Source organism: Oratosquilla oratoria, chromosome 21 (genome assembly GCF_046742065.1).
Source record: "Oratosquilla oratoria isolate Oo_2021 chromosome 21, ASM4674206v1, whole genome shotgun sequence".
Classification (NCBI taxonomy): Eukaryota; Metazoa; Arthropoda; class Malacostraca; order Stomatopoda; family Squillidae; genus Oratosquilla; species Oratosquilla oratoria.
In genome coordinates this window covers 4265884-4410062 of record NC_134797.1, presented here as the reverse complement: position 1 = coordinate 4410062, position 144179 = coordinate 4265884, and the positions used below count along the sequence as shown (strand labels likewise).

The 144179-nt window shown below is 40.0% G+C and overlaps 2 protein-coding genes across 4 annotated transcripts; one reads left to right on the top strand and one right to left on the bottom strand.

Moving 5' to 3' along the window:
- Positions 1-23115: 23115 nt before the first annotated feature.
- On the top strand, positions 23116-30570 carry LOC143036687 (uncharacterized). The gene is made up of 3 exons (XM_076204275.1): positions 23116-23253; positions 28184-28246; positions 28329-30570. Exons 2-3 carry the CDS (start codon positions 28184-28186, stop codon positions 30453-30455), a joined length of 2190 nt encoding a protein of 729 aa, XP_076060390.1. The 5' UTR covers positions 23116-23253; the 3' UTR covers positions 30456-30570.
- On the bottom strand, positions 27705-134710 carry Gk1 (Glycerol kinase 1). 3 transcript variants are annotated; one of them, XM_076204277.1, is made up of 14 exons: positions 134585-134655; positions 116452-116537; positions 105769-105866; positions 101947-102095; positions 101432-101541; positions 94200-94417; positions 84741-84850; positions 76495-76597; positions 76137-76247; positions 75354-75610; positions 74884-75089; positions 72311-72448; positions 68058-68144; positions 51128-51863 (listed from the first exon to the last, which is right to left on the bottom strand). In XM_076204277.1, the coding sequence occupies exons 3-14, from the start codon at positions 105856-105858 to the stop codon at positions 51763-51765; spliced, it is 1680 nt and encodes a 559-aa protein (XP_076060392.1). In that variant the 5' UTR covers positions 105859-105866; positions 116452-116537; positions 134585-134655; the 3' UTR covers positions 51128-51762. The 3 variants fall into 3 exon arrangements, with proteins under 3 accessions (XP_076060393.1, XP_076060392.1, XP_076060391.1); XM_076204278.1 differs by lacking the exons at positions 51128-51863; positions 116452-116537 and adding an exon at positions 27705-27945 and having other exon boundaries at positions 134585-134710; XM_076204276.1 differs by lacking the exon at positions 116452-116537 and having other exon boundaries at positions 51129-51863; positions 134585-134710.
- Positions 134711-144179: the final 9469 nt, after the last annotated feature.

Sequence of the window (144179 nt, the reverse complement as noted above, 5' to 3'; positions counted from 1 at the left end):
CGGAGGCTACGAGGATGTCGTCAATGTAAACGGTGATGAAGTCGAAGTCTCTCAGGGCATGGTCTATGAACCTTTCGAACGTCTGGGCGGCATTCCGGAGGCCAAAGGCCATCATCTTCCATTCGAAGAGGCCGAACGGAGTGGCTATGGCTGTCTTCTGGACGTCTTCCGGCGCTACAGGGATTTGATGAAACGCCCTGACCAGGTCGTTCTTAGAGAAGACCTGTTTCCTGTGAAGCTTGAAGTGGAAGTCCTGAGCGTGAGGGATGGGGTAGCGGTCGGGCTTCGTGATGCAGTTAAGTTGACGGTAGTCTCCGCAAGCCCGCCATTGGTTGGACGGTGGGGGTGGCTTGGGAACCATGTGGAGTGGTGATGCCCAAGCACTCTCCGATGGTTGCATGATGCCCTGGTCTAGGAGTTCTTGGAACTCCTGTTTGGCAGCGGCCGACTTTTCTGGGGAAAGTCGTCGAGGCTTGCTGTATACTGGTGGTCCAGATGTCTGGATGTGGTGCATGATGTTGTGATGGGTGGTGGTGGTGTTGGTCTTGTCTGGCGATGTTAGCTGGGGAAACTCCTGCAGGATGCGTGCATAATCGCCATCGGGCTGAAGTGACGATATCTGGTGGGAAGTTGCGTTAGTGGTGTGAAAAAACCATTCATGAATTTAAGAGCAAACTAGACACTGCGAGATACAAAGGCGGGATACCACGAGTGTAGCTTCCCTTCCCGTAAAATACAACTTGGTAAATACACAGACAACAGAGAGTGCTAAAACTATACATGATTTTAAGAAAGAACTGGATGCAGAAAGATACAACTGCGTGTCACTACGAGCATAGCTCTTCTCACGGAAAATACAACTAGGTAAATACACACACACACACACACACACATTCCTTGATAGGAATAATTTATTAAAAAGTGACAATGGAAAAACAAGAGGACGCGAAAAGAAACTCAAAAAGGATAACTATAGAAGAAATCTGAAAAACCAATTATACAAAGTAGTGAGTGAATTGAGAAAGGAAAATGCACTATTAATTAGGGAAATGGAAGAAATGAAAAAGGAACTAGCTATAGTAGAAAATGACAATGAATAGATGAAAAATGATGACACAAATAAAAATTAAACTTTGTTAAGGGACTGTGGGAAGTGCTTATAGGTGAACGTGTCATAAAAGTTGTTCAATTTCTTTGGTGAACTTATGTATACTTACTCTATCGGAAAGAGTATTATTGCATACTAAATTGTTTTAGTAACATGTATATATTACGTGTAGTTAATTTTTTTTTTTTTATGATAGTATCTGTAATCATTGAAGTATCCATAGGCATAGGTAATCAGCCTACTATGTAGGAAATGAAAGATTAGAGTCTTGGGAACAACTTCATTAAGTTAGATTTTTTCCTACTCTCTTTTATTTTTTTATGATTTTTTTATTTTGAATAGTAGAAACTTCAGTGAAAATCTGCTATGATAAATTAAACAAAAAAATTAAGTTACAGTTTCCTTTATTTTTTTCTAATCAAATTAAAGAATTATTCTTTCTCTTTACAAATTCGAAAGAATGAATGAAATCGGACAAAAAGAAACAGATATATGGCTATTTAAATATAAAAAACATAAACTTTTCAGGAGAGGCATTTAAAGTTTAAAGGAGCGCACCGGCATTTAAAATCCTCCGGCCGCATACTCACTCGTGACATTGTCTATTTTTTTTACGTTTCCGTTTAAAACTTTAAACAAAACTGAACTGGCTATCGAAAATTTGACTTTATATCAATATACAGAATGTTTTTTCATGCAATGGGGTTGCCAGATGTCGCCAATAATTTACCTATTTCATTTTATATATAAGAACAGAAACGGAATTGAGCTGTAATATTTGGTCGAAGTGTTACAGCCATCATAGAGAATATTTTGAATACCTGTTGGTAGAAAAAAAGATAATACGATCGCATGCATGACTGGTAGGCTAACAGATACGCGACAGGGCGATATCCTTTCTCCTTTAGCTTTGAAGAGATACTGAGATCCTTGTGGTGATTGACGATTAGTGTTGGGCAAGTTGCCAGATATCTCCATATATATTAATTATAGTAAACAAAACAGAACTGGGTATCAAAATTTTGACTTTATTTCAATATACAGAATGTTTTTTCATGCAATGGGGTTGCCAGAGGTTGCCAAAAATTTATCTATTTTATTTTATATATAAGAAAAGAGACGGAATTGAGCTGTAATATTTGGCCAAAGTGTTACCACCATCATAGAGAATCTTTTGAAATGTTTACCTAAAATTCGTTAATTTTCCAGAATTTTTCGTGTTTTCGCGCCCTACAGTCTCTCAAGGGAAGTTAATGAGATGATACTAAAAGAGGCAGGCAAAATTGGTGAAAAAAAAAAATGGAAATTAAAAAACAAATGAAAGACAAAGAAAAAAATACCGTTTAAAGAAATAGTCAAGAAACAAATGAACGAAAGTACAAGGGACACTGTGGTAGAAGTAATAAAGGAAAGAAGAGATTGGGTAAGAGACACAATGGACAAAAAAAAAAAAAAAAAAAAAAGTATTGTAATCTATGGTATCAAAGAGAAACATGGACTAATAAGGTCCCAAAGGGAAAAAGAGAAGAAGAATATAGTGATGGAAATACTAAAAGAAATACAGGAGGAGGGACAAGGACTTGAAAAGGGAATAGAAGAAATTTACAGGATGAGAAAATATTCTGAAGAGAAGAATAGACCTCTCAAAGTAAAATTTAATACGCAGAGGATAGTGGAGGAAATTTTAAAAAATTTACGGATAAAAAGGAACTGAGTGATGAGGAAAAAGAAAAAGAAAAAGTACTAAAACAGGAAGCTAAGGAAAAGAACGAGAAAAGAACGGAGAACGAAAAGAATGAGTTTTTTTGGAGAGTGATGGACTTGAGACTGAGGAAATGGTACATAAGGGAAAATGAAATGCAGGAGCAAGAAGAAACTGCAGAAAAAAAAAAGTCAAAGGTAACAAATACCAACACAGACGGGTTGATATCAGGAATAGATGAATTGAATGACTATCTGGAACAAAAAAAAAAACAGATAATGAAGAATGTGGAGACAAAATTGAAAGGATCATTACCACCAAATGGTATAGGCCAAGGATTATACAATTGTTGGATCAGAAACAGAGAAACAAAGCCGGGTGGAGGAGTCATGTTGCTAACCAAGAAAGGCCTAAATGCGACAAAAATCACAGAAGGAGACAACAATGTGGAGTTGATTATGATGAGAGTTGAGGATAGAGATATGATAAATAGAAAGCATGCAGTGATTTATGTCCCGCCTAAAACTCACGCATGGAATGAAAGTAAATACTCCAAAATACTGGAAGACACAAGACAAACACTAAATGAAATACTAAAGAAAGAAGGAAATCTGGTAACTATGGGTGGTTTTAACTCGAAAGAAATATGTTGAGAAGAAATGACTGTGAAAGGTGAAGATCACTGGGGAAACATATTACTGGAAATGACCATTGATTACACATTCACGCAATGAGTCAAGGAAAATACCAGATACAGAAATAACGATAAACCCTCAAGATTGGATTTGATATTCACATCAGAACCCGAAATGGTGAATAAAATAGAATACAAGACATCAATTGAAAAAAGTGATCACATACTACTTGTCACAATTTTGGATTGTGACACACGGAATACTATTATTTTTCATTCTTTTTCGTCTGCTTTCACACCCCAGCTACCGCACGCTTTCGCTCATGGGCCTAGCGGACGCAGGTTTCATTTTCTTTTGTCTGATTTCTCCCCGTTTCGGTCATTCATTCCCTTTACTCAGGGGAATTACTGGAACTCTTAAGACTTCTAGTAGCTACTTCCTGACCTTTCTCCTTCTCCTTATCCTCATCAACTGTTGTGCCATTTTGGCAATCAATTACAGTGCCTTAACGAAGTTGAGAGACTTCTAATTATTTAGAGAAACCCCCCCTCCCTTTAGATTCAAGTGTTCTCACACGACCTAGGCCCAACGGTTTTCCTCGGCCAAAGGAACAAACGCCTTTGTTCCTTCCCTCCGCGGCTTCACGCGAGCACCCCCCCCCCCTGCGCGCTGCCACATATTGTTTAACCTAGGCAATTAGAATAATTAGGATCGTATCTAACACGCTCATGAATAGTGTCTACCCTCAAGGAACAATTGGAACTGTGTCATCTTCCACATGAACATTATTCGTAGTACCCTTCAACACTAGTGGCGGGAACGTAGAAGTATTGGCAACGTTGGAGGCTAGCTGGCGGACATTTTGACCTGACATGCCGCGGGACACAGGTCAGTCTCTCCATTGAGTTCATCTAGGGAGGTCGGGTCGTTTTGTGTCTCGGAACTTCATCGCGCCCTCTCCTCCCTTTGCGGCTTTCGAAAACCTTCTTCCTCTAGTGACTGATTACGTGTAGAAAGACCCGACAAGTGATTTGGGTACAGACCCCTCCCGCCGGAATTCCACAAAGTGCAGTGTACGATTGACCAGGAATACGTCGGTGAAGTGTGTTGCTTGCAAAGCCCATCTCAGCGCCCGTCTTTAACCATCAAGCTACGAGGTCGGTCAGTTTCCCGCTCCGATCCACACAAAGCCGTCGCCCCCCGCCCCCAGCAGAAGCGGAGCCGCGCCGGTCGGAACTCAGCAGGAGACCGCGCCAATTGAAGACGTCTCCACATGCAAGACAAACATTAAGTTAAGATGTTTTAGTATAAGTTATTTAGCTAGTAATCGCGCGCAGGGAATAGCTAGGATGTATGTGAAATCCAGTTAATTGTTAACTCACATTGTAAATGACAATTAGCATAATTCTATTGTCTAATTATATAATTAATTAATTAAAAAAAAATCACAATAGGAGTTCTGGGTTTCCTTAGCCTAGGACGGTTCACTTAATGAGTTGCCCCATAACCCCCCCCCCCCCTCTTTGATTTACGTTCACGCTCGGCCTGGAGGGAGCACGAGTGGTCCCGGGTGGTGATACAAATCTCCTGGACTTCGGTTCCCCAACTGCAGCTATCCTCCCCCTCCCTTCATCACTCACTTAAGGTACGTATTACCCAAACCCCCTCATCCATCACCTCCTTCCACTGTCCAGGAAATTCATGTCACTACTAGAACTAGAATTAAATGAAGAAACAAATATAGAAATTAACGAAAAACACAGAAAAGGAAGACTAATATATAACAAAACAGATTTTGGGAAACTTCAAGAAGCAAATTGGGGAAAATGAATAATGATGAAACAAAGGTGGAAGAGAAATGGACAATTTGGAAGGAAATATATAATGAAGGTGTGGACAAGTATGTACCTAGACAAAAACATGAAAAGGTATACATAAAATCCTGGTACAATAAAAAGTGTAGCGAGGCAAAAGGCAGGAGAGATAAAGCCTGGAAAAGGTGTGAAAAAAAAATCTGAAACAAAGGTGAAAGAGAAATGAACAATTTGGAAGGAAATCTATAATGAAGGAGTAGACAAGTATGTACCTAAACAAAAACAGGAAAGAGTATACATAAAATCCTGGTACAATAAAAAGTGCAATGAGACAAAAGACAAGAGATAAAGTCTGGAAAATGTATGAAAAAAAATCTGAGAAATGGAAAATATACACCAAATTAAGAAATGAATATTTAAAAATACGTAGGGATGAAAAAAGAATTTATGAAAAGGACATAATAGACAAATGTAAAGATAAACCCAAATTATGTTATAGATATGTAAACAGCAAACTAAAAGTTAAACAGGAAATATTTAAGTTACGTCAAGGTAACAGAAAATACACAGAAGATATAGAAATGGCAGATATTATGAACAAACATTTCAAATCTGTATTAAAAAAAAAGAAAAAGAAAATCTACAAAACTATGATCAAAGAAATAAAATAAGATTTCCTCCAATGAAGGAATTAAACATTACTCAGAATTAAATAGGGAATAAAATATCAAAGCTTGACATTAACAAATCACATGACCCGGACGGATTTGCAAACTGGATACTAAAGAATGTATAGATGAACTTACAACTATACAACTATACAAAATAGTTGAATGCTCACTTAAAGAAGGAAAATTACCAGGAGACTGGAAAAATGCTAATAAAGTGCCAATATATATGGGGGATATAAGGAAGACCCAGCAAATTATAGACCGGTGTCCCTAACGAGTACAATAGTTAAAATTTGTGACAGAATCATCAAAGATAGGTGGACAAAATATCTGGAGGAGAATAATATACTGAACCCGAGGCAATTTGGATTCAGACAGGGAAGATCATGTACCACTAATTTGATTTGTTTCTATTCAGGATTGATAGATATTTTGCAAGAAAGGGATGGCTGGGCAGACTTGCCTTCCTGGACTTACAAAAGGCATTTGATAAGGTACCACACGAAAAATTGCTATATAAACTGGAAACAATAGGACGAATACATGAAAAACTATTGAATTGGATGGAGGATTTCCTACAAGGAAGAAAAATGAGAGTAGTGCTCAGAGACAAATATTCAAAATGGGAAGAAATGAGTAATTGGCGTCCCACAGGCGTCAGTACTATCTCCGATAATGTTTGCTATATACCATGTATGTGAATGACATGGACGAAGATATTGAATGTTACATGAACTTTGCGGATGACGCAAGAGTATAAACTCCGAAATAGACTGTGACTCATTATAGAGTGATCTGAACAAAGTCTCAGAGTGGACCAAGAGATGGAAGGTAGAATTCAACATCAAGAAATGCAGTATAATCGAATTTGGGAAAAACAAGAATAGGATATCAGGACAGTATAAATTTGACGGAAAAGAAGTAAAGAAAGTAAATTCTGAAAGGGGCCTAGGAGTAATCATCACCAAAGACATGTCGCCAGATAAACATATAAATAAAATAGTCGGAGAAATATACAATTTGTTGAGATCAATAAAGGTAGCCTTTAAATACCTGGATAAAGAAATTATTAAACAAATATTACAAAAACTGATAAGGCCAAAACTGGAATATGCAACACTAATATGGTCACCCAATACAAAAAAGAATATAAGAAAATTAGAAAGAATACAAAGAGCAACGATAAAGATGGCTCCAACACTTTCAAACCTGACATATGAACAAAGACTGGCCGAACTGGAATTGCCTACCCTGGAACAAATAAGAGAACGAGGAGACCTACTAACCATCTACAGAATTATGAAAGGTAAAGAACACCTTGATAGAGAGGACTTAATAAAGAGGGACAGAGGAAAAACAAGAGGATATGCAATGAAACTAAAAAATTATAACTACAGAGGAGACTTGAAAAAGAACAGCTTCCCACACAGAGTGATAGATATATGAAACGAATTGAACGAAAAAATAGTGTGTGCAAACACAATACAAGAATATATGAACAAACTTGGTCTGAAAAGAATGTTTTTTTTTTTTTTTTAGAGAGAGAGAGATAGAGCGAGAGCGAGAGAGAGTATTGGACCTGAGGATGAGAAAATGGTACATAAAAAGGAAATGTAATGAAAAAAGAAAAGAAATATTTAGAAATAACATATACTAACATAGACAGCATGATTGGACTAAACGAATTAAGCGACTATCTGTCAGTAGAGAAACCAGACATAATAAGAATTGTAGAGACAAAATTAAAAGGTTCATTACCATCAAATACTGTGGCACAAGGTCTATACAACCATTGAGCGAAAAATAGAAAGGAAAACAGGGTGGAGGAGTCATGTTTTTTTGCTAAAACTAAATAGATATATATATATTTTTTTATGAAAGTGGCAGTTCCCGACAAGACTGACGAGTTAAACACCATATGAGGACGGAGCCTTTATTTGTACGACGTTTCGCTTATTACAGCTTTTTCAGGTACTTGAAAAAGCTGTAATAAGCGAAACGTCCTACAAATAAAGGCTCCGTCCTCATATGGTGTTTAACTCGTCAAAATAAATGTGACAAAGATAACAGAAGGAAAAATAATATGGAATTGATTGTGATTAAAGTTGAAAACAGAAACATGAAAAGTAGAATTTTTTTAGTAATATCTGTGCCTCCAAAAACACAGTCTTGATAGTGATCATTCTAAATGTTGGAAGGTACAAAAATACATTAATTGAATTGCTGAAAGAAGGAGGAAACATAGTAATTATGGGTGACTTTAACTCAAAAGAACTATGTTGGGAATAAATAACAGTGAAAGGATGGAAAAAACGAGCAAGTGGCAAATATACATCAAACTAAGAAATGAATATGTAAAAATACGCAGGGAAGAAAAGAGAAACTATGAAAAGGACATAATAGAAAAATGCAAGGACCAACTTAAACTATTCTACAGGTATGTGAATGATAAACTAAAAGATAAACATGAAATAGTGAAACTGCGTCAAGGGAATAATGAATATATAGATGATGTAGAAATGGCTGAAATTATGAACAAACATTTTAAATCTGTATTCACAATTGAAAGTACACAAAATTGGGAGGAAGGACAGAGAGAAAGATCCCCCCAATGAAAGAAATAACTGTGACACAGAAGGAAATAAGGGACCAAATAAAAATCCTTGGCGTCAGAAAATTACACGGCCTGGATGGAATTGCAAATTTGATATTAAATTTTTTTTATAGATGGACTAACAGACAAAATGCACAAGATAATTGATTTTTCACTCAAAGAAGGAAAAGTACCACAAGATTAGAAAAATGTAAAAATTTGTACCAATATACAAAGGAATAGACAAGGAAAATCCAACTAACTATAGACCACTCTCCCTTATAAGCAGAACAGCAAAATTTTTGAAAAGTTATCAAAAGTAAATGGATTAAACATTTGGAAGAAAACAATATACTAAATCCAAACCAATTTGGATTTAGACGTGAAAGATCATGTGCCACAAACTTGATTTGCTTTTACTCTAGGCTAATAGAAATAACGCAAGAAAGGGACAAATGGGCAGATTGTGCCTTCTTAGATCTACAAAAAGCATTTGATAAAGTACAACACCAAAAGCTACTAGGAAAATTTGAAATAATAGGTGGAGTACAAGGAAAGTTATTGGGATGGATGGAAGATTTCTTGAACGGAAAAAAATGAGTGGTACTTAGAGACAAGAACTCAACCTAGGAGGAAATGAAAAGTGAAGTCCTACAAGGTTCTGTATTGGCTCCGATAACGTTTGCCATATGTATAGATGACATAGATGAAGGTGTGGAACGTTACATGAACTTCTTTGCAGATGATACAAAACTACTAAAGAGAGTAAATACAAAGTAATATTATAAATCACTACAAAAAGACCTGGTAAACTCTGGGAATGGAGTAAAAATGTGAGTGAACTTCAACATCAAGAAATGTAGTATAATGGAATTTGGAAAAAGTAAAAATAGAATATCGGGACAATATAAAATTGGTACAAAGGATGTTAAAAAAAATTAACTTGGAAAAGGACCTAGGAGTAATCATTATCAATGACATGGCAACAGAAAATATTAGTTACATTGATAAGACCAAGATTGGAGTATGCTGCGACACTATGGATACCCAGTACTCAAAAATTATATATAGAAAAAATAGAAAGGATTCAAAGAGCAACGACAAAGATGGTACCAACACTCTCCAAACTGACATACGAACAAAGATTGTCCAAAATCGAACTACCAACCCTGGAACAAAGAAGATAAAGAGGAGTTCTACTGACCATCTACAGAATTATGAAAGGGATGGAATTCCTCGATAGAGATGATTTACTAAAGTGGGAAAAAAGAAAAACAAGAGGACATGAAAAGAAACTTAAAAAGAATAGTTGTAGAAGAGATCTAAAAAAGAATAGTTTCCCACACAGAGTGGTGGGTATCTGCAATAAATTGGATGAGGAAACAGTGAGTGCAAAAATTGTACAAGAATTTAAGAACAAATTTGATACTGAAAGATACAAAGACGGGTCACAATTAGCGTAGCTCTTTTCCCGTAAATTACAACTAGGTAAATAAACACACACACACACACACACACACACACACACACACACACACACACACACACACACACACACACACACACACACACACACACACACACGATCATATAATTTGGGAGAAGAAGGAATAAAAAAAGTAGAAAATGAGAAGGACCTGGGAGTCATTGTTATGAATAATATGTCACCTGAGAAACATATAAATAAGATTTTTGGAGAAACTTATAATTTAATAAGAACAATCAAAGTGGCATTTACATACCTGGATGAAGAAATGGTGAGGAAAATCCTAACCACCCTGATAAGACCAAGATTGGAATATGCAGCAACGATATGGTCACCAAGTACAAAAAAATGTATAAAAAAACTTGAAAGAATACAAAGAGCAATTACAAAACTGGCACCAACACTCTCAAAACTATCATATGAAGAGAGACTACAAAAACTTGAACTACAGACACTAGAGCAAAGAAGAGAGAGGAGATTTGATAGCTATTTACAGAATCATGAAAGGCATAGAAATTACTGATAGAGAGAATCTGATAAAATGGGATGACAGAAATACAAGAGGACACGGAAAGAAAATAAAAAAAAGACAGCTATAGAAGAGATTTGAAAAAGAACAGCTTTCCTCACAGAGTAATAGACAGTTGGAACAAGTTAGATGAGAAAGTGGTGTGTGCAAAAACAATACATGAATTTAAAAATTGTTTAGATAAAATGAGAAATGAAGACGGGACCCCACGAGCATAGCTCCCCTTCCCGTAAAATACAACTAGGTAAATACAACTAGGTAAATACACACACACACACACACACACACACACACACATATATATATATATATATATATATATATATATATATATATATATATATATATGTATATATATATATATATATATATATATCTATACATACATAATCCGAGAGTTGACACCTTGACGTGGTGGATAGGCTTGAGAATCTTAATGGTTATAAGAGCTATGTCGATAGAGAGGAAATCTCTGCAGGGTCACCCATATCAAAGAGGTTTTGTAAGAAAGATCAGACAGAGAGCAGCTCACACACACACACAGTCGCAGGACCCACTGCTTACTGGCACGTCCCTGGTGGCGAATAGGGAAATTCCTCATAGATATATTGGGTACCGTCATAATGACGGCGTGGACCATTGGGCACCCTATAGATAAAGGGCTTCATCGAATATAAGGTGACACTAGAGAAATATCTCACCAGAAACCAGTTGGCAGGGAGGTGAGATTGCTGCCAAACCCCCCCACTTTCATAGCAAACATGAATTGCAGAACCAAAACAAATCTGGGCGTTCCTGTTGGATCATCGTCTCCTAATGGTCCAACCGCAATGCCTTGTGTGCTTACGGGCAATGTGCCACCGAATGTTAATAAGCACTTTCCAAGTAGATCTAAGTCGTGGATATGGATCAAAAGGTCTCCTGTCGGCATGCTCCGCCTTTGTAATCCTTTGTAATAAAGAAAATGGAGATCTATACTTACAATGTAAGCACTCTCAGAAGACCATAGGCTGGAGAGTTTAATAGAAGAACTATATTACATCAAGTGGGACATCGTAGAACTGAGCGAAGTCTGAAGAGCGGAAGAAAAGCTGATACAGTTACAAAATGGTCACCACCTGTTCTACTATAGAGGTAAGGATAAAGAAAGATTTAGTGGAGTAGGATTCTTGATAAACTGAGAGGATTGCTGGTAACGTAGTCAGTTCAATAGTTTATCAGATAGGGTACTTTGGATTGTGATTAAGCTGTGTAAAAGGTACACTGTAAAAATAGTTCAGGTTTATGTACCAACTTCACAAAGTTCAGACGATGAAATCGAGTCCTTCTATGATGATTTAAGTCAGGTAATGGATCAAGAAAAAGATAAGTACACGATAGTAATAGGCGACTTTAATGCTAAAGTGGAGAAGAAGATGGGAGATGAGTCGTGTATTGGGAAGTTTGGAGTAGGTGAAAGAAATGACAGAGGAGAGATGTTAGTCAATTTTGCAGAGAACTACAACATGAGGATAGTGAACACTTTCTTTCAAAAGTGTGTAGGTCGTAAATGGACCCGGAGAAGTCCAAATGGAACAACAAAAAATGAAGTAGACTTCATATTAGGAGAAAAGAGCGAGAGCGTTAGCAATGTTACGGTCATAGATAAAGTCAACATAGGTAGTGACGTGGTAGGGGACGGCGCGGTCGTATGATTTATGGAATGCTATGAAGGAGGCCTTTGTTCGGCAGTGGACTCAAGGTGGCTGATTTGATATATGCATATATGTATATATATATATATATATATATATATTTATATATATACAGGTGTGTATATATATATATATACAGTATATGTGTGTGTGTGTGTGTGTGTGTGTGTGTGTGTGTGTGTGTGTGTGTGTGTGTGTGTGTGTGTGTGTGTGTGTGTGTGTGTGTGTGTTTGTACAACACTGAATGGGTCCCAGTGATTAGAGATGCATCTTAACAACCACAATACACTCTAATTCTAAGCCATCAAAGGCCGACATGCAGAAATTGAAATGCGGCACTGCCATGGACTCGAACCCAGCAAAACTTACTACGGCACTTGTCATGTGGTTGCTGGGTTCGAGTCCTTAGCAGTACCGCATTTCAATCTGCATGTCGGCCTTTGATGGCTTAGAATTAAAGTGCATTGTTGTTGTTAATACACACACACACACACACACACACACACACACACACACACACACACACACACACACACACACACACACACACACACACACACACATATATATATATATATATATATATATATATATATATATATATATATATATATATATATATACCAAGAGCTTTTCCCCTTATCAGGGATGTAGCCAAGTCAAAGGTATGTACCTACTACCCATTTCACTCCTATCCCCACCCTTTCTTCCCTCTCATCTCAGCTCCTTATGAATACCAAGTCATCCCTGTATCCCGCCCACTGCCTTGGTTTAGAAGCAATGTAACAAGACGCAGTGAATCCACCGCTAGGCCACTTCACTTAATCGTCGACCCTCTCCCCTCTCCGTCCTATCGTGCAGAAAAAGAAATGGTGAGAAATACATTCAGGGTGTATCAAAATATCATTCACACATAACCACCCCTACTCTCCATCCTCTGCCCCTTCCTTCCTTCCTTACATAACAGAATCATCTACACACAGCCACTCCCCATTCAGCCCTATCTCCTGCCTTATCCCTTCCTTGTTAAATAGACATTCCCCTCTTGCTCAACGCCCTTTTCACCCCATCCATTCATTTCATCTTTGGTCGTCCCCTGAAATTCACTCCATCCACCTCTGCCTTCCACACCACTTTTACTAATATTTCTTCACTTATTTCTTTAAGTGAAAAGGAAATGGAGTAGGATCACAAGAAGCTGAGAGTGTTGAAATATAGATATTTGTTATTGTGCATCTTGTATTGTTTTTTATTGAATGTACAATGCAATGTATAGTAAGAATTTTGTAATTTGATTTATTATATAATCTGTGCTTAATTTGCATGTATAACAAAGTTCAGTTGCTAGGCCTGAGAGATTTCCCGCGCTAAGGGAAACATTACGCTTCTGCACGTTAGTCATGGTGAAACCACGGCTTGGAGAGGTTAATGTGTATATTTTTGTCTGAACATAAACTTATTTTTGTGTCATGTACATTATGCCTTTGAAGAACAATAAACAGCTAAGTGCTTTTCTAAGCGTTTATATAATACCCATAACTTTTAACAGAGAGAAGTGTGGGAGGTGGTGAAGTATAGTGTAGAAGGAGGAGTGGAAGAGGAATGGGGGTATTTCAAGGAGGAAGTCACAATGTGTGCATAGATGGTATGTGGAACAAGGAGAATGGGAAAGGTGGGTGGTGGGATGATGAAGTGAAGAAGGTAGTAGAAGAGAAGAAGGGAGTATTCAGGGACTGGTTGCAAAGTATGACAGTATGACCAGAGAAACATATGAGAGGTATAAAGAAAAAAGAAGAGAACCAAAACAAAAAATTAAGAAGGCAAAAAGGAGAACAGATGTAAAATGAGGGAGGAGTATGACAGAAAATTTGAAAGTAATAAAAAGATGTTTTGGAAGGAAATTAAGAGAGGAAGGGGAGATTAATCAAGTATAGAAGAAAACGTAAAAGGCACAGATGGACAGATCTTAGCCTCTTTAATACGAGTCAAATTCTTTCATGCAGCATTAGCTGCCTGATGTACGATGATGCATCACAATACTCGCATTATAAAATATAAAGTTATAGCTGTATTATTCGTTCTCTTTCACTCTGAATGTTAATTACCACAGAAAATATGATAAGACTATGGGGGTTACTCAGCTACTACAAAATAGATATAATCAAGACGCCGACGCCGTTATCCTCATATACCTACTCGCTCCTCATGACACCCATATAGGCATAATCGTATCAAAGGTGTTAATGGAAGAGCAGGTGGTAAGGGAAAGATGGGTTGAGTATTTTAGAGAGTTGTTGAGTGTGGAGGAGGATAAGGAGGGATTGGTGGTAGCAATAGAAGGCACTTGGAAAATGATGGTAATGGGAGAGGAAAACAGGGACAGTAATAAAAGATGAGGTACAAGTAGTTTTCAAAATTATGAGAGCAGGTAAGTCACCTGGGTTAGATGGATGCCATGTGGTGTCACTAGAAGGGAGGTAGAGAAATAGTGCACTGGCTAATGAGGTTGTTTAATGTGTGTCTAAGGAAGGAAAAAGTGCCAGAGAACAGAATCATCCCAGTGAAGAGGAAAAGCTGTGTTTATGAATCATGTACCGGATCAATTATGCTATGTGGTGGTGAAACATGGAAAATAACAGATAAAGTAGAGGATATACTGAAAATGTGGTCAACAGATAGTTGCGATCGACGCATGTCGATATTTTGTCGCCTGTAATCCTTTCACTCCCACATATTTACCATTATAACAAAAATTGGTGCCGGTATAGTGTCTGATCTACATGCATGTTTCTGGTATAGTATGTGATCTGCAGGTTATGCTGGTATAGCTTGTGATCTACCCGTGTTCCTCTCTGTGGAAAGTCCTGATGGGCGATAGTACTAAAGAGGTTTTCTGTATAAGGTCAAAACCGTGTTCCTCTCTCTCGTCGGATGGGTTTGGAATATAAACCAAACAAAATGTTATGATTAACATAATTTAAACCCCGAGGCCGTTGAAAGAAGTCTCTGATGAAGAAGCTGCTACAGAAGTTCTTCGACGCTATGAATTCATTTATGAAACCGGAGATACTGGGGCCATACATCAAATGCGAGGGAGAAATGGCTGAAAAAAAAGTGGACGCCGTCTTGCTCCTCGATGCACAAAGAGGGGATAATTTTTTTTTAAGTCTGTGTGCTATAGTTCTCTCTCTCTCTCTCTCTCTCTCTCTCTCTCTCTCTCTCTCTCTCTCTCTCTCTCTCGTTATATTGACTTGAACAGGAAAAATAATTGTAAACTGACATTATGTAAATTTTTTTTAACTTTTTTTTTTTTTTTAATATCACTCATCTACTGTAACTAAAGAAATGACTGAAAGGACCAGGAGTACTATATGCGACTGGTTTAATGTGTGCAGGGAAGTCCGTGTCTGTCGAGCAATCCTGTTCAGATAGATGAGGTACATTTTGATGGAAGAAGAAAATATACTTGCTGGTTATCAACAAGCCGAATCAACTGACAGTGAGGTAGCTGTTGGAAATAATAGAAATCATGGACGAAGAATAGATGGTCCATGGGTCTTCGGACTTAAAAATGGCTTAGATTGTCGCGCTATTTTCATGTAACAAAAAGAGAGCCAATTATCCTAAGAGAAGTGCAAATAGGCCCCGTCATTCAGTCAGATGAATGGCCGGCATATTCGAATCTGAACTGATGATATTACATAGATTCCACTGTCAACCACCAGGAAAGCTATGTTAATAACCAAGATAGAACACATATGCAGAACATCGAGCGGTCGTGGACAAAAGCTAAAATTTGTCTCCTCCTCCTCCTCCTCCTCAAAAAAAAAAAAAAAGTGTTCCGTTGCAAATATTTCAAACTCATTTAGGTTTCATTTGTTGGAAGATTTTAAGATCAAATGAGCAAAATATCTTTATTGCAATTTAAATTATATCCGTGCTGTATAGTCACAATGTTCATGTTTCTAGTATAAAATAAAAACAAGTCTCCCTTTTCAATGTTTAATTCCCCTCTAATCATAACTGCAAATTTATAACAATATTTTTAATGTAGATCACAAGGTAGTCTAGATTTAAATTGCTGTAGATCATATAGTATAGTACTGACACCCAAAACTTTATACAACTGTACCTGTTAACTCTCGCTGTACTAGGTCCCCACTATAGTTGTTTATTGCTATCACAGTAAGTTCACTCGTTTCCCGTGGCGACGAAATATGCTAATTTCCTGCTACTACTACCATTACCATGTACAAAGGGATGGGAGACAAAGTATAAATGTCGTAAATTTTTGTTTTCGAGAGATCAGTCTGTGAGTGTAATGGGTGAAGTATATGAACGCGTCAGTTTTCTATTGTGAGACAGGTAAATGAGAGGTTTGCAACAGAAGGTAAGGATATATCTTGAGCTTTCATGAACTTGGAAAATACGTACAATGGGGTTGACAGATGTATTTTTAACGTGATATGAATACCTGGATTTGGGCAATGCTACTGAAGGCAGTTCAAATATTTTAAGAGTAGCAGGTGGTAAGAACCGGGAACTTAAATCGTTTACCTATATACATAATATAAAAGAAACATTGCTTTATTTTCTATTCTACAAATTGGACTATGTCTTCCTTTAGTAGATTCTAAGAATTTGTGTCAATACGACTTTTATATCCTTCAAGCATATATTTTATTATTGTTCCCCATTCGTTCGTGACTCGTGTTGTGGTTAGGTTCGGACAAGCCAGGGAAATGAGACTCACAATAACACTAACACTAAGATTTAATGGTCACTATGTTCAGAGGTCACGGACGAGGGCTTGTAGAGGGAAGCTTCCGGAGTGAGGGCCTCATCAAGTGTCTTGGGCTGGTGCGAAGGGCCGCTTGAAGCTCGGAGACGTTACTTGCTGGAGAGGACTGCGTCCGAGGCAACTTGCTGAAGAGGACTACTGCTTGGAGGGAACTGGTCCCGAGAACTGGTCCCGAGGCGAGAACTGGTTGTCTCGGCCAGTTGCCGTCCTTTTAAAGAAGGCTGGCAGTTCAGCGATGGTCCCCGGGGAGCTTTCTCGAGTTTCTGATTGCCTGTTGGCTGGCTGACCGAGACGTCTTGCTAACTACGCTTGCCAACTACAGCGATTATATAGGCCTAGCTCGAGTTCAAGTCCCCACTTCAATGGCTGTCAGTGCCTGCAACCTTCGTTGTCACAAAGCTTCCCAATAAGAAGTTATGTGACCAGGAAAGAGTGCGAGCGCAGGCCCTACAGGACATCCGCACACTGTCGAAACCTGGAATGGCGGTCTATTAGACGGATGGTTCTGTAGACCCCAACAGGCCTCGTGCTGCAGGGGCTGCCTTCGTGACGGATGGTATGACCTTTACATACATACGTACATACATACATACATACATACATACATATACCAAAGGCTTTTTTTCCCCTTACCCGGGAGGTACCCAAAAGAAAAAGGCATAGAAACCACTCCCTCCCATTCCATCCCCTACATACTCCACTCTCCTCCACCCTCTTATCTTGGTACCTTTTGGATGACGGGTCATCCCTACATCTTGTCCATTGCCCTGGGTCAGAAGCAGTGTTGCAAAACACAGCACATCTACAGCAAGGCCGCTTCATTAATTCGGTGACCTCCCTCTCCGTCCCCTCATGAAGAAAATGAGAAGACGGGGAGAAATACCTTCGGGCTGCGTCAATTTATTTCTCATACATAATTCCTCACCCCACATCCCCCACCCACTTCCCCTCATGCATCACAGCACCATCCATACACAACCCTTCTCCATTCACCCCTATCTTCTGTCCTCTCCTGTCCTTTCTCAACAGACATTCCTCTCTTCCCCAATGTCACTTTTACCCCATCCACCCATCTCATCCTAGGATGCCCCCTCATGTTCACTCCCTCCACCTCTGCCTTCCACATTTCTTTCACAAATCTTTTTTCACTCATTCTTTTCAAGTGTCCAAACCATCCTAATACTCTTTCATCAACCCTATCTCCCAACTCCCTTTCCACCCCTGTTCTTCTCCTTACCTCCTCATTTCTTATTCTATCCAGCCTAGTAACCCCTATCATACTTCTCAGGCGTTTCATCTTAAACACATTCAAACTCCTTCTCTCGTCCTCTCTTATGTTCCATGTTTCTGCCCCGTACAGTGCTGTCGGCACAATCACTCTTTCATACAATCTCCTCTTATCATCCATTTCCAAATGTCTATTTCTCATTATCCACCAAGGCATCTACTCGCTTCTCTCAATCTACATTTTACCTCCACCCCCACTCCTCCCTTTTCTGCCACATTCGCACCCAAGTATCTAAAACTATCCACTTCCTCCAGTCTCTCTCCCTTAACATTCACTTCCAGTCTGCTGCCCCTCTCTCCCCTTGTACATCTCATCACCTTACTTTTATCCACATTTATCTTCAACTTCCTTTTTTCACACACCTTCCCAAACTCTGTCACTAACTTCCTCAATCTCTCCTCTGATCCTGCTACAAGCGCAGTGTCATCAGCAAACAACAACTGGCTTATCTCCCACTTTTCTCCATTTTCTTTAACCATCTCCAATCCCCTACCCACTACCCTTGCATTCAACTCTCGCAACACCCCATCCATGTATAGATTGAACAGCCAGGGTGACATAACACATCTCTTACGAAGTCCCACCTTTACCTCAAACCATTCACTCTCTCCGTTTCGAATCCTAATATAAGCTCTACTACTCTCGTAAAAACTCTTGACTGCTCTTAACAGCTTTCCTCCTATCCCATATATCTGCAATACTTCCCACAGTGCCTTCCTGTCTACCCTGTCGTAAGCCTTTTCCAAATCCATAAAAACACCCCCCCTAAAAAAAAAGCCTTCCCTTTTCCTATAGCTTTCTCATATATCTGTCTTACCACAAAAATCTGATCTACACAACCTCTACCTATCCTAAACCAATTACTCCCTCTATTCCTCTCCTAATCCTCTCATTTAAGGCCCTCCCATAAACCTTCCCAACTACACTCAACAAGCTTATCCCTCTGAAACTACTACACTCACACTTGTCCCCCTTTCCCTTGTAAAGTGGAACTACACAAGCACTCCTCCGGCAATCTACCCTCTCCCTAACAAACATTAAATAACCTCACCAGCCAGTCCACCATAACTGTACCTCCTTTTTTCAGACATTCTGCATGGCATCCATCCAACCCAGGTGCCTTACCTGCTCTCATCATCTTAACAGCTGCTTTCACTTCATCTTTCCTTATTTCTTCCCATTTTTCTCATTCGTCACCCTCATTTTCTTAGCATTTCCCACTGCAACTACCTTTCCCTCCTTATCCTCCTTCACATTTAACAACTCTCTAAAATACTCTGCCCACCTTCCTCTCACTGCCTTCTCTTCCATTATCATCTCTCCATCTGCACCTTTTACCTTTTCTTCTCTACTTGATTCGCCTCCTCTTCCTCTTTTAATTTCTTTCCAAAACATCTTTTTATTACTTTCAAAATTCTCTGTCATACTCTTACCCCATTTCACATCTACCGTACTCTCCTCTGTGCCTCCTTTATCGTATGCTTTACTTCTCTTCTCTTTATTTTGTACCTCTCATACGATTCCCTCGTCCTAGTTTGTAGCCAATCTATGAAAGCCTGCTTCTTGTCTTCTACACCCTTCTTTGCTTCTTCATCCCACCATTCACTGCCCTTCCTTCTATTTCCCCCCGTCCTCCTTGTTCCACACACCATCTTTGCACACCTTATGACTTCCTCCTTGAACTATCCCCATTCCTCCTCCACCCCTAGCTCTATCCTTCACTACCTCCTCTCTCAGCTTCTTTTTATACTCCTTCTCCTTTTCTTTCTCACTTAAGCAGTTCACTTTAAGTACCTCCCTACCTTCTGCCCTTTTCCTCTTTCTCCACCTATTCTCCACTCTCAATTTACCCTCCACCAGAAAATGATCTGATATTCCCCCGCTCTCTCCCCTTAGAATATGTACATCCTTAACTCATTCTACCATACTCCAACACTATATAGTCCATTAATGCTCTATCTACCACCCTTCCATCCACCATCCTCTCCCATGTGTACTTATGCTTGACTTTCTTCTGAAACATTGTATTTGCTATCATCTACCCTCTTTCGAGACAAATCTTCACCATTAACTCTCCAATACGATTCTTTCCTGGAACTCCATACTTCCCAATCACTCCGTCTATTGGTTCATTTCCTACCCTAGCATTAAGGTCTCCCAATACAGCTACTTTGACATTTCTTCCTAATCCCTCTGCGCGCTCATTTAGATCTATCGAAAAAGCCTCCCTTTCTTCTACACTCTTTTCACTACCAGGCCCATACGCACTTACAAAGACCCACATCTCCCTTCCCAGTTTCACCTTCATCTACATCAACCTTGAATAACCTCCCTCCACTCTACTACACGCTTACTTATCTCATCACTTACTAGTATAACCACCCTTTCTCTCACTCGTCCATTCTTCACTCCTGAGAACCTCTCAACTACACTCCCAAACTCATACTCGCCCCTCCCTTTCAACTTAGTTTCACTCAGTGCCAATACATACATCTTTCTTCTCACAAACATACTGCCAAATCTTCCCTTTTACTCTCATCTGTACTACATCCACGCATATCCACATCCACGTACCTTAGGGTACTGGTTGGAAAATTCCTGGACCCTCTTATGCCTTTACTTTTTTTAGAAGTGTCCCCTGTGATGTTACAGGTAGAAGGATTCCTTGTCCTTTCCCCCATCCCGTTTTTTGTCGCCTCTTACGACTCAAGTAGGAAGACTTGGTGGTAACACTCTTTTCCCCCACCACAGGGTAAGTGAAAAAAGGAAATGAAAATTCAGAGAAATGGTACAGGACAGTAACAAGGGGTTGGGGGACAGCATAATGGAGGGACAGTAGCAGTATAATAAAAAAGTGTCATCATTTCTCTATGAACAGAGTCTTCCTCTATCACAGACAAAATGATGTGTGGTTCTGGTCTGTAGGGGTGCCCCATAAAGACCCTAAAGTATCAACTGCATGTTACTTTGCCACAATAACATGCAGCCAATACCCCAGACGGGGGTTTTAACCTTTGGCAAGAGATTACCTGATCATACGTCCACTCTCCAAGCTGAGGCCATAGCGGTCCAAGGAGCGCTCTAATACCTCGAACTGGTCCTGTGGTGGTCCACACGGACTCATATTCTCTGCTAGGCAACTTAGATACGACACAGCCCAGCGACAATGTACGCCTACTGACCTCCATCCTAGCGCTCCTGCTGAAGCTACACCAGCAAGGCAGGAGGGTTACGCTCAACTGGGTCCCAAGCCATATAGGCGTCCCAGGCAATGAGCTAGCCGATGCGGCAGCAGAGTCGGCGCGCTAAAGACCCGAAGTCGATGTTGTTGTCCCTCTCAGCAGAATTCAGTTGCGCAAACGAAATAGGGCTCTTAACCAGGTACTCGTACAACGGTTCCTCCAGCACAAACTGGAGGCAGAGGTGTCAGATAGGGCGAGGTGGTACAGGACAGTCACAGACTACGAGCCCCTTGTTCTTGCTCGCTCCACATCTAGAAAAGTGGAAACTCTGCTCTTCCGTCTGCGACTGGAGGACCGTTGTTTCTGGGAAATAAAGAGAAATCCAACACCTGAAAAAAGAAGATGCCGTCACTGTAGCCACCCAGAAGCCACCCTCGAGCACTACCTCCAGCATTGCCCCGCAACTGCTTTTGTGAGGAGAGGGCCCCGACAATATATGAGGGTTTTGTGCACCGCCCATGCAGCCAACTCAGCCAATTTGAATTACGTCGGCTGGTGGAGTGTCAGCCCCCCTTTTAATTTTTTCTCATATATTGATTTATCACTGTTGATTCAATTCACTGTTGATGTTAGCAAAGGGAGCATTCACCGGGATGTGCATACATATCCCACATATGTATGCACATCTCGTGGATGTATGACTGGGTATGGCCAAACCCAAACACACTCATATACTAATTCACATACAAACGGGCTCATCATAAAAGTCCGTGGGAATCATATTCCCAAATTACCAAGTCAAGTTGTGTGACGGCCAGTCTGGTTTTGACCAGCAGCGCGTCACTACACTCATTTCTAATAAAGAAAAAATAGTTTGTGGTGTGTAAAGGTTGCGTGATGTCGTCATATACAAATGGCAACAGTGTGTGGATGGACAGGGAATTAAAGTGCTAGGCAAAGGTTTTGAACACGTGGGTATGTATGGAAGGACATGGGAAGTGAATATTCTTTTGTTTGCGAATGACCCTAGACCTGGGACTGGTTCTAGGGAGAGGCTACACACATTATGACTGAGTTTGGAAAGGTATGTGGGGAAAGTTACGCATAAATGTGTAAAATAATGAAATGTACAAGGAGTGATGATGGTGGCAGATTGAATGCGAGTGTAAAATGCGGATTGATGAAGAGGAACTTAAAATACCTGGGTTCACATATGGCAGTGAATGTGGGAACGGATACATATTTTGAGTAGAGTGAGAAACGCTGAGGTGAAGAAGAGAACGGGAAGCCATTATTTAATTTGAACATGGAAAAATGAACGAGAAAATACAAGCAAAGAGCGTGTGGAGAGCATAAATGGGTGAAGTGAGCTTGATAGGAAGATCGATATTGAGATGGATGGAATGAAGGATACACTTGCATATCTGTCGAGCAGGGGAGAGAAACTGCAAAAATGGATTTAGGGATGATGCTGCCATGGTGGACCCAAAAACCAACAAAAGAAAAATTCCAAAAATAATTTCTTTACTTATGACGCGGCGAGACTTTGAACATGAATGAGACTCGTTGACTTCGAGATTCGAGTGTTCGAGTTACAGTTTTCATTCGAAAACTGTAACTGTCCAGTTGGCGAAGTCAACGGTTACAAAACCAGCTTCAACCCGTCAGTCACCAACGCTTGCACCCAGTGACCAGTTAATCGAAGGATTTAGTACACATTAAATCCATATAAAAAACTCTCGCATCAACGGTAAGTAAAACGTATATTTAATTCGTAAGCGTGATTTCCTCTTGTTACTACTCAACTTCGAAACTGCAGACTCTATCAGCCTTCTATAACCTGATCGTTCCGACGGCTCGTCAATGTGTGCCCTTCCAAAACCCGACCTTGATTCTGTAGCAATACATTAAATATTCAGGTGCATTGATACCAATACCTCTGTAACTATAGTTATTAGTCTTCATGGCAACCCTAAAACCTCTATTGTTAACAAGGTTGTCCATATTTGCATGCACCCTGCAAACATGATTTAGTGGGCCTAGGTTGACGTATATCGGTAACAAATGGGCAAACCTATGACCAATGTTGGCCCACTGAATCATGTTTGTAGAGACACGCGGTCATGAATAAACATTAGTCTGTGTACATCAGTGTATGCACCAACCTGATTCACCCTGTCTGCCTGCCTCCCTCAATGCCTGATTACCTTCCCACCTATCTGCTTATTGGATCCCCCCTACCCCCATTATCCCTGTCCATCGTCTCCCACTTGTAGCTCACTTCCTTGATTTACTCCAGTAGCATGTCACTCGTTCCCTTTACCCATTATTTATTTCTCCTTGTTTGTACATTGCCCCCTACCCTGCTTACATTAACCGTAATTGGTTGCTGGCCATTGTAATTGTTCCACCATTTGCCTTTTGTAGTTTCCCTCCCCTACCCTTGCCATGTCCTCTTGGCCCGTTTGCCTATTATACTTGTCTTGCCACTTGCCCATCGTCCTGTTTCTTATCCCCTGATTCGTTCCTTACTTTCCTCTTTTCCCTTAATCCACTTCCCTCGCCCTGCTTGCCTGTTGCCCCCCACCTAGCCCCCTGCTTGCCTGTTGCCCCCCACCTGGCCCCCTGCTTGCCTGTTGCCCCCCACCTGGCCCCCTGCTTGCCTGTTGCCCCCCACCTGGCCCCCTGCTTGCCTGTTGCCCCCACCTGGCCCCCCTGCTTGCCTGTTGCCCCCAGCTTTCCTGTTGCCCCCCACCTTGCCCCCCTGCTTGCCCGTTGCCCCCACCTGGCCCCCCTGCTTGCCCGTTGTCTCCACCTGGCCCCCCTGCTTGCCCGTTGCCCCCACCTGGCCCCCCTGCTTGCCCGTTGCCCCCACTTGGCCCCCCTACTTGCCCGTTGCCCCCACTTGGCCCCCCTGCTTGCCCATTGCCCCCCACCTGGCCCCCCTGCTTGCCCGTTGCCCCCCACTTGGCCCCCCTGCTTGCCCGTTGCCCCCCACTTGGCCCCCCTGCTTGCCCGTTGCCCCCCACTTGGGCCCCCTGCTTGCCCGTTGCCCCCCACCTGGCCCCCCTGCTTGCCCGTTGCCCCCCACCCTGCCCCCATGCTTGCCCGTTGCCCCCCACCTGACCCCATGCTTGCCTGTTGCCCCCCCACCTGGGCCCATGCTTGACCGTTTCCTCCCAGCTGGCCCCCCTGCTTGCCCAGTGCCCCCCACCGGGTCCCAGTGTTTGCCGGTTGCCCCCACCTGACCCCCTGCTTGCCTGTTGCCCCCACCTGACCCCCCGCTTGCCTGTGGCCCCCCAGATGCCCCCCTGCTTGCCTGTTGCCCCCCACCTGGCCCCCCTGCTTGCCTGTTGCCCCCCACCTGGCCCCCCTGCTTGCCTGTTGCCCCCACCTGGCCCCCCTGCTTGCCTGTTGCCCCCCACCTGGCCCCCTGCTTGCCTGTTGCCCCCCACCGGGCCCCCCTGCTTGCCTGTTGCCCCCACCTGGCCCCCCTGCGTGCCTGGTGCCCCCCACCTGGCCCCCCTGCTTGCCTGTTGCCCCCCACCTGGCCCCCCTGCTTGCCTGTTGCCCCCCACCTGGCCCCCCTGCTTGCCCGTTGCCCCCCACCTGGCCCCCCTGCTTGCCCATTGCCCCCCACCTGGCCCCCCTGCTTGCCTGTTGCCCCCCACCTGGCCCCCCTGCTTGCCTGTTGCCCCCCACCTGGCCCCCTGCTTACCCGTTGCCCCCCCGCTTGCCCGTTGCCCCCCCTGCTTGCCCGTTGCCCCCCACCTGGCCCCCCTGCTTGCCCGTTGCCCCCCACCTGGCCCCCCTGCTTGCCCGTTGCCTCCACCTGGCCTCCCTGCTTACCCGTTGCCCACACTACCTGGCCCGCCTGCTTGCACGTTGCCCACACTACCTGGCCCCCCTGCTTGCCCGTTGCCACCCACCTGGCCCCATGCTTGCCCGTTGCCCCCCACCTGGCCCCATGCTTGCCCGTTGCCCCCCACCTGGCCCCCCTGCTTGCCCATTGCCCCCCACCTGGTCCCCCTGCTTGCCCGTTGCCCCCACCTGACCCCCTGCTTGCCTGTTGCCCCCCACCTGGCCCCCCTGCTTGCCCGTTGCCCCTCACCTGGCCCCCCTTCTTGCCCGTTGCCCCCACTTGGCCCCCCTGCTTGCCCATTGCCCCCCACCTGGCCCCCCTGCTTGCCAGTAGCCCCCCACCTGGCCCCCCTGCTTGCACGTTGCCCCCCCCCTGGCCCCCCTGCTTGCCCGTTGCCCCCCACCTGGCCCCCCTGCTTGCCCCTTGCCCCCCACCTGGCCCCCCTGCTTGCCCGTTGCCCCCCACCTGGCCCCCCTGCTTGCCCGTTGCCCCCCACTTGGCCCCCCTGCTTGCCCGTTGCCCCCCACCTGGCCCCCGTGCTTGCCCGTTGCCCCCCACCTGGCCCCATGCTTGCCCGTTGCCCCCCACCTGGCCCCATGCTTGCCCGTTGCCCCCCCACCTGGCCCCCTGCTTGCCCGTTGCCCCCCCCTGCCCCCCTGCTTGCCCGTTGCCCCCCACCTGTCCCACAGCTTGGCTGTTGCGCCCCACCTGGCCCCACTGCTTGCCTGTTGCCCCCCACCTGGCCCCCCTGCTTGCCAGTTGCCCCCCACCTGGCCCCCCTGCTTACCCGTTGCCCCCCACCTGCCCCCCCTGCTTGCCCGTTGCCCCCCCTGCTTGCCCGTTGCCCCCCACCTGGCCCCCCTGCTTGCCCGTTGCCTCCACCTGGCCTCCCTGCTTACCCGTTGCCCACACTACCTGGCCCGCCTGCTTGCACGTTGCCCACACTACCTGGCCTGCCTGCTTGCCCGTTGCCTCCCATCTGGCCCCATGCTTGCCCTTTGCCCCCCACCTGGCCCCATGCTTGCCCGTTGCCCCCCCACCTGGCCCCCCTGCTTGCCCGTTGCCCCCCACCTGGTCCCCCTGCTTGCCCGGTGGCCCCACCTGGACCCCCTGCTTGCCCGTTGCCCCTCACCTGGCCCCCCTGCTTGCCCGTTGCCCCTCACCTGGCCCCCCTGCTTGCCCGTTGCCCCCCACCTGGCCCCCCTGCTTGCCCGTTGCCCCCCACCTGGCCCCCCTGCTTGCCCGTTGCCCCCCACCTGGCCCCCCCTGCTTGCCCGTTGCCCCCCCCCTGGCCCCCCTTCGTGGCCAGTGCCCCCCACCTGGACCCCCTGCTTGCCCGTTGCCCCCCACCTGGCCCCCCTGCTTGCCCGTTGCCTCCACCTGGCCTCCCTGCTTACCCGTTGCCCACACTACCTGGCCCGCCTGCTTGCACGTTGCCCACACTACCTGGCCCCCCTGCTTGCCCGTTGCCACCCACCTACCTGGCCCCCCTGCTTGCCTCTTAACCCCCACCAGGCCCCCCCTACTTGCCCTTTACACCCCCCACCCAGCCCTCTGCTTGCCAGCTATCCCCTTGAGTATTTTTTTAGATGTGCACACTTGGGTAATATAGCAATAGAAAATTGGGTATTTTTGTAAATTATAATACATCAACACAGTAAGTTTTTATTGGCAGAAATGTATAACAAAACTACTTGCTAAAAGCAGGTACTCTACCAAATGGAGCGGCAACGTTAGGTCCGAGACACCATGTTGTCTGTCGAGTCCAGTCAGTTTGATGGCGTTGACATTGTGTACTGGGCGTTTTCTCACTGACATTGCCACACTACATATTTTTAAAACTGTGCAATTGAGCTGAGCTTCATGCTTTCCTTCAAGCTATGAAACTCCTATACCCCACAGTCCTATCGGATGCCAGAATTGGCCAACATCCCTGATGACCTCTAGAATTACAGGTACCACATTACTAAATGCAGGTTAGGTAAGACTAATTTATCATTAATTTCTTCAACCTCGCATTTATCAAAACGAAGGTGGAGTCTGAAGCAGTCATAGGTCAGTTTGTTAGTGCATCACTTTTAGGAATTTTTTCAGATTTATTTCCACCAAGAAAAACTTGTATTACATAGACATGATTTACAAGATATATAATTTTCTATTGCTATATCCAGAACCACTAAACGCCCTCCAGAATCTTGTCCGTAATCATGTCACTTTCTGCTCCATCAACAGACTATACATTGCTGGTATCCATACCTGACCCCCACCCCCTTAAAAGGACAGTTTACCTGGCCAGGGTGTGGTGTGGTCATTATCCAGCCCTAAGTTACCAGAAGAGGCTGAATGACTTCATTGCGGGTAACTGTCCATGATGCAAAACTTCCCTATACAACACTATATGGAAGACTATTGTACACATGCATGTTGATAACACAATACGGTATAAAGGAATTGTGGGAAAATGGTTCCAGCCGTGGTTTACCTCAGGGTGACGTGACTACTCAGCTAGTCTAGGAAATGACAAAACATCACTGAAGAAACTCTTGGAATGTTCTGTTGCATTGTGGGACTTGTCACCAGCTGAAAGTAGGAAGAAGGGAGCAATTGTCAGCTGTTTGAAGAGGTGATAAATAAAATAATTGAGATCTTGTGCACATTAGTGCCAGGCCCTAGGCGCTGCACCTCTGGAGTTGAGGGGGTGGACAAGTTTTAAAAAATGGGCAGTTCTGCTCCATGTAGGACCACAGGGCCTTGCAGTAATAATTTCAAGGTGACGAGATTAAGGAATGGTCTTATCTTGGATGTAATCTCTTTTCAGATGACCCCTACTTTTGTGTTTGTATTCCTCATGGCCATGGGTGGTTGGTGTGGAGTAGTGAGGGTAAGATAGTTGTTTAAGTGTGAAATGAATGTATAGTTCTTGGTATCAGACTGCATCTTGTTTAACTGGTTGTTCATTACAGGAGGATGTGAATCACTCAAGAAAGGCCCCAAAGAAAAGCTGCTTGCAAGATTATAATAACTGCCGAAAAACCTATCATCGTTTTGCCTGTCTAGCCTGCTTTCTGAATTGCAAGGAAGGTGACCATACAAAATATGGATGTCAAACACTGGCAGGGCATAGCTATTCCAGTTTCGGTTTCCCTTCAATAAAAGTTCATGATAGATTAGGAAGTGCAAGTCAAGATTCAAAATCTGTGGAGGCTGCAGCTGTAGAAGAGACAGCCATGAGTGATACAGAGGTCAATTCAATAAGAGCTGTGCAAGGTGCAGCTGTGGAGGGTGCTGCTGCAGGAGCTGTCAATTTAATAACAGCTGTGCAAGGTGCAGCTGTGGAGGGTGCTGCCGCAGGAGCTGTCAATTCAATAACAGCTGTGCAAGGTGCAGCTGTGGAGGGTGCTGCCGCAGGAGCTGTCAATTCAATAACAGCTGTGCAAGGTGCAGCTGTGGAGGGTGCCACCGCAGGAGCTGTCAATTCAATAAGAGCTAGGCAAGGTGCAGCTGTGGAGGGTGCCGCCGCAGGAGCTGTGAGAGTTGTAAGTGGTGCTGCCACAAATGGTACGCACACTGCCACTGGAAATGGTACAGACACTGCTGCTGGAAATGGTACGGATGCTGCCACTGGAAATGGTACGAATACTGCCGCTAGAAATGATACGGATACTGCCGCTGGAAATGGTACGGAAGCTGCCGCCGGAAATGGTACGGATGCTGCCGCTGGAAATGGTACGAATGCTGCCGCTGGAAATGGTACGGATGCTGCCACTGGAAATGGTACGGATGCTGCCGCCGGAAATGGTACGGACGACGCTGCCGCCGGAAATGGTACGGACGCTGCCGCCGGAAATGGTACGGACGCTGCCGCCGGAAATGGTACGGACGCTGCCGCCGGAAATGGTACGGACGCTGCCGCCGGAAATGGTACGGACGCTGCCGCCGGAAATGGTACGGACGCTGCCCAAGTAAATGGTACGGACGCTGCCGCTGGAAATGGTACGGACGCTGCCGCTGGAAATGGTACGGACGCTGCCGCTGGAAATGGTACGGACGCTGCCGCTGGAAATGGTACGGACGCTGCCCAAGGAGATGGTACGGACGCTGCCCAAGGAGATGGTACGGACGCTGCCCAAGGAGATGGTACGGACGCTGCCCAAGGAGATGGTACGGACGCTGCCCAAGGAGATGGTACGGACGCTGCCCAAGGAGATGGTACGGACGCTGCCCAAGGAGATGGTACGGACGCTGCCCAAGGAGATGGTACGGACGCTGCCCAAGGAGATGGTACGGACGCTGCCCAAGGAGATGGTACGGACGCTGCCCAAGGAGATGGTACGGACGCTGCCCAAGGAGATGGTACGGACGCTGCCCAAGGAGATGGTACGGACGCTGCCCAAGGAGATGGTACGGTCGCTGCGCATGGAGATGGTACGGACGCTGCACAAGGAGATGGTACGGACGCTGCCCAAGGAGATGGTACGGACGCTGCCCAAGGAGATGGTACGGACGCTGCCCAAGGAGATGGTACGGACGCTGCCCAAGGAGATGGTACGGACGCTGCCCAAGGAGATGGTACGGACGCTGCCCAAGGAGATGGTACGGACGCTGCCCAAGGAGATGGTACGGACGCTGCCCAAGGAGATGGTACGGACGCTGCCCAAGGAGATGGTACGGACGCTGCCCAAGGAGATGGTACGGACGCTGCCCAAGGAGATGGTACGGACGCTGCCCAAGGAGATGGTACGGACGCTGCCCAAGGAGATGGTACGGACGCTGCCCAAGGAGATGGTACGGACGCTGCCCAAGGAGATGGTACGGACGCTGCCCAAGGAGATGGTACGGACGCTGCCCAAGGAGATGGTACGGACGCTGCCCAAGGAGATGGTACGGACGCTGCCCAAGGAGATGGTACGGACGCTGCCCAAGGAGATGGTACGGACGCTGCCCAAGGAGATGGTACGGACGCTGCCCAAGGAGATGGTACGGACGCTGCCGAAGGAAATGGCACGGACGCTGCCGAAGGAAATGGCACGGACGCTGCCGAAGGAAATGGCACCGAAGCTAACGGTACGGACAGTGCTGCACTAGTGTGAATGTTGTAGGTGCCACCACCATGAATACTACAGAACATTCAAGCAATATTGGAGAAGGTGCTTAATGTGTGTGATTCAAAGTTTAAACTTTTAGTAAATTTTACATGTACCTTTATTCTAGAATTTTTTCAACCTGCAAATGTAATATGGAAAGCTTGGGTATTTTTAATACATTAACAAGCTTGTATTAATTGCAAACAAAACGTGTCAAAATGGGTCGATGAAAATTTTTCAACAAAGTGGATAACCTATCCTGAATCCTTGTTATAAATTAGTTTGAATTTTGACAAAGGCCCATACGTGTTAGTCAAAGCTTGATCAGTTTGGCACATGTTTGAACAACCTGGAAAGTATCTTCACAAGGTTAAAAGGTTGGGATATCTAAGGAGTGAAGATGTGAAATTGCTATTGCTAATAGTTCACTGGTCCTTTGTGCAACGCAATTACAGATTACTGATAATTCATCAGCACTTGTCCATGGTAACAATTTCACATGTAGGTGTGGGCACCTTTAATGATGTTCTTTAATTCCAGGACTATTTATTTGTCATAGTTTAGGTAAGTACCCTCTTGTAGAATAGTGTGGAGAGATAAATATTGGCACGGTTTCCCCATGATTTGGAGTAGTTATTTGTGGGGGAGAGATAGGGTCAATCCAGTGGATGTTGCCAGTTAGCTGGGAACTGCAAGCCTACAAAAGCCCTGGGGTAATGTATTGATAGATAGTATACAGGATAAGAGCTATGCCCATAGGATCTTCTCTGCATACCTATACAAGGCGGTTCCATTTCCAGTACCACCTATCATCCCCATCCATAAAGCTGTCTATCCTCTTAACAGCCAATAATTTCATCAGTCACTACATGGTTACTAAGTCTATTTCATTTAACTATTTGATTGTTAAACCAGTTTTTGCCATTTCCTTGAACCTAGATTTGTCCAATTTCAATCCATTACTAAGTTTTGTCCTCTTGTATGATATCTGCATCATCCTTGTTAAAATCCTTGACCTTGTACTTGCCCATTTTATTTAACTCGTCCAAACTCTTCCATGAAAAGTGTATTCGCATTTCTCATTACTCAAAACAGTATCAAATTGCCTTTTTCTTGTAACATTAGCAGTTCCATGGTATTCAGTCTTTGTATGATTTATCAGCAAGATCTGGAACCATTTTAGTGGTACTCACCCGGTAAACTAAAGCTGCTTACAGGGATTGGTCCCACCTGTATGAGAGCCATTGGCATGGGGTATTGTGGTTAGTTGGCCCCCCAACTCTTGGGGTTGGGGGTCCCACAACAGATGCTGCCACATACATAATCCAAGATTCTAGATGTAACATACAATACGTCCATGTCATTGAAACTCATCTCGAACATATGGACTAAATGCACACCTAGACTTAATGTGCTTGAATTGCAGGAACAATATTTGGACGAAAAACCAATACCACAGCATACAAATGATGCATACACTTGGTTATGAATTAAGAGCCCTAATCTCCCCAAGAAACCTCTCACCCTTCAGACCATATAAAATGCACTAAAGACAATTACAGGCTGCACAAATACAACTACAGACAATTTACACCATGAAACAAGTCCTCAAAGTCGAGGATCACCTTGACATTAGGCATACACACTTGCCACAGCCTCCACAAACTTAGCACACCCACTACACTACATAGCAGAACCCACATGTGCCAAGAAATGCCAAAAGGCCCAAGTACCCATATCACACACGCATACTATTTTCCTCCACAACTATCAGACCACTCCCCAGACCCTGATCCATTGATGCATTTGGGGGCTTAGGTGACAATGGCCAAGGGGGAATCTTGCCAGGACACTGATAAGTACACTGTTTTGATGACCTTGCTTTTCTGCTGCTGACACAAATTGTAGTCAGGCCTATTTCTTTTGACTATTTAATTCTTCCCTTCATCTTTTAGATGACCTTGGCTTGTCTTATGAACTGGATATTCTATATTCTACATGCATTCACTCCTTGGCAGGCCCCTTGGGTTGCAGACTTCAGTCTGTTCAGGGTCAGGTCCCAGGCATGCAGTTACAAGTCCCCTGTATTTGTGGGTAATGGGGGGTACCAGGCACCAGGGCTGATGGTGGGAAGGGTCTTGACCCCATTGATAAGTGTTTGTCCACCTTAAGGAAGGCACTCTCCTTAGCAGAAGACTGATCCCCACAGGCACCCTTTCATGTGCAGAGTTTCACAGGATAGGAGGACTGCAATCCTCCAAAAGGGGGTACACTATTGTAGACTTGCTGCCACTACAACTTCTCCTGATGGAGCAGGGACTCCTAAAACCCCATCTCTTGTTGATGACCTTGAAAAGGAAAAAGACTTGGGAAATGTTTTGGAATTTATATTAACTGGAACCATGCACAGCTGATTTTTAATAAATTCTAAATCTATGTTGGTACAGAAGGTTCCATTGAATTAGAGCTTTGATACTGTTTATGGATAATTTAAGTTGGGAGCAATAAAAGTTAGAAATAGACTTGGAGAGGAAAATTAGGTACTTTGAAACATGGATAACTTTTTCAAATGCCAAAAATGCTATGAAAGTTTTCAAAGAACTTACACCCAGAAATATAGAAATGCAGTGCTCTCTGGCAGACTCTCATCCTATGTATCTGGACATGCACAAACCACCTGACCAAAATGAAGACCCCCTAAGAAAATACCAATATATAAAGATCACCTGATCCACCTAGATGGCAAATCATAACTCACGGTAATTGTGGAAATCTCTTCAGACTGAAGAAATTCATAAACCAAAAGCTTGCTCATATAAAAACATCAGACATAAACACTTTGGATGAAATAGTTTTCTTGTCAAACACAATCTATTGGACAGGCAGCAATACTATTAAATATAGAGGACAGATAGGACAAAAAGAAAGCCTAAAAAACTTTAAGGGAGTAATCTTTAATGAAGATGTATATGACCTGCCAGAAGAGGAAATCTTAGAGATGTACCCTTATAACGTGTGGAAGATTTTTAAAGTACCACACTCATCGGTGATCATCATAACATTTGTAAATTCACGTTTGGCAAATGAAATTGTTCTAGAGAAGGAAATAATGAAGGTGCGACCATACAAGCCCAGGGTGTTCCAGTGTTATAATTGCTATAGATTTGGTCATGCTTCCCGTATTTGTATTGGTGACAAATTATGTCAATATTGTTCACAACATGAACATGGTGAATGTGATAGACTCATGGTATGCACAAATTGTAAGGGAAACCATCATGCACACGATAAGATTTATAAGATGTATGTCTGGGGACAGGAGGCATTAATAAATTCCTTAGATGAGCATATCAGCATGTGCCAAGCCAAGAAGCTCCTTACCAAGAATTCCTACATATTTAGTTAAAACTAAATCTTTCGCAACAATAGATAATACAGTGAGACCTCTCATTAACGGACGTTGATTAGCTGTGTTTTCAGTGTCTTTGGTGCTGTTTAGTGCGTGCAGTCACTATGCCACCCAAAAACCACTCCAAAACGCCAAAAACACCGCAAACAGCTAATTAACGTCTGTTAATGAGAGGTCTCACTGCACTCTAATTTCCAATGCTGGAGCTTCAAAACCACCCATAACGAGGCTTCCAGAGCCTCCACTTGTGAGATTCTCTGAGCCTCCTTTGATAGAACTCCTTGGGCCCCTTCTGATGGGGCCCCCTGGTTCCCATGAGAGGGGGCTTCCCAGCCCTGATCTGAAGGGGCAATCCAACCCCCCCTCAGATGGGACCTCCAGGACCACCTCTGTTGGGGGTTCACAGGCCTCTTCTGTTGGGGCTTCATAGGCCTCTTCTGTTGGGGGCTTCCCAGCCCTGATCTGAAGGGGCAATCCAACCCCCCCTCAGATGGGACCTCCAGGACCACCTCTGTTGGGGGTTCACAGGCCTCTTCTGTTGAGACCTCATGAGTTCACCCCACAGGAACACACCAAACTTCCTCCTTGGAGATACAACATAGTTCCTTCCCAAAGCCAAAGAATCAGCCTGCATCTCAGGACCAAGCAGGTCCTGGGGAGTGGCATGGATCCCTAAATTTGAAAAAAAAAAAAATTGGCAGAAAAAAATACTCGGTATAGAGTTAAAAAAAAAAAAAAAAAAAAAAAAAAATTTTCCAAAATCATCATCCTGTGATAATACACCGGCGAAACTATGATGAAGAAATGGAGACCCTCAAAGTATGCCAAAATAGGGCTCACACTCCATCTCCCCATTTTTCACCTCGGTCATCCAGCTATAACAAATGTTAGAGTAGGCCACCTCGTCTTGTCAAAAAAGTCCTCATTTTTGTCCTCGGGCAAAGGGAAAAATAAAATTAAAGACAAGAATCGGACAGTTTGATTGTTTGCCCGATGAAATTGCCCGTTGTCAAGCAAAGCCCTCGTGCCCGGCGGACAGTGCTCGACCGTGAGGACGTGGCATAAGAACCAGAGATTCACCCAAATTATTTTGCAGGCTTGTGCTATGCAAATCTTTCCTAACAGATGGAGCACACTATGTTCATTATACCTTGATCCAACATTAGAAGATGGACTGTGAGATAGATCCAGCAATCCACAGCAACTTGAGCCGAGTGATTTACAGTCCCTAATTGATCAACTATCCCAACCCTATATTCTTATTGGCGACCTTAAAGTAAAGCATATGCTTTGGGGAGAATCCCACTGTGATCACTGGGGTTATTTAATAGAGATGCTAGACAATGACATAACTTTAATGAATGATAGATCCCCTTCAAGATATGATATTGAAATCAAAGACTGCTACTAACCTCACAATCTGTTCTTCAACTTTGAAGTTAGACTTCCTGTGGTCAGTGACTAGAAATAATCACAGCCCTTATCAATGGCCTATCCTCTTGAAATATATACAGAATACTCCATCTCCATGCTTACCCAAGTGGAAAACTGATGAGGCAGATTAGGGCCTGTTCCATAGCTCGACTAAAGTTGATTGTAGCCTCATAAAATTTCAAAGTTGTTTATCAGTATATAAAGATCTTGAGAATTTATATATATGGGGCCATGATGTCTATATCTAGAACGTCGGGAAATCCTCATCCTACAGTCCCTTGGTGGATTGATTCTTGCACAATAAGTCCGAAAGTAGCAAGAACTTGTTACAAAAGATATTGTAAATACCCTTGTCTTGTTAGTAAAATTATCTATAAAAGAGCTCTTGCAAAAGAAAAGAAAAAATATTCAAACAAGCAAGGAGGGAATCCTTTATTAGATATATTAGCGAATTAGAATACAATTCTCCTCCACTGGTCTGGAACAGAATACAAAAATTGCAAAGTAAATTTGTACTACTGTACCTCGTTTACTTAAAATGAAAGTACAAGATGCACAAATATCTGATACAGGGGAGGTAGCTCAAGCTTTTGGCAAGCACTCTGCAAATATATCAAACGCCCTTCACTACTCTCCTTCATTTCAGACCATCAGGAACAATGACAAGGTCGTTCTTCCTACTAGTTCTAACTCAGAGGAATAAAATCTTCCATTCACCCTTGAAGAACTCGAACATGCAATATCTTTATCGTTACCAACATCTTCAGGATAAGATGATATGATTTATCCCATGATCTCGAACCTGCCGCAAAGCAGCAAAAAATTCCTTTTAGACATCTTGAATAGTTTTTGGAATGCTAGAACTTAAGATTACAGAATTTTAATAATTGTCCCTGTCTTAAAACCTCTAAAAGACTTGTCTTCCCCATAATTATAGACCCATAGCCCTCATGAGCTGTATTAAGCTGTGTCCAGACAATCTGGCGTGCCTGTCAGGCAGCGTGTTTGGTGGGCAAATTCTGCTGGGCCTGTGCATGAATGTTGTCTACACAGACCTCGAAGATTTGACCAAGTTGGCCGGCAAAGAAGAAGAAACACAGCAAGAAACAGAAGTTGTCGACCAAACTGGCTTGAATTTGGAATGGCTGGCCAAGCTCTGGAACCTGGCAAAAGAATTGAAAGAGGGGTCACAGGAATGGGACGATGATATGGTTCATTCTGTGCAATTTTGCAACAAGGTCGACGAAGTCATGAATCCCTACTAGATGCTCTTTGAATGGAGAAAGAAGCAGCGTCAGCAACTTCCATCACAGTGTATTTTCAGCCTCACAAAAAAGAGGCGGTTCCTGCTGCTACTACTGCAGTTGCACCTTTGGAAGAAGTGGAAGAGGTGTCCCAGGAAAGGGCACCGCCGTCTGAAGAGATGTAAAATACAATCATCGGCTGCACGGTAGAAGTCATCATCAGCTTCATCATTTCTACTGTGCAGAAAATTCATCATCATTCATATTTTACTTCAACTTCTTTTGTGTTGAGTAAAGTAACAATCTTTATTTTTAATTATAAGTGTAATTGCTTAACAGTTGTCCTTGTTAATAGAGTACTGTAATGGGTGGGTTATTAACAGTACAGGGAGGGTTTTAAAAGTCTAAATACACATTAGATAAATACTGTAAATATGGTGTCCCTACTTCGCTGAAATGCAGTTATCGTGGCTGGCCTCGGAACCAATCTACTGCAATAAACGAGGGATCACTGTATAGCCATATTTTTCGATTTAGAGACCCTACAATACTACCTAATGAACTGGCAACTTGTTGAAACTTACTGAATGGAGTATTGATGGAAATGCATTCTATACCTTGAAAGATTTTATTTCAGAACATTACCTAAAAGTGAGAATAGGCTTGGCTACATCTGCCAACCTTCAGGAAGAAGGGATCTCGCAGGGAAGTGTTCTCAGCCCAACACTGGTTAATATAGCCATAATTAGCCTACTTGAGAAAGTTCTTGTTGGAGTACAAGGATGGTTATTTGCAGATAACTATACAGTATTTTGTACTGTATCTACAGCTATTGAGGCCTCCCACAAGATTCAGGCAGCTATTAATACTACAAATATTGGGCAAGTACTAGAGGTTTCCGATTCTCCTCTGAGACAACCAAAGCCATCCATTTCTGTCAATCAAGATGTAGAGAAGAGATTCCTACATTGTTCTTAAATTCTATCTTGCCATATGAAGATCATGTAAAGTATCTTGGTATTGTTTTTGACAAGAAATTAACTTTTACTCAACACCTCAATGAAATGGAAAGTAATGTAAAGCTCTGACTAAACATCCTACAGGTAATTTCTGGCATTAATTAGGGAGCCAATAGAACTTCACTTTTAAGAATTTATCAGGCCTTGTATCTTAGTAAAATAGATTTATGGGTCAGAATGTAAGACAACATTAGCTAAGCTGGACAAGGTTCATAATATGGCATTATGTATATACATGGGAGCTTACCACATTTCTTCTGTGGAGAGCTTATATGTAGATGCTGGATTTCCCCCACTACTTAATTGTAGAAAAGAGGTTTGTGATATTTATCAAGAATCCTTTTTAACAAGTCCAATCCAAATTACAAATATGTAAAACAACCAAATGATAGGACACCAAGCAGACCAAAACTGCCCAAGCCAGTTGAAGTTCGTGTGGTAGACTCATCTTGTCAGATTTGACTTCTTCCTCAAGCAGTGGCATAACTTAACATCCCCTATTATCTCCCTTGGAAAAGAGAAAAATTACGAGTATGTACAGCATATGAGAAGAAAAGATATTCAGATGCCCAGCTCAAGACAAATTTTCTTGAACACTCGTCTGAGCACTTGAACGCTAACAACATATATACAGATGGGTCAAAAACCCCTGATGGAGTAGGTTGCTCTGTGGTTATGCCAGGCATCGTAATTAAAAAGAAATTACCTGTAGTTTCCTCCGTTTTTACAGCACAACTGCTGGCAGTCCTAAACGCCATAAATATATATTTTCTAACTTCCTCTATGGTAGAAGTTATGTTGTATACACTGACCCGATTAGGGAAGTTGTTTCTCTCTCATTATCTGGTCCAAGGAATTAAAGATTGGACTTTTCTATTAATCAGTAGAAAATGAATAAATGTCAATTTTTGTTGGGTTCCGTCCCATGTTGTAATCATTGGTAATAAACAGGCTGATGTAGCAGCGAAGGAAGAAACTAGGCTTGACCACTGTTTCAGCATGGGAATCCCCAGTCCAGGATTTAAATTTTTTATCAAAGCTTATTGCATAGACCAGTGGTAAGAACACTAGTCTAATTTGACAAGTAATCTTAAATTAAAGAATATTAGACCTGTTCAATCATGGCTCCACTGCCCAATGAACAGGTCTAGCATTATTTAAACTAGGTTGCGAATCGGCCACATTTGTGCAACCCATAAATATCTGATGATGAGTGGGGTAGAGAGGCAAGTTCCTCAGTGCTTTACTTGTCAGTAAAACATGTTTTGGTAGAATGTCCCTTGTATGAAAATCAGCATAGGACTGTCACTCTTAGAAAGTCCTTGGTAGAATTTTTTAATGAACATTCTGCATTGGAACATAGCATAAAATTCTTAAAAGAAGTAAATCTGTTTTACAGTATTTAATTTAAACTGCACTAATTGTACTCTTTATTCAGTCTTGCATTAATTATAGGATAGGAATGCATTTGGGGTTGAAAAAATTTCACATACCAGTGTACGTGGGTGTTTGTGTATGGGTGTGTATATATAAATGTTTAGGTATATATACATATGTGGGTGTATGTATTTACCAAGCTACACTTGTGGTGTCTCAGCTCAGTATGTCATCATATGTAATTTGCTCTTAAATTTGTGTATTGTTTTTGCACACACTATTGTTTCATCTAGCATGTTCCATACATCCACCATTCTGTGGGAAAGCTGTTCTTTTTCGGGTCTCTTCTATAACTGTCCTTTTTGAGCTTCTTTCCATGTCCTCTTGTATCTCTTATATAACTGTCCTTTTTGAGCTTCTTTCCATGTCCTCTTGTATCTCTTATATAACTGTCCTTTTTGAGCTTCTTTCCATGTCCTCTTGTATCTCTTATCCCAATTTATTAAGTCTTCTATACCATTAATTTTTCTTCCATTTCTTCATTGTAGAATTTTTCCCAGTTTGATTTAAGAATTTTTTTCCTAAGTTTCTCAAAGTCTGCTTTACTATATATCAGTCTTCCTTTTCTGTGTTTCTCATTTCTCTCTATAAATTTCCTCCTTTAGTTCTAACTCAAGTAGTTTATGGTCACTTCACAATTGGGGTCTTGTATGTGTGTGTATTTACCTAGTGTATTTGTGTGGATAAATTAATACCTACTCCTGGCTCCAATTGCATATCCTATCCAAGGATTCATGTTACAATCTACAAGCCTCTTCACTTTCTTTATAGTTTTTGGATCATTGAGTAAATATGAATCACTGGTTGTTTTACCCCCTCATGTCCATAATACACATCAAGCATACTGGTGACACTGATTCCTGTGATAATACCACTACTAACAGTTATGTCCCTTCATGAAACTTTCCTTTCACTACTCTTCCTCTTAATCTGTTACTCAGGAAGTTTCTTATCAATCATTTTTTGAGCCTGTTTTTAGTTGTTCAAGAAAATCCTAAATATCCCCTTCTATTGACAAATTTCTTTAATTCTAATTTTTTGTCCTCTTGCTTTTAATTTCCTTATTGTCCCCTGATTTCTAGATAATGATTAACATTCATTTTATTAACCTTTAGTTCCTGTTTAGTTTCAAGATAAAATGTGTCTTTACCTAGTTGTAACTTACGGGAAGAGGAGCTACACTTGTGGTGTCCTGTCTGTGTCTCGCCATGTCAAATTTGCTCTTAAATTCGTGTATTGTTTTTGCACACACTATTGTTTCATCTAGTATATTCCATACATCCACCACTCTATAGGGGAAGCTGTTCTTTTTCAGGTCTCTTTTATAACTGTCTTTTGTGTGTGTTTGTCTGTCTGTGTCTTTCTAGCTAGTCTTGTTTGCTTCATTTCTAATAAGGATTGCATGACATTAGTCAATTCTCCCATTCACATCCACTACTTTTTGTCTTTGGGAAAGGTAGCAATTAGTCTTCCTCCAGGAAAGAAAGTCTATAAGTTGGCATTGCCCTTTGCAACCATCACTATTTTAACATCAAATTCTGTCATCCACTTTGGATTTAAACCATAAGATGTTTTCATTGTATTTTGATGCTGAAAATACAAGAGCTTCTACCTTTGTGGATATCATGCCATTATTGAGAAATATTTTGGGCTCATAGTGCTAAGTGGAAGCCCTGGATCAACTACTAGGTTAAGAATATGTATATATGCAGGAATATGTTCCCATAATATGGATATATTTGTGTGCAGCAGCCACTAATAAATGACCAGGGGCCATCAGAGTTTAAGGCCTATCTCATGGTGTGGAGATAAGATACGGTATTGGTGTGGATTCTCGTAAAATGAGGTCACATAATTTTTTAGGTTAAAATCCATCCCAATTGTTAACATCTAAAAGAGTACTTTTAAGTCAACATGTGTAATATATTTCATGTGTTAAACAACAGATTCAGTAACTTTAATTTATTAAAACCTAAAAGTTTTCTATTGCACAGTGTAAGTACATGTATGGAAATTTTTACATTTCAGCATTCACATAAAACAAATTAAGAGTTCTGCGATCTTCATTTACACCATAAAGGAAAGATGGGAAAAGTGCATAAATATCTATCAAAATATCAACTTTTCAAGAATAGGGATATGTAAGAATATGCAAGCCCAGTTACATGTGTTCCTGATAGAGAAAAACAATTACAAAAGCAATCAAATTAAAGTTCAATGAGATTAATGACTCACTAGAATCACATTTTATTGAGATTCATGCTATGTCTGGCTTCCACAACTGGACTGTTCTTTCAACTTTAGTGAAAAATTTCACAACCATTCATCACATACATGTGTTCAGTGTTCCAACAGATGTCTCCAACACCAATGATGATAAAGTTAATATTTGGCAGTTAGCTGGATACATTAATTATATTATCTCATTATATTTTTCTGATTTCTGGGAATATTTATTCAGGTGTACAGATGGCCTATGTGAGCCTCTAGTGCTACCAATCTCTACAACCAAGATTCTACCCACATCAGCCTTACCCAAACAATAGATATGTCTAACTATGCCATATCAATTAGATTAATCTAGGTCCCTACACACATTTCAAATGGCTTTACATTGAATAACATTTCCGGAGAATGTCAATTGTAGATAAAAGTAGAGGTATAATTATCACTCCTTGCATACCTTATGCAAAATCTTTTGAAACTGATATCTGTAAACATTAATAATACTTCATATTAACATTAATAAAAACCCTTCAAAAACTGTTACATTTTCCAATGTAACAATCTGCCAATGGAAGACCTATATTTTATACTTCATGTGAAACTCCAGAGATCTTAAAGTCAGTGGTACTGTTTCAACAGTCACCCACCTGCATGCCTGTACAGCCAGGTTCTTATGTTCACTGACAGCTCTGTAGTACCTCTGCCTGCATATGTTGCAATTACATGGCCTGATACTCGGAACCAATGATGGGAGCCTGTACAAGGTTGTCCTGTGAGACGGACATCAGAAATGATCAAATTCCATCAATACCCTGGCCTCTATATGAAGTAGCAACTCCATGTTTTTAGCACTCTGCCACCAGATAGGGCCTAATACAGTAGCTTCATTACCTTTATCTTTCCTCCACTTTCTCCAACTAACTAATGGCAAAAACCAACCCACACTGACAGAGTGCAATCAATCTATTGCCCATTCTATTTTGCAACATTTATAGTATCCTCACACTAGCCACAAAACCATTAACATTAAGTTTTTGCCAACATCTACCTACTTTTATGAAATAAGCAACATTACAACCAGTTATGTGCACAACCTATGCACAAAATGTATGAGGTAGCAAATGTTGGCAAAAAACTCATTAATATTAAGTTTGGTGGCTGCTGTGACGATGCCTTTAGTGAAGAGATTTTATGGAACTCATATGTAGGACAATGCAGCACAATATGCTATGTTTTCAGAGTGGTGGTTGCATCAAATGTCTAGGAAGTAATTTATCTGTTGGACTGATATCTGGAGAAGTACAGTGAAGTACAGAATCTGGCAGCCTATTAAGGAGTTTGCTTTGTGATAGGTACATCTTTTTATATAAAAGTATTGTAGGGTTCTGGGGCATGTTATTGTAGGCATTTGAATAGAATGTTTTCATGCTGCATTTGAAGGACAGTGTGTGACGTGATGAAGTTTTCTATATACAGTGATGATAACCATATTTCAGCCATCCAAATCCCTTACCTGGACCTGTTCTGAGTACATTCAGTTCCTATTTGTCTTCAGTATGAGGTCTTTCATGTGAGGAGTGAAGGTCTTGTGTGTGTCAAGTGAGGCCAAGTAGTTTAGGTTTTTTGTCTAGTGGAAAAGGTTGACAGTTTAATTTGACCACTGGGTGTTTCTTTGATTCATGTTCGTTTGGGCAAGTGATGCTGCCATTGACTTCTGAAAGGATACAGATTTTCTGTTATGTGTTAGCCATAATTCTAGCCTGTTGAAATAATGGAGTATTTCTGGCTACTATGTTGTAGTTGCAACATTAAACTATTATTGTTGTCATCTGTTTATATGGGCAGGAGTGGAAAGGGTAGGAGTGGGTGCATGCCTCTGACTTGGCTATCTTCCATATTAGGGGGAAGAAGCCAATGGTATATAAGTGTTGTGCTTTGTGTTTGGGGTGAGAAGGTAGTGTGCAAAAATGTTGAAGAATTCTAGTGATAATATTGTCCCTTGGGAGGATTCTATAGTATTAACTTTTGGTCCATAAATGGTTGTCTTGAGATACACTGAATTCTCTCCCAGCTAGGAAGTGTGCTAGTCTCCCATCTTCCTAGTCATGGATTTAGGTCTCTCACTTGTCACTGATTCCCAGCAGTGACTATTACCTGCTAATGGTAAAAGCATGTAGGGCAAAGGTGACTGCTGTGGCTGCAACTGGCATAAGTTCCTCACTTTAGAAAGTTTGTCCTCCATATAATTGTCACTTATGCACTTCAGTTCACATTACCTTTTTCAACAGTGCATGCTGGTCCCATTTAATAATCCTCTGGTTGATGAGAATTCACAAATGTGATATCTTGAAATTTGCATCACCATTTGTTTAAAGAGTATGTATTTACCTAGTTGTATTTTACGGGACAAGAGCTATGCTCGTAGTGACCTGTTTTCGTATCTCTCCACATCCAGTTTATTCCTAAAATCGTGTATAGTTTTGGCATTTACTGTTTCTCCATTCAGTTTGTTCCACACATCAATCACTATGTGGGAAGCTATTCTTTTTCAGGTCTTTTCTGTAGCTGTCTTTCTTTAGTTTCTTTTCGTGTCCTCGTTTCTGTTCTGTCCCACTTTAATAAGTCGTCTCTGTTGAGAATCATCCCTTTCATAATTCTGAAAATGGTCAACAAATTGCCCATTTCTCTTCTCTGTTCCAGTGATGACAGATGTAATTTTTCCAATCTTTGTTGGTATGTCAGGTTTGTCAGTGTAGGCACCATCTTTGTCACTGCTCTTTGTATTCTTTCTCACGTTCTTTGTGCTAGGTGCCCAGTGTTGCAGCATATTCTAGTTTAGGTCTTATCAGTGTAACAACTACTTTTTTTATCCATCTCCTCATCTATGTGGTCAAAGGCCACTTTCATTAATCTCAATAAGTTATGTCTCTCCAAATAATTTATTGACATGTTTGTTAGGTGTCAAGTCACTTGAGATGATTACTCCCAGGTCCCTTTCTGAATTGACTTTTTTGACTTGTTTCCAATTTTATACTTTCCCGATACTCTATTTTTACTTTTTCCAAATTCCATTTTATACATTTTTTTAATGTTGAAATTCATCTCACTTTTCCGACTCCATTCCCATATTTTGTCTAGGTCTTCTTGTAGCGATATGCAATCTTCTTCTGTTCGTACTCTCTTGAGTAATTTGGCATCGTTAGCAAGGAAGTTCATATAACAGTTTACTCCCTCATCCATATCATTTATATACATGACAAACATTAAAGGAGCCAGTACAAAGCCTTGTGGGACCCCACTTTTCACATTTTCCCAGTTCGAATTTTTGTCTCTAAGTACCACTCTCATTTTTCTCCCAGTTAAGAAATCCTTCATCCATTCCAGCAGTTTACCTTGTATTCCTAACATTTCAAATTTTCATATTAATTTTTTATGTGGTACTTTGTCGAATGCCTTCTGCAAATCTAAGTAAAAGCAGATTAGGTTTGTGGTGCATGATCTTCCACTTCTAAAGCCAATTTGTTTGGGGTTTATTATTTAATTTTCTTCCAAGTGTTTGGTCCATTTGTTTCTGATTAACTTTTTGCATATTTTTGCTACTGTGCTTGTAAGGAATACCGGTCTGATATTTGTAGGATCTTCCCTATTTCCTCCTTTGTATATTGGTACAATGTTTTCATCTTTTCAATCTTGCGGCACCTTTCCCTCTGAGTGATAAGTCAATTATCTTGAATAGTTTATCTGTCAATTCATCTATACACTCATTCAGTATCCAATTTGCAATTCCATCTGGTCCATGTGATTTCCTGACATCTAGGTTTTTTATTTAGTCTCATTTCTTTTTGTGTTACCTTTATTTCTTTCATCGTGGGTGATCTTTCTTGTCCATCTTCCCAAGATTGTGAGCTCTCGATTGTAAAAACAGATCTAAAATGTCTGCTCATAACTTCTGCCATCTGTGTCATCTACATATTCTTGATCTCCATGCAATTTCACTATTTCATGTTTATCCTTTAGTTTTTCATTTATGTATCTGTAAAAGAGTTTAGGTTGGTCCTTATATTTGTCTAAAATATATTTTCCATAATTTATTTTTTTCTTTCTTACGTATATTTACATATTTGTTCCTAAGTTTTAAATATGTTTGCCATTTGGATTTTTTCTTTTTTCTTTTTTCCATTTTCTCCAGGCTTTATCTCTCCTGTCTCTAGCCTCACTACATCTTTTGTTATACCAACACTTGTACTTTTCTTTGAATATGTTCCATTTGTCTTCCATGTTCGTTTCCTCTTTAGAGAATTTATCCCAGTTTGTGTTTTGGAATTTTTTTCTTAGTTTAACAAAATCCGTTTTGTTGTATATTAATCTTCCTTCTCTGTGTTTTGTCATTCCTGTCTACGTGTTCTGTTCTTTTAATTCAAACTCTATTAGTATATGGTCACTCTTTCCAATTGGTGTTTTTTACTCCATTTTGTTCACAATATCTGGTTCAGAAGCTAATATCAAGTCTAGTTTTGATGGTTCCTCATTATTTCTATATCTAGTGTTTTCCATAACCCATTGTGTTAGGGTGTATTCGATGGTCATATTCAGTGGAATGTTGCTCCAAAGTTCATCTCCTCTGTTAACTATCATTTCTTCCCAGATTATGTCTTTTGCATTAAAATCACCCATGATTACTATGTTTCCACCCTCTTTCAGTAACTCGCTTAGCACAATCATTGTGTCTTCCAATAATTTGGAATGTTTGCTGTCTGACCGCATATGCGTTTTTGGTGGTACGTACACTGCTACAAATTTTCTGCTTTTCATCTTTTTGTTAGCGATTTTGATCATGATTAATCCTACATTGCCTTGGCCTTCAATAATCTTTGTCACATTTAGATCCTTTTTGGCCAATATCATAACACCTCCCTGCTTTTCTGTTCTGTTTTTCCCCCAGTGGTTGTATAGACCATGTCCCACTATGCTTGTTGATAGAGGTCCTTTCAATTTTGTCTCTACTATTCCCATGATGTCAGGTTTTTCTATTTCTAGATAGTCATTTAGTTAATTGATTCCAGAGATCATGCCATCGATATTTGTGTATGCCACTTTTAGTTTCATATTTTCTTTTCTTTTTTGGTTTAAGTTTCCATTTTTATGTACCATTTTTTCAGTCTCAAGTCTAAAAAAAACTAAAAAAAAATTTCCGTCTCTGTTCTCTTCTCATTTCTATCATTGGCTTCAATTCTGAGAGCTTTGTTTTTCTCTTTTTCCTCATCACTCATTTCCTTTTGTATCCATATGCGTTTGAATTTCTCACTGTTTGCCAGTTTAACTGCTTTTGATAATGCCTCCTTAGCTATCATTTGGGTTCTTTAGTTTTATTTTCAGAGGTCATGTTTTTTTCTTTCAAATATTTGCCTATTCTATGGATTTTGTATATTTCTTTATCAAAATTTTGCCCTTCATCCTGTATTTCTTTCAGAATCTCCACTATTTCCGTCTTTTCTCTCTGGTATCTATACATATTGTGTTTTTCCTGGATACCATGGACTACAATGCATTTACCTTTGTCAACTGTATCTCCCACCCAATTTTCCTTTTCTTTAATTACTTTCATAACTGTTTTTGCATTTTCCTCCATCTGCTTTTGTACTATTTCTCTAAAACATATTTTTTTTTATTTTCCTGTTCGTTTCCATTGACTTTTTATTTCACTGAGGTCTGTTTCTTTGATTGATTCTTCCACCTTTCCAGTCACTACTTGGAATTGCTCTTTGACTTTTTTCAGTTCATCATTTCTATTTTTGTCTTCATTTTTCATTCTCTCGTTTCCTCTTTTTAGGATTTCAATTTGGCTCTTTAGGTCACTTAATTTTTTAATCATTTGCTCATTACTCTTACGCAAAGTAATCAATTCTCTATGTACAACTCGGTAGTCCAATTTTAAATCTATACTTTCTTCCATTAAGTCATTTATTTCATGATTTCTTAATGCATTATTATATCTAATTTCTCTATCTATATCTAAGCTTTTTCCCATTTCACCTGGGTTTTTCCGAAACCCTGAGAAAAAGTTACTTTCCCACCTTTGGTTTTTCCTTGGAGTATCAATTACACAAGAGCGTTTGGGGATGACGCCTCTAGGACTTTCTACTCTACGTCTAATCCTCTTTTAGTCGGTTCATTTGTTATTCTTTCTTCTTTACCTTCCTCCATTTTGCCAAAAACTATACTTATTTCAAGAACTGGAAAAACTTTTACCGGTCATATGAGTACCATAGTTCACCCATCCCACACAATAACAACTGGTTTCCTTTGTTGTCAGTGACGAAACCCAACTTGTGAGAATCAATTCAAACATGCCATCGCTGTCTACCAGCTATAAAAAAAAAAATTGTATTTTCTATAATTTGTGTCATTTTAGTTAGTGTCATGGTCCAGTCTTTCAAAATTAACTTGACACCTTAATAAGGTGGAAAGGCCCTTTTGGTATAGATATATGTAGGTATGCATTTTTCAGAGAAGCTATTCATGCACTTGGGGTACCGAAATATTGACAGGAAATTAAGTTCCTGCTTAATACTTTTAATGCACGAGTTACTATTTACAAAGCAGCAGCATTTATAGTAGGCACTTTAATGATAGTTACTGTATACTACACTTTCATTAGTACATGCTGGGTATTCTTTGCTATTCATTATGGTATTTAATGACAACAAATATTAACCACATAGTGTAGATATGAATTCCTTTATAAATGTACCATATTTTAATGTTCTTTTATTTATTTGGTTTAATGTCAAACTTTCCCTCTCTCAGAGAGGGTTTGGACAGTGCCACCTTAAAGAGGGATTTTTTAAACTTGGAATTTAATGTGGTATGCTCTTACTACAATCTTGTATACTCTCAATTTACCTTCACTAATCTTGAGCCTAAGTAGTGATACTATAAAATCTCACAAGATTATAGTTTTGCAGTAAAATTATATTTCTAAAAATGTAAGGTACTGTATGCAGTATCATTGTTTTATGGTTGTTACTATTATTTACAGTAACATGTTAATTTAAACATTATACTTGTAAGGGGTACGAATCTTTCCTATGAAATTCAGCAAACAATATAAAACAACAATTCCATTATCAACAAATTTGTTTTATAATCTGTCAAATACCAATGTATTTTATACTTTTATTTCATTCTCATCATTGTCAATTATTTATGTCACATTGATATAATTGTAAGGCAAATTAATCTTTACAAGGAAATTCAAATGCCAATTGACAGTTCTATTCACCAGATAATAAGATTCAATTATCAATTTGTTTTATAGTGTATCGTGTACCAATACATTTTACTCTATCACTAACACTTATTTTTGTCACACTAAATGTGAAATAATTCATTAACTACCTACTTGATATGGCATACATTGTGCTTTTCTAATAGTAAGCATGCAGCCATTGAAATAATCCATTCCACTGCCGAGCTTAATTCCAAACATTTATTTGACTTGCCATTCTGGAACAACCTTAAATCCTGTCTTCACATTGTCTTCCATTTCAAAATTATTAGGATGCCAGTTTTAGTGGTTCTTGGCTTGTGGCTTGGAAGCCTTAGTCCTAGCCTTATTTTTCACACAAGTTCTTCACTTTACATAATGAAAATACACTTAACAAGCTGACTTCTTGCTTCCAATTGGCTTATAAGTCCAGTACCCACCTGTACACATTATATTGAGGAACTGCATCAAAAGTCTTATTTCTGCCTGTCACCATTACCATCATATGGATCAAAGTGCTAATAAAAAAAAAAAAGTCCCTCACATTAATAATAATAACATTACCATTCTGTCATGAGGGGATGAAGAGGGGTGGGGGGTTTGCCGATTAAGTAAAGTGGCCTTGCTCTGGATGTATCATCTTGCTACACTGCTTTTGACCCAGGGCAGTAGGTGAGATACAGGGATGACCTATCATCCATGAAGAGCCAAGATGAAATGATGGTCAATCAGAATGGAATGGGTGGGAGTAGGTATGCCCCTATGACCTGGATACCTCCCTTATAAGGAAAAAAGGTCTTCGTATATTGATAGATATATAAGGTTTGTGAGCAATGTGCTGGAGGAATGCTTTCTTTGAAACATTATTGATTCGGTGAGGTAGGCACATGTATTCTGATTTCTATGAAGGACCTGTGTTTCCATTGGCTTGGATATAATAGAAAGGAGACAGGTATGTAGAATGCTGGGTTCTCTGGTAATTTGCTTGGTTTTAGGGTGGAAAATATGTACTGTAATCTTTATTCAGATTGTTGGGATGTGGTTATTTGACCAGGCAACTGGATACAGAAAGTCTAAGATTGATCTGTGATGTAGGTTAAAGTTGTGTCAACTTGAGAAATTTCCTACAAATTTTGGAAATAGATTATGCTGATTGGAGTTTTCCAGTTTACACTGGAGAGGGACTATTGGGGCCATGGGGGTGAAGCAGGACTTGTGAGGGGTGTAAGAAATGGGAGCACAACAAAGTGCTCCCACACACAGATGACCTAATGATAACAGCTCGGCACTGCTACTTTGAATTGCTGCCCAAATAAACCTCAATAAGCTAGAATCGTGGCTGACAAAATGTCTGCATCCCTGCAGAAGTCATCAGTGATGCTGCTTACTTTGACTACCATAAATTTAAGATGCACTTGATAGGTTTAATTAATCTTTCCTACTGTACAATATCTAAAATAGTTGGCATCATTTGATACGCACATGCACATATACACTGATAAATTGAGACAGTAAAGGAACCATTGAGTTGAGAGTAGATGGAACCATCTATTTCAACTATATAACTAACAACAACTACAGACTTATGCAAAAACACAGGCAGAAATAATTAGAATTTCTAGTGTGTTTAGCAAGGATATCTACTTTGAGGAAAAGGATGAAATAAAGATGGGCTGAGGGACATAAAAGATGTGTAAGCAGCAAAAAAAACTACTGGAAATACTAAATGTAAAATCCCTGGTGCCACATAGGATCTCCAATAGGATACTTAGGAAATCTACAGAGTAGCTTAATAGATGAGGTTCACAAACTGGATATACAGTAATTAGAGGGGAAAATGCCAAGATTTAAAAAAGGCTAATGAATGTACAAATTTATAAGAGGAATCTAGAAAGAAATGGGGAGCAACTTCATAATTGTGTGAGAACCGAGACAGATGGAGAACATATTTAGGAAAGAGAAAAATCTTTACAGGTAAACAATTTAAATATAAAAAGGAAGGTCATGCATATATTTGTTGTTTTGTTCAAAAATACTCAATGTGCTGTAAGAAATGAGTGGGTGGACTATGCATACTTAGATCTGATGAAAGATTTCAAGAAAGTATCTTGCAAAAGATTAGTGTTGAATATTGGAACTTGTAGGAAAACACTAAGGGGAATCTGCTGGAATAGGTGAAGGACTTTCTGAATAACTGATTAATGAGGAAAATTTTGAATGACAAGATGCCACATTAGAGAGAAGTACCTACAGGGTCCTGCAGTAATGTTCTTACTTTACATTAATATAATGGATAAAACAAAATTCTATCAGTCTATCTGACAATGATGAAAAGATCATGAGAGTGAAAGTGGAGAATGATGATGATATTACAAAAAGATCTAGACAAGATATATGAATGAAGCTACAAATGGAACAGATTTAATAGAAAAAATGTAAAATACTAGAAATAGGCTTAACCCATTAAACTCCAATGAGAAGATTCTTGTCAATTGGTCAAATAAAAAAAAAAATCACAAAACACCAAAATGTTTGATCAAACACCAGAAAAATATGACCAGTCCTCGCTTTGTGCGAGGACTGGTCATATTTTTCTGGTGTTTGATCAAACATTTTGGTGTTTTATGATTTTTTGTTTTATTTGACCAAATGACAAGAATCTTCTCATCGGAGTTTAATGGGTTAAGTGAGAAAAAGGCCATATCTAAACTATAAAATGGGAACTTAAACAATTAACCCCCACTCTTGAGGTGGGGTTAGTGATAAAAAAACAAATATTATGGAAATAATATTAAGTGACACCTGAGGTGTCAGTATCAGCAGCTAAAGACACTTCAAGGTTGTTGGTGAACTTTGGAATTTGGGTGTACATATTTTGTACATCTTGGAAATCATCTTCAAATACCCAGAACACCATACATTCACATTCTTTACATCTAGAAATTATTTCATCACTCCAACACCTTTGATATAATTAAGGATTTAGAATCCCTTTAAAATGTGCAAAATTACTATATCAAAGGATTGTTGTCCTACTTGAGCAACATGAAAAATAAATCACAGATGCATTTATTACATTAAAAGTATTTCATTACTCATAAATATACTTAAAGAATGAATGTACACTATATACATATAAGTTACCAACTAATTCATGTTCTACCAATGGAATAATCTTAGACCCCACTCAACATTCACACAATTCACATAAAACTGGAATTGGAAAAGTCTATTTATAATATGCTTCTGTACAATGGTAAGTAACAAAAGTGCATAGTCAAGAACCCTTGTGTAGAAACTCTGCAACCATTAAGGTCAAGAAACTGGACATCAGGAACAGCGAAGGAGGCACAGAAGACAGGAGACGATATTCTCTGTCTGAAATCAATGAGAAAACATGAAACCTGTCAGTACCTGGAAGTTCCTATTAGAAATACTTTGAAAAATTATATTTACATCATACTGTATACCAAAATCCCATTCCCCCTTAAAAAGTGGTAGCCAAGTTAAAACACATCCACATCACAAACTAATAAAACCTTTTTGTCAAATCAAGGATAAAGGGTCACCCTGTCCTGTCGCAGTACTTTGGCCAAAAGCAATGCAGCGAGGCCCTGCTCTTCTAAAGCAGGATCTGACAGCTGGAGCAGATTTGCCCCAACTACATCATAATGATGCCTCCTCATCCACTCTGAATAAATTATGAAGATGAAAAAACATCTTTTGGTCAATGCATCCTTCCATCTATCTACATCTTCCATTCACACCTATCTCTTGCACTCTCTTCTCTCTCTACTCTGCTTGATGGGCATTCCACATGCATTCAAGAACCAGAGGCAACTCAAAGTAAATACACTTTGCTTGAGAAGGAAATAATTTTCCACAGCATAACATTTCTGACAATTTTCTTTAATCATTTATGTAACCCACCTTTGTACTATATCAACATTGGCCTTCTGTTGAGATTCTGAACAGTCTTAGCCAAACCCTCAGGTATATAAAACCTGGTATTTGCAACAGGATAAAGTAAGCCATGGTACTGATGGGGTTATGATGAGGACTTTACTTTTTTTCCATTTCCTAACTATATACCGTGGAACCCTGCCATTCGTCTACCTCTCTACTCGTACAATTCATTATTTGTCCAACTTGTTTAAATAAAATTCAACTCGTCATTCGTATGCTTGCCTCGAGATTTGAACAGCGTCACCTTGTTACTGGCCACACCATGATGTCTCTACTGCTCAGTCTTGTGCTAACTTCCGTACGCTACTCATCATCCATGCAAGCTTTGTGAAACTGTGCTAATTTATTGCTATTTATGGTTATTTTTATTAAAAATAGTGCAGCCATGGGTCCAAAAAATATTAGTGATTCAACCAAGCCTAAAAGTCTGGAACGGATTAATCCAATTTACATTATATCTTATGAGAAAAAATGATTCGCCATTCATACAAATTGCCATTTGAACAGCCTCCTGGAACGGATAGTGTACGAATAGTGAGGTTCCACTGTACCAAGAGTTTTTTCCCCTTTATAAGGGAGGTAGCTAACTCAAAGGCATGCATCTACTCCTACCCATTCATCACCCTTTCCTCCCTCTAATCTTAGCTCCTCATGAATGACTGGTACCCCACTGCCCTGGGTCAGAAGCAATTTCATTTACTAAATAACCTAAAGCTTTGACCAGCTCAGCATTTCTACAGTTTAGGTCCAAAACTGTACAAACATACATACAGGTATATAAAAAAGCACTTTACCATTTATAAGAGGGTGGCTATATTTATTCATACTCTAAAAGCTAAAACAAGTTAAAGAATGCTAACTCAAAAGTGCAGTGACAGGTAAAACTGTCAAACCACAACACAGAAGATTCACCAATGTCACATGAATTTATTCAGCTATGCGATTACTTCCATAGCAAAGGGATTAACAAGATCAGCATAGGAAAATAAAACATACAACTAAATCACAATTTATTCTACATGGTAAGCAAGAAATCTTAAACAGAAAAAATAAACAAAATAATAATACTGAGAAGCTTTTTAAAGGCAATAACAACTATAGACTTTACCTGTTCAACATGCAAGATCACTATATATATATATATATATATATATATATATATGTAATATACAATATATCCACACACAGTACAAGCTCAATATAAAGACTTCAGCCCAAGCTACATTCAGAATAGAAAAGTCTGCTATCTAGAATTTTTTATAGACACCCCTATTCCCAGTATGCTTCAGTATGTAAACTTTTCTGATAGAGAGTATTTCTGCTATATCTTCTGTGGCTCCCAAACAAAGCCAACTTTTGAGTAAAAGCAGCAACGACTGCAACAGCACTGTAGGAAAGAGGACAAACGCAGAGTATGGGAGTCCAATATATTGGACTCCCATACTCTGCGTTTGGCCTCTTTCCTACAAAGCCAACTTTTCTCGTTTTTTAGGCAAGAAGATTTTACAGAACAGCTATCTGGAGGTATCTGCTCTTTTATGTGAACTTGTTCATACTAGGGGAGTTTGTTATACTGCACTTGTACTATATGTGCATGCATGTGTATTTACCTAGTTGTATTTTACAGGAAGAGCTATGCTCATAATGACTCGCTTTTGTATCTTTCAGCATCCAGTTTGATCTTAAATTCTTGTATGGTTTTTGCACTCACTGATTCCTTGTTCAATTCGTGTGTACATCTATGTGTTTACCTGAATGTATTTACACAATTGTATCATACAGGAATGGAACAATACTGGTTGGGTCCTATCTACTCTCAATTTATCATACCTAACCACCAATTCATTTACAGTTCCAACCTAATCTGTATCCTTGATTTCCATACATACATACATACATGTACCAAAGGCCTTATTACCCCTTACATGGAAGGTAGCCAAAAAGAAAAAGGCACAGAAACCACTCCCACCCATTCCATCCCCTACATACTCCACTCCCCTCCACCCTCTTCCCTCCCTCACATCTTGGCACCTCCTAGATGATGGGTCATCGCTGCATCCTATCCACTGCCCAGGGTCAGAAGCAGTATCGCAAGACATAGCATATCCACAGCAAGGCCGCTTCATTAATTTGGCGACCCATCCTCTCCGTCTGTCATGCAGAAAAGGAGAAGACGGGGTGAAATCCCTTCGGGCTGCGTCACCTCTTTCTCTTTGATCTTTCCAAGTTGACAGACCAGTGCTTTTAGTTTTTCCTATGGTTGATCTGCCAGGCTAGGGACCAATTTGTTTGCTGCTATTTTTATTCTCTCAATCTTGTTCATATCCATCACTATGTGGGGACCATACCACTGTGTGTATTTACCTTGTTATATTGTACAGGAAGGGGAGCTATGCCCATAATGACTTGTCTTTGTATCTCTCAGCATCTAGTTTCTTAGATTTATGGTGTTTGCATACACTATTGTTTCATCAAATTTGTTCTAGACATCCACCATTCTGTGTGGAAAACTATAACTATCTTTTTTGAGTTCCTTTTCATGTCCTCTTGTTTTTCTTTTATCCCACTTTAACAAGTCTTCTCTGTCAAGGACTTCCATGCCTTTCATGATTCTGTAAATGGCCAATAGATCTCTCCTCTTTGTTCCAAGGTGGGTAGTTCCAGTTTAAACAATTTTTGTTCATATGTCAAATTTGAAAGAGTTGGGGCCATCTTTGTCGTTGCTCTTTGGATTCATTCTAATTTCTATATATTTTTTTGTGCTGGGTGTACATAGTGTCGTAGTATACTCTAATCTTGGTCTTATCAGTGTGACAATTTTTTTTTTTTACCATTACTTCAAGTAATTAAAAGCCATCTTTATTGATCTTGGTAAATTGTAGGTTTCTCCGACTATTTTGTTTATATGCTTGTCTGAGGACATGTCTTTCATGATAATTATTCGTAGGTCCTTTTTTTTTTTAGCTAACTTTCTTTACTGCCTTTGTACTGATTTTATATTGTCCTGATATATATATATATTTTTTTTTCTTTTTACTTCTTCCAAACACTATTATACTACATTTCTTAATGTTAAACTTCACTTTCCATTTTTGGCTCCATTCCCAGACTATCCAGGTCTCTCTATAATGATTCACAGTCTTTTTCTGTATGTACTTTTAGTAGTTCTGCATCGTCTGCAAAGAAGTTCATATAACATTCTACACCTTCATCCATGTCATTTATATGTATAGCAAACATTATCGGAGCTAATACTGAGCCTTGTGGGACTCCAGTTATCCTTTCTTCCCAGGTCGAGTTTTTATCTCTAAGTATCACTTTCATTTTTCTCCCGTGCAAGAAATCTTCCATCCATTTGAATTATTTTCCTTCACACCTCCTGTTGTTTTGAGTTTTCTTAATCATTTTTTGTGTGGTACTTTATCAAATGCCTTTTGTAAATCCAGGAAAGCACAATCTACCCATCTGTCTCTTCCTTGCCTTATATCTATTAACCTTGAATAAAAACAAATCAAGTTTGTGGCACATGATGTTCCTTGTCTAAAACAGAATTGTTTTGGATTCAGTATATTGTTTTCTTCCAGATGTTCATATAGCTATTGTGCTTGTAAGGGAGACCGGTCTATAGTTTATTGGGTCTTCCTTATCTCCCCCTTTATATAGTTGGACAATGTTGGTATTTTTCCAGTCTTGCAGTACCTTTCCTTCTTTGAGCGAGCAATCTATTATCTTGTATACTTTGTCCACTAGTTCATCTATACATTCTTTTAGTATCCAACTTGCAATTCCATCCAGGACGTGTGATCATCTGACATCAAGGTTTATTATTTGGCCCCTTATTTCTGTTACAATTATTTTTTTTATTTGCGGGATCTTTCTCCTTTTTCTTCATCTCATTTATGTGTATTTTCATTTGTGAATACAGATTTGAAAGGTTTGTTCATAATTTCAGCCATTTCTATGTCTTCTATGTATTCTGTATTCCTTTGAAGTAGTTTCACTATTTCTTGTTTATCTTTTGATTTACCATTTACACGAGGTGCCAAGATAAGAGGGAGGGAGGAGGGTGGAGGGGAGTGGAATATATAGGAAATGGAATGGGTGGGAGTGGTTTCTATGCATTTTTCTTTTTGGCTACCCCTCATGTTGGGGGAAAAAGCCTTTGGTATATATATATGTACTTACATATCTGTAGAAAAATTTAGGTTGATCCTTACATTTGTCTATTATGTCTTTTTCATCATTCCATTTTTCTTCCCTGCATATCTATACATATTCATTTCTTGGTTTGATATATATTTCCACTTTCCAATTTTTTTCTGTTCTTTTTTCCATCTTTTCCAAGCTTTGTCTCTTCTATCTTTTTCCCTCGCTATATTTTTGTTGTGTGTATGTATTTACCTACTTGTATTTACCTTATGTATTTTATGGGAAGAGAGCTATGCTTGTAGTGACCTGCTTTTGTATCTTTCCGCACCCAATTTGATCTTAAATTCTTGTACAGTTTTTGCACTCACTATTTCCTCATTCAGTTTGTTCCCCTTGCACAGGAGGTAGCCAAAAGAAAAGACACAGAAACCACTCCCACCCATTCCATCCCCTACATATTCCACTCCTCTCCACCCTCTTATCTTGGCACCTCCTGGATGATGGGTCATCCCTGCATCTTGTCCACTGCCCTGGGTCAGAAGCAGTGTCACAAGACACAGCACATCCACTTCATTAATTCGGTGACACCCCCTCTCGTCCCCTCATGCAGAAAAGGAGAAGACTGGGAGAAATCCCTTCGGACTGCGTAAATTTATTTCTCATACATACTCCCTCACCCCCCATCCCCTACCCACTCCACCTCATGTATCACAGCATCATCCATACTCCATTCACCCCTATCTTCTGTCCTCTCCCATCTTTCCTCAACAGACATTCCCCTTTCCCAATGCCCCTTTTACCCCCATCCATCCATCTCATCCTAGGTTGCCCCCTCATGTTCACTCCTTCCACCCTTGCCTTCCACACCTCTTTTATTAGTCTTTCTTCACTCATTCTTTCCAAGGGTCCAAACCATCCTAATACTCTTTCATCAACCCTATCTCCCAACTCCCTTTCCACCCCTGTTCTCCTTACAAGCACAGTAGCAAAAATATGCAAAAAAGTTATTAGGAATAAATGAATAAAACGCTTGGAAGAGAACAATATACTAAATCCAAAACAGTTGGGTTTTAAAAGTGGAAGATTATGTACCACAAACTTAATATGCTTTTACTCAAGAATAATAGAAATAATGCAAGAGAAACGGATGGGTTTGTGCTTTCTTAGATTTACAAAAGGCTTTTGACAAAGTACCACACAAAAAGCTACTAAGAAAAATTTAAATAATAGGTGGAATACAAGGAAAGTTATTGGAATGGATGAAAGATTTCTTGAACAGGAGAAAAATGTGGGTGGTACTTAGAGACAAGAACTCAAATTGTGAATATATGATAAGTGGAGTCCCACAAGTCTCTGTGCTGGTTCCGATAATGTTTGCCATTATTATAAATGAAATGGATGAAGGTATGGAATGTTATATGAACTTCTTTGCAGATGATGCAAAACTACTAAAGAGAGTAAGTACAGAGGAAGACTGTAAATCTTTTCAAGAAGACTTGGACAAAGTCTGAAAATGGAGTCAGGAGTGTGAAGTGAACTTCAACATTAAGAAATGTAGCATAATGGAATTTGAAAAAAAAAAAAATAGAATATCGGATCAATATAAAAATGGTACAAAGAAAGTTAAAAAAGTCAACTCGGAAACGGACATAGAAGTATCTCAAATGACATGACACCAGACAAACATGACAACAAAGGTTGAAGAAATGGTAAAGAAAATATCAATTATACTGATACAACCAAAATTGGAATACGCTGCAACACTATGGACATCTAGTTCTAAAAAAAAAAAAAAAAAAACTAGAAAGAGTTCAAAGAGCAAAAACAAAGATAGCACCAATACTTTCTAATTTGACATATGAACAAAGGTTGGATAAACTAAATCTACCAACCCTGGAACAAAGAAGAGAAAGAGGTGATTTGCTAACCATCTACAGAATTATGAAAGGGAAATTCTTGATAGAGACTACTTACTAAAGTGAGACCGAAGAAAATCAAGAGGACATGAGAAGAAACTTAAGAACAGTTACAGAAGAGATCTGAAAAAGAATAGCTTCCCACACAGAGTGATAGATATCTGGAACAAACTGAATGAGGAAACAGTGAGTGCTAAAACTATACAAGATTTTAAGAACAAACTGGATGCAGAAAGATACAAAAGCGGGTCACTATGAGCATAGCTCTCTTCCTGTAAAATACAACTAGGTAAATACATGCATATGCCAAGGGCTTTTTCTCCCTTGCAAGGGAGGTAGCCAAAGGCAATAGGCATAATTTCATCCCCACACATTCCACTCCCGTTCACAACCCCTTCCTTCCTCTTATCTTGGCTCCTCCTGGATGATGGGTCATCCCTGCATTTTGCCCATTGCCCTGAATCAGAAGCAATACAACAAGACACCACACAGGTAACACCTGTTATCTTTTGAGAAATACATTGTCCTACATTCTGTAGCATACAAATAATATCAAGAAGTTTGTTCAAACTGTTTCATTGCTTATCTAGTTACTATAATGCCTATTAATGTCCAACAACAGGACTATTACAACTAATGGGGTGCAAATATATGCAAAACCCTCTGATAAGTCACTATCAATAGTTTTGCAGGTGCAACAAATAACTTTAAAACTTATCAACAGTTGTGTGTGTGTCACAACTAACCCTAAAGCTTAACCCCTTCGTTACCGACCCGTCAACCTTACGCAAACAAACGTTTCAAACTGTCCCACGAATGCCTGGAGCCTTATGTTTGTAAACACAGACACTTGCCACCACGTGGGTAGAAATAACCCAGAAACCGAGGCCTTGAGAGCCCTCAATACACACAGCTTATAACTGTGACATGTGTGTGTCACGGGGAGCACACTTGGTTCCTGGCGGGTGCACTCAGCCGTGACACGCAGGTGTCACAAAACACACATCCGGTACTCAAGGGGTTAATAACAACAAAATGGTAAACAACAAATTGGGTGCAAACTAATCAACTAGTATATATGATCACTGTGGTGAGCTGAAAGTCATGACAATTTAATAATCAACATAAAGAATTGCTTGTTAAAAGTCATACATTTCTTTTAAACAAGTTTTCTCCAATACAAAGAAAATGTAGACTCAACTAATAGGAGAATGAAAGAAAGAATTACAATCTGACTTGCTATTCATGGCAACAGTGATCCAGCAACACAAAGTCATGCACAAGCCTTTACCAAGTCACAATGTCTAACAACGCTTGCTGTAATCTAATGGAAGCATGCATCTCCTCAATCTCTGGAGACATATTCAATGACAAGGTCCAGTAAATTTTTTTTTTACAAATAATTATCTCAACACCTGCACACATTTACCTCCTTAGTTCCTGGAGACATATTCAATGACAAGATCATTGTAAAAGGTCCTGTATTTCTTTTTTTACACAAAACTGTGGATACTTCAGAAAAGTCCTATAAACTATAAAATTCTATCATTGTAAATTAACACTAGCTCATTTAAGTATCTTCTTAGTTTTTAGAGACATATTCAATGACAAGGTTATTCTATCCAGTAAAATTTTTGTGCACAAAAATCTATCCCAACACCTACACACAAAACTAGACACTTCAGAAAGTCCTATAAACAATAAAATTCTACCATTGCAAATCAACATGAGCTCATTTAAGTACTATTTACTCAGGCAACTTATTGATAAATATAATCTTAGTTCATCATTCCGTATTAAGTCTCATAACCTGGGAGCTGTGACTCTCTTGTAAGAGACCAGGGGTCAACAGACTGATTAATCCATTTTATTTAACAATGGAAGGTATATACCAAAAGAGAGGAATGACGAGAGAGGAAATGTGAATGGACGATGGGAGGACTGGTTCCAATGAAGGAAGAGGAGGATGAAGGAAGAAGAGAAGGGAGGAGGAAAGAGGAAGAGGAGGAAATGAGAGGAAGATGGGGAGGAAGGGGCAGGAAGAGGGAATGGGAGGAAGATGGGATTTGGGAAGGGAGAGGAGGAGGAGGAAGGATGAGACAAAGAAGGGGTGAGGAAAAGGGAAGGGGGAGGGGAAGGGGAGTAAGGAGCAGGAAAGGGCAAGAGTTGAAGAGAGGGAGGAGGGGGAAGAGCAGAAGTAAGAGAAGGAAGAAAAGGATGAGAAATAGAAAGGAGCAGGAGAAGGAAAGAGGAAGAAAGGGAAGGTGGTAATGAGAAAGGAGCAAGAGAAAGGGTAAGGCGATGGAGGAAGAAGTAGGAAATGAAAGGAAGTGAAAAGTGAGAGGAGAGAGGAGGTGAAAGGCGGGAGGAGGCCAAAGAAGGGAGGAGGAGGGGGCAGAAAATAAAAAAAAATGGGATAGCTTGAATATGTTTAGTCACCAGATGATGGCCCGAGGTAACACCTGAGAGGTGTGCCCTTTGGCCAGAGACCACTGGGCTCTCTCATCCAATTGTAAAATTGACATAATGTATTATCTATTACAAGATAATGTCTATTTCCACCCTTGATGTAATTACTACAAGAGAATCTCAGTTCTTGACCACAATTTATTCTAGAAAATAGTTCATGAACCAATCTGGTCAAAGGCCAAAACAAGTTTACTGATCTGCTGGATACAGCTCTACCAGGTTACTTTTCCACAAAACTTTGAATTTCTCCCCATTTTCCATTTGTTTGACTTGCGAGACATTCAAGAACTGAAGTTCTACTGCATATACATGAAACTTTCAAAATTAGATCACCTGTTGTATTCATACTGATTTTTATAAAGAGCATTAAATTGAGATCTTACAGCTAAGATTAAATTGCTAAATGAATATCATTCTTTAATGGACTGATTGTTATCAAAGTTAGCACCTAATATTCAACCCACTAATAAAATAACAAAGTCTCAGCTAAAGTCACAATCCATTCTACAACTGTAAAATTTGCATCAATATTGGAAAGATTAATTCATAATTTGAGCAAGCAGAAATTTTCAATTCCCTATTGTACTTTCTGTATTATTATAATTTCAAATTAAATAAAATTCTTCATTATGTTTTCATTATAGAACTTCTAAATACTTTGGTTGCATTTGCCTCTCAAATATTCCATTACTTAAATTCAACATTATTCATTACATATAAACAATGTAATGCCTTTATCTAGTAGATCATGTCCTGCCAATGGTAATATCACTTAATTTTTTTTCTTTCTTTTTATCGCAGCTATTATCCTTTTTGTCCTATTAATAAAAACTTCAAACAACCTCAACACACAAACCCATTTTAAATACCTAGCTATACTAAATACGTACAAGATAGCAATCATAATAATAAGGCACTAGCATAATAAAAAAAACAGAATAAAGCATTATTATAATCAAATTATCTCCCATTCCTATGTCAGATTTCATGAGTGCTATTACAAATTATGAAAACAAGAACCTAAACAAGAACTTCAGCAAGAAACTTAACATAAACCAATCAACCCCTACCTGCACTGTCACATAAACAATTTAACCATTAGATACCCTCTAGGCTTGAGTACACTTTCCTGAGAATCTTATCAAGTACTTTTCATTTTAAAGCAAAAAATTTGTAAATTAGTTTCAAAATCAAATTACTGATAGGATGGGGTAGAAGACATTTCCATACTTCTATATACCCCTCACCCTTTGACCTATAACTAATATTGCTTTTTAAATCTCCTTTTACTCCTTTGACATAGTACTGACCTTAATGCCCTATGCAGATTTTCTCCAGTTTATTGCCCAATAAATGTTCATATGAGGTGCATCACTGAATTAAAGTTAAAACTACCTGGACAATTCTTCACCACTATACACCTTACCATTCTATTCTGGCTAACATCACAATTCAATTAAGTCAAATGGACTATACAAGGCCTTAAATCTATTTCACCTTTTCAAAAGTTGCAGGGTAAATTCAGCATTCAGCTTACACTGTCCACCACTTGACAGATAAGATCTATGAGTTACTAAGGTGGTTTAACTCTTTCCTTATTGGATATATATATATATATATATATATATATAAATATATATATATATATATATATATATATATATATATATAGACATATATATATATATATAGATATATATATATATCTATATATATATATATATATATATACCTATATATATATATATATATATTTATTTTAGCTGCTACCAAGCTATTGCGTTCTAATGTGGTACCTCTTTGGTTGCGAGGGGATGATAGCATTTGAGGAAGATAGATAAAAAAGACACAGATTATGCTCGAGTCTATTCCTGATTAGTTTTGCACAGCTTCTTTGAAACTTGTCAGAAATAAATACCTTGTGTCTTTTTTATTCACCTTCATCAACTTGTCATAATGTCTCCACATTACAGCCTATTTTGAACAATCCTCTCTGTACCATGCCAGATTTTTTTTTCTTTTTTTACTATTCTGGCTGATACCAGGTTATTTCATGTATCTCAGTATCTCGGTACCTCAGTATCCCTTAGTACCAAGAACATCATTCTGACTTTGTAAATTTTTGTCTAATGAGAAATCTATGCCTAATTATGGTTGTATTAAAATGAATGTGATTATATTATGGAACTACTGTAGTTAGCTTGAACACACTGATTAGGTGTTTTAGTTTCACGTCACAACTCTCAGGAGAGGCTAGGACAGTGAACTTCTTATGGAAGACTTTTTGAAGTGCTAACATAAACATATAACATCAGCTTTCATCGCCTCTGATTTCTGCTATTGCAGAATAGGGTTACAATGATGTGAAAGTGTGGCTTGAACAATTGCCTCAAACTTGGGTTGAACCCAATCTTCTCACATACAAGTCAGATGCTACTTGCTGCTCCATCCAATCTATTATCCTTTCACCCCTTTATGTACAACTATTTTAGAATATGACTTATTTTTCTTTGGCACCTAGTTCTGAACAAAAAAATTGAATATGCATTTTTTTTCCATCATCAAAGTAAACAGGAAAATTATTATGCTTTAGTTTTTATCCAAGCAGGAGACAAGGTGACCATTTATCTTTAAGGTGTTGATAAGGGAGGGATAAAAAATGGGTTTTATTTGTTTATAATGTAGAAGAGCACTTTGATTTGGCCACCCTCTTAATAGTGACATGGCTCAGTCAAATCTCACACCTACACATACATACTGTATACTAAGGGATTTTTTTCCCCTTGCAAGGGAGGCAGCTAAAGATAAAAGGCATAAATCCACTCCCACCCATTTCATCCCCACTCACACCACTCCCATTCAATCCTTCCCTCCCTCTTTTCTTGGCACCTCCTGGACGACAGGTCATCCATTCCTGCATCCTATCCACTGCCTGGGTCAGAAGTAATGCAGTAAGATCCAGCGCATCCATCTTTTCCTTTCTGCATCTATCCTCCACTCTCAACTTGCCCTCCACCAAAAAATGATCTGATATTCCCTCACTCTCTCTCCTTTGAATATGTACATCCAAAACCTCTCCTATTCTTCCGAGTACCACTATATAGTCCAACAAAGCCCTATCTACCACCCTTCCATCTACCACCCTCTCCCATGTGTACTTATACATACATACATATACCAAAGGCTTTTTTCCCCCTTACATGGGAGGTAGCCAAAAAGAAAAAGGCATAGAAACCACTCCCACCCATTCCATCCCCTACATACTCCACTCCCCTCCACCCTCTTCCCTCCCTCACATCTTGGCACCTCCTGGATGATGGGTCTTCCCTGTATCCTGTCCACTGCCCTGAGTCAGAAACTGTTGTCGCAAGACACAGCACATCCACAGCAAGGCCACTTTATTTATTTGGTGACCCCCCCTCTCTGTCCCTTTATGCTTAACTTTTTTCTCCTAAGCACTGTGTTAGTTAACATCAACTCTCTAGATACATCTCCACCATCATCTCTCCACTATGATTTTTTCCCTACCACTCCATCTATGGGTTCATTTCCTACTCTAGCATTAAGATCTTCCGATACCACTACACTGACATTTCTCCTTAAACCATCTAATCACTCGTTTAAATCTATCCAAAAAGCCTCCCTTTTCTCTACACTCTTCTCACTGCCATGTCCATATGCACTTAACCACTTCAGTATGAGTCAAATTCTCGCATGCAACATTGGCTGCCATATGTATGATTCATCACACTACTCGCATTATGAAATATAGTCACTGCTGTATTACTCATTCTTTTACTCTGAATAATAATAAATATAGAAAACATGATTAAACCAATTCACAGAATCCATGAGTAACTCGTGTACAACTACAAAAAAATATACAATCAAGATGCTGATGCCAGCATCCTCATGTACACTTATGCCTCATAACCCACATCTTCCTTCCTAGTTTCACCTTCATCCACATTAACCTAAAAGAAACTTCCTTCCATTCCACCACATGTTCTACCTCTTCATTTACTAGTATACCCACCCATTCTCTCCCTTGTCCTCTCTTCACTCCCAACACCCTCCCAACTACACTCCCAAACTCAAACTCACCCCTCCCTTTCAACATAGTTTCACTCAAAGGCAACATCTCCATCTTTTTTCTCACAAACATATCTCTTCTCTTTTACTCTCTTTTGTACCACACCTAAGCATGTTGCAAGAAATGCCTGTAGATTGTTGTTGATTTATTCTATACTAGTGTGTACACATGCTTGCATTAGCTATACAACATTAGATCTTGGTGGTAGCAGCAAGCTTCAATGGGACCCCTTTTGTGTGATCTATCCTTCACTCCTTCCCAATCCTCTCTCATCTTCTTCTTGTGTTCCTTCTCCTTTTCTTTCTCATATAAGTGGTTTACTCTAAGCACCTCCCTACTTTGTCCTTTTTTCACTTTCTCCACTATCCTCCACTCTCAACTTACCTTCCACCAAAAATTGATCTGATGCTCCCCCATTCTCTCCCCCTAGAACATGTACATCCAAAACATTTCCTACTCTTCTCCTGGTTACCACTATATAGTCCATTAAAGCCCTATCTCCCATCCTTCCATCCACCACTACCTATGCTTGACTTTCTTCCTACAATGTATTTGCTATCATCAACTCTCTAGACATATCTCCACCATTGTCTCTCCACTATGATTTTTTCCTAGAACTCCATACTTCCCAACCACTCCATAAACTGGTTCATTTCCTACCTAAGCATCAAGATCTCCTAATACCACTACATTGACATTTATCCTTAAACCTTCTATGAACTCATTTAAATCTATCCAAAATCCTCCCTTTCCTCTACACTTTTCTCGCTACTGGGCCCATATGCACTTACAAAGACCCACATTTCCCTTTTCAATTTCATCTTCATCCACATTAGCCTTGAAGAAACCTCTTCCACTCCACCATACATTTACCCATCTCTTTCACTTACTAGTATAGCCACCCCTTCTCTTGCTCATCCCCTGTTCACTCCTGACACCTTCCTAACTACACTCCCTTTCAACTTAGTCTAAATGCCAACACATCCATCTTTCTTCTTACAAACATACTGCCTATCTCTCCCCTTTCGCTCTCATCTGTACCACATCCATGCTCATATGACCCAAACCTTAGTGTTCTGGTTGGAAAACTCCAAGGCCTTCTTGTGCCTTTGCTTTTTTTTATGAATGTCACCTTTGGGGCTATAGAGAGTAGGATTCCTAGTCCTATCCCCGTCCAATTTTTGTTGCTTTTTACAACTCAAGTGGGAACACACTGTGTAGTATTCTTCTCCCCTACCACTGGGTCCAGTGAAAAAAGGAAATGAATATTCAGAGAAGTGGTACAGGACAGTATTACAAGTGTGTGTGTGTGGGGGGGGGGGTGTCAGCATGATAGAGGGAGAGTCGCAGTATAATAAAGTAGCATCTTTTCTCTATGAATAGAGATCTTTCCTATCAATGACAAAATGATGTGTGGCTCTTGTCTGTACAGGCACCCCATATAGACCCTCAAGTATCAGCTACATGCTACTGAGCACCTTTTAACCCCCACAATAACATGCAGCCAATACCCCAGCTCACCTTCCCATCTTGGCCACCTCATGGACACAATTCATCCTGCCCCTGCCACACTGCTCATATCAAGGGCATTGCAGCATGGCATAGCACTTCCACGATAGGGCCTAACAGCAAGAGCTGGCTTACTGCCACCACTTCATCATATCCTTTGTGTTAATACTATTAGCATATTTTTTTTAAGTGTTCTGCCACCTAAACCATACCTAAAGCAAAAATTTTCATAAGTACAAATCTGGACCATACAATAATTCTTTTGAGTTAAATCTACTAGTCCCTACTTATGTATTCTGCCATATAAATAGTACCTGAAGCAAAAATCTAGAACATATAGATTTCCTGAACCACCTCTCTCAAATTATTAGTTTTTTCCATAGACATTTTGTACTTATAATCACAACCCTTAATTTTAATAGCAAGTTCTTTGCCACTTGAATAAGTAAATATCTGCATTGCACTGATGTTCCTTCATTATAACCACCATCTTCATTTTTTTCAAATTTTGTATTTTCATACATTCCCACAGGTATAAACAATCTGAATCATCCCCAAAAATATAGAAAAATATACAATGTTCTCTATAAATGCACTACCAATACTATAACAACTAGACCTTAAGATTTCTTATCTCACAACAATAAAGCAGTTAAAAAAAAATTGCGTTAGGTGTTCTGTACACATGCCTAGAATATCAAAGTTAAGTATCCACAATTGTGATACACAATTTACTGCAATTTTTTTTTTTATGAAATTCACAAAATACTTCAAAGCACAACTTAGGTGTCAGATAACTACAACAAAAATAGGAGACTAAAAATACTATTTTAACTTACATCAGTTATCTTTCTCAACAATATTCTTGTGCATTATGTCTCCTTCAGAATCAATTCTTTATGTTGTTTAAAATCAAAATCAAATGGAGTGTATTTAGGGATGAAATGGGTGGGAGTGTGTTTATGCCTTTCCTTTTGTGGCTACCTCCCTTGGAAGGGGGAAAAAGCCTTGGTATATGTATGTATGTATGTATGTAAAATCAAATCAAAATGTTTTTGTGCCTTGTCCTTTTTGGCTACCCCCCTGGTAAGGGGGAAAAAAGCCTTGGTATATGTATGTATGTATGTAAAATCAAATCATCATTACTCTGAATCCACATGAATATTGCTTGATAACTATGTATTACATAAAAGGGCTACTTCATTGGGGGGAGGGGGAAGAGGGAGAGAGATAAAGATTGAGATGGAGAGAATACAGGTAGAGAATAAAGACACTGATAAAGTTAGAAATCAAGAATAGATATTGAGATAAGAGATAAAGAAGAATGATCAACAACAGAGATAAAAATATAGGGAAAAAATAGGTAGAGAGAAATAGATTGGTGAAATAGAAATAATTCAATTACATCTGCAGTTAAGCCAAGCAAAACATGGACAGCCATACAAGGAGGGAATGATGCTTATTCAGTACCTGGTCCTGGCTGTTTTTCTCGTGGTAGTTCCCATCCCATACATCTCTCCACTGCCATGTGCCATTTATCATACCGTGCTTCTCTTTCTGTAGACAAGGATACAACACTATAAAAGTCATACTTTAGGTAACAAAATCCATATGCATAATACTTTAAAGAAAAAATAAATTAAAGATTTGAAAATACAACTTCTATCTGTAGTTCTATGTTAGTATATATGTCTCTCTATGGGAGAGGACAGAAGATAGGAGTGAATGAAGAATGGTTGTGTATGGATGCTGCTGTGATGCATGAGGGTGGGTGGTGGGGGATCAGGGCAGGGGGTGAGGGACTATGTGTGAAAAATAAATTGATGCAGCCCAAAGGGATTTTTCTCCATCTTCTCCATTTCTGCATGAGGGGACAGAGGGGGTGTTGCTGACTTAATGAAGCAGCCTTGCTGTGGATGTGCTGTGTCTTGTGACAATGCTTCTGACCCAGGGCACCCATTCACACCCATCCAATTTCCATCCACCATCCTTGTTTTCTTCTCATCTTAGTTCCTCATGGATGCATGGTCATTCCTGTCTCCTGCCCACAGCCCACATCAGAAGCAATGCAGCAAGACACAATACATCCATATGAACAGGGCCACTTCACTTACATGGTGACTCTCCTTCCTCATCCCCTCACATGAAAAATAGAGAAGATGGGGAAAAATCCCTTTGGGGCTGCATCAAATTATCTTCCATATATAAAAAATTTCCGTGCATCCCTATCCCCTACCTTCTCCCTTCCCTGCTCAACAGACATTCCCCTCTTGCTCAAAGCCCCTTTCACTCCATCCATCCATCTCATCCTTGGTTGTCCACTAAGTTCTCTCCATCCACCTCTGCTTTCTACACTCTTTTTGTTAATCTTTCTTTATTCATTCTTTCCATATGCCCAAACAATCTCAATAATCTTTCATCCACCCTATCTCCCAGTTCCCTATCCACCCCAACTTTCCTCCTTATCTCCTAATTTCTCACTATCCAACCTTATAACCCTACCATACTTCTCACTCTTAATCTCCTTTTAACACATTTAAACTTATTTCTGCTTCTCTTAATTTCCAAATCTCTGCCCCATGCAGTGTCATAGGCACACTCACCCCTTCACATAATCTTCTCTTTGCATCCATTCCCAGATGTCCATTACTCATGACACTTTCCAATCCCACAAAGATGTTTACTTGCTTCTCTCAATCTACAGTTTACCTGCACCCCCATTCCTCCATTTCCTACCACATGAGACCCCAAATACTTGAAACTATCCACTTCCTTATGCTTCTCTCTATTAAGATTTACTTCCAACTTGCTACCATCCTCTCTCATTGTACATTTACCTTCGATTTTTTTCCTATTGCATACCTTCCCAAACCTGGTCATTAGATGCCTTAGTCCCTCCTTTGATCCCACCACAAGTGGTGTAATCTGCAAACAACAACTGGCTCACCTCCCACTTCCCTCCACTATCTCTAATCATCTCCAGTCCCCTGCTCATTAAATGGAATCAAAAGTGGGAAGTGAAATTCAATATCAAGAAATGTAGTATAATGGAATTTGGAAAAAGTAAAAACAGAATATCAAGAGATTATAAAATTGGTGAAGAAGAGGTCAAAATAGTAAACTCTGAAAAAGACCTTGGAGTGATGATCAGCAAAGACATGACACCGGACAAGCATATTAATAAAATAGTCAGAGAAACCTACAATTTATTGAGGTCAATAAAAGTGGCATTTGTCTATTTGGATGAGGAAATGATAAAAAAAAAAATTAACTACACTAATAAGACCAAAACTTGAGTATGCAGCAACACTATGGACACCCAGTACCAAAAAGAATATAAAGAAATTAGAAAGAATACAAAGAGCAACAACAAAACTGGCACCAACTCTTTCCAAAATGACATATGAACAAAGACTGTCCAAATTAGAATTACCAACTCTGAAACAAAGAAGGGAAAGAGGAGACCTACTATCTATAGAATTATGAAAGGAATGGAAATCTTAGATAAGAATGATTTATTGAAATGGGACAATGGAAAAACAAGAGAACACGAAAAGAAACTCAAAAAAGATAATTATAGAAGAGATCTGGAGAGAAAAAAAAAAAAAAAATGCTTCCCACACAGAGTGATAGATACTTGGAATAAATTACACAAAGAAACAGTGTGTGCAAGCACTATTCAAGATTTTAAGAAAAAGCTTGATGCTGAGATATACAAAGACGGGTCACCACGAGCATAGCTTCCTTCCCGTATAATACAACTAGGTAAATACACGAATGAACCACAGGCTGGAATGGACATCTTGAATGAGCTTTGGATTGCAGTATTTTTTTTGATAAGTTTGGAGGAAACATCTAGTTGGTATTTGGGATAGAGAGCTGTATTTATCAAGTGACCAAAATGATGAAATAGAGAAATTTCACTTGGGGATTGAAATAAGAAATGAAGAATGATGAAGAAGACAAAAATATGGTGAATCAATGAAAAGAAAACTGGATAGAAGTAGGGTTGAATCACAGTTAGATGTCATCCCCCCCCTCAAAAAAAATATATATATATATTGCAACATGGAAACATTGATGTTAAATCAAAGGTATGAAAGTATAGCATTTTCAGGTAGAAGTATAGAATTAGAAAGAGAAACAAGGTATAGAAGTATTCAAAGAAATCAGGAGATTACAGAATTAATCAATGAAATTATAGATCTGAAAGCTGAATATAGGGCAATGTATAAAGAAGTGAATGAGATGGAAAAAAATGCTGAAACCAACAGAGAACTTAGTGATCTAGTAACAGAATTAAACAGTCAAAAGTGAGAACAAAAGAATGAAAAATGAAGATAGTACTAAAAATAAGGCTTTGAAAAAAGATGTAAAAGAACAAATACAAGCGGTGACAGAAAAGTTGGAGAAACCATAAAAGAGACAGATCTCCAAGAAATTAAAAATCAATGGAAATGGAACAAGAAAAAAAAATAAAGAAATGGTACAGCAACAAGTGGAAGAAAATGCTAAAGAAACAGTTATCAAAGAAAAAGAAAATTGGGTCAGAGACAAATTGATAAAAAAGTTCATAATAGTGTATGGTATTAAAAATAAACATAATGTAGCTAAATACTTAACAGAAAAAGAGGAGAAAGAAACAGCAAAAGAAATTAAAATACAAGAGGGGCAAGAAATGGAAAAGAAAATAGAGGAAGTGCATAGAATGGGAATATACTTTAAAGAAAAAAATTTACCACTAAAAATTAAACGAAGGTCTCAAATGATAGTGGAAGAAAAGCAAAGTTGGCAAAATGTGAAAATTACAAAATAAAAAAGAGCAATAAAGAAAGAGAGGTAAAAGACACTAAGAAATGAAGCAAATGGGAAAAAAAAAAGAGGGAGAACAGACCGAAATTTTTTAGAGTACTGGAACCGAGACCGAGAAAATGGTGTATATATATATATATATATATATATATACATATACCAAAGGCTTTTTCCCTCTTACCAGGGAGGTAGCCAAAAACAAAGGCATAAGAACCCATTCCCACCCATTCCATCCCTAATACACTCTACTCCCCTCCACCCTCTACCCTCCCTCTTATCTTGGCACCTCCTGGATGATGGGTCATCCCTGCATCTTGTCCACTGCCCTGGGTCAGAAGCAGTGTCGCGAGATGCAGCACATCCACAGCAAGGCCACTTTCATTAAATCGGCAACCCCACCTCTCCATCCCCTCATGCAGAAAAGGAGAAGACGAGGAGAAATCCCTATGGGCTGCGTCAAATTTTTCTCATACAGACTACCTTACCCCTCATCCTCCTACCCATTCCACCTCATGCATCACAACATCATCCATATAAAACCATTCTCCATTCACCCCTATCTTGTCCTCTCCCGTCCTTCCTCAACAGACATTCCCCTCTTCCCTCTTGGCTATTTACAGAATCATGAAAGGCATGGAAGTCCTTGACAGAGAAGATTTATTAAGTGGGATAAAAGAAAAACAAGAGGACATGAAAAACTCATAAAGGATAGTTATAGAAGAGATCTGAAAATATTTTTCCGCAGAGTGGTGGATGTCTGGAACAACTTGGATGAACCAATAGTGTGTGCAAAATCCATACAAGAATTTAAGAACAAATTAGATGCTGAGAGATACAAAGACTACATGCATAGCTCCCCTTCCCGTACAATACAACTAGATAAATACTAATAATTAATAAATCATAATTACCTTCTGGCAGGATGGATGGTGTGAAGTTGTCTGTGGTGGTGGGTGGCATTTTACTTAGGTCCCAAACTCCAATACCCTTGGCAGCTCCTGCTGCCATAGCTGCACCTAAGGCTGTTGTTTCTGTCATACTAGGCCTCACTGTAAAAGAAAATTATATATATTCATTACAGTCTATACACTCATAAGAGGCGCTGCTCAAGCTGTGCAGACAGTCTGGAAAACTGACGGATATATTTACCCATGGTCAGTCATGACCAACGGAGGTCGATGATGATGATGATGATATATATATATATATATATATATATATATATATATTGGGATTTCTCGATTTATGCGAGGGATACAACATTCCTGAAGGGATTGCATAATGTAAAAATCACAAAGTGAACATAATTACTGAACTAACTGTAAGTACATACCAAATCTGAAGTATTGCATTTTGCTGACATTAAGTTGAAGGATATGAGTTGTGGGATATCAAACTTATAGAGAAGTTAAGTTTAATTGAGAGGATCTCAGGAGTGAAAAGAGGATGAGGGAGAGAAGGGGTGGCTATACTACAGTCTGTTCACTCAGGGAATCTCTGTCAATCTGTGTGGTACACCTCCCATAGGTTGGTAGGAATGCTATTGGGCTACCTCCACTCCCACGCTCATCCTCCCTTTTAAAAAAATATTTAGTCCATTGTGTTACCTTTTTCCACTTTTCTCAACTATTATATACGATAGCCAGATTTGCTATGTTCCAATAGAACAATGAAGGATTATACTACAATATTACTATATTTAGAAATCAAAAGGGTTATAAATGTAATAATTACAGCGAGTATAAATCAGATGACAAGATATTACAGTTTATACAACATTTTATTATTAATTGATATATGCATATGTCATTATAGCAAGCTTACAATAAACATGTGATTTAATAAATAATTATGTCGTGAACACGATGGAGTTCTTAGATTTTACATACAGAGAAATATAGAAGAGAAAACGAAACATTCACGTGAACTTTTGTGCAAGAAGACATTATGTTATGACATTGGAGGGAGGGAGGAAGGCCAGGGAGGAAGGCCTGGGAGGGAGGGAGGGATTAATAGTAACGGCTTAAATTAAATACATCCAGATTTAATTTTTTCACGGTTTATTAAATTCAATAGAATATTTCTATCTCTTAATGTTGCACCATTCTATACACAATACAATATACTGATATAAACAAGGTACGTAATCACGTCAATATCTGAAATGTTGACATTTTGTCGCTTTGACATTGTGGCAGGAAAGGGAGGTGGAGAGGTGAAGGTAGAATGTAGATCAAGAGAAGCAAGTAAATGCCTTGGGGGATTGAAAAGTGTAACAAGGAATAGATGCTAAGAGATTGTATAAAGGAGTGATTGTGCTGACAGCACTGTATGAGACAGAAACCTGGAACATAAGAGAAGAATAGAGGAGTTTGAATGTGTTTGAGATGAGGTGCCTGAGAAGTATGATAGGGGTTACTAGGCTGGATGGATAGAGTGGGAAATGAGGTAAGGAGGAGAACAGGGGTGGAAAGGGAGCTGGGAAATAGGGTTGACGAAAGAGTACTGGGATGGTTTGGACACATGGAAAGAATGAGTGAAGAAAATTAGTAAAAGAGGTGTGGAAGGCATAGGTGGAAGGAATGAACATGAGAGGGTGACCAAGGATGAGATGGATGGATGGGGTAAAAAGGGCATTAGGAAAGAGGGGAATGTCTGTTGAGGAAGTACGTATGAAAAATAAATTGATGCAGCCCGAAAGGATTTCTCCCAGTCTTCTCCATTTCTGCATGTGGTGACAGAGAGGGGGGAGTCACTAATTTAATGAAGCGGCCTTGCTGTGGATGTGCTGTGTCTTGTGACACTGCTTTAGACCCAGGGCAGTGGGCAAGATGCAGGGATGACCCATCATCCAGGAGGACCCAAGATAAGAGGAAGGGAGGTGGGTGGAGTGTTTGGGGATGGAATGGGTGAGAGTGGTTTTTATGCTTTTGTTTTTTGGCTACCTCCCTTGTAAGGGGGAAAAAGCCTTTGGTATACGTATGTACCTTGTCCATGTCTTCCTGATATGTAGTTTAGGAGTTATAGGGTGAGGGATTGTTTACATTTTGCAAAACATCCCTTTGGGGAAAGTCCAGGTATACTCATGCAATGCCACCAGTATAAGGGTTAAATTCCTTTGAATGAAAGGTGTAAGAATCGTATATTGAAGCAATAAAGGTAAACTAGCTCTGGCTCTCAGACTTTGCTATGGACGTAATGTGTTTTGCTACTCTGCTTTTGACCTGAACAGTGTCATGGGGGTTACAGGGATGACACTTCATCCACAACAGCTAAGATGGGAAGGACAATGTATGGGTTTTTGGGTGGGCATGGGATATGTGTGATGATTATATGCTATGACACAGCCACCCTTGTCATATAGGGGGAAAAGGTATTTTGGGATACATATGTAGTTCTAGGATACCACTAGACATATGTTCAAGTCCGTTCAGCAACCATGCTCCTTGGCTTAAGTACAGGAACTGTCTAAATTTCAACTTACCTACTGGAACACCGGAAAGATCTGCTTGCATTTGCATGACTGTATTGTTTGCTGTCATACCACCATCTACCAACAGCTTACTGAGAGCTATTCCAGAGTCCTTCTGCATTGCATCCAAAATTTCATTGGTCTGGAAGCAAACAGCTTCCAAAACACTTCTGGCGAGGTGGGCACTTGTTGTCCCTTGATTAAGGCCACATATTGTTCTGCACAAGTAACCAAGTGTTTGACATTATATCTATACAATTGTTTGTATTGCACATTCAAGGTAGTTTCATATTAGTAATTATCAAATAACATCTTTTAAATACATGCAACTTAATCAGTTATCAAATGATATCTATTAAGTATATACAACTTAAACAAGTGCCTCTTAGTGTGGGTAGGATTAACATCTTCAAATCATCTCCAGAATTTACCATCCTTTAAATGTCCACCATTTCACCTCATATGTATAAATGTATACTTACCCTCTTGCATCAGTGCACCAATATGGTGCATAAAGTCCAGAGAAAGCTGGAACAAAATAAACACCACCAGTGTCTTTCACAGTCAGTGCCAATCTTTCTATGTCTGCTGAATTCTCTATGAGGCCAAAGTTGTCCCTCAGCCAACGTACTGCTGCCCCTGCAATAGCTACTGAGCCCTCCAGGGCATAGAATGTGGGACTGTCTTTCCCAAATTTATAGGCAACAGTTGTCAGTAGTCCATGCTCACTCTGAACAATCTGTGAAAAATAAATAAATAAAAAATAAAAACAAACACAGAGAAATAATCTCTTTACATATCCATATAGCTAGATTATTTCTGAGAAATAATAAATCTGAATATACAAAGTAGAGAAGGGAGAAAAGGAGAGAGACTAGTATTTGATGATTGATTATCAGTTCTCCTATCCTTGGTGACAATGATCTGCCAAAAAATTTAAAGTTGGGGGTGGTAAAGGAGATATCTTAGGTCAGTAAATACTATGGGTAGTACAAGTTAAAAGTGATGAGCATATTTTTTTGGGTGGAGATAGTCTCTAATCATAAAAGAATACTAAATGACTGGTTTGTAGGGATGTCACTAAGGGAGAATGGGAGAGAAATAAAACGGGGTGAGAGGAGTGAGGAGAAAGATGAAGAGAGACCTCAGAGAAATAAACAGACTAAACGAATTCAAATATTCATCTCAAATAAAATCTAATATGATCTGAATACTTCTAAAATTAATTAAATAAAATAATAACAATAATTAAAATAATTCCACACCTGAGTTCCTGTATTGTAAAGCAGGAAACATCCGGTTCCGTATGTGTTCTTTGCTTGTCCCTTCGAAAGGCACATTTGGCCCACCAAGGCTGCTTGCTGGTCTCCTAAGACCTATAATTTATATCAAAGAACATTAACATCAAAATCTGTGTACTTAAAAAGAAATTCTGACAATCTAATTTGCATTCTTTTAAATACTCAAAATTTACCTTATTATATAGAGAAAAAAAAATCATGAAATCTACCTAAGAAATCACAAATCAAGTCTACAACAAACAACATAAACTTCATGCAATTAGACAAAACGATTTGAAAATCCACACAAACATATTCATAAGAAAAAATATATTCTGCGTACCCCAGAGATGGGCACGCCAAGAAGAGGGCCTGAAGTGATGTAACCAAATATTTCAGAGGAACTACGGATTTCTGGCAATACAGACATAGGCACATCGAAGAACCTTAAGATAAAGAATAAAGTTCTCTTAATGTTACATTGAATAAAAGTGAGAGTGCACATATATACATGCATACAAAATACAATACCATTTAACACTTTGGTATGCCAATAACAGTATTATTGTAAACCAAAATATCTTCGTAGGTATGCAGATGACAGCATTCACATCATAGTAATAAAATATTTGCCAAATATCCATTTATTATCTGACCTTAATGGGATTTGTTTTAAATATGCACCAATACCTTCCCGTTATTTCTAACACTCCACCCCACTAAAAATAATGTTAGGAATGATTAATAATCTAAACATTACTCAAAAACCCAAAATATTTTAAAGTAATATTGTACTTTTCATATAGTATTGGTAATCTTGTTATTCTATTAGACCTGATATGCATATATTTTTATAAAGAATTTTATTGCAAAAATGAATGATTTTATGCTTTTTTCTTTTTGGCTACCCCCCTTGTAAGGGGGAAAAAAGACTTGGTATATGTATGTATCCCCCTCAAATATACATTTCCTTCACACAGACTCCTATCATACAAAACATATTCCCTTCTTTCCCTCCCATCTTCTTCCTACCCTTTCCCATTTCTTTTCCATGTTACATCAACCTTTCTCCAATGAAATTATACATATAGCAAGGGTCCCCCCTCTTACAAGGGAGATAGCCAAATCAAAATGCATATTCCACTTCCACCCATTTCATTCCCACATACATAAGAACATAAGAATGAAGGAGACTGCAAGAGACCATAAGGCCTACGCAAGGCAGCTCCATATCCATCACCACCTGTCATCCCCATCCACAAAGTTGTCTAACCATTTCTTAAAACAACTGATAGCTTCGGTCCCTCACTACATGGTTACTAAGTCTATTCCATTGGTTGACCACCCTATTAGTAAACCAATTCTTGCCCATTGCCTTCTTAAATCTAAATTTGTCCAGTTTAAATCCATTACTGCAAGTCCTGCCCTGTTGTGTTAATATGATGACCTTCATTGCATCACCCTTGTTAAAGCCTTTGATGTAGTTCAGTTCCAAGCTTTAAGATTCGTTTAGATAAACACCTAAACAAGATGCTGTAATGCCTGCCATTTACATACATATACATACATATACCAAGGCTTTTTCCCCCTTACAAGGGAGGTAGCCAAAAAGGGAAAGGCATAAAAACACTCCCACCCATTTCATCCCCACATACACTCCACACCCCTCCCACCCTCCCTCTCATCTGAGCACCTCCTGGATGAGGGGTCATCTCTGCACCCTGCCCACTGCCCTGGGGCAGAAGCAGTGTCGCAATCGCCGACACAGCACATCCACAGCAAGGCCGCTTCATTTAATCGGCGACCCCCCCTCTCCGTCCCCCCTTGCATATAAGGAGAGGACGGGGAGAAATCCCTTCAGGCTGCGTCAAAATTTACTCACACATACTACCCCACCCCCCTGCCCATTCCTCCTCCTGCACTCACAACATCATCCATATACAACCATTCTCCACTCACCTCTGTCTTCCGTCCTCTCCCTTCCTTAACAGACATTCCCCTCTTCCCCAAAGCCCCCTTCACCCCATCCATCCACCTCATCCTAGGATGTCCCCTCATGTTCACTCCCTCCACATCTGCCTTCCATACCTCTTTTACTAGTCTTTCTTTACTCATTCTTTCCATGTGTCCAAACCATCCTAATATTCTTTCATCAACCCTATCTCCCAAATCCTTTTTCACCCCTGTTCTCCCCCTCACCTCCTCATTTCTCACTCTATCCAGCCTAGTAACCCCCACCATACTTCTCAGACACCTCGTCTCAAACACATTCAAACTCCTTCTCTCTTCTTCTCTTATGTTCCACGTTTCTGCCCCATACAGTGCTGTTGGCACAATCACTCCTTCATACAGTCTCCTCTTCGCATCCATTCCCAAATGTCTATTCCTCATTACACTCTTTAATCCACCAAGGCATTTACTCGCTTCTCTCAATCTACATTCTACCTCCACCTTCACTCCACCTTTTCCTGCTACACTTGCACCCAAGTATCTAAAACTATCCACTTCCTCCAGTCGCTCTCCCTTAATGTTCACTTCCAGTCTACTGCCACTTTCACCCCTTGTACATCTCATCACCTTACTTTTACCTACATTTATCTTTAGCTTTCTTCTATCACATACTCTCCCAAACTCTGCCACCAGCTTCCTCAATCCCTCCTCTGACCCTGCCACAAGCGCAGTGTCGTCCACAAACAACAGCTGGCTCACCTCCCACTTTTCTTCATTTTCTTTAACCATCTCCAATCCCTGACCCACTACCCTAGCATTCACCTCTCGCACCACCCCATCCATGTATAAGTTGAATAGCCAGGGTGACATAACGCATCCTTGACGAAGTCCCACCTTTACTTCAAACCACTCACTCTCTCCATTTCTAATCCTGACACAAGCTCTACTACTCTCATAAAAACTCTTGACAGCTCCCAGAAGCTTTCCTCCTATCCCATAAATCTGCATAACCTCCCACAGTGCCTTTCTGTCTACCCTATCATAAGCCTTTTCCAGATCCATAAAAGCCCAAAAAACATAATTCCCCTTTCCTATAGCTTTCTCACATATCTGTCTTACCACAAAGATCTGATCTACACAACCTCGACCTGTCCTAAATCCACACTGTTCCTCACCAATTACTCCTTCTGTTCCTCTCCTAATCTTCTCAATTAAGATCCTCCCATAAGCCTTCCCTACTACACTTAACAGGCTAATCCCTCTGAAACTACTACATTCACACTTGTCCCCTTTTCCCTTGTAAAGAGGAACTATACAGGCACTTCTCCAGTCCTCCGGTACTCTACCCTCTCTCCAGCAAACATTAAATAACCTCACCAACCAGTCCACCATCACTGAACCTCCCTTTTTCAGACATTCTGCATGGCATCCATCCAGACCAGGTGCCTTACCTGCTTTCATCATCTTTACAACTGCCTTCACCTCATCCTTCCTTATTTCTCCTCCATTCTCCTCACTCATCACTCTCATTTTCTTCGCATTTCCCACTGCAGCTATCTTTCCTTCCCTATTATTTGCTCCAGGAGGTGCTAAGATAAGAGGGAGGGTGGAGGGGTGTGGAGTGTATTCAGGGATGGAATGGGTGGGAATGATTTTATGCCTTTTCCTTTTTGGCTACCTCCCTTGTAAGGGGGAAAAAGCCTTGGTATATGTATGTATTATTTGCTTGTTTGTTTATTATTTCCATGATTATCATTTATTATCATTTATCTCCCAGCTGGGATCTGGGGTATTGGCTACATGTTATTGTGGCAGAGTAGAATGCAGTTGATAATTAAGGGTCTATATGGGATGCCCCTATGGACCAGAGCCACACATCATTTTGTCTGTGATAGAGGAAGACTGTTCATAGAGAAATGATGACACTTTCATTATACTGTGACTGTCCCTCTGTTATGCTGTCCCCCAACCCCTTGTTACTGTCCTGTACCATTTCTCTGAATATTCATTTCTTTGTTTTGCCTACCCTGTGGTGGGGGAAAAGAATGGTGCCACCAAAATTCCCACTTGAGTTGTACGAGGCGACAAAAAATGGGACGGGGATAGGACTAGGAATCCTACTACCTGTAGCCCCAAAGGGGACATTCCTAAGGAAAAGTAGAGGCATAAGAGGGTCTGGGACTTTTCCAACTAGTACCCTAAGGTTTGGGTCTTTTAATGTGTGTGGATGTGGTACAGATGAGAGTAAAAGGGAAGAGATAGGCAGTATGTTTATGAGCAGAAAGATGGATATGTTGGCACTGAGCGAATCTAATTTGAAAGGGAGGGGTGAGTGTGAGTTTGGGAATGTAGTTGGGAGGTTCTCAGGAGTGAAGAGAGGATGAAGGAGAGAAAGGGTGGCTATACTAACGAGTGAAGAGATAGGTAAGCATGTAGTTGAGTGAAAGGAGGTTTCTTCAAGGTTTATGTGGATGAAGGTGAAGCTGGGGAGATGTAGGTTTCTGTAAGTGTGTATGGGCCTGGTAGTGAGAAGTCTGTTGAGGAAAGGGAGGATTTTTGGATGGATTTAAATGAGTGAATAGAGGGATTAGGGAGAAATGTCAATGTAGTTGTATTGGGAGATCTTAATGCTATGTCATAAACTGATAGAAGGAGTGATTGGGAAGTATGGAGTTCCAGGTAAAATTCTAGTGGAGAGTTGATGGTGGAGATGCGTTTAGAAAGAGTTGATGATAGCAAATACAGTGTTTAGGAAGGTCAAGCATAAGTACACATGGGAGAGGGTGGTGGATGGAAGGGTGGTACATAGAGCATTAATGGACTATATAGTGGTAACCAGGAGTATTGTAGGAAGAGTTAAGGATGTACATGTTCTAAGGGGAGAGAGTAAGGGAATATCAGATCATTATTTGGTGAAAGGTAAGTTGAGAGTGGAGGATATGTGGAGAAAGAGGAAAAGGACAGAAGGTAGGGAGGTACTTAGAGTGAACTACTTAAATGAGATAGAAAAGGAGAAGGAGTATAAGAAGCTGAGAGGAGCGGGAGAGTGTGAAGGATAGAGTAGAACTAGGAGTGGAGGAGGAATGGGGATGGTTCAAGGAGGGAGTCATAAGGTGTGCAAAGATGGAGTGTGGAACAAGGAGGACAGGAGAAAATAGAAGGAAGAGAAGTGAGTGGTGGGATGAGGAAGCAAAGAAGGGTGTAGAAGACAAGAAGCAGGCTTTCATAGATTGGTTACAAATCAGGATGAGGGAATCATATGAGAGGTACAAAGTAAAGATTAGAGAAGTAAAGCATAAGATAAAGGAGGCAAAGAGGAGAGCAGATGTGAAATGGGGTAAGAGTATGACCAAATTTTGAAAGTAATAAAAAGATGATTTGGAAAGAAATTGAGAGAGGAAGAGGAGGCAAATCAAGTAGAGAAGAAAAGGTAAGAGGTGCAGATGGAGAGATGATAATGGAAGAGAAGGCAGTGAGAGGAAGATGGGCAGAGTATTTTCGGGATTTGTTATATGTGAGGGAGGATAGGGAAAGGTAGTTGCAGTGGGAAGCACAAAGAAAATGACCGTGATGAGAGAGGAAAATGGAGGAGATATAAAGAAAGATGAAGTGAAGGCAGTTGTTAAGATGATGAGAGCAGGTAAAGCACCTGGGTTGGATGGATGCCATGCAGAATGTCTGAAAGAAGGAGGTACAGTCATGGTGGACTGACTGGTGAGGCTATTTAATGTTTAAGAGAGGGTAGAGTGCCGGAGAACTGGAGGAGTGCCTGTATAGTTCCACTTTACAAGGGAAAAGGGTACGAGTGTGAGTGTGGTAGTTTAAGAGGGATCAGCTTGTTATGTGTAGTTGGGAAGTCTTATGGGAGGGTCTTGATTAAGAGGATTAGGAGAGGAACAGAGGGAGTAATTGGTGAGGAACAGTGTGGTTTTAGGACAGGTAGGGGTTGTGTAGATCAGATTTTTGTGGTAAGACAAATGTGAGGAAGCTATAGGAAAATGTAAGGATGTTTTTTGGGCTTTTATGGATCTGGAAAAGGCTTATGACAGGGTAGACAGGAAGGCACTGTGGGAGGTACTGCAGATACATGAAATAGGAGGAGAGCTGTTAGGAGTAGTCAAGAGTTTTTATGAGAGTAGTAAAGCTTGTGTTAGGATTGGAAATGGAGAGAGTGAGTGGTTTGAGGTAAAGGTGGGACTTCGTCAGGGATGTGTTATGTCACCCTGGCTGTTCGATCTATTCATGGATGGGGTGGTGCAAGAGGTGAATCCAAGGGTAGTGGGTCAGGGATTGGAGATGGTTACAGAAAATGGAGAAAAGTGGAAGATAAGCCAGTTGTTGTTTGCTGACGACACAGCTTCCTTCTTTTGCACACCTTCCCAAACTCTGTCACTAACTTCCTCAATCCCTCCTCTGATCCTGATGCAGGATCAGAGGAGGGATTGAGGAAGTTAGTGACAGAGTTTGGGAAGGTGTGCGAAAGAAGGAAGTTGAAGATAAATGTGGGTAAAAATAAGGTGATGAGATATACAAGGGGAGAAAGTGGCAGCAGACTGGAAGTGAGTATTAAGGGAGAGAGACTGGAGGAAGTGGATAGTTTTAGATACTTAGGTGTGAATGTGGCAGGAAAGGGAGGAGTAGGGGTGGAGGTAGAATGTAGATTGAGAGAAGTGAGTAAATGCCTTGGTGGATTAAAAAGTGTAATGAGAAATAGACATTTGGGAATGGATGCTAAGAGGAGATTGTATGAAGGAGTGATTGTGCCGACAGCACTCTATGGGGCAGAAACATGGTATACAAGTGAGGAAGAGAGGAGTTTGAATGCGTTTGAGACGAAATGCCTGAGAAGTATGATACAGGTTACTATGCTGGATAGAGTGAGAAATGAGGAGGTGAAGAGGAGAACAGGGGTGGAAAAGGAGTTGGGAGATAGGGTTGATGAAAGAATATTAGGATGGTTTGGACACATGGAAAGAATGAAGAAAGATTAGTAAAAGAGGTGTGGAAGGCAGAGGTGGAAGGAGTGAACCTGAGGGGGGCAACCTAGGATGAGGTGGATGGATGGGGGTAAAAGGGGCATTGGGAAAGAGGGGAATGCCTGTTGAGGAGGAACGGGAGAGAACAAAAGACAGGGATGAATGGAGAAGGGTTGTGTATGGATGATGCTGTGATGCATGAGGGGGAGTGGGTGGGGTATGGGGGGGTGAGGGATTATGTATGAGAAATAAATTGATGCAGCCTGAATAGATTTCTCCCAGTCTTCTCCTTTTCTGTAAGAGGGGACGGAGAAGGTGGGTCGCTGATTCAATGAAGCGGCCTTGCTGTGGATGTGCTGTGTCTTGTGACACTGCTTCTGACCCAGGGCAGTGGACAAAATGCAAGGATGACCTGTCATTCAGGGGGTGCCAAGATGGGAGGGAGGGTAGAGGGGAGTGGAGTATGTAGAGGATGGAATGGGTAGGAGTAGTTTCTATGCCTTTGTTTTTTGGCTACCTCCCATGTAAGGGGGACAAAATCTTTGGTATATGTATGTATATACAAAGGAAGTTAATAAAATTAACTTGGAGAGGGACCTAGGAGTAATCATCAGCAATGACATGGCACAAGACAAACACATCAACAAAATAGTCGGAGAAACCTTCAATTTACTAAGATCAATGAAAATGGCCATTGACTACTTGGATGAAGAAATGGTAAGGAAAATATTAGTTACATGGAAAATACCAAGATTAGAGTACACTGCAACACTATGGACTCCCAGTACTAAAAAGAATATAAAGAAATTAAAAAGAATTCAAAGAGCAATGACAAAGATAGTACCAACACTCTCCAAACTGACATACAAAGATTGTCCAAACTTGAACTACCAACCTTGGAACAAAGAGAAAGAGATCTACTGACCATCTACAGAATTATGAAAGAGATGGAAGTCCTTGTTAAAGATGATTTACTAAAGTGGGATAAAAGAAAAACAAGAGGACATGAAAAGAAACTTAAAAAGGATAGTTATAGATCTGAAAAAGAATAGTTTCCCACACACAGTGGTGGATATCTGGAATAAATTGAACAAGGAAACAGTGAATGCAAAAAGACGGGTCACTGTGAGCATAGCTCTCTTCCTGTAAAATACAACTAGGTAAAAAATACAATCTCCCCTTAGCATTCATTCCCAATGTCTTTCTCATTACACATTTTAATCTCCCAAGGAATTTACTTGCTTCTCTCAATCTACATTCTACTTCCACCTCCACTCCTCCCTTTCCTGCCACATTCACACCCAAGTATCTAAAGCTATCCACTTCCTCTAGTCTCTTTCCCTTAATACTCATATTTGCTGCCATATTCTCCATGTGTACATCTCAACAACTTACTTTTACCCACTTTTATCTTCAACTTCCTTCTTTCACATACCTTCCCAAACTCTATCACTCCCTTAATCTCTCCTCTGATCCTGCTAAAAGTGCAGTGTTGTCAGCAGTAAACAACTGGCTTATCTTCCATTTTTCTCCATTTTCTTTAACCATCTCCAATCCCTAGCCCATTACCCTTATGTTTACCTCTCACATCACCCCATCCATGCATAAATATTTACATACAAAAGGAAATAGAGTAAAACAAAATTTCAAGGCCACTTCTTACTTGCACAAGCCTGCATCCCACTGAAGTGTAGAAATGTTCATGAGCATTGTTCTTGAAGCATTTGTGACATCTGTAACATGCAAGCCTCCTTCCAAACCTCCACTCAAATTCTGCAAAGCAGCAAAAGAAAAAAAAGAAAATAAAATAAGATAAATAAATACATAATACATTTCATTTCAATGAATGTACTGGGGTACATCATAAAATATATACACTTACAAAATACCCATCTGGGTATTGCCTGCAGATTAATGTGGGGTTAAAAGCTGTCCAGTAGCATATAGCTGATACTTTTGGGTCTATATGGGGTGCCCCTTCGGACCACTGCCATACATCATTTTGTCCGTGGTAGAGAAAATCTCTATTCATAGAAAATTTTCAATTTTATATTGCAATAGTCCCTCCTTTATACTGTCCCCCTACTCTTAATATTGTCCTGTACCACTTCTCTGAATATTCATTTCCTTTTTCACCAAACCCTGTTGTAGAGGAGAAGAATACTGCCATCAAGTGTTCCCATTTGAGTCATAAAAGGAGACAAAAACAGGACAGGGATAGGAATAGGCATCCTACTCTGTAGTCCCAAACAGGGTATTCCTAAAAAATGCAAAGGCATAAGAGGGTCTGGGAGAAGTTTCCAACCAGAACAATAAGGTTTGAGTCTTTTAATATGTATGGATGTGGTACACATGAGAGTAAAAGGGAAGAGATAAGCAGTATATCTGTAAGAAGAAGAATGGATATGTTGGCATTGAGTGAAACTAAGTTGAAAGGGAGGGGCATGTTTCAATTTGGGAGTGTAGTTGGGAGGATGTCAGAAGTGAAGAGAGGATGAGGGAGAGAAGGGGTGCCTATACTAGTAAGTGAAGATATAGATAAATGTGTGGAGTGGATGGAGGTTCCCTCAAGAATAATGTGAAGGTGAAACTGTGAAAGTGCATATGGGCCTGGTAGTGAAAAGAGTGTAGAGGAAAGTGAGGCTTTTTAGATAGATTTAAACGAGTGCATAGAGGGTTTAGGGAGAAATGCCAATGTAGTGGTATTCGAAGACCTCAATGCTAGGGTAGGAGATGAACCATTAGATGGAGTGGTTGGGAAGTGTGGAGTTCCAGGAAAAAAATTGTAGTTAAGAGTTGGTGGAGATGTGTCTAGAAAGATGATAATAGCAAATACAGGGTTTAGAAAGAGAGTCAAGCATAAATACACACGGGAGAGGGTGGTGGATGTGAGGGTGGTAGATAGGAATTTAATGGACTAAATAGTGGTAACCAGGAGAAGAGTAAGAAGAGTTTTGAATGTAAATGTTCTAGGGGAGAGAGTGAGGGAATATCAGATAATTTTTTGATGGAAAGTCAAGAGTGGAGGATAGATGGAGAAAGAGGAAAAGGACAGAAGGTAGGGAGATGCTTAAAGTGAACTACTTAAATGAGAAAGAAAAGGAAAAATACTAGAAGATGAGGAGTGGGATGGAGTGAAGGATAAAGTAGTACTAGGAGTGAAGGATAAAGTAGTACTAGGAGTGGAGGAGGAAAGGGGATGTCTTAACCACTTCCATACGGTGACGCCTACGTAGGCGGCATGAGGAGCAAGTGGGTACTTGATGATGCCGACGTCAGCATCTTGATTATATTTATTGTAGTCGTACCTACGTAACCTCCATTCTCTCTAAACTGGCTTCATCATATTCTCTATGAATATTAAAATACACGGGTGAAAGAACGAATGATTGAGCACTGACTTTATTTTTTATAATGCGATTATTATGACGCAACATCGCACGCCGGGCAGCTAATGCTGCCAGACGTGCAATGTGCCCCGGAGTGAAGAGGTTAAGCAGGGCATTACAAGATGTGCAAAGATGGTACATACATACATATACCAAGGCTTTTTCCTCCGTACAAGGGAGGTAGCCAAAAAGAAAAGGCATAAAATCATTCCCACCCATTCCATCCCTGAATACACTCCACACCCCTCCACCCTCCCTCCCATCTCAGCACCTCCTGGATGACGGGTCATCCCTGCACCTTTGCCACTGCCCTGGGTCAGAAGCAGTGTCACAAGACACAGCACATCCACAGCAAGGCCGCTTCATTAAATCGGCGACCCCCCCCTCTCCATCCCCTCATGCAGGAAAGGAGAAGACGAGATTAATCCCTTTGGGCTGCGTCAAATTTTGCTCACACATGCTATCTCACCACCCATTCCATCTCATGCATCACAACATCATCCATATACAATCATTCTCCATTCACTCCTGTCTTCTGTCCTCTCCCATCCTTCTTCAACAGACATTCCCCTCCTCCCCAAAGCCCCCTTCACCCCATCCATCCACCTCATCCTAGGATGTCCCCTCATGTTCACTCCCTCCACATCTGCCTTCCATACCTCTTTTACTAGTCTTTCTTCACTCATTCTTTCCATGTGTCCAAACCATCCTAATACTCTTTCATCAACCCTATCTCCCAACTCCCTTTCCACCCCTATTCTTCTCCTCACCTCATTTCTCACTCTATCTAGCCTAGTAACCCCCATCATACTTCTCAGACACCTCATCTCAAACACATTCAAACTCCTTCTCTCTTCCTCTCTTATGTTCCAAGTTTCTGTCCCAAACAGTGCTGTTGGTACAATCACTCCTTCATGGTGAGTGGAACAAAAAGGATGGGAGAAAATAGAATGAAGGGTAGTGAGTGGTGAAATGATGAAGCAAGGAAGGTTGTAGAAGAAAAGAGACGACTATTCATCGATTGGTTACGAAATAGGACAAGATAATCATATGAGAGGTACAGAGAAAAGAGAAGAGAAGTAAAGCATAAGATAAAGGAGGCAAAGAGGAGAGCAGATGTGAAATGAGGTAAGAGTATGACAAATTTTCTAAAGTAATAAAAAATATTTTGGAAAGAAATTATGAGAGGAAGAGGAGGTGAGTCAAGTAGAGAAAGGTAAAAGGTGCAGATGGAGAGATGATAATGGAAGAGACGGCAGTAAAAGGAAGATGTGCATAGTATTTTAGGGAGATGCTAAATGTGAAGGAGGATAGAGAGGGAAAAGTAGTAGCAGTGGGAAGCACTAAGAAAATGACAGAGATGAATGAGAAAAATGGAGAAGAAACAAAGAAAGATGAGGTGAAAGCAATTATAAAAATGATGAGAGCAGGGAAGGCACCTGTGTTAGATGGATATCATCCCGAGTGTTTAAAAGCGGAAGTGGCAAATATATATCAAAGGAATGAATATGTAAGTGTGCAGAAAGAAAAAAAAACTATGAAAAAGACATAATAGAAAATTGTAAAGATATGTGAATGGTAAACTCAAAAACAAGAAATGATGAAACTATGTCATGGAAATATAGAATACACAGAAGACTTAGAAATGGCTGATGTCATGAATAATCACTTCAAGTTGTTTTCACTAGAGAAAATGTACAGCACTGGGATGAAGGGCATGAAGTGGGATCCCCCCCCATGAGGGAAATAATACATACATATACCAAAGGCTTTTTCCCCCTTACAAAGGAAGTAACCAAAAAACAAAAGTATAAAATCCACTCCCACCCATTCCATCCATAACATAATCCACTCCCATAGACCCTTTTCCCTCCCTCCTACCTTGGCACCTCCTGGATGACGAATCATCTTTGCATCTTGCCCACTGCCCTGGGTCAGAAGCAGTGTTGCAAGACACAATTCATCCACAGCAAGGCTGCTTCATTAAATCGGCGACCCACCCTCTCTGTCCCCTCATGCAGAAAAGGAGAAAACGAGGAGAAATCCCTTCAGACTGCGTCAATTTCTCACACATACTCCCTCAACCCCCATGCCCCACCCACTCCCCCTCATACATTACAGCATCATCCATACAACACCATTCTCCATTCACCCCTGTCTTCTGTCCTCTCCTGTCCTTCCTCAACAGGCATTCTCCTCTTTCCCAATGTCCCTTTTACCCTATCCATCCATCTAGTCCTAGGTCGACCCATTATGTTCACTCCTTCTACCTCTGCCTTCCAAAACTCTTTTACTAGTCTTTCTTCACTCATTTTTTCCATGTGTCCAAACCATCCTAATACTTTTTCATCAACCCTATCTCCCAACTCCCTTTCCATCCCCGTTCTCCTCCTCACCTTCTCATTTCTCATCTATCCAACCTAGTTACCCCTATCATACTCCTCAGGCACTTCAACTCAAAACATTCAAACTACTCCTATCTTATGTTCCATGTTTCTACTTCATACAGTGCTGTCAATACATAAACCAAAAAAGAGAAGGAAAAAAATCAAAAGTGGCATATACAAACATGGACACTATGATTTCTAGAATAAGTGAATTAAACAACTATTTGTCAGAGAAACCAGACATACTGGGAATTGTGGAGACAAAACTGAAAGGTCCTATACAATCAAGTATGGTGGGACAAGGTTTATACAACCTTTGGTCAAGAAATAGAATGGATAAACAGGTAGGAGTCATGTTATTGACTAGAAAGGGCTTAAATGTAATAAAGATAGCAGAAGGTAAAGAAAATGTGAAATTGATCACAATTTAAGTTGAAAATAGCAATATGAAAAGCAGAAGTTCATAGAGAGAAGACACTAAAAGGTGAAGCTAAAGAAAAAATGTGAAAAGAACAGAGGCTGAAAGCAAGGAGTTCTATTGGAGGGTCTTAGACATGAGGCCGAGAAAATGGTACATCAAGGTAAGCAAAACAAAAACAGAAAACAGGATGGAGAAGGAAAAAAATTTAATAATCAGATTAATCTCAGGATTGAATGAACTAAATGATTACCTGTCCACTACCACCTAATAGTGTTGGACATGGGTACAATTATTGGAACAAAAACAGAAGCGAGAAACAGGGCAGAGGAAATCATGTTCTTGGCTAAGAAAAACTTAAACGTGACAAAGGTTACAGAGGGTAAAAACAGTGTGGAAATAATCATGATAAAAGTTGAAGACAGCAACATGAATAGAAAGTTTGTGGTGATTTATGTGCCCCCAAAAATGGGCTCTTGGAAAGAGGGCAAGCATTCAAAAATGTTAGATGATACGAGGCATTCATTAAATGAGATACTGAAGGATGGAGGAAACCTGGTACTTATGGGAGATTTTAACTGCAAAGAAATCTGTTGAGAAATTATGAAAGTGAAAGACAGCGAGGGCCTATGGGGAAATGTATTACAGTAAGTCCTCGTTATACGGTACATATGCGTTCCTGAAAACCTTACCGCAAATTGAAATTACCGTATACCAAACCCATTATAGCATGTAATAATAGGATATGGCAGACATACCTTCTCCCTGCTCTTTCCTCTTCAAAACACAAGTGGATAACGTATCTGTGAATTTTTCTTACTGTAAACAGAATCAAGGGTAGTAATTACTAAATACCATAACTGTGAATTTACCGGATAAGAATTACCATATAAGGAGGACTCACTGTCCTTGAAATGACTATAGAACATACCGTGACACAATGAGTAAATGAAAATACCAGATATAGAAGTAATGAACTGACGAGACTGGATTTAATATCTATATCAGAACATGAAGTTGTGGATAAAATTTAATACAAGATACCATTTGGAAAGAGTAACCGCATACTAATAGAGGATGAATTAAAGGAAGAAACGTATATTGAGACAATTGAGAAATACAGAAAAGGAAGATTGATGTACAACCAAACTGACTTTGGGAAACTTAAGGAATTCTTTCAAAATGCAAATTGGGAACAATTCTACATTGAAGAGACAAGGGGAAGAGAAATAGATGATCTTGATGGAAATCTATAATGAGTAAATACGTACCAAGACAGAAAAAAAGGGGTGTACATTAAATGCTGGTTCAACAGAAGATGCAGTGAGACAAAAGATAGAAGAGACAAAGCTTGGAAAAGATGGAGAAAAGATAAAAAAATAAATAAATAAATAAATAAAATGGAAAATGACATATATATATCAACCATAGAAATGAATATGTAAAAGTGTACAGAGAGGAAAAAAGAAACTAAAGACATCATAGAAAAATGTAGATCAATCAAAACTATCCTATAGATATGTGAATGGTAAACTTAACCCCTTCCATACGGTGCCGCACACGTAGGCGTTATGGGGAGCGAGTGTATTCGCGAGGCTGCCATATCGGCGTCTTGATTATATTTATTGTAGTCGCCCCTCCATAATGACATTCTTTCTAATTCTTTTGTAATCGCATTTTCTATGGTTATCAAAATTCACGGGTGAAGAGAGAACGATCGATATAAGCGGTGACTATATTTTATGATGCGAGTATTATTACGACACGTCGTACGGCTGGCATTGGCTGCTGCCACCGAGATCTAAGTCCATGACGCCTACGTGTGCGGCACCGTATGGAAGGGGTTAACCACTTCCATATGGTGACGCCTATGTAGGCATCATGAGGAGCAAGTGGGTACACGATGATACCGACGTCGGCGTCTTGATTATATTTATTGTAGTCGTACCTAAGTAACCTTCATTCTCTCTAAACTGGCTTCATCATATTTTCTATGGTTATCAAAATTCACAGGTGAAAGAGAACGAACGATTGAGCACTGACTTTATTTTTTATAATGCGATTATTATGACGCAACATCACACTTCGGGCAGCTAATGCTGCCAGATGTGCAATGTGCCCCGGAGTGAAGAGGTTAAAAATAAACAGGAAATAGTGAAACTACACCATGGAAATACAGAATACAGGTAAACGTCGACTTACGATGGCCGCGACTTACGATTGTTCGACTTTACGATGACGACGACGACGATGACGATATGATAATTTAACCCCTTCCATACGGTGCCGCACACGTAGGCGTCATGAGGAGCAAGTGGATTCGCGACGCTGCCATATCGGCCTCTTGATTATATTTATTGTAGTCGCCCCTGTGTTTTTACATTCTCTCAAATGTGCCCTAAATCCCATTCTCTGTGGTTTTCAAAATTCGCGGGTGAAAGAGAGAACGATCGATATAAGCGGTGACTATATTTTATGATGCGAGTATTATTACGTCACGTCGTACGGCTGGCATTGGCTGCTGCCCGCGAGATTTAAGTTCCGTACTGAAAATACATATTATAGTGTTTGAATATGGTAAAAAGGATAAAAATAATTAAATAAACTACTGTACATGTTTAATAGGCTATATTCAGTATCTCTGGTGGTTAATATACAGGTAGGCTAGGTACAGTGACCACGGAACAGAGTGGGGATCGACTTACGATGAGATCGTCTTACGATGGCTCTATCGAAACCTAATGCCATCGTAAGTCGACGTTTACCTGTACACAGAAGATCTAGAAATGGCTAAAGTCATGAACAATCACTTCAAATCTGTTTTCACTAAAGAAAAAGTACAACATTGGGACGAAGGAAGTGAAGTGTGATCTCCCCCCATGAGGGAAATAACAACACAAAAAGAAATAATGGATCAATTAACAAACCTTGACATTAGGAAATCACACAGCCCAGACGGAATTGCAAATTGGATACTAAAAGTATGTACGGAAGAACTAATGGACAAAATATATAATAAGTTGTTCACTCAAAGAAGGAAAAATACCAAAAGAATGGAAAAATGCCAATATCGTACCAATATATAAAGGAGGAAACAAAGAAGAACTAACCAATTACAGACCAGTCTCCCTTACAAGCACTGTAGCCAAATTTGTGAAAAAATGTTCAAGAATAGATGAATAAAACACCTGGAAGAAAACAATATAATAAACTTGAGACAATTTTGATTCAGACAGTGAAGATCATGTGCTACAAATTTAATCTGTTTTTACTCAAGGATAATAGATATAATACAAGAAAGGGATTGATGATCTAATTGTGTTTTCCTAGACTTACAAAAAGCCTTTGACAAAGCACCACACAAAAATTATTTAAAAAATTGGAAAATATGGGATGGATACAAGGTTACCTACTAAAACTGGATGGAATATTTCCTGCATGGTAGGTAGACAGGTAGATAGATATGTAAACAAGTAGGTAGGTGGTTAGACAGGAAAGTAGATAGGTGGGTAGATAGGTACCTATGCTGGCAGTTAATTGGTGGTTCTATCCTTATAGACAACATTGCACTGCCTTGGGACAAGGGTGATAGCAGACTCTAGAAATAGATGGTAAGGTGTCTTCTGTTATCCATCATCTAGAGCCAGAATCTTATGGTGCCCAGTGACACTGACAAAAGTAAAAACTCTATGAAGTGGTACCAAACTTTGTTACATTAAAGTACAAGTACTCCTCATTTCTTAACCCATTCAACTCCGATGACAAGATGTCTTGTCATTTGGTCAAATAAAACAAAAAATCATAATAAAACAACAAAATGTTTGATGATCAAACAGCACCAGAAAAATATGACGTCGTCAGTCCTCCTCCTCGAGGAGGAGGACTGATGACGTCATATTTTTCTGGTGCTGTTTGATCATCAAACATTTTGTTGTTTTATTATGATTTTTTGTTTTATTTGACCAAATGACAAGACATCTTGTCATCGGAGTTGAATGGGTTTATAGCTATGAATTCTGCTTGCTGGTTGAGTGGGTTAAAGTATCGCTACTTGTGGCTAAGGTCAAGGTGACAGCAGTTCAAACCCTGCCACCAGCAAGTTGGACCAAGGGTATGGTTCATTAAATTCCACACCACAAAGTCCTCTGTAAGTGCCACTGACCTAGCCTCCTGATAGGGGGAGTTTGTACCATTAAATTTAATCATCAATAATACAATCATCAATTCTAGAATGAAGAGTTGTCCCAGTCACACATCTAAGCACTGTGATAGGGAGAGAAGCAATCCTTCATCTCAGAGATATTGGGATGAGTTGGGTGGTTAAAAGATTATGCATGATAAGGGTGTGTACTTTGACAAAGCAACCCCCTTTGTCTATCTATATACCAGGGACTTCTTCCTCCTTTTAACCCATTAAACTCCGATGACAAGACATCTTGTCATCGGAGTTTAATGGGTTAAGGGAGATAGCCAAATCAAAGGATGCACCCACTGCCATCTCCTTTATAAAGGGGAAAATTACTTCAGTTTGCATGCGAGTTGGTATATACATACACACACACACACACACACACACATATATATATATATATATATATATATATATATATATATATATATATATATATAAATACGACATCCACAGACACTGCACATCAGATCGCCCAGAAGATGGAACCAGGAAGTTCCGAAACGTCGGCCACAATAGGACAACTACTAAGATACGTCAAAATTGAAGACAAAAAGATTGTACGTTATATCTAAGCTACACGTAATAAAATAATCAACAGTGAATCCTCTTTAGCCTTCAACCTCGTTTGTTTACAAGAGAATATATATATATATATATATATATATATATATATATATATATATATATATACATATACATACTATGAAAGACAACATAGTCTACAGCAGATCCCTACCCAGAGTAACCAGGAGTCCACAGTCCCAAAGAGAAGTGTCCCCTTGTCGGCAGCACTCTTCACTTCAGGGACGTTGTCAAGCATCCAGCGCATCTTGACAGCAGAGAAGTAAGTGTTGATGGGGAGCCCACAGAGATCCTTAAGTGCATCCTTGTTCTGTCCAGGGGATTCCTTTATAAGGTTCTCTACTGTGGAGGTAGTTCTTGCATCCAGCCATACTGCATAAAACAATCTCAAGCCATAACAATTATATACAGCATAACAAACCAAACTTGGCTACAGACACCCCCAATGTTTCCTTTCCTGTAATAGCATTACAGATTTAAACTCTGGCTATCACCATAAAATTTTACTCCGAAAATATTACTGTGGCAATGGGGAGAAAACCATCTTGGCTAACCCTTTAGAATTCTTCATGTTAGAGTTTCTTTTATTAATGCCACAATTTCATTCAACATGGGCAATGTCACTGTAGAAAAGGAGAAAGCTGCAATGCAATTTTTATTATTTACAAAAACAAAATTTTAAGAACACCCAGCATCAGATAGAAATTAAAATCATTCTAAATCAGATGCCCATTCCCTCTACTATATATACACAAACATGTACACAAGAAGAAATAGTGTGTGCAAACACAAGAATTTAAGAACAAACTTGATCTTGCGAGATACAAAAAGGGTTACCACGAGCATAGCTCCCTTGCCGTATAATACAACTAGTTAAATACAATTATGGAGACTTTTCTTCACATACAGATTAATTTATATTGTGGTTTAATCTGGCGACCTCTGTCAAGGCTTTTCAGGATTTTATTCTGACTACTGCTAAATAATTTTACTAGTTGTGAGTAAACTACTCCTCTTGGGTACGTATGCATGAAGATTATATAGCAAAAGCAGTGAAAAGATACCATCAATTCTCCTGCAGGCTGAGACTACATAAAAAAACTGACTTGGCTTCCAACCATTCACTTACAGAATGATACACTATCTGATATGGTCACCCAGTACAAAAAATAATATAAGAAAATTAGAAAGAATACAAAGAGCAATGACAAAGTTGGTTCCAACATTTGCAAACCTAACATACAAACAAAGACTGGCCGAACTGGAATTACCAACCCTGGAACAAAGAAGAGAACAAGGGGACCTAATAAGAACAAACTTGATCTTGTGGGATACAAAAACGGGTCACCATGAGAATAGCTCCCCTTCCCATATAATACAACTAGGTAAATAAACTATCTGGTGGGGGGGAGTTGGCACTTTTCGACTCGCCCCGGGGCAGCACTTACCCATGTTGGGGCCCTGTTAAAGAGTAAAATTTCCTTTTACTATATCACTTCATCTTTCCACAGCTGATGCTGAGGGTCCAAGCATTGCATAAAGTGAATTACCTGGTTATTTCTTTGCAATAATCACCACTTCATGACTACCAAGAAATATTTCATACTTATCTATCATCACCAACATGTGCTTTAGTTCTCATCTGTAACCTTTCTATATTAACAAAAATTTTCATTCTTAGGATGATTTGATACATAATTTTCAGAAGCTATTATGTGATAATGAGCAACTTTCAAATGAAAACAAATACACAAAACAAACACTTCTTGACAAATCAGTAAATTCTTTGCCACTCTCCCAGAAATTAGCCCAGAAGAGAAATTACATAAAAGACAAGCAAGAATTGCACTGGCACACCTGACATAACATAAGAACATAAGAATGAAGGAGACTGCAAGAGACCATAAGGCCTACACTAAGCAGCTCCATATCCATCACCACCTGTCATCCCCATCCATAAAGTTGTCTGATCGTTTCTTAAAACAACTGATAGTTTCAGTGCTTACTACAGGGTTACTAAATTTATTCCATTCGTCAACCACCCTATTAGCAAACCAATTCTTGCCTATTTCCTTTTTAAATCTAAATTTGTCCTGTTTATAACCATTACTGTGAGTCCTACCCTGTTGCTTTAATATGATGACCTTGTTTGCATCACCTTTGTTAAAGCCTTTGATCCACTTGAACACCTCTATTAGACCACCCCACACTGTGTCTTTCCAGAGAGTGTAAGTTAAGGTGCCAGCCTCTCTTCGTAAGGCAAATTTCTGAGTCCATGTATCATTTTGGTCATTCTTCTCTGTACTGATTCTAGTGAATTTATGTCCATTCTGTAGGACGGAGACCAAAATTGTACCACATGGTCAAGGATGGGTCTAACTATCACTAGATAGAGTTCGATAATTACCTCTGCACTTCTATTCGTTACCGTCCTAGCAATGAAACCTAATGCTCTGTTAGCTTTATTCCTGGCGCTAATGCACTGTTTCCTGGTTTTAAGGTCCGGACTCACTAGAACTCCCAAGTCTCTCTCGCACTCAGTTTTCTCTAAAAGCATGTTATCTAAGCTGTGTCTATTTTCGGGGTTGTGTAGCCCTATGTTTCACACATTACACTTAGAGATATTGAAGTTCATTTGCCATATCACCGACCATGTGAACAATTTGTTAAGATCATCCTGCAGAATCTCTGCGTCATCTCCTGACCTAATTGGGTGTCCTATTTTAGTGTCATCCGCAAACTTACTAACATCACTCCTTATCACGTCGTCTAAGTCGTTTATGTACATAATGAACAACAAGGGACCCAAAACCGAGCCCTGGGGGACCCCCACTAGTAACATTGCCCCACCTAGATTTTACTCCATTAATGGTGACCCGCTGTTTTCTGTTACTCATCCAAGCTCTAATCCATTCTAACACTTTTCCTCCTATGCCATGAGCTTTGACATTGGAACAGCAGTCCCAACACAAAACTGGAATGACAGCAGATACTAAATTCCCTTTGTTCAATCTCCACACACAAGACCTACAAAAGACATTTTATAAGGTACCACACAGAAAATTGTTATATAAACTGGAAACAATAGGAGGCATACATGGAAAACTATTGAACTGGATGGAAAACTTCCTACATGGAAGAAAAATGAGAGTAGTGCACAGAGACAAATATTCAAAATGGGAAGAAATGAGTAGTGGCATCCCATAGGGGTCAGTACTAGCTCCGATAATGTTTGCTATATATGTAAATGATATGGATGAAGGTACTGTGAGTTATATGAACTGCTTTGCAGATGATGCAAAGTTATTAAAGAGAATAAACTCCAAAATAGACTGTGACTCATTACAGAGTGATCTGAACAAAGTCTCAGAGTGGATCAAGAGATGGGAGGTAGAATTCAACATCAAGAAGTGCAGTATAATTGAATTTGGGAAAACCAAGAAGAGAATATCAGGACAGTATAAAATTGATGGAAAAGAAGTAAAGAAAGTAAATTCTGAAAGGGACCTAGGAGTAATCATAACCAAAGACATGTCGCCAGAAAACATATAAATAAAATAGTCAGAGAAACATAAATTTGTCGAGTTCAATAAAGGTAGCCTTTAAATACTTGGATAAGGAAGTAATTAAGAAAATACTGATAAGGCCAAAACTGGAATATGTAGCACTGATATGGTCACCTAGTACAAAAAAAAAAAAAAAAAAAATACAAGAAAATTAAAAAGAATACAAAGAGCAACAACAAAGATGGCCCCAACACTTTCAAACCTGACATATGAACAAAGACTGGCCGAACTGGAATTGCCGACCCTGGAACAAAGAAGAGAACAAGGGGACCTACTAACCATCTACAGAATTATGAAAGGAAAAGAACGCCTTGATAGAGAGGACTTATTAAAGTGGGACAGAGGTAAAACAAGAGGACATGCAACGAAACTCAAAAAGGATAACTACAGAAGAGAGATGAAAAAGAACAGCTTCCCACACAGAGTGATAGATATATGGAACTGGATGAAAAAATAGTGTGTGCAAACACAATACAAGAATTTAAGAACAAACTTGATCTTGCAAGATACAAAAAACAGGTCACCACAAGCATAGCTCCCTTTCTCGTATAATACAACTAGGTAAATACATATTACACTGTCCTACACTCCCTCATTCTAGACAATCCCAGAAAATCTCTTCACTGGGAGACTTACAAGTTGAATTGATAGCTGTGGCCAGCTTTCTGGGGGCTGTGGATGTCCTGCAAGAGAGTACCGGAGCAACAGGCTAACTGCTTGATAATTGTTGCTTTGAGGTTAATTGACTGCATGCCCATAGCCCCAGAGTATTCAACAATGGGCCTCAAACCCTCCCATAGATCTCGCCATGACGAAATATACTCAATTCTGTTGTACAAGTAAGGACATTTTTATATGTCGCTGGCTAGTACAAGGAAGTGGGATGCAGCTACAAGATGTAAGCACCCCTTGTGGGAAAAATTACATGTATACCAAGGGCTTTTTCACCCTTAACCTCTTCACTCTGAGGCACATCGCATGTCTGGCAGCATTAGCTGCCCGACGTGCGATGTTGCGTCATAATAATCGCATTATAAAAAATAAAGTCAGTGCTCAATCGTTCGTTCTCTTTCACCCGTGAATTTTGATAACCATAGAAAATATGATGAAGCCAGTTTAGAGAGAATGGAAGTTACGTAGGTACGACTACAATAAATATAATCAAGACGCCGACGTCGGTATCATCGCATACCCACTTGCTCCTCATGACGCCTACATAGGCGTCACCGTATGGAAGTGGTTAAAAGGGAGATAGCCAAAGTCAAAAGGCATAATTTCCCATACTAGTGGCCTTTGACTACTTGGATGAAGAAATGGTAAAGAAAATATTAGTTACATTGATAAGACCAAGATTGTACGCTGCGACACTATGGATACCCAGTACTAAGAAGAATATAAAAAAATTAGTAAGAGGCTCACTGGCCGAGTGGGTTAGGGTGTCGTTACTTGCAGCAATGGTCAAGGGGAAAGCGATTCAAACCCCACCACTGGCGAAGTTGAACCAAGGGCATGGTTCATTAAATTCCAAGTTACAAAGCCCTCTGTAAAGGGGCACCGTCTTAGCCTCCCGATAGGGGGGAGTTTGTGATGTTAATCCATATCATCATCATCAGAAAGAAAGAATCCAAAGAGCAATGACAAAGATGGCACCAACACTCTCCAAACTGACATACGAACAAAGATTGCCCAGACTCAAACTACCAACCCTGGAACAAAGAAGAGAAAGAGGAGGCCTACTGATCATCTACAGAATTATGAAAGGGATTGAAGTCCTCAACAGATATGATTTACTAAAGTGGGATAAAAGAAAAACAAGAGGACATGAAAAGAAACTTTAAAAGGATAGTTATGGAAGAGATCTGAAAAAGAATAGTTTCCCACACGGAGTGGTGGATATCTGGAAAAAAATGGATGTGGAAACAGTGAGTGCAAAAACTATACAAGAATTTAAGAACAAACGTCATGCTGAAAGATACAAAGACAGGTCACTATGAGCATAGCTCTCTTCCCATAAAATACAACTAGGTAAATACACATTTCATACCCATCCACTCCAATCCCATTCACCATCCCTCCCTCTCTCACTCTTTTCTTGGCTCTTCCTGGATGATGGGTCATCCCTGCATCTCGCCCATTGCCCTGGGTCAAAAACAATGCAGCAAGACACAGCACATCTACAGCAAAGCCACTTCATTTAATTGGTGACACCCCCCCCCCCCCCAAGCATCATCTATACACAACCATTCATGGATGAAAGATATTTGTTAAGTTGATACAAAGACTTTGAACACAGTCTTGGCATTGCATTTCCAGACAGGTGAAAAAAAGTGGAATTTGATGTACAAATAGGGGGAGATGATTCTCCCTGATGTCTGTCTCACATGTACCACCCACGATGTAATCTTTGTCAGTAAAAAGTATAATTTTACTTGTTGCTGACAAAATTTTTATAACAGGTAATGCCTACAAGAGGAAATAGAAATACAACAAAACATCTATGCTCCCTTGATCTCTAGAAGGCCTTTGAGAGGAACATGACCTTAACATCTTCTATACTATGACACCTATGTAGGCATCACATGGTGCAAGTGGGTATACAAGGATGTTGGTATCAGTGTCTTGATTATATTTTGTAGTTGTAGCTAAGTGACCCCCGAATTCTGTGAACTGGTTTGATCATGTTTTCTGGGTTTATTATTACTCAGTGAAAGGGAAAAAGAGTAATACAGCAGTGACTTAATATTTCATAACTTGAATATTGTGATGCATTAATCATCATACCTCAGGCATCCAACACTGAGCGCGAGAATTTGACTCATATTGAAGAGGTTAAGAAAGCATTTGACAAAGGACAATAATTGTGAGAAGCACCAACTAAATATGGAATCCCTGAAAGCTTCTGGGCCATGAAAAAACATACAAGACCAATAGACCACGGTAATTGGTGGGAACAATCACTTTAACAAGGCATTTTTTTTCATCCACTCTATTACACTGAATGTAATTAATCAGACTGAATGCTTCACATACACAAATTTAGTACAAATTGCATAAAAAAGTAAAACAAGACAATGGAATACAACACTGACTCTAGGGCCAAAATTAAATTACACCTAAACTAAACAATGATAGAAGAGAAAACCCAAAATGAGGACGGGTTATCATGGTTATCATGGGAAAAGAGGAGGAGTTTGAATGTTTCTGAGATAAAGTGTCTGAGAAGTATGGTAGGAGTTATTAGGTTTGATAGGGTGAGAAATGAGGAGGTGAGGAGGAGAACAGGGATGGAAAGGGAGTTGGGAGATAGGATTGATGAAAGAGTATTGGGATGGTTGGACACATGGAAATAATGAATTAAGAAAGATTGGTAAAAGAGGTGTGGAAGGCAGAGGTGGAAGGAATGAACATGAGGGGGCAACCAAGGATGAGATGGATGGATAGGGGTAAAAGGTGCATTGGGAAAGGGGGGAATGTCTGTTGAGAAAGGATGGGAAAAGACAGAAGATAGGGGTGAATGGAGAATGGTTGTGTATGAATGATGCTGTGATGCATGGAAGGGAGAGGGTGGGGGATGGGGGTGAGGGATTGTGTGAAAAATAATTTGACACATCCCAATGGAATTTCTACCCATCTTCTCATTTTCTGCATGAAGGGATGGAGAGGGGGTCGCCAATTAAATAAAGCAGCTTTGCTGTGGATGTGCTGTCACTTCAATGTAGCCTTTTGCCCCTTTCTATGGGTAACACTACTCGTAATTCTTACAATAAAACAAATGCATAAATCTAATGGGTAACAATGTAAATACAAAATATTTACTTACAAATTGCATTGCACAATGGCTTTCCAGTTACTTTGTCCCAGGCAACTGTAGTTTCTCTCTGATTAGTAATTCCTACTGCCTTTATATCAGAAGGATCAATTTCAAGTTTTCTGAAATACCATATCAAATAAAACAAATTCAAAACATATATAGAAAGGTTCCTAAAATGCACCACAAATACTATGCTTGTACTAAAAGTAAAATCAATCTTCATTTGTGAATTAAAAGTCTACAAACTCACCAATTTGTGAGTTGCCATAAAAAAGACATCTCTAGCCTTATTTACCGAGAGCATTTATTAAACTGATATATGCAACCATCATCAATAAATACAGTTACTACATCAACTTATGTGTAATTTGATCAACCTGGTTGGCATACTTGCCTAGGCAATTGAAAAAAAATTCCAAGTAGTTAAATACACAAACAAGTAAATTGATATAAAAGTGAATGAATAAATACAATAAACACATAAATAAAAGAAATACACAAGTGCTGATATACTAGATGCCCACCTCAAATTTTTCACAGTATTCTCAATGCATGTGTGTACAGAGTCAAGAAGCACCAGTGGATCCTGTTCTACCCATCCTTCTTTTGGGTATTGTTGTTCCACTTCCACTTGGTGGTACGTCAAGACCTCCCCTGTACTAGCTGAAAATACCTGTAAAGACAATTTCAGGACCATTATTTGAGATGGCTACAGATTTATCTGTAATAGTGGGGATTTTTATCATATACTTTTTCTGATTGGGGTATTGGCCCTCATCTGGGGTATTGGCTGCATGTTATTGTGGTGTTAAAACATGCTCAGTAGCATGCAGCTCATATTCAAGGGCCTATATGAAGTGCCCCTATGGACCAAAGCCACACATTATTTTGTCTGTGATAGAGGAAATCCCTATTCATAGAGAAATTATGATACTTTATTATACTACGATTGTCCCTCCATTATGCTGTCCCCTCATTCTTAATACTGTCCTGTACCACTTCTCTGAATATTCATTTCCCTTTTTCCCCAAACCCTCTGGTGGGGGAGAAGAATATTGCCACCAAGTGTTCCCACTTGAGTTGTAAAAGGCAACAAAAATGGGACGGAGATAGGACTAAGCATCCTACTCTGTAGACTCAAAGGGGACATTCCTAAAGAAGTAAAGGCATAGGAGGGTCTGCGAGGAGCTTTCCAACCAGAACCCTAAAGTTTGAGTCTTAACCCCTACAGTGTCAGCAGCATACATTGTATGCCACAATTGTTTTATGGATTGAATGTCAGCGGCATACATCATACGCCGCAATTTAAACAATTTGCCAAAAATAGGCATTAAATCAAGGGTTAAATCTGTGGTACTAACCAAGTAGCCCTATCCATTGGCTATAAAAGCACCTAAGAATTTTTATTTATTGACAAAACTGGCAGCCCTAGCAGCAATTTTTGGGGGGTAACTTGGGGTATGAAATAAGCCTTTAGGACATAATTTTGGCAATTCTGGTGTACAAAACAAAGTATGAGGAGGTGAAGTTGTACTTCGACAGTTAAGCAGGCGCTATTTGGTACACAGTCGGACGAATAGAAATGACAATTTTTTCACTGCCAATTTTTATAATACATGCATAATACAAAATGTAGGTGGGCAATAATGGTTTGATGGATGCTTACTAAAACATTTACCAAAACAATTAGAAACACCACAATCACCTATCCTCCATGAATTATATATATATATATATATATGAGAGTAGTAGAGCTTGTGTCAGGATAAGAAATGGAGTGAGTGAGTGGTTCAAGGTAAAGGTGGGACTTCGTCAAGGATGCGTTATGTCGCCCTGGCTGTTCAACTTGTACATGGATGGGGTAGTGTGAGAGGTAAATGCAAGGGTAGTGGGTCAGGGATTGGAGATGATTAAAGAAAATGGAGAAAAGTAGGAGGTGAGCCAGATGTTGTTTGCGGACGATGCTGCACTTGTGGCAGGATCAGAGGAGGGATTGAGGAAGTTGGTGACAGAGTTTGGGAGAGTATGTGATAGAAGAAACCTGAAGATAAATGTGGGTAAAAGTAAGGTGATGAGATGTACAAGGGGTGAAAGTGGCAGTAGACTGGAAGTGAGCATTAACCACTTCAATACGGGACTTAAATCTCGCGGGCAGCAGCCAATGCCAGCCGTACGACGTAACGAAATAATATTCGCATCATAAAATATAGTCGCCGCTTATATCGATCGTTCTCTCTTTCACCCGCGAATTTTGAAAACCACAGAGAATGGGATTAAGGGCGCATTTGGGAGAATGTAAAAACACAGGGGCGACTACAATAAATATAATCAAGACGCCGATATGGCAGCGTCGCGAATCCACTTGCTCCTCATGACGCCTACGTGTGCGGCACCGTATGGAAGGGGTTAAGGGAGAGCGACTGGAGGAAGTGGATAGTTTTAGATACTTGGGTGCAAATGTGGCAGGAAAAGGTGGAGTGAAGGTGGAGGTAGAATGTAGATTGAGAGAAGCGAGTAAATGCCTTGGTGGATTAAAGAGTGTAATGAGGAATAGATATTTGGGAATGGATGCTAAGAGGAGAATGTATGAAGGAGTGATTGTGCCAACAGCACTGTATTGGGCAGAAACATGGAACATAAGAGAGGAAGAGAGAAGGAACTTGAATGTGTTTGAGATGAGGTGTCTGAGAAGTATGATGGGGGTTACTAGGCTAGATAGAGTGAGAAATGAGGAGGTGAGGAGGAGAACAGGGGTGGAAAGGGAGTTGGGAGATAGGGTTGATGAAAGAGTATTAGGATGGTTTGGACACATGGAAAGAATGAGTGAAGAAAGACTAGTAAAAGAGGTATGGAAGGCAGATGTGGAGGAAGTGAACATGAGGGGACGTCCTAGGTTGAGGTAGGTGGATGGATGGGGTGAAGGGGGCTTTGGGGAAGAGGGGAATGTCTGTTGAGGAAGGACGGGAGAGGACAGAAGACAGGGGTGAATGGAGAATGATTGTATATGGATGATGTTGTGATGCATGAGGTGGAATGGGCGGGGGGATGAGGGGTGAGGTAGTATGTGCGAGCAAAATTTGACTCAGCCCGAAGGGATTTCTCCCCGTCTTCTCCTTTTATGCAATGGGGGGACGGAGAGGGGGTGGTCGCCGATTTAAGGAAGAGGCCTTGCTGTGGATGTGCTGTGTCTTGCAACACTGCTTCTGACCCAGGGCAGTGGACAAGGTGCAGGGATGTCCCATCATCCAGGAGGTGCTAAGAAAAGAGGGAGGGTGGAGGGATGTGTAGTGTATTCAGGGATGGAATGGGTGGGAATGATTTTATGCCTTTCCCTTTTTGGCTACCTCCCTTGTAAGGGTAAAAAAGCCTTGGTATGTGTATGTATGTATATGTATGTATGTATGTATGTATATATATATATACATATATATATATATATATACACATATATCCATATATATACCAAGGCATATTGTAATTTTGGACATTGGGAAAGAATGAGTGAAGAAAGAATAGCAAGAGGTGTGGAAGGCAAAGGTGGAAGGAGTGAATATGATGGGGCTACCAAGGATGAGATGGATGGATGGGCTAAAAGGAGCATTGGGAAAGAGGGGAATGTCTGTTGAGGAATGGAAAGGACAGAAGATAGGGGTCAGTGGAGAATGGTTGATGCTGTGATGCATGAAAGGGTGTGGGTGGTGGATGGGGGAGAGGGGAGGGAGGATATATGAATGATATTTTGAAGCAGCTTGAAGGGCTTTGTCTCAGTCTTCTCTTTTTCTGCATGAGGGGACAGATAGTGGGGGTTGCTGATTAAATGAAGCGACCTTGCTGTGGATGGGCTGTGTCTTGCTACATTGCTTCTGACCCAGGGCAGTGGGCAAGATGCAGGGATGCCCCATCATCCAGGAGCCAAAAAAAGTGAGGAGGGGGGGTGAATGGGAGTAGAGTACAGTACTAACTCATTAATGGACTAAAAGGGGGGTAACGGTGTCTGTTGATGTGAATAATCCGTTGATTTGGAGTGGTTTTCGGGTGGCATAGTGATTGCACAGCACTAAGAACACCGAAAACACAACAAAAACACAGCAAACACAGCTAATTAACGTCTGTTAATGAGAGGTAGTACTGTATGTGGGGATGAAATGGGTTGGAGTGGATTTATGCCTTTGACTTTGGCTACCTCCCTTGTAAGGGGGGGAAGCCTTTGGTATATGTACCAGGCAATTGTATCCACCAACCAACATATGATTAGAAATGTACACAAGCCTGTATGCTTCACACAACTGAAGTGGCTGTTGGAATAAAGACTCTTGTAATCGTGAGAAGTACGGAAAATATCTTACCAAAAACCTTGTTGAGGAGGTTCCTTGATCAACTGCTCCAACAAGAGGGCCATGTTTACCCATGACAGGTCCTTGTCCACTTGCCCACATTGCAGAATCTGCATATGAATAAAGCACACCAATCACCAGAGGTTCATAATATATTCATCACACTGAAGGAGAGTATAATGTACACACATTTCCCAGTCTCTGTTGGCAATGTACCTAAATATATACTAATGGTAATCATACCATTTAGTATGGATTTTTTTTTTTTTTCTTTTTTTTTTTTGCTTGACCCATTCAGACTTTATCTAGATAAAGTCCAGTGGTGAGGTACCATTTTTAGTCGAGTTTATTTGTTTGTTAACAATATTATGGCAAAATGGCAATATCAATTAACATGAAACTTTTATGAAAGAGGAAGAGTCCTTATACACTACTAAATTTTGGGAGTACTATAAACTCTAGAGTACAAAGTAAGAACTCTCCCACTGAGAGGTAAACGTGTGGGAGTACACCTAACAAACTCAAGTAGATCACCAACAATTTCTTACTAAAATAGACTTTGTAGAATTGCTGCATTACCAAAAAATCTGGGGTGCATTACCTTCAATGCGTTACAGATTTTAATTTCCTTAGAGTGCTCCGCATTACTGTGTATGTGTATATGGATATGTATACATACATACACACATATACCAAAGACTTTTTTTCCCCCTTACATGGGAGGTAGCCAAAAGACAAAGGCATCGAAACCACTCCCACCCATACCATCCCCTCATATTCCACTCCCCTCTACCCTCTTCCCTCCCTCTTATCTTGGCACCTCCTGGATGATGGGTCATCCCTGCATCTTGTCCACTGCCATGGGTCAGAAGCAGTGTTGCAAGACACAGGATATCCACAACAAGGCCGCTTCAATAATTCGGCAACCACCCTCTCCGTCCCCTCATGCAGAAAAGGAGAAGACAGGGAAAAATCCCTTCAGGCTGCGTCAATTTATTTCTCATACATACTCCCTCACCCCCATCCCCCACCCACTCCTCCTCACGCATCACAGCATTATCCATACACAAACCTTCTCCATTCACCCCTATCTTTTGTCCTCTCCCTTCCACCTTTGCCTTCCACACCTCTTTTACTAATCTTTCTTCACTCATTCTTTCAATGTGTCCAAACCATCCCAATACTCTTTCATCAACCCTATCTCCCAACTCTCTTTCCACCCCTGTTCTTCTCCTCACCTCCTCCTCATTTCTCACTCTATCTAGCCTAGTAATCCCTATCATACTTCTCAGGCATTTTATCTCAAACAATGGTGGATAGAAGTAATAAAGGAAAGAGAGATTGGGTAAAAGACACAATAGACAAAAAGATGTAATCTATGGTACCAAAGAAAAACATGGACTAATAAGGTTCCAAAGGGAAAAAGAGAAGAATAGTGACAGAAAGAGAAATTATGAAAAGGAAATAATAGACAAATTTAAAGATCAACCAAAATTATTTTATAGAACTGGAAATACTTAAATTACATCAAGGTAACAGAGAATACACAGAAGATATAGAAATGGCAGATATTATGAACAAACATTTCAAATCTGTATTCACCAAAGAGGAAAAAAATCTACAAAACTGTGATCAAAGAATTGAAGTAAGATTTCCTCCATTGAAGAAATTAAATATTACTCAGAATGAAATAAGGAATCAAATATTAAAGCTTGACATTAACAAGTCACATGGCCCGGACAGAGTTGCAAACTGGATACTGAAGGAATGTATAGACGAACTAACAAGAAAAATATACAAAATAATTGAATGCTCACTCAAAGAAGGAAAACTACCAGGAGTCTGGAAAAATGCCAATGTAGTAACCAATATATAAAAGGGGAAATGAGGAAAACCCAACAAATTACAGACCGGTGTCCCTAACAAGTACAACAGTTAAAATTTGTGAGAGAATCATTAAAGATAGATGGACAAAATATCTGAGGGAGAATAATATACTGAATCCAAGGCAATCTGGATTCTGACAAGGAAGATCATGTACCACTAATTTAATTTGTATCTATTCAAGATTGATAGATATATTGCAAGAAAGGGATGGCTGGGCAGACTGTGCTTTCCTGGAATTACAGAAGACATTTGATAAGGTACTATACAGAAAATTGCTACATAAACTGGAAACAATAGGAGGCATACATGGAAAACTACTGAATTGGATGGAGGACTTCCTACATGGAAGAAAAATGGGAGTGGTGCTCAGAGACAAATATTCAAAATGGGAAGAAATGAGTAGTGGCATCCCACAGGGGTCAGTACTAGCTCCAATAATGTTTGCTATATATGTAAATAACATGGATGAAGGCACTGAAAGTTACATGAGCTGCTTTGCAGATGACGCAAAGTTAAGTTTCCAGAGCAGTGCAGCTATGTCCACCCGAGATGTTATGTCTCTTCACTGCATTCAGAATGATTTTTTATTGCAAAGAGGAAAAAGCTGCAAACAAGCTGACATAAGAAACTATTTTAAAGTAGGTTGTAAGGGAAAGAAAGAGCGGCAAACAAGTACAGAGGATAGTGATAAACTGGAGTGATGAACTGGATGTTGGTGAGTGAGATGGTTTTGTTTGTTTATGTGCTTTTTTATATTAAGTTAAATGTTTATGTTATGTTAAATGTTGTTAATAGTGAATAAAATGAGTTGATTGTAGACAGTGTTTTTGTAACCCTTCACTTATTTTAGTAACCCCTTCAGAAAAGTACAGAGAAAGTTAGTGTCTAGTGATGAACTGTATGTTGGCAAGTGAGGTGGTGATGCCGCAATCATGTGATGCTTTGTTTATGTTACGGTATGTGATACTATATGTTAACTGACATTAATAGTAAGTGAAGGGAGTGATTGTACACATATTTCTGTACCCCTTCACTTACTTTAGCAACCCCTTCAAGTATCCGGAATTTTCGAGTATCCAGCATGCCGTTGGTCCCACTGATGCCAGATAAAAGGGCTTTTACTGTACATATCACCAACATCTGATCAAGTATTCATGAAATACTCAAAATTTTTGTATAGAAAATGCTAAAACTTGATTTAAAAACCAAGAAACTACTGGTGTATGCACGTATTCAAAGCTATTTTGATTATGGTTGTAGCTCATGGTACAATGATCCAAAAGATAGCAGGTGGCTCAAAATAAAATTGTAAGATTCATATTAAATATGCCTTGCAGAAGCCATACAGCTAATGAACTAGTAAAAGTGGAAATGTTACATAATGATTAATGCATTAAAAACTGAAATTAAATCATGGATATATCCTCAACAATAACGCTCCAAAATACCCAAGATACAATTTCCAGCTATTAGTTCATAACCATACCAGAAACAGCTTAAGCAGCTATCAAGTCAAGACACTCTGGCTCCTTCTGCAAAAACAGCTTTTATCACACTAATACTGTGCTTTGGAATGACCTCCCTTCAAATATATTTGTAAGTCTTACCAACAGAATATGCCTTTCAGTCAGGTTAAAATATTTTCAGTTCTCAATTATTAGCCAGAAATAGTCTTTTTATTATTAGGTTGCTTATATATCATGGTGTTGTTTCAAATAGTTATTTTTTTCTCATATCTACTTTACTATATGTAAAAAATATTATGTGAATGCAACTATTATATAGTCAATTTTGTTTTGTACTAGATTTTTTCTAATGTAAGTTGTCAATATCAGTGTTACTCATGTAACCATATTATCATTGTAATTATTGTTATTTTCATTTTGTTATAACAATTACTATATCTTATTCGTTTAATACCCCAGATGCCATTAGTTTTTTCTTTCTTTACATAACGAGTTACATCAAAGATTTTTATTTAAGGATTTGTTATGATTAACATGTTCTGATCTTAACTATATACATTATTTTTTCTCTCTCTAAATAATGAGCCATGTCAACAATTATCATTTCAAGTAGTTATGATTTAACATGTTCTGTTCTTAGATATTTTACTTATGGTTTAAATGTATCTGGTTTCTTTGTTTTTTAAGAGGACGACAATGGAAACACGTTTCAAGTGCTTTTTGTGTCATCTTAACAATTTCATACATTGTACTTTTATATGCATATCCTATTGCAAAATAAAAACAAACAAACATCAACACCCAAATTCCAACAACTTTAAACACACACTACTTTGGGTGGGAACCTAAACACACACCACTCCATTTGGCTCCTCACTAAAATAGTCCAATGCCAATTCCCCAACAAAGACATGAACTCCAGTGAAAGACCTACAAGACAGCCACCCCCCCCAACACAACAAACAACAAATTACAGTGTACAAGTCAACCTGACATACTCTAGATTTTTAGCTAAAAATCTTGAGTAACCTCCCCAGACATTTCAATGTGGTTATCCTCATTCCATCCACAAACAATAAGAGAAACACCTCCCAGCTGACCACTTCCTGATATATATATATATACCGTATTTTTCGGTGTATGACCCGCGGCTTTTTGCCTCAGAAAGGGGCCAAAATTCGGGGGTGCGGGTCATCTGTGGATTCTGGTTAGAAATTGCCCTCTTACGCAGTCAAAAAAAATAAAAAAACAAAAAACGATTAGTTTAGTTTAGTTGGGTGCCCTCTCGGATCGGGGATTTGCGGGAGGACCGACCGGGTTCATCGAATGAAAGTTGATCAATGTCATAATACAGCGCGCACAATCGAGACATACGACAAAGAGAAGGTAGGATTTGTCAGTATCTTACCTGCTTTACATGCTCTTGTTAGTAATAAAGGCATTATCACAAATAAAACAGGCCTAACTAAACAGCATGAACATACAATACAACAGTGACTGGTACCAACACCAACATCGTGTGTTGCGATCAAACAAAAACAAGCGGGCAGCCATTTTCGCACTTACAAATTACAAACTGTACCTGATTCCTTAATGCTAAATTTGTGCATTACATGTGCATATTGGGTCGTTCAAGCATGGAAAAAATTAAAGAATCAACTATTCAGAACGGTTTCCGTAAATCAGAAACGTGCCATCCTGCAATGTTCGATGCATGCTACGACTCGGAAAAGGAATAGGACGAATCTGAAATCGAAATGGAAACGGATGAGGTCACTGCATCAGAATTGGCCGATTTATACCGCAACCTCTTCCATGATGAAACAGAGGATGAGGAATTCGATGGTTTCGTGAGCTATGATACGCCTTCATAAACATCATTGACTCTGTCGTCTGTGATCACCGACTGCTTTTTTTCTAATAACGATGTGCTCCATTGACTGTTCATAACAGTTCAATGATGTGCTCTATTATTGTTCTATTCTATTGAAAACTAATCATTGGAAATTGTTTGGTTTAATAATTAATTACCAGTCTTTGTATGGCATTTATAAACCAATTGATTGATTAATTACCGGTAAACAACCAAACAGGGTTTTATGGCATTATTTACACGAATTGATTAAGGTTCTTTTTAATATATATATGTGCAATGAAATATATTGAAATGTAATTTGTTGGTTATTCTTCATCACAATCAGAAATAAATAGGACTGGAGGAATGCTGGTATCATGATCATGAATCGCAATGCCGCGTCTTCGACCCATCCCAAAGGCATCGTAAGATCAGTTGCACACTTTCGAGATCACCCCTCTTTCATCGAAACTACCACTACATCTTGTGGCAGCTTCAGAAACCAAATTGTGAGGTTGTGTACGTACGTGTCGGCCTTTGATGTGTGATGAATCCTGAAAAGCAAGATATCACCAAGAAACCTGCCAATATCGGAAAACATATATCTTTTTTTATAAATCACATAAGCATTGATGAAACAGAAAATTTAGAAAAAGCCTCAGCTTTGAAATTACTTTGATCACCACGTCAACGGCCGGCCGTAACAACAACCGCCGTGAGCTGTGCCTGTGGCCACCCATGCATGGGTATTATACATCGTTGGATCGACGGTGCCGTGCATGCCATATGACTGCGGGTCATACAGCGGTGCGGGTCTTGTGTGGATTTTCACTAAGGTGTAAGGTGGTGCGGGTCATATAACGGTGCGGGCTATAGTCCGAAAAATACGGTGTATATATATATATATATATATATATATATATAATGATGCTCACAAACAGATTTACACAAGTTGCAATAAAGAATACAAATAAATTGAAAAGGACCCCAAAAACTTTTAAATAACCTAGTATCCATCTGTAGGTAAAGCCACAGAAAGACTTACCATACAGAGTGGAAGAAACATCCCTAGAAGCTATGGGGGAAAATGTAAATAGAACTCTTACTATGCACAACCAATTAAAATTAATGACAGAAAAGAGAAAACAAGGCTGGTTGAAGACCTCAACTACAAAGGGGTGAAGTGGGAGGCGTAGGAGGATGGTGGAAGTTAGGAATCATAGAACAATATACTGTTGAATATAATAATAAATAAATAAATAAATAAATAAATGAATAAATAAAATGTACAAAAATGACAAGAAATGGCTGACAAACTTCCTAGCAGTCAGAAAATAGACAATATCAAAAATACCATCCATCATGAACCAACAGACTGTGTATAACTCAGTCTCTCAAAAAACAATCCTATCACCAACACATTTCACTTGTTTATACACAACCTTTCCACCTCAAATACAGAGCACAATACCAAAGTTCTCCCAGGACCTTGCAATAATAGCTCAGTGCTACAATTACAAAAAACAACTCAAACTTAACTGAATAAGCTAGAACTTTGTGTCATGTACCATGACACATCACTGACACAAGGGACATGGGCATCATTGACACAAAGAATGCAGGTATGGCACCAAGCCACATCATAGCTAGGGCCACAGTACCCGCCTTCTAAGTAAATTGAAAAAAATGTTAGGTTGTCTTAAATGTAGTTAGTAAGATGTATGCTTGTAGACATGGGTAACTTATGGTATATGTCCAGTTGCAGGAGACTTGCAAACCAACAGTGAAGGAATACGAAACTGAAGCATCCTGCCCTCAGAGGTCAGAGGGCATGTAAACAGGATGACAATACAAAATAGAGTCATTCCTTTTGTTATTTGTATTCTTTCTTGTGTTAGATAAATAGTGGTTGATGAACTGTAAGCCTTCTTCACACAAAAATAAAGAAATGCACTCTGTTCATACCCAACTTCATTGTAAGTTAAAAGTCAAAATTGTAAGTTATGTAAATAAAATTAGTTGCACTTCACCTTTTCTTACCCCTAGTGAGACTAAATTGATCCTATAAAAAGGCAAATAGTTGTACTAGAATCTGGATTGTAGGGCATGTACTGACCTCAGCTGAGATTTGATACAACTCAAATACATTCTAGTTTGTGACATTTGGTTGACACAAAAAAAAAAATGTCTATATCCCTACAGAAATCCTAAATGACACAGTTTAACTCCAACAACCATGAATTAAAGTACTTTATGGTGATTAAATGATCAACCTCCCCCCACTGAAAAAAAAAAAAAAAAAATTCATTATAGGTGATTATGTGCATGACCACACACAAGACCTCATAGTGGAGTTAAACCAGAATCTAAAAATACTTAGAACAGTTGCAGGCACAGAACTTGGACAGCAAAGATCATCTTGATCACTACATAAACAACTTACAGAAACTACACTTAACTATGCATATACAGCATGGTATCCAATAATTAAAAAAGACAATTTACGATCAAAACAAACCCTGAATAATGACTACTAAAACAACACCAATATAACTTCTCTATCAACATCTACAGTAATCTACCCCAGTATGCCAGATCCCCTAATATCCATCCCTCTGAATCCACTCTCCTAAGAAGACGGAACCCACCTGGCCAAACTACAATGTGGCCACAATCCAGTTCCTCTATGTTACCAGAAGAGGCTGGACAGCAGCATTGTAGATAACTGTCCAGGATGTAACACTTCACCTCATACTATATATCAAATTATGGAAGACTGCACTGTATACAATCATGCATGCCAACAACACAATATAAGAAATTTGTGAGAAAACTGCATTCCAGCTGTGTTCCTCAAGGAGATGGGACTGCTCAGCCAGATAGTCTAGGGAATAACAACAATCCTCAGTACCCCCACAATGCATCCATTCAAAAACATACCTAAGGTATGCCCCTAGTAAGTTTAACTCACTGAATGGCTGGAGTTTAGGTGTGTATACCTGGGTTGTTGATATGCGGAAATTAGTGATGCATGACTTTTTTCTTTCTTGTATTGTGATTATTTCTACTGTAATGTCTGAGTGACTTTCAATTTCTTTTAATAGATAATGGTATGCTTTTGCAAACAAGTGTTGTCTTTTGGTTCCATTTTGTTTTCTCTGATTGTACTGCAAACTGCAAAATTGTGTAGTCTGTGGTAAGAGTTGTACATCTTGCAGTAAAGCTACGACTATGGTGTACATGTGTACTAACTGCTGCAGTTCTGAATGCTCATTTGCAACTCCACTAATGTTTTTGAGTGGAATGCACAAGTTGAGTTTTTGTGTTGGGTTGTTTATGACTCAGGGTCTAGGTGTGTGCAGGTAGCAGGTTTTATCTATATACCAAGGGCTTTTCCACCACTTACCAGGAAGGTAGCCAGTCAAAAGGCATATATCCACTCCCATCCACCACCCTTTCCTCCCTCTCAGCTCCTCATGGATGACAGATCATCCCAGTATCCCGCCCACTGCCCTGGGTCAGAAGCAATACACACAGCACATCCACAGCAAAGCCGCTTCACTTAATCAGCAACCCCCCCTTTCCATCCCCTCATGCAGAAAATTAGAAAATGGAGACAAATCCCTTTGGGCTGCATCAAGTATCGTTTACACATAACCACTCCCTAACCCCTTCCTTCCCTTGCATCACAGTATCATCTATACACAGCCATTTCCCAATCACTCGTATCTCCTGCCATCTCCTTTCTTTGCTCAATGGACTTCCTTGCAGAACAGATTCAGTTTGTGTATTATTTAGTGTTAAGTGTGGTATATTATAGGTGGACCCAAAAGTGGCACCTGTTGCATAGGAGAGACGTGAAAGCATATATGAGTAATGTGCAACTGAGGCATGTGTAAGACCCTGGGTTTGTTTCCATGTTGCTAGCTAACAAAAGACATGAGAGGGCAGGTACCAATGTGCTGCTCCCCTTAACAGAAAAAATATATATAGTCTATGATGGGAAGAAGTTAAAGTTTTGTGCAAGGGTGAGTGTGAGCTTGTTCCAGATGCTAAGTACCAACCCCAAGGTAAGGGAGCTATAAGGTGCACTGGATGCTGGTTGGGTAATCTGTTCTTCCAAAGGAATGCTGTGCTCCCACCCACCCCTCCTTTTTTTTTGTCTTCTTTCTTCTGCCTCTGTATTATCTTTTGAAGTTGGCAAATTCAAATTCAAATTCCTCAGCCACCAATTATATATAAATTTTGAAATCTATGAATGCCTGGTTGTCTCAAGAGATGGATTTATAAATGATAAATCATCCTACACAAATAAAAATCTTTCAAGCAAGTGACTACAAGAAATTGCCTATATACTATGATTAAAATTCCTCTAATACATATATTTTGTCACACCAACAGCAAAATGTAGCTTTGGATTAATGAAAAAGCACAAAAATGCTGGTATAAGAAATGCATACAGGTTGGCAAATCTTATGCAGTATATTTACATAAATGTATTTAGAAGAATAAAACTCCATCTATTCTACACAAAACAGGAGTAAACTATTAAGCAATAGAAAGCTGGAAATGACACTTAAAAGCTCAATCCTGCCCTGAAGTACATATACAGTACTGTATCTTATACGGGTGTTTACTCATTTTTTTCATGTTAACATGAAGCAATTTTATTTAGCTGTGGGCTGTACTTTGTGTTGAGAGGGTTAAGACTACTATATCTTGATCAGCCCCTCTGCTAAGATAACTCCTGATTTTGCTTTGGTTTATGCCAAATGACTACTTAGGGTAGGGCAGGATCTTGTGTCAAGGAGATTAAGAAACAAGTTAGGATCTTTGGTAACTGGAACAAAACTTACATATTACAAAGAAAAATTAGCCATTAAAAAGTACAAGAAAGCAGTATAAAATATATAAAAGCTAAATGGATGAAAGAGCAAAATATATGAAGATAAAAAGCAGCTTCCTGTGAACTTTAAAAAGAGACAAGATTTAGTGTAGGTCATGAATGAGAAAACTAGATAATGAAAAAAGGGGCAAGATGACAGTACATGATAATCTAAAGCAGACAAACATCACAAGAAAATGCAAAATGACCCTGACAAGATGGAATGCAACAAAAAATCAAAACATTTCATGCTGGTGTGTGAAATGTGTAGCAGAGAAGGTACAGTAAATTATTGAAGCTTCAGCAGATAAAAGTGAAATTAAAGGAAACATCACTTACAAGTCTGAGGGAGCTCAGAAACAGTTACACAGTTTCCAGAAGAAATAGGAAAGAAAACAGAATTTAAGGAACTTGGTGGGTAAAGGATACATTAGTTGCATGAAATAAAATAAAAGCAAAAAATCTGGGATACCTGAAAGGCAATACTCATCTTGAACAGAGAATTTAGACATAGATGTGAGAATGCACAAACGTCAGTCAGCATTGGCATTGCATTCTTTCCTACAACAGGAGGTGGGGAGGGGGGGGGATTACACAATTACCAAGTTCTGAAGAACAGTAACCACGGTAACAGCTACAGAAGAAAGAAAGAGATGCACCACTGCGGCAGCCAGGAAACAGCTGGTGACTGTCAGTGAGAAGAGAAGAGTTGATAAGATGGATGGCCTTAGATTCTACTCTGTTCATCAGGTCTGAACTAGTGGAAGCCCTCCACACGTGAGGCAGGTACTCCACACAGGGTCGAATAAGGCCCCTGTTAAGGGTCAGCATCTGTGAAGAGAGGAAATTTTGATGGCAATCAAGGATATCTTATTTCATCGAAGCTGTTTCAACAATAGAAGAGACATTAGTTTTCCATGCCAAAGTGCTTGTCAAGTACAAGCTCATGGGCTAAGAATGTTATGCGCTTGAAGGGAAGACATACACCATTTGAAAAAAGATAGTTCTATGTGAAAGTGATGCTGGAAACTGAGAAATCAGGTCTATGAAGAATTAAAAGACATGGTCTTCCCACATCCAGTCACATACAGAGACATTTGAAGCAATCAAGTATGTTGCTACCATTCTATACGCTGAGGTCAGCTTCAGCAGTATGTCTAGAGAATGACAGAAAATAGAAGACTGTATTATCCTGATCACATGAAACAATAGACAAAGATGTGCAAAGATCACAGAGTGGAATAAAGACAAACTTGTGGAACATCCGAGGACACAGGTACAGGAATAAGCAGTGACTGCCAACAAGCTATAAAATGGCTTAAAAAGAAAATCCTGATGAGGGGACACTGAAGGCAACATGCTGAAGAAGTTCATATGTTAAGGCCAGAAAGGGCAGGAGAAAAGAAAACCTTGTGAAGATCCAGAACAAGGCTACAAGTCTCAACAATCAGATGAAAATGCCTGATAAAAAGAAAAAGAAAAAAAAAAAAAAAAAAAAAAAAAAAAAAAAAAAAAAAAAAAAAATAAAAAAAAAAAAAGGATGCATGACTCAAGTTACTATCAAAGTAACTATGTCATCCTGAGGCCACTGGAAAGCTGGACAAAGTTCAACAGTTCACTTCCTGAAATGTAACATTTTGAAATAAGTAACAATTACTTATTAGTAAAGATAAAATCAATATACCAGGAACATTTGTAAAATTTGAGAAATCTCTTATTTCAGCTGAGGTAAGGCAAATCATTACAACAATGCATGTACTACCACATTAAAATATCTTTACACCATGCTTTTCAGTACCTATGTAGTTCACATTTGCAGCAGTGTTTTTGAAATTTTTCCATTTAACTTACATTTTACATTTTTTTGCTATAAAACCCAGCAATGAACATACTTGTATTAAAAAACACCTTCCAATCATTCTGTCTCCCCACACCATTTTATAAACGACAAATTCATTAACCCTTTAATGACCACTGGGATGAATTGGTTCCTTTTAAGGATTATATTCTCTCCAACACCACACCATCTTAGTCTACTAAAACATATGGTCTACTCTGGGTTACAAACCGTCTTGATTCAGTTCTCATGTTTAATCCTCCCTACTCAGAGATTCAAGAGTGGGTGGGTGGGAGATCGGGGTTACAGAGTATGTGTGAATATTTTGATGCAGCCTGAAGAGATTTCTCCCCATCTTCTCTTTTTCTGCATGAGGGGACGAAGAGGGGGGTGGGGGGTCACTGATTAAATGAAGCAGCCTTGCTGTGTCTTATTGTATTGCTTCTAACCTAGGGCAGTGGGTAAGATGGCAGGATGACCCATCATCCACGAGCACCAAAAAATAAAAAAGAGGGAATGAAAGGTAGTGAATGGGAGTGGAGTATGTGGGGATGAAATAGATGGGACTTTGGCTACCTCCCTTGTAAGAGGGAAAAAGCCCTTGGTATATGTATATATATACTCACAGAGATGAATCTAGTACTTCTAAGTATCCTGTTCTGACAGGCACTAGATAATTTCATTCAGCTTATATAGGAACCTTTGATTTACAAAGGTTTATCTTCAATCAATCAACCAGTTCCTCCAGTACTCTGTTACAGATGACCCACAATGCCTATGAAGCTTCCACTTCAGCCCATGATTTACTAAGATGTTTTGTATTGTTGTCTGATGGGTGTGTGAGAACAGTATAGCATAAACTGTTTAAGCACCAACGTTCCCATTTTGGGAACATGGGAATAAATATTCACAAAAGAAATTGTACATGCTCATCTACTTTCAATAAGCACTCAAAATATTTTTATGATTTTACTTGGTAATATACATTGAAATATTGTATATATTCAAATAGTACACCTTTCTATTATGTCAATATCACCATTTTCAGTTACAGATTGCTTTTCTTTTGAACTTCACCATTGATAAGAGAGCAATACTGCATCCCGTTTTTCATTAGGCACTATTTTCTAACATGATAATCAGTAAAATGATTTTTTTTTATTCATAATAACAATATTTCTATGTTCCCAAAATGGGAATACCTGCACAATGCATTATATAAATTTATGTACTCAAGTTCTAGTGATAAGGAGGATGACGATAATATTCTGGACAAAAAGTGTATTTCAAATAAAGTTAGTGGTGAAGGAGAAGTTGATGAGGAGGTTGAAGAGGAAGATGTTGCTGGGGAGAATGAAAATGAGGAAATTTGGCGATGGAGAATGGAGGAAAAAATTGGTGCACATAATGAAAGGGAATATGTGGAAGTTGAAGTGCAGTACAGGAGATTAAATAATCAAACAAGATGGGAGACAAGAAATGCCATCAAAACCAAGGAAAAGGAAATTGCAAAACATGTCAAAGAGAACCCTAAAATATTCTGGAAATACATATCATCAAAAACTAGGACCAAGTCAAGGATAGCAGATCTTTACATGGGTGACAAAAATCAAGTAAAAACATCAAATGACAGAAAAGAAAATGGTTCTCACAGATAAGTTTTCATCAGTTTTAAGGAACCAGACAATAAATTACCAAGGATTTATCCTCTGACTACATCCAGGTTAAACCACATAGAGATAAACTATGAAATGATCAGAAAGGTCCAGCAAAAACTTAAATAAATCACTTGGTTCAGATGGTATTCACCAAGAATTGTTAAAGATCTGATGGAAGAACTACTAGTACCATTGAAAATAATATTCAGTAGCTCACTGGAAGAGGGAGTAGTTCCAGAGGACTTGAAGATAGTGCAAATAACACCAATATTTAAGAAGGGAAGTAAGAGTGGCCCTGGTAACTACAGACCTGTAAGCGTAACTAGTGTTTTCAGTAAATTAATGGAATCAGTCCTAAGAGAAGCAATAATCCACCATATGAAAATGCAAAACTTATTTAGTGATAAACAATTTGGGTTCATCTCTAGCAGATCAACAGTGCTTCTACCGATACAGGTCTTGAAAAAATGGACGGAGGTCATTGATGAGGATGAAGCTATAGATGTTGTTTGAGATTTCATGAAGGCATTTGACCGAGTTCCCCACAAAAGACTACTGTCTAAGATAAAAAGTTATAGAATAGACTGTAATCTGCTCCAGTGGATTAAAAGTTTTTGTCTGGTAGAAAACAACAAGTAATGGCTAATGGCCTCTGACAGGAGGGAGGTCACAAGTGGGGTGCCTCAGGGATTAGTGCTAGGGCCTCTTATCTGTCATTTTCATCAATGATCTTCCAGATGCAATTAAACATAGGAATGAGGTATATCTTTATGCAGATGATACCAAGATTTTAAGAACAATTACAAATGAAGAGGATTGTAACAAGCTTCAGGAAGACATAGATGAACTGAGAAAATGGTCAGTGAGATGGATGCTCAACTTCCATCTGGCTAAAAATAAACATATAATAATAAGTAGACCCTAGATGTCAGGAAATCGCATGGACCAGATGGAATTGCAAATTGGATACTGAAACAGTGTATAGACGAACTGACAGACAAACTATACAAGATAATAGACTTCTCACTCAAAGAAGGAAAGGTACTGCCAGATTGGAAGGATGCAAACATAGTACCAATATATAAAGGAGGAAATAGGAAAAATCCTACAAACTTCAGACCAGTATCCCTTACAAGCACAATAGCAAAAATATGCAAAAAAGTCATCAGAAACAAATGGACCAAACACTTGGAAGAAAATAAAATAGTAAATCAAAAACAATTTGGCTTTAGAAGTGGATGATCATGTACCACAAACCTAATTTGCTTTTACTCAAGATTAATTGAGATAATACAAGAAAGAGATGGCTGGACAGATTGTGCCTTCTTGGACTCGCAGAAGGCATTTGACAAAGTACCACATAAAAAATTAATAAGAAAAATTGAAATAATAGGAGGAATACAAGGTAAGCTGCTGAAATGGATGAAGGATTTCTTAATTGGGAGAAAAATGAGAGTGGTACTTAAGAGACAAAAATTCGAACTGAGAAGATGTGAAAAGTGGTATCCCACAAGGCTCTGTATTGGCTCCTTTAATGTTTGACATATATATAAATGATATGGATGAGGGAGTAAATTGTTACATGAACTTCTCTGCTGACAATGCCAAATTACTCAAGAGAGTAAGAACTGAATAAGATTGCAGATCACTACAAGAAGACCTAGACAAAATATGAGAATGGAGTCAGAGATGTGAGATGAACTTCAACATTAAGAAATGTAGCATAATGGAATTTAGAAAAAGCAAAAATAGAGTATCAGGTCAATATAAAATTGGAAACAAGGAAGTCAAAAAAGTCAATTCAGAAAGGGACCTGTGAGTAATCATCTTAAGCGACTTGACACCTGATAAACATGTCAATAAATTATTTGGAGAGACTTTTAACTTAAGATCAATGAAAGTGGCCTTCGACTACATGGATGAGGAGAAGGTTAAAAAAAATAGTGGTTTCACTGAGATGACCTAAACTAGAATATGCTGTAACACATGAGGCACCTAGCACAAAAAAGAACACAAGAAAATTAGAAAGAATCCATAGAGCAGCAACAAAAATGGCACCTACACTGTCAAATCTGATGTACAAACAAAGATTGGAGAAATTACATCTATCAACACTGGAACAGAGAAGAGAAAGAGGTGATTTGTTGACCATTTACAGAATCATGAAGGGGATGGACGACTTATCAAAATGGGACAGAAGAGAAACAAGAAGACACAAAAAGAAGCTAAAGAAGGACAGTTATTGAAGAGACCTGAAAAAGAATAGCTTCCCACAATGGAGAAACAGTAAGTGCCAAAACCATACACAATTTTAAGAATAAACTGGATGCGGAGAGATACAAAAACAGATCACTACAAGCATAGCTCTCGTCCCATAAAATACAACTGAATGGACATGATTATGAAGAAAGGCTGAAGAAATTAGATCTACTGACACTGGCCTACTGAAGATCAAGAGGAGATCAAATTGAAACTTACAAGATTATTACCCAGAAGTATGACAATGTATAAGAGGTATTTTTAAATGAGGGAGGACTATATAAGAGGAAATTCGAAGAAGATTTTCAGAGAGAACAAGACTAAAAATATGAAAACCTGTCTTTCCAAATCAGGTAGTAAATACTTGGAATGATTTGCCAGAGTGGGTGGTCAATGCAGACAGTGTCACAATTTGAATCAAGACTATATAAAATATGGAAAAGCCATGAACAGAAATTTAACTATAGAGCAGACAAACTCCACCACCACTGTACATGACAGGAATAATTGCAATCAGGTTATCAAGCTGGAGTCACAGGTGTGATCCTCTTCCAGAACTCCATCTGTGAGTATCTGTGAGTATTTACTAGTTACCAATATACAAGGTTAACAGTGATGGATGGGAGTGAGCTAGGTGTGGGTGGGTGCATGTCTTGGCTGGCTATCTCCCTTATACGGGAGAAGAAGCCTCTTGGGATTAAATAGATTGACCAATTTCTTTTAGGCGAGATGGAAGGGGTGTTTCATTTCAGGGTGTTATATTTCCCACTTCCTGAATATTAAATTACATTTTTTTCTAGAAGCCCTCATCCATTCAGTTAAAGAGTTTTGTTATTTCTCTTGACATTGACATTTGATATTTGTCATACATCATTTACATAATAATTGTGCAGTTTATACATTTTCAATTTATAATAAAAGATTATAGTTTCATTTCAAGAGATATGAAAACCACAAAATTGTAAAAATTGCATATGAACTGTGCAACAGGGACTGTAGCAATGTGGAAAATAAATAAAGGTAAATTTTTAGAACTGCAAGCCTATGTGATATAGCAATAGAAAATCAAATAATAATTCTGTAAATTATAATACCCTGTCTGGGGTATTGGCTGCATGTTATTGTGCAAAGTAGCATGCAGTTGATACTTTAGGTTCTATATGGGGCACCCCTACAGACCAGAGCCACACTTCATTTTCTCTGTGATAGAGGAAGACTGTTCATAGAGAAATGATGACACTTTCATTATACTGCAACTCTCCCTCCATTATGCTGTCCCCCAACCCCTTGTTACTGTCCTGTACCATTTCTCTGAATATTTGTTTCCTTTTTTCACCTACCCTGTGGTGGGGATAAAAGAATGCTGTCACCAAGTCTTCCCACTTGAGTCGTATGAGGCGACAAAAAACGGTGAATGGAAGGGTAGTGGGTCAGGGGTTGAAGACAGTTAAAGAAAATGGAGAACAGTGGAAGATAAGCCAGTTGTTGCTTGCTGACGACACTGTGCTTGTAGCAGGATCAGAGGAGGGATTGAGGAAGTTAGTGACAGAGTTTGGGAAAGTGTGTGAAAGAAAGAAGTTGAAGATAAATGTGGGTAAAAGTAAGGTGATGAGATGTACAAGGGGAGAGAGTGGCAGCCAGCTGGAAGTGAGTATTAAGGGAGAGAGACTGGAGGATGTGGATGCTTTAGATACTTGGGTGTGAATGTGGCAGGAAAGGGAGGAGTGGAGGTGTAGGTAGAATGTAGATTGAGAGATGCGAGTAAATGCCTTAGAGGATTAAAAAGTGTATTGAGAAATATACATTTGGGAATGGATGCTAAGAAGATTGTATGAAGGAGTGATTGTGCCAACAGCATTATACAGGGCAGAAACATGGAACACAAGAAAGGAAGAGAGGGAGTTTGAATGTGTTTGAGATGAAATGCTTGAGAATAATGATAGGGTTTACTAGGCTAGAGTGAGAGGTGAGGAGGTGAGGAGGAGAACAGGGGTGGAAAGGGAGTTGGGAGATAGGGTTGATGAAAGAGTATTGGGATGGTTTGGACACATGGAAAGGATGAGTGAAGAAACATTAGTAAAAGAGGTGTGGAAGGCAGAGGTGGAAGGAGTGAATATGAGGGGGCATCCTAGGATGAGATGGATGGATGGGGTAAAAGGGTCATTGGGAAAGAGGGGAATGTCTGTTGAGGAAGGACAGGAGAGGACAGAAGACAGAGGTGAATGGAAAAGGTTTATGTATGGATGATGCCGTGATGCATGAGGAGTGGATGGGGGGAGGGAGTATGTATGAGAAATAAACTGACACAGCCCGAAGGGATTTCTCCCCATCTTCTCCTTTTCTGCATGAGGGGACAGAGACTGGTGTCACCGAATTAATGAAGTGGCCTTGCTGTGGATGTGCAGTGTCTTGCGACACTGCTTCTGACCCAGGGCAGTGGACAAGATACAGGGATGACCCATTATCCAGGAGGTGCCAAGATAAGAGGGAGGGAAGAGGGTATAGGGGAGTGAAGCATGTAGGGGATGGGATGGGTGGGAGTGGTTTCTATGCCTTTGTCTTTCGGATACCTCCCGTGTAAGGGAGAAAAAAGCCTTTGGTATATGTATGTATAATGCAATGTAATATATTTTATTCTTGGCAAAAATCAATAACAGAAAAATTGCTAATAGCTATTAATAAACAAACATAGCTGATTTGACTACTTAAGATACCAACTTATTTTGGTAGAGGCAGAGGTTGGAGAAATTAAAGTATGATAAATTCATCTATTCTAACCTAACCTACCTACCTACCTAACCTACATTTAGTGAAGCAGTATCTGTAATTCTATAGGTCATCAGGTCATTGTTGTCATCATCATCTTCAACCTCCAAATCTATAAAAATAATGATGGTGTCTAAAGGAGTTGACGCAACTTCATTTCTGCATAGCTTTTAGCAACATTTTCTGATATTGATTTCCTCCAAGAAAAATATATTATATTCATGTATTACAATTTACAAAATTAATACTTAATTTTCTAATGCTATACTGCATAGGTGTGCACTTCTAAAAAAAAACTACCAAAATAAATAAACAAGGCCTACAAGAGAAGGATAGAAAAGAATCATCACAGAGTAAAAGCTGGTTAATAGAATTCCCTGGTTACATTCAAGAGAAGTAGGCATATATAGGTCTCTGCATTAATCAAAACTGGGTTAATAAAGATAGGTTTCAACCTGACATCTTATGGGGATTTCCCTCAGCCAAGTAAAAATGGATGGCAGTAGCTATCCTATCTATATATACCAAAAGCTTTTTCCCCCTTATATGGGAGGTAGCTAAGTCAGAGACATGTACCTATTCCCACCCATTTAACTCCCACCACCCTTTCCACCACTCCTATCTCAGCTCCTCATTGATGGCGGGTCATTCCTGCATCCACCAAGTGCCCATGGTCAAACACAATGCAGCAAGACACACTACATCCACAGTAGTACATATGGGTAAATCAAAATGACATTATTAATGACGTGACCTTTAACAAATACCCAGAAATGGTGGTCCTGCATGATGGACATCAGAGAGGACCACCTCATTACTGTATTTACAAAATTCAAACATCCTCTCTGCCATCTGATGGCACAGTGCCCAAGGGGGGCTGACATTGTCTTTGAACCTGGCCTACAACCTTCAGGATCTAGTACTGTATTTTCTCTTTTATTTCAAAGAGCTGAAAACTTGTGACTACTTCCCTGCTCCTAGTACTACAATTTAGTGAAAGAAACCGTGCAACACAAATACAATACTGATGACAGTCCAGTTTCTTCCTTCAATGGAGGGCTGGAGGAACAATACCAGCCATTGTGGAGCTACAGATTTCCTGTCAGTAAAACTAAGAACAATTATTATTATGAATATATTATTATTAATGGTAAGACATATGTGAGAAAGCTATAGGAAAAGGTAAGGATGATTTTTGGGCTTTTATGGATCTGGAAAAGGCTTCTGACAAGGTACACAGGAAGGCACTGTGGGAGGTTTTGCAGATATACGGGATAGGAGGAAAGCTTCTAGGAGCTGTCAAGAGTTTTTATGATAGTAGTAGAGCATGTGTCAGGATTACAAATGGAGAGTAAGTGGTTTGAGGTAAAGGTGGGACTTCATCAGGGATGTGTTAAGGTGCCCTGGCAGTTCAACTTATACATGGATGGGGTGGTGTGAGAGGTAAATGCAAGGGTGGTGGGTCAGGGATTGGAGATGGTTAAAGAAAATGGAGAAAACAGGGAGGTGAGCCAGCTGTTGCTTGCGGATGACACTGCGCTTGTAGCAGGATCAGAGGAGGGATTGAGGAAGTTGGTGACAGAGTTTGGGAGAGTGTGTGAAAGAAGAAAGTTGAAGATAAATGTGGGTAAAAGTAAGGTGATGAAATGTACAAGGGATGAAAGTGGCAGCAGACTGGAAGTGAGCATTAAGGGAGAGCGACTGGAGGAAGTGGATAGTTTTAGATACTTGGGTGCGAATGTGGCAGGAAAGGGTGGACTGGAGGTGGAGGTAGAATGTAGATTGAGAGAAGCAAGTAAATGCCTTGGTGGATTAAAAAATGTAATGAGGAATAGACATTTGGGAATGGAGGCTAAGAGGAGATTGTATGGAGTGGTTGCGCCAACAGCACTGTATGGGGCAGAAACATGAAACATAAGAGAGGAAGAGAGGAGTTTGAATGTATTTACCTAGTTGTATTTTACGGGACGAGAGCTATACTCAGTGACCCATTTTTATATCTTTCCGCATCCAGTTTATTCTTAAAATCGTGTATAGTTTTGGCATTCACCGTTTCTCCGTTCAGTTTGTTCCAGACATCAATCACTATGTGGGAAGCTATTCTTTTTCAGGTCTCTTCTATAAATGTCCTTCTTTAGTTTCTCTTCATGTCCTCTTGTTTCTCTTCTGTCCCACTTTTAATAAGTCATCTCTATTGAGGATTTCCATCCCTTTCATAATTCTGTATATGGTCAGTAAATCACCTCTTTCTCTTCTCTGTTCCAGTGTTGGCAGATGTATTTTCTCCAATCTGTTCATATGTCAGATCTGACAGTGTAGGTGCCATTTTTGTCGCTGCTCTATGGATTCTTTCTAATTTTCTTATGTTCTTCTTTGTGCTGGATTCCAACAATGTTGCGGCATATTCTAGTTTAGGTCTTATCAGTGTAACCACTATTTTTTTAACCATCTCCTCATCTATGTAGTCGAAGGTCACTTTCATTGCTCTTGGTAAGTTAAAAGTATCTCCCAATAATTTGTTGACGTGTTTGTCAGGTGTCAAGTCGCTTGAGATGATTACTCCCAGGTCCCTTTCTGAATTGACTTTTTTGACTTCCTTGTTCCCAATTTTGTACTGATCCGATACTCTAATTTTGCTTTTTCCAAATTCTATTATGCTACATTTCTAGATGTTGAAGCTCATCTCACATTTCTGATTCCATTTCTATATTTTGTCTAGGTCTTCTTGTAGCAATCTACAATCTTCTTCCGTTTTTACTCTCTTGAGTAATTTGGCATCGTCAGCAGAGAAGTTCATGTAACAATTTATTCCCTCATCCATATCATTTATATATATGGCAAACATTAAAGGAGCCAATACAGAGCATTGCAGGATACCACTTTTCACATCTTCCCAGTTTAAATTTTTGTCTCTAAGTGCCACTCATTTTTCTCCCAATTAAGAAATCCTTCATCCATTCTAGCAGCTTACCCTGTATTCCTCCTATTATTAATTTTTTTTTTGTTAATCTTTTATGTGGTATCTTATTGAACGCCCTCTGCAAATCCAAGGAGGCGGATTCTACCCAGCCATCTCATTCTTGTATTATCTCAATAAATCTCAAGTAAAAGCAAATTAGGTTTGTGGTACACAATCTTCCACTTCTAAAGCCAAATTGTTTAGGGTTTATTACTTTATTTTCTTCCAAGTGTTTGGTCCATTTATTTCTGATGACTTTTTCACACATTTTTGCTACTGTGCTTAAAAGGGATACCTGTCCGAAATTTGTAGGATTTTTCCTATTTCCTCCTTTGTATATTGGTTCTGTACTATGTTTGCATCTTTCCAATCTGGCAGTACCTTTCCTTCTTTGAGTGAGGAGTCTATTATCTTGTATAGTTTGTCAGTTCGTCTATACACTCTTTCAGTATCCAATTTGTGTATGAGATGAGGTGTCTGAGAAGTATGATGGGGGTTACTAGGCTGGATAGAGTGAGAAATAAGATGAGGAGGAGAACAGGGGTGGAAAGGAAGTTGGGAGATAGGGTGGATGAAAGAGTATTGGGATGGTTTGGACACATGGAAAGAATGAGTGAAGAAAGACTAGTAAATGAGGTATGGAGGGCAGGCGTGGAGGTTGTGAACATGAGGATGAGATGGATGGATGGGGTGAAAGGGGCTTTGGGGAAGAGGGGAATGTCTGTTGAGGAAGGACAGAAGAGGACAGAAGATAGGGGTAAATGGGGAATTGTTGTATATGGATGATGTGATGCATGAGGTGGAATGGGTGGGGGGATGGGGGGTGAGGTAGTGTGTGTGAGAAAAATTTGACAGTCTGAAAAAGTTCTCCCCATCTTCTCCTTTTCTGCATGAGGGGACGGAGAGGGGGGGAGGGTCGCCGATTTAATGAAGTGGTCTTGCTGTGGATGTGCTGTGCCTTGTGACACTGCCTCTGACCTTGGGCAGTGGACAAGATGTGGGGATGACCCATCATCCAGGAGGTGCCAAGATAAGAGGGAGGGTAGAGGGTGGAGGGAAGGAGGAGAACAAGGGTGGTAAGGGAGTTGGGAGATAGGGTGGATGAAAGAGTATTGGGATGGTTTGGACACATGGAAAGAATGAGTGAAGAAAGACTAGTAAAAGAGGTATGGAGGGCAGATGTGGAGGGAATGAACATGAGGGGGCAACCTAGGATGAGATGGATGGATGGGGTGAAAGGGGCTTTGGGGAAGAGGGGAATGTCTGTTGAGGAAGGACGGGAGAGGATAGAAGATGGGTAAATGGAGAATGATTGTATATGGATGATGTGATGCATGAGGTAGAATGGGTGGGGGGATGGGTGGTGAGGTAGTGTGAGAAAAAATTGACGCAGTCTGAAGGAATTTCTCCCCGTCTTCTCCTTTTCTGCATGAGGGGACAGAGAGGGGGGGGTCGCCGATTTAATGAAGCAGCCTTGCTGTGGATGTGCTGTGTCTTGTGACACTGCCTCTGACCCAGGGCAGTGGACAAGATGCGGGGATGACCCATCATCCAGGAGGTGCCAAGATTAGAGGAAGGGTAGAGGGTTGAGAGGAGTGGAGTGTATTTAGGGATGGAATAGGTGGGAATGGTTTTTATGCATTTTTCTTTTTTGCTATCTCCCTTGTAAGGGGGAAAAAACATTTGGTATATGTAGTAATAATAATAATAATAATAATAAGTTTATTTGACAAAGAATCAATATACATGAAGTGCAGATAATGACAGGAACACAGTTCGAAATAATAATTGCAATTGCTGAGAATAACACAAAAAAGCATGTAAGCTTATTTCCATTGTGGTCCTTTACTATTATTATTATGAAAATTATATGCCATGTTTAATCATTATTGCTACTGATATTTGCTAAGCGCTAAGCCCAAGCCAATATTTGGCAATACCTACCCTACCCTAAATAACTAATCAAAATTAGTTAAAAATTCAGAAAAATGAGATCTCAGTGATACCATATTAATCTACTCTCTACAGAGGTTTACCATGATCTTTTTAATCCTTAAACAACCTGAAAGGCCTCCCTCAACTGAATAAAATCACTTGGCAAGTACACAATGATTTGAAAACCCCAAATCATATCTGATGACTCACTAGACACTACCAAGTATTATGCACCATCACAAAATTAAGAGATCCTCCAGACTAACATTTTGGAAAATTGCAGCACTACCCTAAACTATTTGGTATTATTTCAAAATTTACCAATTATTTTTAAGCATGTCAGATTTACATATGCAATCATATATTGTACTAGGAAAGCTAGGAAAACAATTTACAATAAGCACAACACAGTGAAGCTTCATTCCATGAAGCATTACTCACGGGAACATTTTGCAGATGAACTGGGTAGGACAGACTGGTTGCCAGTACTAAATTGTACTGATGTTTATGAGTCCTGGTCTAATTTTAAATACACATCTCTTACTATTATTGACAGAGTAGCACCTCTCAAAGAGATATGAATAAAACAGAGGATGGAACCATGGGCAACAAACGAAGTATTGGGTTTGATTAGAGATAAAGACAGATTTATTGCAAGATTTAGGAAAAGTAGAAAACAGGAGGACTATAATGGCTATCTATACTATAGGAATCGGGTGAAATATTGGAAGGAAAGAGCCAAAGCTGATTATTGTACTAACATGGTGAACCTGAACAAACACGATTCAAAGAAGCTTTGGCAAACTCTGAAGACCCTAGAAGTTTACACTAAGCAGTAACAAAGCAGACACAATAGGAATCATGATAATCGGCGAGCATAATTCTAATAAGAACACCATAGCTAACCACTTCAACTCCTTTTTCACAACCATAGCCACTAAACTAGTAAAATCCCTCCCAACGGGTTCTCGGAAGTTTGGGCTGGGGTACATTCAGGAGTACTATAAAGATAAGTCCACAAAGTGTTTCCAACTACATAAGACCACTCTAGAAGTAATGCTTAAATTACTGGCTAACATAAGTGCCAATAAGGCTACAGGGTTAGACGATATTCCTGCGAAGTTTGTTAAGGATGGGGCCACAATTATAACTCCTCCAATAACACACATAATAAACTTGTCTATCAGTTCAGGATTTATCCCAAGCAACATGAAAAGGGCTCAGGTAACACCTCTTTATAAGAAAAACACAAAAACTGAGGCAGGAAACTACAGGCCTCTTTCAATTCTAGGTTTTATTTCCAAAGTTTTAGAATGAATCATATACATTCAGTTAGATACCTAGTACCTCAGGAGATGTAATCTACTATATGCCATGCAATCTGGTTTTAGATAGAATTACTCAACAGACACCAGCTTAATATACCTTTACGATCTGATAAAACAGGAATGCGACAGAGGTAGCTACATGGGTTTAGTTTTGTTGGATCTACAAAAGGCATTTGACACAGTGGACCATGATATTTTATCAAAAAAACTTCAGGCATTAGGAGTGGCGAATATTGGCTGGTTCAAGTCCTACCTCACAGGTCACAAACAACTTGTACAGGTAAATGGAGCCTGCTCACGTGACAGAGATAACTTGTGGTGTACCACAAGGACGTGACAGAGATAACTTGTGGTGTACCACAAGGTTCAATTCTAGGACTGCTTCTGTTCCTGGTCTATATTTATGACATGCCAGGTGCAGTGAACTGTAAGTTACTGCTGTATGCAGATGACTCAGGACTAATTGCCTCAGGTAGGGACCCAGTTGAAATAGAGGAGGCCCTGAGTGTTAAACTATCATCAGTCCAGGACTGGCTCATAGATAACAAGCTGTCTTTACACTTTGGTAAAACGGAAAGTATTGTCTTCACATCAAACCTCAACCTCAGGAAACACGGCGGTGTACAGGTCAGATGTGGGGATAATGTCTTGGAGTCAAAACAAGAAGTAACTTATCTTGGAATACCCTTAGATCAGTCCCTCTCAGGAAATGCCTTAACAGGTAAGATTGTATCCAAGTGTTCACATGAAGTCAAATTTTTGTACAGAAAAGCCAGAAATTTTGATATGGAAAAAAAGAAGCTTCTGGTCTCTGCCTTCATACAGCATCACTTTGATTACACTTGTAGCTCTTGGTACAGTGCTCTGAGCAGAAAAAAACAGTCTCAGCTACAGGTTGCACAAAATAAGATTATTAGATTCATGCTAAATTTATCTCAATGTAGTCATATTGGTATAGAAGAATTTAGCAAAGTAGGAATGTTACATACATATACCAAGGCTTCTTCCCCCTTACAAGGGGGGTAGCCAAAAAGAAAAAGGCATAAAATCATTCCCACCCATTCCATCCCTGAATACACTCCACACCCCTCCACCCTCCCTCTTATCTGAGCACCTCCTGAATGACGGGTCATCCCTGCACCTTGTCCACTGCCCTGGGTCAGAAGCAGTGTCGCAAGACACAGCACATCCACAGCAAGGGCACTTCATTAAATCGCCGACCCCCCCCCCTCCATCCCCCATTGCATAAAATGAGAGGACGGGGAGAAATCCCTTTGAGCTGCATAAAATTTTGATCACACATACTAACTCACCGCCCATTCCACCTCATGCAATCACAACATCATCCATATACAACCATTCTCCATTCACCCGTCTTCTGTCCTCTCCCGTCCTTCCTCAACTGACATTCCCCTCTTCCCCAAAGCCCCCTTTCACCCCATCCTAGGACGTCCCCTCATGTTCACTCCCTCCACATCTGCCTTCCATACTTCTTTTACTAGTCTTTCTTCACTCATTCTTTCCATGTGTCCAAACCATCCTAATATTCTTTCATCAACCCTATCTCCCAGCTCCTTTTCCACCCCTGTTCTCCTCCTCACCTCCTCATTTCTCACTCTATCTAGCCTAGTTAACTCCCATCATACTTCTCAGACACCTCATCTCAAACACATTCAAACTCCTTCTCTCTTCTTCTCTTATGTTCCATGTTTCTGCCCCATACAGTGCTGTTGGCACAATCACTCCTTCATACAGTCTCCTCTTAGCATCCATTCCCAAATGTCTATTCCTCATTACACTCTTTAATCCACCAAGGCATTTACTCACTTCTCTCAATCTACATTCTATCTCCACTTTCACTCCACCTTTCCCTGCCACATTTGCACCCAAGTATCTAAAACTATCCACTTTCTCCAGTCGCTCTCCCTTAATGCTCACTTCCAGTCTACTGCCACTTTCACCCCTTGCACATCTCATCACCTTACTTTTACCCACATTTATCTTTAGCTATCTTTTATCACATACTCTCCCAAACTCTGCCATCAACTTCCTCAATCCCTCCTCCGATCCTGCCACAAGCGCAGTGTCATCTGCAAACAACAGCTGGCTCACCTCCCACTTTTCTCTATTTTCTTTAACCATCTCCAATCCCTTGCCCACTACCCTTGCATTTACCTCTCGCACCACCCCATCCATGTATAAGTTGAACAGCCAGGGTGACATAACACATCCTTGACAAAGTCCCATCTGTAAAATATCATGTCCAGCAGCTGAAACTAAATCATATTTACCATATCATTCATAATTCTGCTCCTCCATATGCGAGCTGTAATTTTATGTTTTCTGCTGAGAACCAAATCCGGAACAGTCAAGGGACTTTTATTGTAACTCATGCAGGTCCCTTCACCAAAAATAGTTTTCATTTCACAGGTGTTCAACTATGGAGACCACTACCTATGTCCATTAAGCAGTCAAATAGGAGGGTTACTTTCAAGAAAAAAGTCAAGGACTACTATATGTCTCGGCTATGGACCGAGAACAATCTTGATCGGACAATTTATAGTTTCACCCAACCAACAATTTTCTTATGTGGCTTATGTGTTTCTGGTGAGATATGTTGTATATTGATTGATGGTGTACATCATTTCCATCACAAATGTGTAGTTTTTGAGTGATGAATATTTAATCTTATGCCTACATCTCCTCCCCAACGATCTTGAGGGGACCTGTGGGAAATTGGGGTTTTTGGGTGGGGAGCATTAAATTGAGCAATGTGCATTGCAAAACAGGTCTAAAATCAACAAGCACACAAAAAATATATGGTTTGAGGTTAGGTTAGGTTGAGGTTAGGTTAGGTTGACGTTAGGTTAGGTTGATGTTAGGTTAGTTGTACACAAAATCGCAACTCTCAGTCCTCTTGAAGCTTCATGAATCTATTCCCTAATTTAGGGTTAGCAACTCTTGCGCAGGCAGAGTGGGCTTCGCTAAACAAATCACCAAGTGTATAATACCCAACGATCTTGAGCTACTCATATCCAGGAGTACTAATGTGTAATTCCCCACTCCATCCTGGGGTACAGGTAAAATTTGGAATTAATTTATAGGTGACCCTAGCTGCAATGTGAATGTAGCATTTACTATTAACATGTTGATATTGTTGATGGCCTCCTACCTTCTATCCCGCAGTACTTAATATCTACTCTTACCCTGGGATGGACTCCCCCTTTATTGTCCTACACTTGCTAATATAGCTGTAGAATAATATATCATTAATGGTACTCACTCGTACTGTTTTGGTACCTTTTAGAATTATTTTGTTGTTCCTGATGCATAATGCAATGTTCCTTATTGTGATGGTGTTCAAGTTTTGGTCTCAATATCCTATGTGTTACGAACATTTAGTAGTATAATTATTAGCAAATCTATAATAATCATAATGTTTATGTGTCATATGTGTGCTAATATTCAAGACTGTCTCTGGTCCCCTTAACCCCTACGTATGTTGTCTGTGTAACTTGGTTTAGAAAATTAGTCTATTGAGGACCACAATCATACAATGGATATAAGCTTACATGTTTTTTTGTTATCCTCGGCATTTGTAATTGTTATTATTTCGAACTATGTATGTGTTCTTTTCATTATCTGCGCTTCGACCTTCGTGCATATCGATTCAATACCACATAAATTCATATCATTAATGATTATATATAAAAAAACGAAGTTTTGTCCCTATTCCTATTGACACTCACAATACTGTACTTTGGAATACAATCTTATCAATTTAAAGAATGGACATTAAGTTTCTGTTGGGTCATGCTGATAAACCCTTTGCCTTACTTCCCAGACCCAGACATCTCGTATTGTCAGTCTTAAAAATAAATCATGTAAGATAGCCAAAGGCTGCAAGACCATTGTAACTGTTGTGTGACGATGACGATGTCAAGAACTCAAATTCCATGTCAAACTACTGATGAATATTTGCATTTTCCTTACTTTGAAAACTCAAGGTCTCTGTACAAGACAGTACTTTCTCTACCTCCCCGTCCCGGCCTTTTGCCTACTTGTCCTTGGGCTCAAAGCTCAGCCGACTGTTGATGTAATCGTGTAAACACAGCGGCCTAGTCGCTGAGTACTCAGAAGTCGCTAACAATGGAAAAATAAAACTGGATGCGATCATAAATCGCTAAACTTTAAAACACACGAGAATCTTTGATTTATTTTTTATATATTCTGATGTATATGTGTATGTATAGGATCACATGAAGAATCGTCACCCCAGACTTCGACAGGTTGACAATTCTTCATGTGGGCTATCATAGGGTGACAGTTCTTTATGTGGGCCATCCTGGGTTTTCGATTCTTCGGTTGTATAAACTGATGAAAATAAGCATAACCCTCATTCAACCTAATCGTACCTAACCTAACAGTGGGATATTGTCGATCAATTAATTTTCGTTGAAATCCCGCTCCTGCTTCAATCATTTCTCCCTCAATGATTTCACACCGTTCGTTTTAATCACTCCCTATCCTATTGACAGAAGATTGTAATGTGAAAAAGAAATAAAATCAAGGATAGCGATAGCTAAAAGCACGTTTCAGAAAATGAAAGGGGTTTTAACAAACAAGAAAATGTCTACAGATATAAGGAGAAGAACAGTTAAAACATTTAAATGGTCAACACTATTATATGGTTCAGAAGCGTGGACAATCAGCAAAAAAATGCAGGAAAACTTAGAAGCAGCAGAAATGTGGATATGGAGACGAGTATTAAGAGTACCATGGACAGCGAAAAAAACAAATGAAGAAGTATTGAGAGAATTGGAGACAGATAGGGAACTGATGACAACAATAAGGAAAAGACAGTTGCGATTCTTAGGACATATGAGGAGGGAAGGGTTGGAAGAGGTGGTGATGACGGGAATGGTGGAGGGAAGGAGAGCAAGAGGAAAGCAGAGGGAGAAGTATATGAACGGGCTGATGAGGGCGACGGGAAAACAACTCAAACCAGCACAGATGTTACAAGTAACTAGGGACCGTGAACGGTGGCGCTCCATGGTTGCCGAAGTCCAAGAGGATATGGCACGACGGTAAGGTAAGGCAGAGGTTCCCAAACTTGACCATACCAGGGACCCCAAAACACGAAGAGTCCCGGCCGAGGATTCCCAACCAAATAAAAGTTATCAATGCCATACCGGAATACCCAGTATTACCCAGTACAACGGAGTACATTTAATATTTACTTATTACTGCACATCGCATGAATAAGAAAATATGATGATAGAGAAGCAGTGATATATTTTTTTATTGTAGGCTATATATATTTTTTATCAGTTAAAAAAAACTACTTTCCTTCATTGTGTTGCGGACACCCTCGGGCTTTCTTCCGGACCCTCAGTGGTCCGCGGACCCTAGTTTGGGAACCTCTGAGGTAAGGTATCCTAACCAGCCTAACAGCCAGTGGTGGCTCGCGGAAAGGCATTGTTTGATTGTGGAACTGCAGCACCCCCTATTTTCACTTGATACTATCGATAACATTCAATATAGGGAGTCCTTTTTTCTTTAATTATTTTCTATACTTGTACAAGTACAATATATAATCCTGAAGCTTAAAAAATCACTATGACGTCATGAAGCCCCAGTTTATGAAAATACAAAAAGCTTTGTACTTCGACATGATGAAAAAGACGATTCAGTAAATCCAGGAGTATCTATAGGATTACTCAATTTTTTCATCTAAATTAGATCCAAATTTGAAGAATCATTTAGAAACCAGTACAGTCTTCAAAGGTGTTTCTAAGACCATTGTCACAACTTTACGTTGTGACACACAGACTATTATTTCCCTTTTCTTTTGTCTCCTTTCCGTCCCTTCGCCTATTATTTTTCTTTCGCTCTTTGGAATCGCTGGAAGTCTTAAGGCCTCTAGTAACTAATTGATAGTTCCCCTCCCCCTTCTCTCCAGAGACTGTTGTACGAGTTTAGCGCTAATTAGTTACAGTGCCTTATCGCTTATCGAGTTTAAGTATCTTCTATTTACTCAGGAATTCCCCTCCCCCTTTCTTCCAAAATGCCTTCGTATGCTCGTGATCGAGTCATCACATATGTTATAATGTTACGATTGAAATGTCTCAACTTTTCAGTTTAACTAGTTCACCATATTACATTTGTATCCTTGTACTTTATTATTAGGGTTGGTATATTTTACCTATGTATTACCATTTGATTTTATTTCTCAATTGTTCCCCCCCCCCGCGCTTGCCACTTTCTGTCTAGGCCAGTTTTAATTAGGCTAGTTAGGATCATGTATCCCTTTCTCGTAACTAGTAACTACCTCATAAGACTATTAGAAATGTTTTAACTCCTGCCCAGACGTTGTGTTGCACTTCTCTCGAAATTTAATTATTAGAAGAGTACATACATACATACATACATACATATACCAAGGCTTTTTCCCCCTTACGAGGGAGGTAGCCAAAAAGGAAAAGACATGAAATAATTCCCACCCATTCCATCCCTGAATGCACTCCACACCCCTCCACCCTCCCTCTTATCTTAGCACCTCCAGTGCACCGAAAACTAATGCACTGGACCTCATGTTTAGAGCCCAGTATCACGCAGTAAAGAGTAGGCGTCACGTTCCCACGGGAGGAGTAGGCACAGGCGCGGATCCAGGGGGGGGGGGGGCTGAGGGGGCTGAAGCCCCCCCCCCAATTTGTTCTTCCATGAATCATTGTAAGGATGTCATTTAATCGATTTTAGTACTTTCTGATGTTTTGCCAGGTCTGGGGGTTAAATAAACTGACAGCATATGTGCGGTATTTGGGCGGAATTGTGCTGTGTTTGGCATTTGTTTAATTCCATTTATCTGTTTTGTGCTGCGCGTGTTGTAGGGTTGCCAGGGTTGTGTCTCAGTTGCGCTGAAAAGGGATAGAAAGGAGATATACCACGTTCGTTGGCCGTTTAACATACCTGTATTGTCACCTATATGATTGTTTTGTGTTGTTGAAGCAATCAAGTTGAAGCAATCAATCAAGAAGTATCATTTGCAAACAGTAAGTATTCAGGAATACCACAGGCTTTATAGATATCGTTAATGTAAATCAAAAACAAAATAGGACCTAGAATACTACCTTGAGGTACCCCCATACTTACACCCATTAATCTCGATTTAACACCGTTAAATAAGACAACTTGATTAAGATTAGATAAATATGACTGAAACATCCGAAGTTCAAAGTCTCTTATTCCATACTCAGCCATTTTCATCAATAGAATACTATGATCAACTTTGTCAAAAGCCTTTTTAATGTCTAGAAAAACTGCGGCACATATTTTTTATTAGATAGTCGAGTTGCAATATGTTCTTGTAAGAGAGCAACAGGCATATATGTTGAGTGGTTTTCACGGAATCCAAACTGATTATCGAAAATGATGCCATGGTACTCAAGGTAATCTACCAATTGCTCAAGAATAACGGTTTCAAGTACTTTAGACAATACCGGAAGGATCGAAATCGGACGAAAGTTTGATACGTTTGATGTGGGCCCATCTTTATGGATCGGGTGTACTACAGCAATTTTTAGGACATTAGGAAAACAACTATGTTGAAAGCACAAAGTGATTAAATGCATGAGTAAATGAATAATTTTGGGAGCAGCAAGTTTAAGGATCTTTGTATTAAAGCAATCATAGCCATTGGACTTATTTTTAAGATTATTTATAATACGCAAAATATCGTGAGTTGATGGTTTTATTAGACTAAATTGTTATGAGACTGGAGTTATATATTGAAGTGGGTTTCCTGGGTCATTTGGCAGCTTATCAGCCAATAAACTACCAATTGAACAGAAAAAGTTATTAAACATGTCAGCGATCTCTGGTTGTCAGTTACCTGCCTGTTATTGTGAATAAACAAATTGGGAGTATTATTACTTCTCTTTTTATTAATTACTTCAAGAAGTATTGACCATAGTTTCTTTAGAACCGATGAATTTTCTTCAAGTTTTTTGAGATAGTATTGCTTGCGAGCCGATTTAATTGATGAATTGAGAACATTACGATATCTGATAAAATTGTGTTTATTAAGTTCAGAGTTGCACTTAATGTATTTTTTATAAAGTTTATTTTTTAAATTGATGCATTTCAATAAGTTATTTGTTATCCAAGGTTTGATTGGTATCTTTCTTCTTGATGTTATTTTAGTCGTTAATTTAGTAATTTCTTCATTAAATGTAGTTATCAAACAATTGGCGAAATCATTGTGGTGACAAGTATAATGCACAGTTGCAGTTAACCGTTGAGGTGTAAGCATCTACTCGAGTAAGCAGGTAAACTATTACTTATTTGTTTATAATATCTCTAGCAATTGTTTAATAACCCAAAGGGAAATTGAATAGTGGAACATCTTTCTATAAAAGAAAATTATTACTTTAACTTGATATCGAGATTACCATGTATTTTCCCAAATGATATTTAATTTAATCTAGCAGTTCTCCACAATGTTCTTCCATTTCCTTCTATAATTCTTACAAGAGACCTTACTTGAGATTATGTTTGTGGCAGAATTCTTCTATGAAAATAAGCCTGTGTCAGATATTTGTTTTTTACCCCTGCCAGGCTGGCAGGTCCAGTGAAATGAAGCGAGCAGGGGAACCCGCCAAGATCACTGCATTTTTCAAGCGACGACCTGAATGTGTGCAGATGGATAATGCTACCACAGAGGCAAGTGTTCCGGAGGAAGCCAAGACTGCCGAGGTCCCCCACTCGTCACGTGAAGACGGCACAGTTGCAGTGGCAGCTTCTCAAGAGCCTTGACTTGACATTGCTGATTTCGTGGGGAAGAAGGGAACAGATGCAGAGAAGGTGGTCATCATCCACCAGAAAGTCCCAGTTATCGAGGCTCTTCCATTCAGCTACGAAGGCGGTCAAAAGAGGCGGTTCCAGCCTACCTGGTGCTCGACATACCCGTGGCTCAAATATTCAGTTTTGAAGAACGGAGGATACTGCATGGCTTGTGTGCTTTTCGCCAGTGACACAGCCGGGACTGGAGGCCAGACTAGGCTCGGAGCCCTCGTTTTGGAGCCTATGTCCAAGTACAAGAAGGCCCTAGAGGTTTTGGCGAACCACAACCAGCATAGCTACCATGGCGCTGCCATGACCCGTATGGAGGCCTTTCTCGACACCGTGCGTGACCCGTCGAGGGCCATCAACGCAATCATTGCCACAACGAGGCAGGAACGAGTTGGAAAAAACCGTCTTTTACTCGTTCCGGTAATCGAGAGCGTTCTTTTTTGTGGTCGCAACATGGTCTCCCTCAGAGGACACCGTGACGATGGCCCTTTCTGATTGGTCTCGCCGTCGCTGAGTCTGTGCTAGCTCACACTGTGGAGCCGAGCCGAGCCCTGCAGTCCCCTATGGTCGATCTAGTCTCAGCGTACGCTACGAATGGTGATGTGGTGACGCATCTAAACAAGACCCGGGAAGGTGCACTGACCAGCTTCCAGGACATCTTCAAGAAGGCAGAGGGGCTCCTCCAGGAGACACCATTCCTGTACCTCGAGTTTGCAAGCGCCAAACGCAGCGAGCGAATTTACCTTTCCAGACAGCTGATGAGTATTACCGAAGATCTGTATATGTCCCATTCCTCGACCATGTATTGACTGAGCTGCAGACCCGGTTCGGGAATGATACTATTCCTGTTGGCTTCAAGATCAAGAATCTGCTCAGCAGCGCTGACGGAGATGTTGCTGCTGTACTGGAAGCGGCAAAGGTTTATGAGGCTGACATCGAGACCTTGAGCATCGTGAAGGCGGAAGCAGAGCGCTGGTATTCAACAACAATGAAGTTCGAATCCATTGGAGATGCCCTTGCCCACGCCCAGACCCGAATGTATCCGAACCTGGCCAAGCTCCTCCGAGTTTTGATCACGCCCCCAGTCTCGAACGCAGAGGCCGAGCGTTCATTTTCAACCCTGAAGCGACTGAAGACCTACCTAAGTAATACTATGGGTCAAGATCGCCTCAACGGGCTGGCGCTACTCGGCGTTCACAATGAAATCAATATTGAAATAGACAGTGTAATCAATGTATTTGCCCCCCCCAAAAAAAAACAACAACAACAACAGGAGGTTGATGTTCGTGTGAGATCCCATGAACAATGCTGTGTGTTATTAATGTAATTTAGATACTTTTATTAACAGGTTCAGAAGTTCATACACGTTTTTGTTTGTATTTCTGTTTTTAAAGCTACTTTTATTTTTTATTACTTCCATGAGTCCATGTGCACTAACACTACACACGGATCCTGCAATAATTTCTCTCTATGCGAGAGTATACGCGTGCCAGTGCCTTATCACTGACTAGCACAAGCGTGTAACAATATAAAACAAATATACATTCTATTATATATGTCTAAAATACAGACAAATCTGAAAAACATTATTAAGTTAAGTATACCTCAGACTTCTGATACATCAGACTACTCAGAGGAAGGAATTCATGTTAGCCCCCCAAATTTTTTTATCCTGGATCCGCCACTGAGTAGGCGCGGCACACTCTCCAAGAGATCACTTCTGAGAACCTCGCATCCTCGACAGTGAACATGAACATATTATTCTCATCGTTGGCCATCGCCGATCACGTTGCAGTGACTTGTGTTTAGTGTCCCTCAAACTTACTGAAACAAGAAATGCGTTTCGTGACGCGCCCATAAAAGTGTGTGGCGACGCGCCGCTGGCCTAAACCAGACTGGCCGAAACACATTTTATTCTATTCTAAGAAATTTGGGAATAGAATTCCCACGGTTTTTTTTGGCTAGGCCGTTTGGAGGGTGATTCGATGTATGAGAGTGTGTGGCTTTGGCCACGCCCACTCATACATCTACTAGATGTGCATACTTATGTGATATATGTATGCACATCACGGTGAATGCACCCTTTCTAACATTATCAATGTGTATACATATAATAATAATAATAAAAATAATGAAAAATATTTCAAGGGGGCGCTGAAACTCCACCAGCCGACGCAGTTCATATTCGCATAGGCGGCGCACAAGACCCTCAGATGTTGTCGGAGGCCCTCTCCTCAGAAAAACAGTTGCGGGGCAGTCCTGGAGGTAATGCTTGAGGGTGGCTTCAGGGTGGCTACAATGGTGGCATCTTCTTTCTTCAGGTGTTGGATTTCTCTTGATCTGCCAGAAATAAACGGTCCTCCAGACGCAGACGGAAGAGCAGAGGTTCCACTTTTCTAGATGTGGAGCGAGGAAGTACAAGGGGCTCGTAGTCTGTGACTGCCCTGTACCACCTCGCCCTTTATGATACCTCTGCCTCCAGTCTGTGCTGAAGGAACCGTTGTACCTGGTTAAGAGCCCTGGTGCGTATGCGCAACTGATTTCTGCTAAGAGGGACGACAACATCGACCTCGGGTCTTTGGCGCGCTGCTTCTGCTGCGGCATCAACTAGCTCGTTTCGGACGCCTACATGGCTCGGCATCCAGCTAAGCGTAACACTCCTGCCTTGCTGATGTAGCTTCAGCAGGAGTGCTAGGATGGAGGTCAGTAGGCGTACATTGTCGCTGGGCTGTGTAGTATCCAAGCTGCCTAGCAGAGACTGTGAGTCCGTGTGTATCACCACAGGACCAGTTCTAGATATTAGAGCATGCTCTAACGCTCCTTGGACCGCTATGGCCTCAGCTTGGAGAGTGGACACATGATCAGATACTCTCCTGTCAAAGGTCAAACCATCAGTCACAAAAGCAGACCCCGCACTACGGGGCATGTTGGGGTTCACGGAGTCATCCGTATAATAGACCGCCATTCCAGGTCTTGACAGTGCGTGGATGGGCCTGCGCTAGTACTCTTTCCTGGTCACATAACTTCTTACTGGGAAGCTTAGTAACAACGAACATTGCAGGTATCGAGAGCCATGGAGGTGGGGACTTGAACTCTGGGTGAACAGAGTCCCTACCCTTCTCAAGGAGAGCATTGGTGACCTTGAAGGAGTCCAGGAGTCTAGCCGCTTGAGATAGCCAGGTACCGCTGTGGATAAGACTATCCACCCGTCCCAGAGCTATCACAAGGCTCTGACTCAGCTCAGTTATCCTGGGGCTCTGGACTACCTTGGCAAGAAAGTCAACCTCCAGCCTTCTGACCCGTGATGCTAATGAAGGCAATGAAGCCTCCATCTAGAGGTTAACAATCTTGGTCCAAGGTTGAGCTCCTAGGATAGTCCTTGCTGCGGCATTTTGGCAAGGCTCTAGGTCTTCAAGCTTGGCAGTCGCTACAGTTATGAGAGCTGGGGCAGCGTAGTCCACCAAACTGCGGACTGCTTGCACATAGAATGTGCGAAGGACCTGGTGCGTGGCACCAAGTGCCTTCCCCGTCATTGCTTTCATGACTGTAGTTCTCGCCTTCAGCCTCTCCTTGAGATAGGCTAGTTCCTTCTGAAAGGTGAGGTTCCCATCAATCCAGACCCCCAGGTACTGAAACTGGTGGACCCAGTCCAGCCTAAGGCCCTGGATGGTGAAATGCTCCCCCTCACTCCAGAGTCCTAACGCCATGGCTTTCGATTTTGTAGGGGGATCTTTAGCCCTAACCTGCAACATTCTGTCGCTACGGCACTTAAGCAGCGTTGGGCCCTGCTGAAGCACCGCCGCCTTCCTGTAATTATAAGCGCAAGGTCATCTACATAAGAGATAACCTTGCACCCATGTGGTAGAGGTAGTTCCAGAATGTTGGAGACGAGCACATTGAACAGAGTGGGGCTGATGACCCCCCCCCCCCCTGTGGAGTGCCATTCTCAAGCATTCTGGCTTCTGGTATGTGACCCTGAAATCTTACTTTCGCAGTCCGGTGACTGAGATAGTCAGCAATCCAAGAAAGCAGCTTGCCTTTTACACCCTTGCGAGCAAGGGTGTCTAATATCACAAGTGGACTGGCCAGCTCGAACTCCTTTCCCAAATCCAAAAAGACCACGATGGACGGTGTGCCACTGACAGCATTGAGGAATGTTGCTATACTATTTGCTGTGCCAGTGCTCTTGCAATAAGCATGTATATGCTCATGCATTGGGCCCAGTTTCCACAGCAGCCTGTTTAGCACCATCCTCTCCGCTGTCTTCCCCATGCAGCTTGTCAGGCTGATGGGGCGATGGGCACCAGGTTCCTTTGGCTTTGGAATTGGCGTTATGATTGCCGTCTTCCAAGCTGTTGGTAGCTTGTCAGTCCCCCAAGACGCGTTAATCACCCTTAGAATTGCCTCATCACCCGCTGGCCCAAGGTGGGTCAGCATGGAATAGGTGACGAGGTCCTCTCCAAGTGCCGTGTCTGAGCTGGTTTTGTGTGTGACCCGTAGCTCCTGAAGCGTAAAGCTAGAGTCAGTATCATCCGACCGACCCATCATGTCCCCAACACCAAGGCGCCTCACTCCTTGTAGGTCCTGCAGTGTGTCTTGAACACACAGCGGGAATGAGGTGCTGCTGGAGAGAGAGGGAAACTCTTGCACCAGTCGCTGCGCCCCAGTATCAGGTGCATGGTGAGTGCGTCGCGGTTGAGTCCTGCCGGTTGCTTTACGGAGCTTGGACCATAGTTCT

What these genes read in the sequence shown, in the direction of transcription:
- LOC143036687 (XM_076204275.1), top strand. Translation starts at nt 28,184, where the DNA reads ATGACCCCTACTTTTGTGTTTGTATTCCTCATGGCCATGGGTGGTTGG. An exon ending in GTTGGTGTGGAGTAGTGAGG is followed by an intron (nt 28,247 to 28,328) that starts GTAAGATAGTTG and finishes TGTTCATTACAG; the next exon opens with GAGGATGTGAATCACTCAAG.
- Gk1 (XM_076204276.1), bottom strand. Translation starts at nt 105,858, where the DNA reads ATGTGGGCAAGTGGACAAGGACCTGTCATGGGTAAACATGGCCCTCTT. An exon ending in CCTCCTCAACAAGGTTTTTG is followed by an intron (nt 102,096 to 105,768) that starts GTAAGATATTTT and finishes TTGTCTTTACAG; the next exon opens with GTATTTTCAGCTAGTACAGG. An exon ending in AATACTGTGAAAAATTTGAG is followed by an intron (nt 101,542 to 101,946) that starts GTGGGCATCTAG and finishes ATGGTATTTCAG; the next exon opens with AAAACTTGAAATTGATCCTT.